Source organism: Agelaius phoeniceus, chromosome 3, assembly GCF_051311805.1.
Source record: "Agelaius phoeniceus isolate bAgePho1 chromosome 3, bAgePho1.hap1, whole genome shotgun sequence".
In the NCBI taxonomy this organism is placed as follows: domain Eukaryota; kingdom Metazoa; phylum Chordata; class Aves; order Passeriformes; family Icteridae; genus Agelaius; species Agelaius phoeniceus.
The window spans coordinates 52,660,826-52,805,004 of record NC_135267.1 but is presented as its reverse complement, the minus strand read 5'-3'; the positions used below and the strand labels follow the sequence as shown (position 1 = coordinate 52,805,004).

The 144,179-nt window shown below is 35.9% G+C and overlaps 1 protein-coding gene across 2 annotated transcripts; it reads left to right on the top strand.

The window, feature by feature from the left end:
- The first annotated feature begins 45,482 nt into the window (after positions 1-45,482).
- Positions 45,483-125,356, top strand: TRDN (triadin). Of its 2 annotated transcripts, XM_077176342.1 has the most exons (9): positions 45,483-45,612; positions 83,223-83,432; positions 98,081-98,107; positions 110,554-110,604; positions 116,889-116,948; positions 119,645-119,704; positions 121,081-121,140; positions 123,670-123,729; positions 125,058-125,356. In XM_077176342.1, the coding sequence occupies exons 2-9, from the start codon at positions 83,228-83,230 to the stop codon at positions 125,324-125,326; spliced, it is 792 nt and encodes a 263-aa protein (XP_077032457.1). In that variant the 5' UTR covers positions 45,483-45,612; positions 83,223-83,227; the 3' UTR covers positions 125,327-125,356. The 2 variants fall into 2 exon arrangements, with proteins under 2 accessions (XP_077032457.1, XP_077032458.1); XM_077176343.1 differs by lacking the exon at positions 45,483-45,612 and having other exon boundaries at positions 83,140-83,432.
- The last annotated feature ends 18,823 nt before the right edge of the window (positions 125,357-144,179 follow it).

The window sequence follows — 144,179 nt, the reverse complement described above, 5'->3', positions numbered from 1 at the left end:
CTTTATTAATTGAGTCTATATCAGCTGTTACGTCAGTCTTATATAATTTTTCCTCTAATCAATGTTAGACTGGCAGGTCTTCTCATTTACCCCTTAAAATATTGGCACAATATTAGTTTTCCTCCTTTTCACTGGGGCTTTTTGATGCTCCAGTTCTTATTGACAATAAACATTAATGGTTCAGAGAATTTCTTTACCAGATTTTTCTAAAACTTCTCAATGAAAATTACCTGGATCTTTTTATGTGGAAATGTGTGCTGTTATTAACTACCTTTTGATTTTCTGGAGTGACCCCTGGAATGGAAAGTACTTCAGCTTTACCTTATGATAAAATTTCTACTTTTTCCCCTCCTAAACAGAGAATGGGGCTATGCACTGAGCACACATGATTTGTCTGCATTATTATTCTTTATTCTGTATTTCCCATTTGCTAGTGCAAAACCAATATTGTTCTTCTCTTTTATTTGCTTTTAATATCCTTTTTAAAAAGCCAAATAGTCTCTCTTCTTATTGACCTTAGCAGCCATGGCAGGTCTTATTGCCTTTTCAATTTTGTAATTGATTAATCGTGATTTACTTTAATCTGGTGAGGTCCATTATTAAATGATTGTGTATTTTTTTTACTTTTGTTTCCTTTATCTATTTCCTCTGGTTCCTACTTCTATGTAGGCTCATTATATTGTGATACTATTTCCCTCCCCTTCCATTTAATTTGGTTCTTAATTGCTATCAATTCATTGAAATCAACCTATTAAAAGGATTACTGCAGACTGGGTTTTGTTTTCTGTGCAAACAGCAAATCTAATATAACCAGGATTTTTACCTAGTAATATGTTGGATTTTTTAACCTATAATTTTGAATTCTAGAAGAATGTTAACATTAGCATCAGAATTTCTTCAGCATATGTCACTCAGGCTGAAGTTCATGTGATTACAGAGGCATTTAGTTCTCCTTCACTGTAGACAGGTGCTCACCTGAGCCTGGGGCTTCCTACTGTGATATGGGAACTTGCAGCCAATCCCAGCTGGTACTTTGCACTTTGCCAGTTAAATATTCACCCCCAAACTTCCAATATTTTTCATTTCTACAGTGTCAGCACTTAGTAAGAGCCATTTTTGACATGAAATGTCTTTTTGCACTCTCTCCCAACTTCTTTCCTAAATAGGTTACAGCCAGTGATTTCAGTATTCCAGTCATGCAGATTACCCAATCAAGTCTCAGTAATGCCAATGAGGAAAAATTCATTTCAGAGCCAACAAGAGCCATTTCAGCTCTTGTTTACTAAAAAGGCTCCTAGCCTTGCAATAGAGGCAATTAAAGTTTTTTTCTTCCTCATATCCTTTGGATTTTTGATTAATTTTGGCCTAAGTGTCTTCATTTTTGTCAAATTTGATGGTTCTCTGCCCCTCATCCATTCAATATTCCCTCTTGTTATTAGTTTGTCATCCTCAGACACCACTTGCAAAAGGGCTCTGGTGCCTTACTGCTTGGTAAAATGTGCAGTGGAAGTTCCCAATGCAATGTATGTCAAGAGGCAAAAAGTAAATTTACAACAGCAAGTGCAGAGTGCTGCCAAAGAAAGGCAGTATGAATTTTACCAGAGTCAAGCATCTTCTTTGGCCATGATTCACATTCATTCACAAGCCTTAGCCTATAATTTCTCATTATGTTTCTCCTAGTAGTACGATCAGTGAAAGGAGTTCCCGTTTTTCCCTCTCAATAAGGCATTGCCCATGATGGACCACCTTCCCAGAGATACTGTACAATTCTGCATGGAATCAGTCTGTAAATCAGAGCTGAGAAGAAACTCAGGTTTCCAAAAGCCCTCCTCTGTGCAGGCTGAGGTGTTGGGGAAGTGTGCTGGAGAGCCAGACAGCAAGCTTGCAGCTGGGACTGGGGCCCTTGATAGTGCTTGCCCCAGGGCAGGGGCAGGGCTGTGGCTGCTGGAAGTTCCCTGGTCAGAGGCACAGAGGCAGGAGAAATATTGTTACTTCCACACACTTCCCTTCTGTGCTGGGGGAAAGCAGGGGTGGCCATCTGAATTTTCAGGTCCTTCTGGCTCTTAGGCAGAAGTCCTCAGCATTGTTGATGGGGAAGACACAAGCAAAGAGGGCTCTCTTATGGTGCCCCTCTCCTGTGCCTGGAAAGCTGGGTACAAACAGCACAGGAACAGCTTCCAGCTCTGTGGTTAGCATAATTCACAGAGTTGGGAAAGGGCTTTAATGGATCAAGGGGTGCTGACCTGCTTAAAATGTTTATCAAATAGCAATGTCACATTTTGGGTCTCAGCATTCAGATAACAGCAGACTGGTTTATATTTACTTGAAGATGATCCTTTCTATTTATTTTTCATGAATAGTCATTTTCTTCAACTATATAGCTGATACAGAGATTTGAGATAGATTTAAAATGTGGAGATGATAATGCAAGATATTATTGTGCTAAAAGGAGATACACATTGGAAAATTATAGATAATGTATATTAGTTTAGTTATAATAATAACTCCCAAAGAGTTTCAGCTTAGTTTGGGTTTTTTTGGTTTTTTGTTTTTTTTTTTTTTAATAGGATTGGTTTTGGTTTTTGTTTGGTTTTTTTTTCAGATTTATTTTCTTTTTCTGCAAAAGTTAAATAAAAGAAGTTCAGGTCAAACACCTCCTCAGGACAAGAATTAGATCTTTTGGTGGAAGAAGCTGTAACAAACTTATCATCATATCATAATAAAAACTGTGAAATGAACTTCTTCCCTGCTGTCACCCAACTTCACAGGCCTGTGAAGCTAATTTATGCCTCAGGTACAATTATGGGTTGTTTTTTTTCTTTTTATTAACAGGTTCCTGAAGTGTCCAACAATCTGATTATTTAGAAGTAATATTACTGATTATTTTTAGAAATTTAGGGTTTATTTTGTTCTCTCTCACACATTTCATTATCTTCTCCTTCTTTAAAATTTTATTTAAAATTAATCTCTGATATGTTTTTTCAACATGAAATATAGGTTTCACACACTGCTGAGACACCTGTAAGTTCAACAAGTAACCAGCTGAACAGTGCAGCCTGAAACTATCAATTCTTTTTATAAAATGCTATTTTTTTCCTAAGCTGTGCTTTAAATATAAATTGAATTCTTCAGCATAGAGATTGGGCCTTTAACTGTATCATAAAATGTTTAATACATTTGGGCATTTAGGAAATGACATTAAATAGGCTAGGCCATTAAAAACTGTGTTCCTTAAGCTCCTATTTTGTGTATCCTGTTAAGATTTATTGCAGAGTTTTTCAGTTGCTCTTAAATTCACAGAGTATTTCAAAGGGATTTATTTTGTTTTTTTTCTTTAGCCATGGCAGATGTCAGCTCTCTCAGTTTTCTTCCAATTAATGCTCTTACCAATTTTTCATATTCTGCCTTGAGGTTAGACTTGAGCGAGAAGGGTTTGTCAATTCCTGCAGCCACGAAATCTGGGGTTTTATTGCTGTTGTTCCTACACTTTTCTCTATGTTTGGAATCTTTTTATTTAAGATTTGTTGTTGTTCCCTTCTCCATGTCTTTTACTGATGGTCCAGAGTGTTTCTTTATCTCTGGGCAAAGCCTTCCTGCTTGAGAGACCTATTTTATTTGCTATATGGATGCAAAACATTTGTCTCTATTTTTGCATTTAGGAAAATATCTGTATTGTTTCTTCTTTGGCATTGAAGTTCATGTGGTACATTTCCATTTATGCTCTCACCTAACAATGCACATATGCCTCCCATGTGTTTCCCATCCATCCTTCCAGCCACCTACTGGGTATTACTATCCCATGCACCTATCCTAGAAGCACACAAGGTAGACTAAATTTGACTTGATGACTTCTGAGAAAATGCTAATTTTGCTACCTTTTTTCCTACAGTTCTTTGGAAATAATGCAAAAACATTCTCATTTTTACTGACCTCCAAGAAACAGAGCAGTAGATTATAGTGAATAAGAGGGTAAATAATGTAAAAGACTTTATTTCTGAGGGCAAGAGTTCAGCACCATTTCTACCATTATACTCAGTAAAAGGCCAAAATAAATCTCCCCTTCAGTCTATTTCTCGGGATTATTTTGCCTAAGAAGGTTTAACCAGCCTGGAGTAATCTTTCAATACATGTTAGGAAGATTTCACATAAATAAATCATCCAGAGTAAAACTGTAGTCTGCAATTACATTGTATTCCTGTTCCTCTTCTTTCTTTCTGCATCACTTTTCCTTTGGTTGTTTTACTCCCTGATACTCTTGAACGTGTTCTTTGCTCACATATTGACTCACTTTCTCTTTGGTCTCACTGCCTCTAGGTCTTGCTTCTGTCACTGAGCTTTCTTTGCTTCACTGAAGTTCTTTCTTCACTTGCTAAAATCCCTTCCATACCCCAAAGTTTCTTAAGAACTCTGAGGTTCGTTTGCAGATAATTCCAGCAGGAAACTCTCAAATTGATCTTTTTTGCTAGTCCCGGGGCTTTCTTTCCCAGTTATTTGTTTTTCTTGATTCTCAAAACATTAGTCAGGGTAGACTTATTATTGTTTGAACAGCACTGATGGGAAAAATTATATAAGCTGCACATTCAACATCTGTCTACAGGGTGAAAGAGAGGAAGACTCAGAGATACTAGATATTCTTCCCACTTCTGCTGTTTGTTAATTATATCAGTTTGATCAAAAGATATTGAAAATACTTCAGTCATGCAGGTTTTGGGATTGCCAAAGTTCCCTATTACATGTGTATCTTCAACTTGCTTCTATTTGTAGCTTTCTTTTTTAATTATCTAAGAATGAGATGGGAAATGAAATCTAAGTGGAAAAAAAAACCCCAAATATCAGAAGTGAATACCCAAGCTATAAACCTTCATTTTTCTTCTTACAGTAAGCAACCTCTCCTGTAAATATGCAGAGTAATAAAGTTATAACATAGGAATAAACAATCTTGTTCTCCATGCCCTCTGCAAACTATATTACTAACGCGATTTTCATTTCATCAAACAAGATTCTAGGAGTGGATAGAGCTGACTGGGATAATGCAAATCATCACAAATAAAGGAATATGATCAGTGTTACCTCTTTTTTTTATAACACCAGCCTGTATGAGTTGAATTTATTTTCCCCCTCATTTGTCTGCTTTATCTCTCTTTGATGCATTTATTTTGGATGATTCATTCAGGGTGATCTTTTTAGAGCATACATATGGCAGTAGCCATCTCAGTCAGCATTGTGGGACAGAGGCACAGTCAGCCTGTAAGACCACAGGCTTTCCTTCCCTGCCTCCCTCACATCTCTGCACATCCACCCCACACAACATGCAATCGGCTTATGGATACATCAATTGCACAGCAATAATCTGCTCCCCTGTGGGCTGTGGCTTTTGCAAAGGAGTAAGGCGTACTTTTTTACATTTTACAGATGTGTGGTGCTCAGCCTCACAACGCTTTTCAGTCTTGATTATTCTTTTCATGAGGTCCACACAATTTCCAACAACATTGCATCCAACTGAAACTTCTGATTAAGAGTTTCGCCTTCATGTGCTGGGAAGCAGAAAGTAACTCTGCACTGGTGAGCTCAGTTTCAGGGCTAACCCATCTGCAGCTGCACAGAGATAGCAGCTAGCATCTGGTTTTCCTTGGTTCACAGGCTTTTTTATTAGATCAGATGAGCAACCAGCAGAGGGGAAAAGTGCCTTCTTGGTTGTATAGGCTAACATTTGCTGTTAGCTTATCCCACATATGGATTCTAGGGCTGCAGAGAGAAACAAGTATAAAACTGGATCTCAGAGAAGCTGTCTTTAGGAGCTTTTCAAGGGATGTCTGGGCTTCAAAGGGTGTACATCACCTGTATAGAAAATAATCCTGCCTGTAATAATAGCCTGTGCATGGATAGCCTGTGTATGATTCTTTTTTTCCTTCTTGTCCGTGCAAATGGAGTAAATAGATACAGGTGAGAGAACAGAAACACAGAAGGGTCAAGGTGTAAGTATTAGAAAGCTACCTGGATTTCTTCAGTTGCCCAAGCTGAGATTCATACACATTTGAGATTGACTGCATCCATTTTCCTATATTCAGCTGGTATATCTTCAATCTGGGTGGTCAACAGACCATAAATATGTTGTGCATGTGCATTCTGACAGCACATGTATCAGAAGAAAATCTTGCTAAAAAGCACATAAAACAATTGTCACAAAAACATTTTTTTCTTATCACAGCTAGTCATCTGCCAGCAAGATGCCAGAAAGAGTGTTAAAAATACTGTAAATATTCAGCTCAAAGTGTGTTTACATTTGCAATATGTTCTTTTATGTGAAAGAACAGAGACAGAATGAAAGGAGAATCCTCCCCTTGGTAATGACTATTTTAATGTCTGCTCAAAGCTTTGTAAATAATGCAGCGCTATAAAATTTAGTCATAAGAAGTAATCATTATCTCTCAATGAAAGAGAATAATTTTTCCATTTGACCTGACATATAAATGTCTATAAACATTATATTTATCTTTAAGAATGTTCCCTCTATTCATATGGTAATACAGGCAATGTGAAGATTTCTAACATCTTAGAAAATTACCCCACAGTACACCCTGTATTTTCCAAAAGCTGCAGTCTTGAACAGGGATTTTTATGCTTCCAACAGATTGGGTCAAAGAACATACAGACACTGGAATCTTCTTTTGGTTGCTTCTAAACTTCCTTCATCAGTGGCTGCTAAGAGATATACTAGTGAAATATGCTCCTATTCAAATAGGCCAAAATCTCTTTTCATAAGATTCTCAGATGTTTCCCTGAGTCATGATGAGAAAATTTTGGAGGATTACATTATATCTTAAGACAGAACTTTTAAATATGGCTTATTAATTTGAAGAAAAAAAAAAAAAAAAGAAGCAGGTGATTACTAAGCAATTTTATTTTATGCTGTCTTGAGAGAAAGGTGGTACTTGATGACTGATACATTGCCAAGGGATTTTATTTTCTTGTTTATATGTAAGTGCTGCTGTTATAGGTCACAAGATATGACACATGCTTTGTGTGCCAAACAGGGAAGTATTTTTATTGTATTTGTCGGCATAGGGAATAAAAGTGCATTTTGTGTGATGCATTGCTTACAGTTAAATAAGATTAAAAGACTTAATGTGGGAAAGGAAAACAGTAGCAAACAGCATGATACAATACACAACACAAATGTAACAAAGGATGCAACTGGGACTTCCAAGTTTTTAATTCTCAGGTCAATCTTGAAGTACATATTTAAAAGCTTGAAGGTTTCCATTTGCAGAAAGAAATGAGAGATGAGGTATGAGTCATGAATGCTGCATTATGACTCAGGCTTGGAGTCCTGATTTGTAGAAAGAAAAGCCTAAGCACAGACGCATCTGGGTATCATGATGAGACAAGAGAAGGCCATGCACCACCTCTTCTCCAAACTTTTCTTCTCCCCACACTTCCACGCATGCTCCAGTTTCTCTGCAAAAGAAATGAGTGCGCTTTCCAGATGGGATCTCTGATGCATTCCAAGCAATACCAGCCAGCATGCTGCAGGCCTCAGGGCTCCACATGCTGTGCAGCAGAAGACAGCAGAGAAGCACCCCAGAGAGGTCACTAAGTCCTGCCTGCGTATTTATGAGTGCTTCAGGGAGTTGCAAGTTTAGGTGAGACAGCACACTGAAAAGTCTTGCTTCACTCTTATTATCTGAAGATTTCACAGGTCTCTTTTGTGTAAATGTTGGTAACCAGAGGGAATAACCTGGGCTGCTAATCAAGATTTTTCCTTTTCAATGTTATACCTCCAGAACAGAGCACTGATAGCCTTAAAAAGAGGCTCAATAAGATGTATGAAAGAGGCAGTTTCTGTACAGATCACAAAATACAGTTATAAGCAACCGTTTCTTAGAGCTTTCATAGGAATAAAAAAATCAACAGGAAATACTATAAAGAGTGGATTATCTGAAATCTTGCTAATAGTAATTTCCTCACCATTTCAGTTGATATAAGAAAATGGAAACAAGCAATCAAAAAATGTTCTTCTGCAATTAGTCTTTTATGAATTTCATTTAGGAATATATAATTGGTCATCGATGTCTTATTAAGTGTGAGCCAATGAGGAAAATGTGACTGCATGTCTCTTGTATATAGCCTGGCTAAATAAACTTTTTCACCTCTGTTAACCACATAATTTCATATTTTGCTTGTAGCTGCTAGGTCTTGTGAGACTAATCTGGAGAAGCAGCTATGCACTGCTCTGTTGTCAAGGAAACACTCGTAATCACCAGTTAAACCATAGTAGTAAGATATTTCTCATGTTCATGGTAAAAATGGGACATTCTGCAAAGGTATGGGAGAAAGGGGAAAACCAGATGTAACAAACCACTGACAAGAGTCCTTACCTGGGAGAGAAGATGCTTCCAGCTTCTGGTTCCTGCTCCAAATAATTTTGGTGTATTTTTTCATTATCAGTATTATTAAATATACAGTCTTGGAAGCAGAGAGGTTTAAATCTTCGATTCTATTGTGAGAACTGTGCTGGATTTCAACTAGAATTTTACATAAGGGACCAAAAACCCTACCTAAATAATGTGAAAATAACTTGAATATAATCACAGTTGTGTTTCATTTTTTCTTACTTGTTATGATATAATTAGTTTTAAAACAAAGAAAGAGATATAAAATTATGTGATGATTATATAGAAGTCATATAACCATGAAATGAAAATGTTACCTATACACAGCTAAGATTACTGAGATGGCTCTTACTTAATCAGTGATAAATATTTTTGGTTTTGTTTCTAAAACAAAATCTTAGAATAAGGGTAATAAATGGCATATTCTTGATCTAGGAGACAGTGCACTGCATTTTGAAGTGGAACAAATATTTGCTTGACATATGTAAAGAGCATGCATTAACATGGGACATAATTACTCCTCCTCTTTGAAGTAAGTGGTGTTACTTCAAATGACTAATTCCAGAAATCTCTATACTAGGACTATATTGGAAAAAAATTAAGACAGGTCTGAGAAGAATCTTTTAAAGTTTTTTAGCAGCTTTGAAAAAAAGTCACCAAGAAAGGTGGCAGATCAAATGCAGTATGCATGTACAAAGCACAGACACCTATATCATTCAGCAGCACTGAAAAATCTGACCAGTATAAATGCCCAATTTAATTCAGAATTCTTTTTTTTTCTCCCCAAAATTGTAAAAGAATCTAAATCTGCAACTTGATCCAATGATTGTGCACAAAGATGCCAATTTTTCAACAGATAGCAGTAGACTCAGCCTAAAACTCAAAGATGAAATTGAGTCTAATATTCCAGTTGTGATTATCACTCAGTTTCATGAATGAGAAATTTACCTCCTCACTTATGTGTATTCTTATTTTGTAAATGAAGATCAAAATGAAATCTGAGAGTCACTTGGATATGTAAAAGGTCTGATCCTTGAAAGAAACAACTCTTCAGAGAAAATTCAGAGGAATAAGATAATATTTTCAATTTTTTTTTCCAGATGTAACTACACTGAGCAATGATATCATTATTAAAATTGAAGTAATTCTACAAATCATCTAAAAATCTTCATGCAGTTTCTCTGTAGTCTACAGAGATCTGGTAATAAAAATGAAGAGAAGCTATAATGCATTTACTTTCTCAAGTAAACTCTGTATTGACTGCACAGCTTTTTTTCTTTGGCCGTAAAGCCAGTTTAATTAAAACCACAGTTTCATATATAGATATTTATATTGTGGGCAATTAAAGTATGGGTCAGGGAAAGATGCCTGAATTTGGGGAAACAACATTTCTGAGGTAGGGTTATGTACATGGAATAAAGATGGCAATCTTTTTCATGTTCTCTGCTTTAAACTAGGAAAATAAAATGTCTGGAGAAAAAGCACAGGGAAATTGTCATGAAAATAAATGCCTTTCAGTCTGTAGACCATCAATGGAACTAATATGGGAGCTTGGATGTTTTCCTTTCAGGTCAATTGGCTGCAATCTGGCCTCACTCAGCTTCTCCCTGTGTGCTGAGATGAGACATTTTCTCTGTGAATAGGCTCAGACCAGTCCTGTTGCACTCCTGTGTGCAAGGATATACCATGACAAAGGAATCTTTGCATTACACTGTTGTTGCACTAGGGGTGATGAGTTCAGTAAAAAAACACCTATACAGGTCACATCTCCTCAGATGTATTGCCAAGTCCTGTGGTATACATGCTCCTGTAATATAGCCCAGAAGAAAGAGAAAGGAGTAGCCAAATTGTAAAAACCCTATGGGGATTCTGAATCCAAAATCTGGAGAAATTGATTTTAAGCTGGAACTGATGACTAAGTAAGTTATGCCATAGTGGCCCATTAGAGTATAACAATATGTTGCCTTTTAGATAACTTTCAGTTTGCTAATTTGAAAAATGCAACCATATGAAAGCTTTCAGAGTGACAGCACATTTGTTTGTAGTCTGGTATTTGAATATGCCAAATATTGGTTCTATTAAACTATTGTAAACCTAAAAATCTACATCAGACACATTTTCTTTCTGCATGAACACAAAGGCATAATGTACCATGTTTTGCTGATATCTGCATGATTAACTACATTTGTTTTCTATTTATTACAGAAAGCTGTGCTCTGTAAAATCTACTTGAAACATTCAAGCTTTCACACAGGGACATTTCTCCCTGTATAATGACCAAAGAGCAATAAAGGTCAGTAATCAGAAATCTCTAAGGGCACCAATTTTTATGGCCTCATTAGTAGGGTCTTAATTAGTTGTCACCCAGGTTTTCCTTGACTTGTTAAACTGATACAGAAAGCACTGAGGGGCAGCTGATGTGTTCTCAAAATGTCACATCTTGTGTCCAGGCTCCATTTTATGATAGTTCTGTTTGAAAAGGTTGGTCTAAGTAAAAGACAAGAGGTTTTCTGACCCCTTTTATATCTCTTAGTAGGATCTGTGGATTTGCCCTTATTTCAGCATGAAAAAAGTATTGTTTTAGAGCATTTAATATAGGAATATTCTTTTTACAAGTGCAATTTCTATTCATATATATATTCATATATATATGAATATTTATACATTCTTTTCTTTCTCTTTCCAACTTCTATGTTTCTATATTTATAGGAGGGATGTGTATGTGTATATACCTCTGTGTAAAGAGAAATGTATATATTAGATATATAGAAAGATATATTAGGTATGGGAAAGATAACTGAGATATGATGTTCTTTAAAGTATAAAATTGTATGGTACTGGATTATTTTCTCATGAAAGTGCTTCTGTTCCATAGCTGTCCTCATGCTAATAGAAATAAATAACTTGCTATTTCCAGCCTAATTAGTGAATGTATATCTGCCTTGAGCAAGGAGGTCTGGACAAACTGACCTCCAGAAACCTCTCCCAGTCTAAGTTATTCTGTGACCTTATTTATACACACAAAAAAACCTCAAAAGTGTGTGCACACACACATTTCCCAAGTAAAAATGGATTTTAAAAATGCCTTGATGATGAGTAATTGTCTATTTATATGTGTCCAGATTCTTGGTAATATGGAGATTTAAAAACTCAAGAAAAGATACATACAAGTTGTGGGTATGGTGATGATAGGTGATCAGACAGCTGGTGCCTTTTGTGGCTCTTAATCTTGGATTCCATGGTTTGGAAGAAGAAACTTCTATACTTAGAGTAAGCTCTTCAAAAATCTACACAACAGTAGGAATAAACAGTTTTACTTCATATTAATATTATACACAAGCTTAATTATGATTATAATGGTATTGTTATTGTTATTATTACTATTACCTCCTGATAGACTTCTGAATGACTTTGTATCCTGATTGGTGGATGTCAGCAGTGACCTTTACATCTCTGTGGATGGATGACGAATTTGGAAGGCAAAATATACAATAGATACGTTTAAATTATGTGGATTCATATAAAAGAGTTATGGGTGACACAAACTCTGTTTATTTTTATCTTATAAATGTAATCCTCAACAACTAAAATGATGAAATCCAAAAGATTTTCTAAAGAATGCTACCAAATTGACCTTCTAAGTCACAAGTTATAGGGTTTGTCTTTTGGGTTGTTTTTTTTTTTTTTTAAGCTACATTTGAGACCACAGGTTTGTGGTGAAAGGATTTTTTTGCTTGCTGCTTGTAAATAACATTTGAACCTCACTGGACAAAAATTTCCCCAATGTATTTTCTGACTGTGTGCCAGCTGCCCCTAAAATAGACTGGCCTTACATTCCTTTAAACCTTTAGCCAGCAGTAATAAAACTACCTGTGAGATGACAGAGCTATGCTACTTTAGACAGTAAAATAGCTCAGACTATTAGCAGCATATGACTCACACAAAACTCTGTTACCCTCTCTCTTCTTCACTGACTCGCCAGACACCCTAATGGAGTGGGTTATAAAGGCAAGGGAGAAAAGTTCTTAGTTAAAGAATAGGTGGAGAATAAATTAAATCTCACTTGAAATAAATGAATATAAGAGCCCTCCACCTGCCCCATCCTCATCTGCTGGAGTGACACATGGGACACTTACATTCAGTGATGAAAAGTAATCCCCTGAGTAGCTGAGATTTTAGGTGGAATAGTAGTTGGTGCAATAATATGTATATCTAGTAAAAAAGACTTTCTTTCCTGGGGAACCCAGTGGTGTGTTGCCAATATCTTGTAGGGATTCCACTCAAAAAATATGCTCCTAACACTATGATAAATTATTTCAGTAAGAATTTTGATTACTGAGTAAAGGAAAGGTAGCAGGAGGTATTTTCATTTGCTTGCTTAGACAGAAATACTTTATTAGAAAAAAATAGCAAAAGAAAGAAGGGACTCAGTAGTTAATAAGCAACTAATAAACATTAAATTGAATTTTTTGTCATATGACTTATTCCTGAAAAATATCTCTCATATATTTATCTTGTACAAGAATTGACAGATGGTATGGTTCAAAAGGTTGTATAGGTTAAGACCATTTTTAATGCAATGTATCAAGATCTATTTGATCATAAGAGCCAAAATAGAAGTATTCATTTGTCCCATGGTAGTGATCTGAGTCTAGGGAGTGAAACAGGTTCCTTTCTTCCTGCATCATGGCACTATCACAGCACTATTAAGTAATTTTATGTACTGTTCTCTGCAAGTGAAAACACCCAGTTGTTGCTTCTCTGTCAATTACCCCATTTCAGTGGGTAATTATCCGACTCCTCTTTAAGAGCTGGCTGAACTGCTGTTTTGTGGGTCCTGATAACGAATTTTGAGATAAAACTTTACTTGTCCTTTCAGATCACAGAAGGGCCACCCGCTCTTGGAATGGTGTTTGCAGCCGTGCACACTCACACCCATTTCCACTGCTGAACATCCATCTGCTGCACTTGCTGCTGCTGCTACTGGTCAGTCACCAATTATTCTGACAGATTTTCAAAATTTAGTTGATTTCTGAGGCTGGATGAACTCTTTCCCTCCTGCATCTAGTTCTTTTAGCCTTCCTTTACAGTCATGAATTAATTCAGTTAAGCAGCAAATTGTAGTCATATACTTACTGAGAGTTATTGTTATTTTATAGCTTAATTAGTGTAGTTAATTATATTTTGTAATTATACCCTGTTTTGTTTCTATAAATATGGAGGTCATATTATGTGTAGTCAGATCAGCTGTAGAGATTAAGCTAATGATTATTTAATAATGGGAACTTTTTTTTTCTCAGTTTTAAGGCTACATGCTGACAATAGAAACTGGGGATAATGTCCTGTATTGACCCACTTTTCCATCCATTTTATATACACTCTCTGTAGTTTAAAATTCATTGTTTTGTTGCTCTTTTGCTGAAGATGATTACATTTAATGTTTAAGTTTTCTCTGTGATCTCTCTTTGGATTCCATATGGGAATCCAAAGGTATGAAATAATTGGATAATATGAGGAATTTTATTTACTCACCTGCTAAGAGATGAAAATATAAATGCAAGAATTGTTGAGCACATACATGGGGGTTTTTTACTGTGTTAATTTTCTATTAAAGTAGTCTTTTATTACATTATGTAGTGAGGGTTTTTAATGCTCGGATGTAGAAGTTAATATGCATGGTATTTTGATAAAAGATGTAGCAAAAACTAATCAACTTTTAAAGTTATCTTTTATTTTATTAGTATAACAAATCGTGCTTTTGCATCCAAATGCATGCTGATAAATACACCAGTATAAAAAAATCCACCTCCCTGAAAGAATCTTAGCATACAAATGTGACTTTGATTCAGTTTGGGGAGTAAGATTTTAATTATGCAGTTCTTCAAATTCAGCTGACATATTTGATTGCTATTTCTGTTCTATTCTCTTGATGATTTTGATCGTGATAAGGTTTTTAATTTCATGACTATATAGCACTGGTGAATATGACACTTTATTCTTTTATGAGAAGAATTTGACCAAAAAAAATGTACTCTCTCTGAAATCTCATAACACTGCATCCATCATATATGCTATGTAATCTTTTAAAAGAAGTTGTTATGATAATGTATGCTGATATAATCACATGAATGGGTGAATCATTCAGAGAGGGTCTATCAGCATAATAGGTATAATATATTTTAAGAATTGACAAAAAACTTGTAAGCAAATTCAGAGCTAGGATGGCTTTGCACTGCAGTTCTGTGCACAGGTTTGCTGTAACAATGCTTGCCTAATAGCTTGCTTATCTAATGCCAGACCATCTCCCACAGTTTGTAATATTTAAACTTCTTGCATTTTTATGCTTCTGAAGACAATAAACTTTACATATAAAAGTAAAAAGAAAAAAAAATCTCATTAAAGATAAGCAATTAAATAATTACAAACTTCTAAGTCTCTTGAAATTTTTGATGCTATTATGCCAGCACAGCTGAATAACTACTACAGAGAAAGTTCCAGAAGATATAGTTGATAATGCCCATGCTTTTTTCAACCATTATGGGATAATTTTAGCTGTTTTTCGAATGCAAAAAAAAAAAACTATTAATGTATATTTTGTATGTTATGCATATAATGTTTGTATTTAGTATTTTCCATGTTAATAACATCTCTTTGCAGACTGTGAAACATAGATTTTTGTTAATGTATAAAACAGACAACTTTATTTTTCAGTCACACATTTTGGTTTCAGTCAAGTGAAAATTTTGTGATTTGAGCATATGACTCATGTATGAACAGTGACCTCATGTGGCTATTGCTTTGGGGATACATGTGTCAGGCAGTACAAAAGGAACACATTTCTTCATGGCAGGAATATAAAAACATTAAATGATGTCCACTGTGTTCACTATAGTTATTTTTCGTTTTGTCTTAAAACAATTTAAACTACAATATGTTCATTAAAGTATTTCTTGAGAAAGGAGGTTGATGAATGCAGCCATGAATTTGGCCAACTCTTACACATAGTTAAGATTTACCAAATACATGCTCAAGACTTTCTCATTTCTTCCCTGATAACTTTGATGAGTATTAGCTAGTGAGCAAAAAGCCTCTCCTCTCCTCTCCTCTCCTCTCCTCTCCTCTCCTCTCCTCTCCTCTCCTCTCCTCTCCTCTCCTCTCCTCTCCTCTCCTCTCCTCTCCTCTCCTCTCCTCTCCTCTCCTCTCCTCTCCTCTCCTCTCCTCTCCTCTCCTCTCCTCTCCTCTCCTCTCCTCTCCTCTCCTCTCCTCTCCTCTCCTCTCCTCTCCTCTCTTCTCTTCTCCTCTCCTGATGCCTTTATTCATGATGTAGGAATATGTGTGTTTAACTATTTTTTTTGAGAGGATGTTGCATTAAAGCTTATTGATTCTTTTCCACAACTGATGTCAAAAATAGTTATTAGTTAGGGAAGCTTTTAGACAATACTGCCTGTTTTAGAATAAAGTCTCAGAGTCATTCCACACACCATGTCTAAACAGAATTAATATTTTAGCATGAAAAGCACAACAAACTAGATGCCAAGGTCTTTCTTGCATCAGCTGGCGCAGAAGTCATGTTTAATTCACATCTAATGTCCTGCTTATTTCACCATTAAGGGCCACAAAGAAATAATTCTGTAGTTTAGATTGGGAGTTTTTTGTGTTGGTGGATTTTTACATCTAGATTAACTGTACTATATAGACCGATGGATGGGTGGATGGATGGATGGATGGATGGATGGATGGATGGATGGATGGATGGATGGATGGATGGATACACAATATGTGAATCCATATATCTACAGAAAATGACTGTTGGACAGTGCAGAAATCAGAGATTACCTGTGGTATAAATGCACCTGAACTGACCTAATGAAGAATGAGTGAAGTTTGACATGACTGATCAGCTCATACAGCTTCTTTCTTCTTTCTTCAGAAGCGTGGGAATTAATAGAGAAAAAAAAAAAAAGAAAGGGAAAAAAAAGTAAAAAGCTACAAAAAGCTACTTCATAAGAAACCAGCTCTAATTAAGAAGCTCTAACCAACTTTACTATTTTGCAGACACTCAGACTAATAAAGTGCTAGTTGGATCTATCTGTAACAACATCCTTAGCTGTTTTGGTTCCAGGAAGAAGTATCAGCTTGGAACTGCACTATGCAGAGGGCAGACTACTTCTGGACCTGAAATATTTCTATTTAAAAATACATCCAATATGCTGGAACACAAAGTAGAATGGCTGGCTTGTGGAAGAGCAAGAAGCAGTTCTTAGGATGTTTGCCTTGAGGGGCTTTCTTCAGGATGGGCTTTCCAACACACCACTGCTGCCAAAAAGACCTTGACTAATTGGAGTAAATTCAGCTGAGAACCACTGTGATGATTAAAGACTGGAGCACATGACATATGAGAGGAGGTTGAGAGAACTGTGTTCTGATTGGGGCTCTTAGTCTTTCAACATCTAATGAGAGTGTGCAGAAAACAAAGGAGCCAGACTGTTCTTGGAAGCCAGTGGTGAAAGGACAAGTCCCAAGTCACAGCAGGGAAAAGAAGGTAATAGGAAGAGCAACACCAGAGTGAGTGCAATCAAACACTGGATTGCCCTCAGCCACCTTCTCTAAAGCTGCTTTAGAGAAAAGATGGCCTCCAGAGGTGGAGAACAAAATGCAGGACTGTTTTAATTGTATGTAACAAGATTACAAGTTTGCAAATTTTTTCTGATTTGAAGGAGTTTTTGATCAGCTTCGTAAAACTTCTGGATTTGGATAGAACATTACTGAAACTGATGAGTTTAATAGTTTCAGTTTACCAGAAATAAACTTTCTGCTTTCAGAGGAGATGTCTGAGTAAATGACAGTCCCAAATTCTCAAGACAAAGCACTCATTTCCACCCAGTTCAAAACTAGAAGGACATTTCTCAGTATTTTCTTGAATAGATAGATATATGCATGCATACGTGTGCATGAAGACAGAGGGAAAAAGAGAGGGAAGCAAAGAGAAAATCAGAGGGAAGTGGAAAGTATCATCCCCACACTGTAAATCTATTTAAAAAGAAATTTATAAAATCAATACTCTGACTGAAAAAGACTTAGGAATGTGAACAAGATAACTTTATGGTGATTTAATTTTTCTCATATTCAAGATAACATGATGATTGCATTCCTATTAATAGAATATTGTAAAAAATGCTTGATTTCATCAATAGATCATCCTCAGAATTAGAACTACCAGGCTGATCTTTATTTTATGGGTAGTTAGTGAGGAAATAATAATATGTATTTATTAGAAATGAGAAAAACTATCTCCATACCTAAATTCTGCAACAAGCTGTTTCCTCTGCTCCAACCCAAGTGAATTCTTATTCATTTTTATTCAAACTCTCTACTTTTAAGATTCTCACAGTATTTATCTAGAAAGTGCTTCTTTTAACAACACTCACAAAAGCTGTTGTGAGGCAGTGGCCTAGATTATGCATCTGCTTTGGCAGACAGCTATGAGCTGCTGAATTCCAGCTGCAGAAGGAAAAATGCAAGTTGCCAAAAATATTAACCTGTCTTTTTGGCCAAAAAACATAATGAAATTTGTTTTAGGTGAATGCTTCCTTTTCTTTTCTTTCTCTGCTTCTTGAACTAATGCTCTTAAGCTGGGAAGGAAAAATTGTGTGAGAATGACTGTGGAAAAAAAAGGAATAATGTTTCTTTTTTTGTTCTTTCTGACTCACAGTACAAATCAGCCAAATCTGGCTACTATTGTTCTCCTAAATCACGAGATTTTGGTCTAACAAGGATTTCTGTAAATAAGTGGAATTTCACCTTAATTAAGCATCTGTTTCATTTCTAATATGTGAGAAATTTCACAAGCAAAATGCCTTTTCTAGACCACAGTTTTCTGCAGTTTTTTAGGTTTTTGTCCTCAGCTCAAAACTGTTTCTATATTTAGTACAACCTTTGCAGCAAGAAAGCCAACTGAATTCCAAGATAACTGATATCAGTATACCTTGTTCTTTTAAGTGGTGAAATCTTCTGCCCACCAAGTTTTCCATTTCAAAGCAGAGTTAATAGTCAGGTGCTTTAGTTCAGAAGGGTTCAACCTGATGATTAAGAAAAGCAGGATTTCACCCTGTGTCTTCCTACAAAAGAGCTTCTACATGCATTTACTGGCTGCTGGATTGCCCTTCAAATGCAAGAAGTCTCAGAATAAATGCATAAAAGATTTTTCTCTGAGAACATTGCTCTTATGTCCATAACCATCCATCCACTGCAAGACTGCAGGTCTTTTCTAGATGTGAAATGTTAATTTAAAATAAAAGAAAACAAAATAACATGAAATAAAATAAAATAAAATATATAGACCATGAGGCATATCTAAGCAGGCTAATAGGGGAAAAGAATTGATCTCATCTAGGCTTCCTCTCCCTTTCCCATGGAAGGCTGGATCTGATGGTCTTTGAATAGACTGGGCTATTCTGTGATTTTATGATCTTGTGACTTCAAGTTATCCCTTAAAAACTACAAGGATGCTTTTTTCACAATAAGTCAATTGCAAAAACTTTTTTACTTCAAAAGAAACACAGCAAGGCTGGAAATTTATAAAAATACATTTTTCAGACAGAACAGAATGTAAATATAGATAATGAGTTGGAACTTCTTCAGCTGCAGCTTTAGCCTTGAGAACAACTGATTCCTTCTCAAAGTCTTTGTAGCTGAACATGAAAATTCTTGCAACAGTAGAGCAAGTTGACATCATACAAGCGTAAATAATGACTTGTGCACCAAAGAAAGAAAGCATCTTCTGTTTGTTTTAGTTCTGGAATAGGGGGAAAATAAGGGACAATTGTTTTGGCTAAGTGCATCATGAATTAAAGTTTATTTTCTGATATGCTTATATGCATTTTATGTTAATGTTGCATTTTTCACTTGCAATTGCTTCTTTGATCCATAAAATTATCTGAAGAAAAATTGACCGTACTCTTAGGACAGTATGCAAAAGTTACTTAAGAGATGGATTGATGCTAGCAGTGAATAATTTGTTTCCATATTAAGAATATAGTAATCCTGAATACAGATAACTCTTAATTTTCCTTTTTTCCTTCCAGTTTCACAGTTAAAAAAAAAAAGCAACTGCTGAGAGAAATAGATATGAATGAATCATGCTACATCTGCTTACAAGTGAAAGAAAATGCCATGGCATCAACCTGAGCTTATCTAAAGTAGGAGCATAGAATTTAAAATATTGGGACAATTTGTCCATCAAGTCCTATAAAGTACGTCTGGCTGAGTCCAGAAGCTGAAACATTACAAAAAGAGGAATGTAGAGACAGGAAATATTCAAACAAGCATTGCTTTCCTATTGCTGCCTATGCTTTTTTTTTTTTTTTTTTTTTTTTTTTTTTTTTTTTTTTTTTTTTTTAATTCTGGTAATTGGATATTGCCACTTAGTATACTACGATAATCAGATGCTGAAGAAGCCAGCTGCTTTCACAGGCAGCAGCCATATCAACCAATCTCTTCCTGGACTGGGAGATAATTCCACAATATACAAGTAATTCCATGGATTTTTTTTTTCCTGTATTATAAGGTCAGTTGAGCCATCCAGTAAAATCTTAAATTTTAGAAATATGAATTTGGTTGTGTTAAGGCAGATGATACGAAAAGGAAATTCTGTATCTTCAACATGACTGAAGTCACAATACCGGTCTGTGAGGAAATTGGGTTTTTATTCTCATTTCAAGGCTATCACCTGATAGTATAATTTAGCAGTAATAGTCCTTTGGATTGTTTCTAGATCCAGTCTTGCAAGAGTCTGAAGATGGGTTCTGGTTAAGATTGTTATCAAGGCAGCATATAAGACATCAGAAAAGCTTACAAATGACAAGAGTGGCTCAGGAATCCATATGATTAATGTCCACTTCAGTGAAAAAGAAAAGTGTTCCATCAAAGGCTGCCTTTGATTCCTAAGCACTATTTATAATAAAAGTCTGAGTTGATGCTGAAGACAATAATATAATTTTAAATACCAGTCAAAGAACATGTCATGACAATTCTTCATCTAATATTACATTACCATTTATTGAAGGAAACCTCTACATACAGAGAAAAACACTTGTTTTCCCTTAGATTCTCAGTGTAATTGAACAGTTTTCTCACTAATTTTCAGACAGTTCAAATATGCTTTGGGAAGAGAGGAATAAAAATTTTCAGAGAAGTGACTCTCCATGTCATTGTTTTGGAAGATGTCCTGTTAATGTACTTTATTGTTAGTCTTAATCAAGTACATGTATCTCAAACATAGATGCTGAATATTTCAAGGGTATTGATGAATTTAAGTCAAATGTCTACCATGGAGGTTCAGGTTCATGACTCCAGAGAAGAAACTGTTCCCAACCACCTGTGGGATCATGTTCTGAGGCAGTTCTTATTCATTTAATTATATTTGCTTTGTATAAATGGAAACTTTGCCTAGATGCTTGAGTCTGCAAACCTTATGCTTGCAGGATATTCCTTTTAATTTTAATTTTATAGTTTTAGCTAGGTTTGTAAGCCTTCTAAATAAGTTGCATAACAACACAGCCCAATTTCTAAGTTATTATCACAGAGTGTGAGCCAAATCCAGACTTTTATTCAAGTCATTCATTAGCAAAGATATCTGAATTGCATCAAGATGACTGGAATGTTTATATCCATGATAGCCCTGTTTTACCAACCAATTAGTTTTACAAGTGTCTGTGTTACAGAATGTATTAATGTAATTAAGAGATAATATGAATCAAACAGGACAGTCACATGATAATAATCTCTTACCTCTACATGAATCTAAGGCATTAGATTAAAAAAAAAAAAATAGTAAAGGCACCCTAAACCATAAATTTTCAAAGAGATATTTCTTGTTATGTGGTTCTTGTTATTTAGCCCTAATAAATTCTACTGCACCAATGTTTTTATGTAAGTCTGATCTCAAGCAACACCTAGGATAATTTGATGCTTGAAAAGTAAGGAGTTAAACTGCACTATTTTGCTTAGGGAAAAATAAAAAGAGAAAATGTTTGGTTTAAGTGAACTCTAAGTTCTCATTTTTTTTCAAAATGCTATTTCCCATTTTTTCCCTAGTTTTCCTTTTTTCAGAAATTACACACTTGGGTCATTTCTGCCTAATAAGTTGGTCATAATTGAGCCTCGTCTCACTGATCCTGAACTCACCTGGCTCTGACATACTGAAATTTTCTATGGCAGACACTATCATCATTTAATCTTTTTCCTAAATATCCCCCTTTAAACCTCAATGTTACTCTGTTATTGTTTCTACCACGAGAGCTGCATTTGATTTGGATTCTCCTTTGCAGTGTCCAAAAGTACAGTGAGAAGGTAATTGCTGCTTAAAGTTTAAGTGTGTAATGATAAGTAGCAGGTCAACCAAACAGTTGACAGGAGGTGTTTGCTCCTGATTTGGTTTGTTTTTCCCCAGTTTGAAATATGTAAATATCATACAACTGCCATCATAAATTTCTCAAATTCCAGAATAAAATGAATTCTTTTTGCGGGTCACATGCTGAGCCTTTTGGGACCCAGTTCTCAGGATTGTTAGATAGCTTCTAATTTCCAGCCTGAATTAATTTCTCACCAATGTACACTAATTTGTTTTATGTCAGTTCTGTCCTTCATTGTAAATCACTTTTACTTCTTTCTTGTATTTACCCTGTGAGTGAACAATTAACTCTCTTCTCAGACTCTTGATTTAAATGGCATTTATTCTTAATTTATATCTGGAAAAGAAAGATCTCCTGCAAAGTCTTTCAGGAATTTTGCCATTATTTTATTAACAGTACAGAGTTCTCTAGAGTGATGGTAGATAACAGTTTAAATCACCTTCCCCAAAAGAGTTTGACTCATATTGATTCTTTTGCCTCTTTTTGTTCTACTTATTACTCTATACTGTCCCATGACTTTAGAAATTCCTGTGAATCCTCTTACTTGCCTTTTTTTTTACCTTTTCTGGTCAGTTTGCATACTGTAGCACCTGTGTTCCATCACATTCATATAACATTCAGCTTTATGTGAAGAACTGGTAGCAGGATGTTACAGTTAAACAAGTTATGTCACTTCATGAAGAGTTAGTAAGTAGCTTAAGTCTCATTAAATGGGTTTTAATGAAGAAAAAAAAGAGAATAGAATAAAAAGAATTTAAAAATAAATTTAAAAATAGAATAAAAATAAAAATAAAAATAAAAATAAAAATAAAAGTTAAATTAAAAATAAATATAAGAATCAAAAAAAAAAAAACCTGAGGCAATCAGTTAAGTCCAAGTTTTCTCCCTGTAGATGGAGAATACACAGAGGTAGGTAAAGTGTGGAATGAGGATAATCAGATTAATAAGAGAAGAAAGGTGACATGATGGGACTAACTCCAATGCAGAATGAGAGTTGCTACACAGATGGTGTTATTCTGCATTTGCTCAGCTTGCAGGTACACCGTAGCTCCTAATTATGCCTTGCACAAAATTCCTTCCAGGCTGTTCTCCTAGGGAGGACTTTCAAAGACACTTCCAGGGGGACTTTAATGTGTAAATCCCTTGACTGTTTTTGAAGATTCGAAACACAATATGTGGCAAGAAGCTTTGGAATGGAAGTCTTATAAAAAAGAGTATTTCTAACAATTCCTTTTTTTACTTGTGATTATTTTTCTGTAGTCTCACAGTTTTGTGTAACTACTTGACACAGTTGAGTGAAATGTGTATTTCCTTCTATTTCTTAGTTTTCTTTATTGCTGTTCCTTGAAAGTCATTTTATTCTTCATGGTAGTATATAATTTTAAAATGAATAAACATCTAATTGTTAATTAATGGAACTAGCATATTCTCTGAGTACAAGAGGTCAAACAAATGACAAATGAAAAATCAATGTCTGAAATACTTAAGATCTGATATGCAAAAATCAGCATGTAGCATGAAAATAACTCTAGAATAATCTTGGTAGGATTACTGTTCTGATAGAAACAGATACTGATACTATTACTGTTCTGATCTCCTATGAAAGAGATATTTTAGAAAATGAGATAAATTAAGATACCTCCCTACTTAAAATCTACAGCAATAAAGAATAATTAAAATAATTAAAATTTTCTAATCAAACTAGAGCAAAGCAGCTCCTGACACAGCATCAATCTGCTGCTCTTGTAGTTTATAAGCCAGCTGCTGAGTTGATGCTTTATGCTTTGGGGGATGCCTAGACAGAGAATAGAGAAGCTGCACTACAGTTGCAAGAATATCATACCAACTACTCTTCTGCTCCATTGTCCTCTGTCAAATATCCTGAAGAGGAAATTGACCATGTGTTTTTGTTTTGGGGTACACAAACACACCTAAAAGGAGCATACTTTCAGCTAAGCTCACTACAGGAGTGCTATAGTAACCCCAAGGAATTGTTTGAAAAGTGTGGATTCGCTTCTCATTTCAGTGTCTCTGGTAAAATGTGGGAGCAAGTCAATTTTCATAATGAGATTTAGCTAAACTACAGGAGTGAGATAGATATTTCTGTTCTGGGTTTTCTCTACCCAAGAATTTTCTTTAAATCTCTAAATTTAGCCCTAAAGTATTGTCAGAAAGGCTTTGGTTATAACTTAAGTCTCTGTCTGTGAAGAAATGTGAAGCAAATGATGAAGGTCAAATGAAGTAAAGAATAAAGTAAAAAATGTTATTTTCCTCCTACCTCCATACATATAACATATTTAAACAAAATTTCTGATTTAGTGTTAGCTCCTTTCAGCATTTGTGTTACTTAATTAAAATGCATTGACTAATAATATCTGCATGGCATACACATGGCACATACAATAAAAGTACCTAAATAGGCTAATTGGAAGCTTAGCTGTTACAATGAAAAATGGCTCCATGTCCTGCTTTTAATTCATATATCATTATGTATCAGTAGGGACTGATTTGTAAAATGCCTCACAGGCTTTGATTGACATTGACTGGCTAGCTGTAGCTGCCTTAATGATAGACATTTGCAATACTCTCAGGGGTAAAAAGATCAGTATTATGCAACTTCTGATATAGCTCACTTGCACATGTTTGAGTCTATGAAGAGTAATGTTACAGCTGTGGAACATAATGTGGATTGACGTTTCCTTCCCAAGTCATGTCATATGACAAAAGGATTCACTTTTGTCAGAAGTATTTAACCTCATTACAATTATCTTCTGACACGTTCTTCAATTAATGGGTTTGGTTTGTCAGTGCAATTATTGCAATTGGTTTACTGTGCAAAATCTGTGGTTCTCTAAATTCACCTCCTGCAGAGATTTTTAAACCAGTATTATACTGACTGTGTCAAGCTGTTCTTTTCCTCAAAACAAAGTAACAAACAAATCCCAACCAAAACACAGAGACACACAAACAAAGGTACAAACAAAACCATCCACAAAGATGTGTCAAATTCGTGTCTGACACACAGGCATATGACAAGTGTGGGACAAAAAATTACTGCATTTGGTGGATAAAAAAGATTAGAATTTAAGAGGACAGGATAATCCCACCAGTGCACCAAATTTCTTTACTGAAAGAAGTGAGATCCACTCTCCAGGGTCCCACACCCAAGTTCTTTGGGGTTCCATTGTAACACCCAAAACTTTCAGAATGAGTTGTGAAAAATTCCCTGAACATACCATGTCAGATGAAGACAACTAAGCACAAATGCCATCTTCACAGTACGAGCTAAAGCATTAATACCACCATCCCTTCCCTCACATGTTTATCCCCATTTTCTTTTTCTTCTTTTTTTCTTCTTTTCTTCCTTTCTCTTTTGGTCTGTATTAAAAAGAGCCTGGTTTTGCCAGCTACGGCTTCATCTCATATATGCTGCTGAAGAAATATCCTGCTGCTGATGGCAGTTTTATTAACCCCACACAGAGACTATCTAGTGAGCAAATACATCATCCTTTTCTGGCTGACAAAAGGATCTTCAGGCAGCACAGCTGTGAACAGAAAAGGACATCTGTCTGGTGGGGGGATGAACATTGTGGATTAGCTAAGGCAACCTCCCAGCTCTCTGTGTCTCCAAGTGTGCTAATAATTTTGAGGAACCTTCCTATTACAGAAGGTTCACATCAACTTTCTGAAGTGTGGATTAGAACTGCATGGCCTCTGTTCAGGCCACTGGACCACCTCTTCTCATTATGGGCAAATAAACTTACAGATTACTCAGACACCTTGCCAAAAACAAACAGGGAAAGGAAGCCTCAGTGCAGGACTTGAGTCTTGCCCTGGATTATGCAAGTCCAAAGCAGGAATGTGTCCTCTTCAGATCATCCAAAGGAGACCATGCCTTTCATCATAGTTTAAAAAGTAGTTATAATCTAAATCTAGTCTATATTTCAAAAGTGAAGCTCAGAAACAGAATCTGAGTTTTCCTTTTATTTTTTTCCCTGCTCTTTTTTATCTTCACTTTGCTTCTGTTCATCCTCTTTTGTTCTGAAGGACACAGACTGCAACAACACTCTCATATTAAACTGTTCTTCCTTTTTTTTTTTTTGTCTATCCCAAATAGAGAGCTATTACCATCCAGAAACTATGATATAAGTCTATTTCTAAAAGAATAGACTTTGCTTCTTTTAGAGCAAAAGAAGAAAATAATAGAAAAAATGTTGTTTAAAATGAACCTTGCTTAGTTCCTTATATGCCATAAAGTTTAACTGTTCTCTCTGGTTATTTCTCTATGTTTAATAAAGGTTAAAAAGATTTTGGATAGTATTTATTATCATGACACTCATATTCTGAACTTTACTTAACTGTTCACAGTATTATAAAGCAAGTGTTATGAGAACAACTTTGTGAAGTCCAGTCAACCTATTGCATCTAAATTAGTGCAGCACCTCTTTATTTTTCTAGGTTTTCTATTAACACCTTTCATTGTGCTGTCCAAGCTCCTGAACACATTTGTAGAAAAAAAAAGCCATTTTAATAACAGGATGGATGTAAATTAACCTTATAAAATGGGTATTTTAAGATTTTCAAATTGCCATCCCCTCTCTGTTTTCAGAATTCTATTAATATGTCTTTTCTCTTGCCTCTTCCTTGTAGGATTTTAAATTAATTCCTCTCTTTAAAACATACAGTGATTTCAATCCTTCTGTCAGCATTTCTTTGTCTACCATAGAAGACACAATTTACCCTAGCTGGATACATGTGTGTTTTGTTCACACAGCAACTTTTTATTCCCAGAACCAATTTCTAGAATTAAAATTCTGATTTTAGGAAAGTTTCATTATTTGAAGACACATTTCTATCATAAATCAAGCTCAGTTGTGTTGTGTCCTGGTTCCAGACAAGACAGGGTAAATTTTTTGCAGTAGCAGGAGCGGGCATGGCCAGGACACAGAAGTTATTGCATGTCACCTCATGTCCTTACTCTCTTCAGATCAGGGTAGTGGTTCAGGAATTACAGGTTCTCACGTAGTGAGCTGTTTTCCTGTGTGAATTGCTCTCCTTTCTTGTACACACTTTCATTAATATTGTTGCTGTTACCATTTGTTTCTTATTTCTGTTTTCAGTAAATTGTTCTTATCTCAACCCATGACCTGTATCTTTTGTGCCTTCAATTGTCCTCTCCATCCCTCCACAGAGGGACAAGGAGGGAGAGGGGGGAGTGAGCAAACAGCACATGGTTTGGAGTGTTTAATGAGAACACTAAATTGGGAACACCATTCCTAATCCATGACAGCTTTATTTGGCACCCAATCTGGGGCATGCAGTGTTAAGATAACAACAGGTTTACCCAGCGAGAGGGCTGGAAAATATCTGATCTAAGCAGTTGTTGTGTTATGACCAGAGACTGATTGCTCACAATGTTGCTTGGACTGTTCACGTGGTGCCCAACACTATATTATGTTTCCATATATGCAGCATGGGACCAAAGCTGTGCTATTTTTCAGAGCAGGGGAAGGGATCAGGATTGCTGTGTTGCTGTACTATGTCATATCAGCTTATGGCATGAGAACATCAGGGCCAATGAGGGTCATTTGGGATGTGCAGTCAGTGTTGCTCTCCTACCCTTACTTCGGGTGTTATCTTTTGACACCTTTTGACACCACACTCAGCCTATGGAGAGAACAAGGGAGGATGGTTTTCCCCAGCTTTTCTTACCCTTTTACTCCTTCAGACCCAGCTTTTCTCACCCTTTTTCTCCTTCAGACTTCAGCTTTTGAGAATTCCAAATTCCCTTTGGATGTTAAGGAAAGCATCCTATTGTTGCTAGTGTGCTACATATTCTCAATATGGTCTGCACCAGGTTTGGAGTCATAGAGTCAACTCCATGTTTAGATTCTGGACAGAGAATTCCAGAAAGGTAATTCAGAGATCTGCCCTGAGGATGGATAATCATGAGTAGCATGAAAGGTGGGAGAAAACAGGCCAGCTTTTGAAGGGCTATTCTCTCCAATGGTTTGGAAGTACACCCTTGAACAACTGCAAAACTCTGATTGAGTGACAGAATATTTGTAAGGAGAATGCTGTACTTTTCTTCTACACCCTTTTATAAATATTGTTGTTGTTACTGTTTCATTTTTGTTTCACTACTGTTTCCAGGAAATTGTTCTTATCTCAACCCATAATTTCTATCTTTTGTGTCTTCAATTCTTCTTTCTAGCAGCCTCAGGGGGAGAGTGAGGGAGTAATGAGCAAATGGCACATGGTTTGGAATGTTTCAAGGTTAAATTTCAATGAGAAGCCTTCCCATCTGCAGATAACCTCTAGAAGCTGCTCCCAGCAGAAAAACAGGGTAAGCAGGGTCTTCAAAATGAGTTCTTGATCATTTTATTCCAATGGCAAGAAAATTCCAAGATGGTGAATGATGTAACCTGAATATTTCTGATGGCTTTTAAATTAAGAAAGGCAAAGTCTGGTAATTTTGTCCACAGTTAGATGAATAGTTAAGCGCTTGTTCATATTATTTAGGACATGAAAACTGAAAACTTCCTGTATTATTCCTGGTTATCCCAGTCTGTCCTTAACTGTTTAAATCACTAAAAATCTTTCTCTCATATCTCTTAGGAGAGTCTCTCAATCATTTATTTTCTGGGAAAGAATTGACAACCACAAATACTTTTTACATACTGGCCCTTTATTTATTTGTCTTCTATATAAATTAACAAAATAAAGTCTGTTAGTCTGATGTTAACAATGAACATAATCAATAATAAATATTTATCATTATTTTTACCCTAAATGTTCTTTTTTTTCTTTTTGCTTGATGGATTCTAATTTTGATTTCTCGCATTCATTTTCTGCACAGCTGAAGTGCAAAAATATCCTTATTTCCCAGCTATCATTTGCTATCCCTTTGCCACCCTAACAGAATAGTACAGTAAACATATAGAAAGGAAGATCCTGGCAGTCATGTAAACATTGAGAGCCATCAGAATTAAAATATATGTGCTCTAATTTATATTCTGGAGGTCCATTTATGGGAATAGATGATAGAGAACAAGAATTAAAACCATGAACTCAAAAAATGTTCATTTTGTAAAGCAACTGCTTTGAATGTGCATTTATTCATCATGTAAGTATTTACAGGAGTGAAATGGCTGATTTGAGGGCAATAGTAAGACTTGGGGAGTATACTTTGGCAAAAGATAACAATACTCTGAATGCTCTTAAATGTTACATTCCTTAAATGAAGATTCCTGTTAGGATAACAGGAATCTTCAAAGTTTGCCAAGCATTTTCAGGAGAAAAAGAACTCTATTCAGAGAGAGATACAGTAAGAAAATGAATGAATACATTTAGTTATCTGAAGACTGGAAATTCGTAATGCTTTTAGGAGAAGAGCAAGGGAAGACTTATGCTAACTTCAGTTATCAGGTGTATCAAAACTTCAAAGGTTGTTAAAACAAAATTTAAAAGTTTTCTACCTGGTAGATAAATTAATCTTCCAGGCCAAGATATCTCATGGGAATGGTTCCAAAAGCTTGGAAGGTTTTAAAGTCACTGTAATAGATACATAAAGCACTTAAGCTGTTTAAACACATCTCAAATGTAAGATTTTAACAGCCAACAGGAAGCTGTTTCCCTGAAAAAACAAATAAGAAATATTTGGGGTTTTAGCTATTAAGGTGGCAAAACCCTGATGAAAACTCAAATTTAGCAAACAAGATACAGTGTAGTGCAATGAGTATTGCAATGAGCACTTCTTGGAAAAAGAACATTAACCTCTCATATGACAATGCTAAACCCCAGTCTTGATAGGAAAATGGGCTCCCCGTTTTATCATCTCATGCTCACACAGTCATATGGGATTATATACTGATTATTCCTTGAGAAAGAGGAAGGGATGGGGGAAAAAACCAGCCAAGAGTGACAGCAGGAGGTTGCTTTCATTAGTGGAAGGGATAAGGGATGGGAGCAGCTTTTTGCAACAGCATTTAACACTGAAGAGGCTGCACTGCATTTCAGGGACCTGGATATCCAGGACTTGGCCACATCTAATCTGAGGCAGCAGCACCACCAGTAGGCAAAACCAGCAAAGACTCAACATGAACCTGAGGCAATTTTCACTGTAAGAAAAAGAGAGAATTAGATGGGTACTGCAAATAAGCTGATGATAAGGGGATTCTTTGTGGCAAGCAGTGTGCCTAGCAAAAATAGGAGTACATACTCAGCAGCTCATGAGCATGAATACAGAAGGCAGTGAGTAGGATGTATGTGATGAGAGCCAGAGAGACAAAGTCCAAACCAGGAGCTGGAGAATAGAAAGAGTAAAAGTGTGTTTTCTGTGCTTCCACACCTTTCTTGTAGCTGATCCAAAAAAGCCTTCACAAAATGCTGAAACATTTGCATTACTTCTCCATACTCCCTACTAAATCCAGAAAGTTGATTATACACAGAGAAAATCCAAACCAATGTCTTCATCGCACAATATCCTGCCAATATGCAAGACCAAGTCTTAGTTCCATGAAAATTAAAAAGAACTGTGTATTTCTTATGTTATTTACTTGAAGATGTGTTTTGAAAAAGAGATAAAGATATTATGTTCCATCTGAAGATCATGGCTTTCATACACAATCACATTTCATTTCAGCTTTGTAATTTTGATTTGTAATTTTGAGGAATATGTTCTTTTGACTCATCATTTAATTAATTTTCTAGCAGTAAACAGAGTTTAGTTTGCTAAATCCTTCTATTCATGGAAAGAAAAAAAACCCAGAACTATCTCCAATAGTTTTAAGTTCTTTGTGCCCTTTTTTTAACTGCTTAACAAGGATTAATTTTTTACTTCTTGAAGACTGTAATGGATGAAAGAAATGCATATAAAAATGCTTTTGTTAGCAGCTGGGGGAGCATTTGCATGGTAATCAAACAGTGGGTTGCAGATGAACCAGAACTGATTTATAAACAGCTAGTTCTGACACCAGTACCTCTGTAATGTAGCAGTACTCTGGAGTTCAGTCTAGGCATGACTCTTAGCTAAAATTTCCTTTACATAGGGTGTTTTTTCCAGTCTGTAGTTACTCTTTCCCCTCTATACTGTTATGGCAAGCTAAATAATCCCTGAAGAACATTTTTTTGCAGGAGTTTTCCTGATGCTGTCACAGCACCACGGTTTTCTTTCAGACAGAAGGACATAACCTTCATTATTATTTTTATGGCTTTTCAGTTTGGAGTTACTAGGACAGCAGCTTTCTGTAACACCTGTGACTGGGTATTCAGGTATTTATGTCACAAACAGTAGAAGTGTCTTGATGAAGCCACCTTCTGGAGCAGAAGTCCCTCTAGATTGTGAAAAATACTTGCAAGAAGCAGGCTTCTCAGGAAAATATTTTTCTCTGGGATTATTGCCAAAATTGTCAGGGTGTGCTGTCACAAACATAGAATAGTACAATTGCTTAAATAAGAAATTATGCAGTCTTAAGCCTACAGTGTTTTCCAGGTCAGGAACATTTCCAATTAGGTGCCAATGAATATAGGTTTCCATGGTGATTAGCTAAAATGTGGAATGAACTTAATTTTGTGATAATTGCTACATGTTTGTTAGTGAAGTGCATCTTTCAGTTTCAGCCTAAGATTTTCAGGTCTTAATCACAGCTCTGGATCTGAATCTACTGATGAAACCTATAATAACATGCAGGGCTATCCTCCAATTTTTGGAGGCAGAAGGATTTACAAGAGACTAGATATGATTTTTTTTTAATAGTTTTCATTCTTCTGGCTTCTCCTTGGTTTTTTGTGTCATCTCTAAAGAAGAAGTACATATTATGCTTTAAAAAAACCCCAAGCTTTTGTTAAAAAATCCCTTTTTAGAAAAATTGTGAAAAGTATCCAGTACTTTGATTACCTGTCACTAACAGAGTTGCATGTTTCTGTTTTTCTCAAAGCTTACATGTAATGCTACAGGTGTTGAATTTCACTATAGCTCTTTCATCTCCTATACTTCCACACATTTTCCATCACAGAACACTTGCCAGTAAAAAGTAACAGCACACCCTTTCACACTTTTATGGCATTGTGAATGTGCAGCAATTAGACTGCAATAATAGATGTCAAACACTTCTTTCATAGCAATCTTAGAAGCTATCTTTTCTTGGTGGAATGAACAACTATTTACAAATCCATTTATCTTACAAATTTGAGTTGGGGGAAAGATTGTGGGAAAAGATTAGTCTGTTCAATTAGGCCCCCACGCTGATTCAAAATTGAAAGGTCTGTTTCTCTCTTGAAGGAATATGACATACTCCTTAGATTAGATCATATCCAATTTTGGAAAAAAAACTCAATCTTTTTTTTTCCCCCCACTGGTCTCTGAGCTGTGTAGCTGCTTGTACAAGAAGAAGAAAAAGCTTTTGCTTTCACCTACTAAAATTTCTTCCTTGAACACACCTTTTAAGGATTAATATTGGCCACTGTTCCATTGTCACACTGAACTGATTTCTGTAGATGTCAGCACTGCAATAGTCACAGATCCACGCTGGGAAACTGGGAGTCACTGGCTGTGACGTGACCCTTGGGAAGGACACAAAAGTCGCCTGTGGGGCTGTTGAGCCCCAAACTGTTGGTCAAAATGCTCCAAAATGGCAACATTATGGTTGTAGGTGAATACCTAAATGGCTTCTGTCATTATAGGATGAACTGTGTTGGTGTAGTATAAAGCTGAAGGTGTCTGGGAAAAGGGGATGGATTTTACAGACTTCTGAATTTTAAAAATTTGAGGTATATGTCATTCACCAAAGGATTAGGTTTTGTATAATTTATCTTTGGTTATTGGAAACTGCTGGTATTTTTCACTTATAGCTCAAAAATGGGTGTTTGGTAAATCAAATACTTTATTTCTGACTATTAATAACAACAATCACACTATGAAGTCCATTTCTTACTGGAATCCACTACAAAATATACTCATTTCGTTATATCCATTGTCCTCAGTGATTTGTGTAGATTAGTCAGCAAATGTAGGAAAACTGCAGCATAGGGGTTTTTTAAGTAGTTAGATCAATTTTACCACCGGTGATGGAGGAGGTATCTGGCTGATTATTAACAACAAATCGTTCCCTCTCTATTCAAGAGGCCCTTAAAAAAAAATAGATATCCATTTGCATTTTTTTGTCCTTTCTCAATACTTTTCTTCTTTCTTTTCTCCTTCCTTCCTTCCTTCCTTCCTTCCTTCCTTCCTTCCTTCCTTCCTTCCTTCCTTCCTTCCTTCCTTCCTTCCTTCCTTCCTTCCTTCCTTCCTTCCTTCCTTCCTTCCTTCCTTCCTTCCTTCCTTCCTTCCTTCCTTCCTTCCTTCCTTCCTTCCTTCCTTCCTTCCTTCCTTCCTTCCTCTCTCTTTCTTTCTTTCTTTCTTTCTTTCTTTCTTGCTTTCTTTCTTTCTTTCTTTCTTTCTCTCTCTCTCTCTCTCTCTCTCTCTCTTTGTTTCTCTCTTTCCAAAAAGAAATGCTATTGCTCTGGAATAAACAAATAAACACCCTTTAGACAGAGATGGAAGTGTTACTAGGCCAGGTTATTTAGTGCAATTCCATTTCCATTCTTGCGGACTGAAAGGCTCAAGTTGTCATTGCAGTGGAAATGACAATACACAGTTTTTGAAGCAAGCCTCTGATATTCATTTTATTTATGACTAATGTGTCCCAATGATCAGTAAAAGGATGTACTAATGCAATAACAGCTCTCTTAATCACTTGATTAATGTTGCAATGGAGCTGTATACAAGGGCGTGTGAGCCAAATTCACATCTGGCATAAGAATAGAAGAATATCTGAAGATAAGTGCATGTCTTTGCAACAGGAAATTATGTTTTCCCTGTGATTATTTCAATTTATTTTTTGAATATTTTTGAATTACTTTTCTTTAAAACTTACTACAGAATATAAGCATGTATTTTGATAAAAACCAGAAATAGAAATGATTTTTAAGCAGATTTGATCCTATGACAAGCTTTGCACTATAACAAAACAGCAAATGTACATAGTTTTTATTGGATAATTTGAGCCATAGATGACAAAGTATTTGTATTGTCTGTTTCTTGAAGAGTATAGAGGTGATAAAAAAAATAATAATTGGAAACAGTGTGGAGGCTTGAGACCCAAGAAACCTGGTTTATATTCCAAATTATGTTGTTGAGTAATTGATGATCTTGTTAAATATATTTTTCTCTCTGTGGTTTTGTTTCTTATGCCTGGAAATAGCAGCAATAAGGTTATTTCATCACACAGAGCTGTCCACAAACAGAGAACCACAAACAAAGAGCAACCTATAACAGAGACCATGGCCAAGGTTTGCATACTTTCTACACTTTCTTTTTTGTTAATCATGAGCATTGAATGTTATATATTGACAGGGAATATGAAAATCATAAGTCATGGAATATCCTGGTTTGAAGTGACCCACAAGGATTATCAAAGATCAGCTCCTGAAAAGTGTTTTCATCAGTTATATACAGCCATGTAGAAGCATTTTTTTTGGCTGGACTTTTGTTCTGAGTGGACTTTTATTCTGGACCTAAATTATAATTTCATCACAGGAATTATAATTTTATAACAGGAAGAAGTAGTTCTTCTGGCATCTTTGCTGAAAGAAGAAACTTCAAACAAGTAAGTGGGGCTACCTTTCACATCTCCATGCTTAAGGTGCCCGTTGAAAGATTATAACAGGACCACTGGACCCTGTCAAACATTGCCTCTGAAATCTACTGAAACTGCGTATTAACAAGAATCTGTCAAGTTGGATCACACATGGTATGCTGGGCCTCTGAGGAGTTTCAGTTTGTAATGATGCCTTCCCAGAATGTATTTATGCATTTAACAGCCTTACCTTGTTACCTAAATTAATTTGAATTTGAGGGTGAAAATATACACTGGTGAAAACTACTAAAATATAGTTTGTATACAAAGCCCTCTTTGAAATCTGCTTATTTGACTGCAAATGTTTCTTATTTCCTTCAGCTATTAATAACCTTTACCTATTCCTATCAGTTTTTTAAAATTGATTTAAAGCTCATGATTTTTTCTTGATTCAAGAATTCCCAAAGCTTATTGACAGCATGGTGGGTTACTGTTAACACATTTTTAATCTGCATCCTTTCCATCTGCCACACAATGTTCTGTCATTCAGATAGAAAATATAAACACTAATGGAAATATGATGACTATTATTAGAGACATGATTCAGAGGTGAAAATACATTTTTACACTCTGTATATGAAAGAAGGTGTGAGATTTTCCATAATTCCTTCTATTTCAGGATTTCTTAAAAATTAGGAATGCTTTTCCTTTTTAAAACTGATTGTTTAGCTTCCTATCTGAAATTCTGCTTATTTTGCAAGACAGGCATGATGGACATTGTCCAGAATGCATCCCTTAAGATCACAGTGATAACATGGAAAATGAATGTGTAACTCACCCATTAGCATTTACTGTGATGTTATTTATAACTTGGATTGAACAATGCTGGGAAGGCCTGGAGGAATTATCATCATGTTATAATCAAACACCCTGTTGCATTCCATTGATTAATAATTTTCCCTTTTTTTCCCCTTTTTTTGAATCTAAGGAAATTTTCTAGAAGTTATTTTTCAATTTCTTTTATGTATTATTATTTAGATATTTTTGCACCTTTTCAAGATTTATATCTATTTCATCTGGTATTTTATTTGGGTTTATACCATGTTAATTGATCATTGAATATATAGAAAATAACACTGTGCTAATCAAATATAAGAAATTTTGACAAAAAATGACATATTCCACTGTGAATATAATTTCATTTATTTATTAAATGAAAAAAAGGATAAAAAATAAAAACTGAAGAGAAGAATATTAAATCTTGGCTATTTGACATGAGCTAACCTCCACTTTTATTCCCCAATCTTGAGATAAAGACTGAGTTTAGTGATGCATAAAGTCTATGAAAGTTCCAGATGCTGTGACTCAGAAACTGAGGAAAACAGAAATAGGAAGGCTCTTTGCAAACTTTGCAGCAGTCCTGAGGTATTCTGGGGACAGAGACAGATGGAGAATGGCAGGCATGTGATTGATCTTGGCTATCCCAGTGCCCATCGTGGGGTGCCCTGGAAGTGAAAAAAGCACCATTTTGGAGTATCTTATAACAGTGTCAAAGGTAGTCAGGGTGTTATTATTAGCTATTAAAAATCTCCAAATTAGTATGAAACTGGAAATAGAGTTGCTAGAAATCTCAATAAGGATTTTTAGTCATCTTCAGAACCAGCCATTCAATCATTAATTCCATACTTGGAAGGACTTTATATATATTATTTCTTTAATGAGGCATAGTAGGATTGTTGAGGAGACAAATCTTCCCTTCTGAGGCTCCTGTAGCACTCTCTGGATCCTGATCCTGATTCCAAATGGAAGGTCAGGCAACACCAATCTTTTAAGAATTGAGTAACTTCCTTCTGTTATGGGGTTGGCAAAGACTCCTTAATATCAAGGTGCCTCCCATTGTTCCATGGTACTGCCCTTCCTACTTGGGAATTACCACAGTAAGTTACAATTTGTCCTACTGCGGCTCAGAAATGAGAAATAAAGTGACTGATGCTTGCTTTTTTCCCAGATTTCCCATTTGCTGAGGATCTCTAACATGTCTAATATAGGCTGATTTTTTTTAAAAAGGGTTTGGTCACTGACTGTACTGCACATCTGTGAGAGGGGGGTGGAAATCCTTTCCTCTTTTTCTCTAGCCTGTGTGTAGGACAGTGAGCACATGATGATGGCCATTAATGACTGCTTTGGCAAAACTCCACCTCCACAAACAAATTCTTTGTACCAGTGCACTGTGGAATGGGTTGGCAGGGAGAAAAAATAGTGAGCAATACGATCCCTTTTCCAGTGTAAGTGAATGCAGGCACTTTAGATACCAACATATCTACAATATTCTAGTCTTGAGCAGCAAATGAAACATGTCTACAACTTTGATCATAGAAGAAATGTTCAGAACTGAAATATTCTCAGTTTGAAGCACTGAAAAGACATGGAGATATTTCTATTATTTATGGGAAAATATTCATTCTTCTTTTTCATGTTTTACCTTTTTTTTTAGACTGTTCCTTTGAGTTATAAGGTGAAAGTGCTTACAGACTTGAAGCCATAGTTATAACAAAAATTATAAATCAGCCATTATCTGTGCAAAAATTGCAGTTCTGATGATATTTCTGGGAAAAAGATAAAAATTCTTTATTTTATACCTCTTGTGCTTGCCTACTCAAAAAGCAATCACTCTTTCAAAGTTTCCAGTTTCAAATACATTTAAAATATTTTTTGTGAATGTGACATAAGGTATTTCCTATTTTTTTTTTTTTTTGCCTTACACATGATAAAAGTCTCTACAGGGAATAGGTATACTTATGCAGACCAAGAAGGATCAGGGTGCTTGAAGTTCTAAGGAGATCTCTTTTTTCATATCTGCCATTGCTTTTCTTTCTTCTACCTGTCTAGGACTGAACATCTGGTTGTCACTAACACATGAGGAATTAATTTCTTATTACTCAAGCTGTTATGCTACTAGAAAAAAAAAAAACACATAAGAAATCACCAATGTGATTCCCCTAATTTTTATTAGGGGTCTAATTCAGGATGCAAAAGGGTTGGCTTTAAAAGTGATATTCAGACACTCTTACTGTATTTCAGGCACTGTAAACCCTTCACCTTTTACTGACGCTATCAAGTGCTCTTTCCTAGAAAGTGAATCTCACTGTATCTCTCGGAATGGGGTGCCTGTAGGAAAAAACCTTCAAAATGGTTTTCTCTAATGGCAATGCAGATGGAGGATACAGCATCTTCCCTCCAAAATTAATTCCCTGTGTTCTCTGTTATTAAATTTCCTGTTGATATCTGCCACTGCATTCTAAAACTGCATTTTATGACAATCTAACTTTAATAATTTTTAAGAAATTGTTTTTATTTGTTTTTTTGCTTTTTTCTGGGGGCTTCCACTCTCTGTTCCCACTGCTACGTCTCTCATATTCCCCGAGAGGTCAAATATAGAAATAAGGGCTCAGTTGCAGGGTATTGAAACCAGCCTTTTTACTGAAACACTATGCATTGCCTTTCTGAATTCACATCAGGAGCAATACAAAGGTCACTAAACTCTAAATCCCTTTAGGATGTTTAGGTTTGAGTTGTTCAATAGAGGCCTGACAAGAAACTGCTAAAAACTAATCCTTTGCTTTCAAACTTTCCTTTTCATTCCAAGTAACTTCTAAATTCTGTTTTAGTTGCAGTAATAGTAACAATAAAAACAATACATATCATTTTATCTATCATATAAATGTCAATAGTAGTTAGGAGAAAAATCTTAGGATTTAGTTTTTAGTCAGTGAAAATTAGTAGAATTATTTTTATTCAGTTCACGGAAACCCCAAGACAGTTTTCAGCCAAGTGAACCATCCATATTTAAAGCAAAGAGACAGAGGGGGAGAGAGAGAGAGACAGAGATTACATACTTTTACTTTAGGAAGAAATACAGCAGAAGTAAATTGATTCATGAACTCATTGTATCTTGGTGCAAAGAAATGCATGTCAAGTTGAAATCTTCAGTGATTTCAGTAATAGACAAACTACCAAAATAATTCATAAACTTAAAAAAGGAACTTTGTCAATATTACAGGCACCTTCATTATGTTCTGAGCCACAAAGATAATTTCAGTCAATGGTAAACTCTAAACTACATGTAACAGTCTGGAGTCCTGAGAAAAGGCTTAAAGGAAGGACAAAATCACAGAACTATTCTTGAAAGGAATATTTCTATTTATCACAATTCTCATGAAAAGTATTTTCTCTCTTTCCAAACCACTGTTAAAACCACTGTGACATGGGTAAATTGATATCACTGCTAATTCACAATAAAGTTAAAACCTGATACATTTCAGCTCTTCTAGAGTGAGAGCTTCTACTACTTAGAAGTAGTTTCACAGGTCCCTTTGGTCCTGATATGCACCATTATATTTTTTTGCAACTAGACTGATTTAAGTCTTTGCAATAGAAAAGCAGCATAGCTTTGTACATTCAATTAGAGGTGTTATAATAAAGCTTTTCCATGGAATTTTTCACTACAACCCACCACTGACTATCAGTGCTCCAATACTTCGTTCAGAATAATAAGTCTTTCCTTCTTCAGTAAATTTTAACCATTGGTTTTCTCCTTTATTTAGTTTTTAGTCTCCATTTTAGGCTCAAATTTGAAATACAGAGATGTCCATATCTTGCACCTGAATTTTGATCCTCAGGGAGATTTGGCAGGAATAACTGAGATGAGTGAGCTGAATCCCTAAAATGGAAAGGGTAGAAACGCTGATGCAACTGTCTCATAAATTAGGAAAGCTGTCAAATCAGCTGGAAGCAGGTAGGTGTGCAAAGACAGTGAAGGTCTCAAAGGATGGATGTGATTATCAGCTCCATAATTTTGTTCTTCAAAATGGGACAAACCTTGAAATCAAGGCAACAGATACTTAGTGGGTTTTGATTTTGGCTTATATTCAACCTTACATCTGCAACAGATACTGGAGATTTTGCAGTCCCCAAAGAAGCTATTGGCATTATGTGAGACCACTATAAACATAAAGGGGGAGCTGCCAGCTCCTTACCTGGTGCTGGGTGCATCCAGAGGGAAGCTATTTGTCAGTAGCTGCTTCTAAGTTCCCTGATATAGTGTATTTAAGTAATAAAAAACCCTGCCTCAAGTGATAAGTGTGGCTCCATGTGGACAGAAACAGTATCTGGAGACTCACAAGGGAACAAAAGGCCTGTGGCTAGTTCTGCCTTTGTCTGGCTAATAGCTATAGTGGGATTTTTGGTGATAGATACTGAATGAACTGCATTAGGATAATTTATTTCTTCTGCCCCAAGAAATAGTCAGCTTAGTCTAACTACTGATAGACTTGGAGATATTTTGTGTTGTGTTGTGATCATCTCCAGTCTAAGCAACTACAACATGGCAATTGTGCAGCTTATTTCTGATGATCCTTGCAACACAAAGCGATCCATTGCTGTTCATCAGCCCATGTATCCACCTCAGTTCCATAGAGCTAAGGAATAGAATCATTGGGGTGGTAGAGAGCTTCCACTGCAGCAATGGGGCTCAAAATGATAGCAGTCTCATTGTGTTCACTGGTTTGGATTGCCATGGGTGGGACTTTGGTGCTCCAAAGTGAGTAAGGGCAAAACCTGATGGGAGCAGACGGAGCAGGTCTGCAGGGCAGAATGACTGTGTGTCCTTGCAGTGTATACAAACTGTCAGAGGACAGTAGATGTGTGAAAAATACCAGGAAAATATTTGGTTTCAGTGCTTCTTTTGCAGCAGAAGATCTCTAAAGTTGAAGGAAGAAATGATAAATTTAAGCTATTTTTAATAAGGGCTTTGAGATAGAACAGTGAAACAAGGCTATCAAGAAGTGCCTAACTTCACCTCAAACTAAGTGGCAGAATCAATCTGACATTGCAAAGATTCAGGAAATGTTTGAAAATCTGGACGACAAAAGATCCAATTTGTGAATGCAAAGTTTTCCAGAGGGAAATGAGAGAGAAAAGATGCTGTCATTTTATAAATAACTTTTAAAGGAATTCTTTACAATCAAGTATGTGTGTGCCTGGTTTCACAATGAAAAGCCAAGCTTTCAGCTGACAAGTCATCAAGTGCAGTGACAGTAGAATTTCTGACTCTCAAAAACATGGTGATGGTTTTAAAATTTTGTTTTTCTTTGGTATCAGAAGAAAAGCAGCTGCCCAGTTTCAGAGGCAAGAGATCTTAAGATCTCTTGTACTATTCTCTAGTACATTTTGTCAAATACACATCAGGTAAGAACCTCTGACTGCACCTGTTCTTTCAAAACAAATCCTACTGCTCACTATAGGAAGGGAATGTAAAGTAGATATTGATTTGTAAAACAGCTGCAGTATATTGATACAATCTGACCAATGAGCTGACATTTTGGCTGAAGAATGCTTTTCCTAACAGCAGAAGAAAAGCACAAGTCTGCTCACATCAAGTATAATTTTTTTTATTTCTGGGTTTTTTGGTATTTCATTGGCAGGTATTGACCAGACAGTATGCTTTTATACTGTGCTGGATTCATGTGTTAGATTTGCTCCCTTTTATGTTAGGAGATTCTTCAGAATTTTCTCTCTTTGCAAAATTGGTGTATTAATTGCACAGCAACCAGAGATGCAATAATCAAAGAAAGTGAGGGGATTTTTTTGTTACAAGCTTGCTTTGGCTCATTGAGATCACCAGGGCTCCAACTCTATATTATCTTAAAGAAGATGTGTGCATAACACAGAAAACTTCAAATCCTGATTATTTTTTCTACTTTCAAGTCAGGAAGGATAAGACAATAATTTTCTGCCACCCTTATCTTGCATGTGCTGGTATATAATGTTCTTTTGATTTTGAATTTTGGCATTCATGCTTTCTAAACATACTTTTTCAGGCAGCAAAGTTTGGTTCTTTTTTTCTGAATTTAGCTGGTACAAAATGCTGGGAATTGTCTCTGAAGTCATAAGGTGTGAGACGCCATTATCTGCTGTAACAACGAGTACAATTTCAATTGCCACTGGAATTCCTCCACCTCAATGACATTACATTGTGTGGCTGTCAGAGGGCTGAGGCACAGTATTTCTCTCACCAGTGGTTCCTTCTAAACAGCCTCAAAATACACTCTTATTCTCTGTGTAACAGAAGTATGAACAGTACAAAGAGCAAGGCATGTGTATTTAATTTTGCCCTTTTGGTTGTGACTGTAAAAATAGAAGCTTGATTTGAAAGGAGAACCTTTTAAAACCCTTTCAAGACTAAAGTGTTCATACAAATCACTGTGTTAATTATATATCCTAAAAATTATGCAAATAATCTTTTTAGCGGTGAATTAATAATGTTAATTATTTGAAAAATAGCATCTAAGTGCGGGGGTTTTTTTACAAAAATGTGTGAAAGTATTTAAAATTCTCATGCTGAGTGTACATTTTAATAGTTCTGATTTATTTCTTTTTTAATAGTGACAGATGAATTCTCCCTATACTATTTTAATGTTGAGCAACAGACACAGGAGACAATGACAGGTGCAAAATTGTTACACTGGGTTTCAGATTCTTGCACAAATTTCTTAAATAATCATATACAGTTCACATCTTAATGTTTTGATTTATTTGCCTGTGGCACAAGTGAAATAATGCTAATGGAAATGCAAAAATTGTAGCAACTAAGAGAGACACATTCAAGCGAGGCTCTTGACCTCTTCTTTAGAGCTGTGGACATAAATTGCTGCCCAATCTGAAAATTTGTCAGAAAAGAGTTCTCATGACCAGGGCATTGGTATGCACCTGGATCAGAACGTTTAGTTCATAAATTATTTGATGTATCAATATCTTTTTAGCTTCCCAAAGGCATTCTTAAGTCTAATACTTCCTCTGGTGAAGGGTAACACCACCTGAAAAGCAAGATATAACCACTTCCCTGTGCCTCCCACAGCTGGTGCTATAGCAGTAGACCTTTGCTTTCAAGCATATTTAGGCACAGGTACCACAACACTGCTCCTGTTCAAGCTGGGGCTCTCTATAGCTTTACATCTGGACCACTGATAGAATATTTTGAGTCCCAGAATTTTCCAGTATTTTGTCCTGGGATTTATATAACCTGTGACAATGATGAGGTAGGCTTCTACCACTGTGTGAGATTAACACTCAAATAATGAACTACTGGATTTCGTACAGCGTATCTATAGTACTCCAAAGAAGAACAAAGCAAACTAGAAAAGTTTACAAAATTAAACTAAAATCTGAGAGACAATATCTTAATACTCCCAGTTATGGAAATAAGGTTTCAGTTCTATGGAGTGTATGGCAAGATTATTTTATAAATAAATAAATAAATTAATTAATTAATTAAAGCAGATCACAAGGTTTGTAAAGAAATGTAACTGATATTATATGCCCTCTTACACAGAGAATAGCAAATAATAAAGAAATAAAATATGTGGCTACAATTCATTCATTCATTCATTCATTCATTCATTCATTCATTCACACATTCTTTCCATAACCAGACTCAAATTCCCAGCTAGGTGGTGTATTTGATGAAGGACAGCTGATCAAGTGACTGAAAAGCTTTCAATAACCCAATAAAATTATCTTTCAGGATAATCATGCTATATATATATTTTCACTTAAGTACTTACGTTTACAATTACTGATTGCATATGCAATGCAAATACACAAGCAATAAAGTACATAATCAACATTTTGGTTTTGAAAATTCCTACAGTTCTCACTTGCTTTAGCTGAGATCTTTGAAAACTCTGAAAATTGGCCTTTAATTGATCAAGTTGGGCGAGAAAGAGGTTCTTTGGTGACAGAACTTCTACTGCAACGCACGATCAACAACTAACAGAAGGATTCTTCCAGATAATTATCAGAAATAACTTGAACAGCTAAACATTCTTCATCTGATATCAGAGAGATACCATAGGGAAAAGATACGTTGTACCATAAATTAGATGTTGTGTTTGCTCTTTTTTCTTCTCAGTGATGGTTGATTTCTGGTGAAGAAAAGATTTATACATATGAGGAAACAATGTCACTGCCACAGGACTGTGAGAAGTCTTTTTTAGTTAGTAGATTATATTCAGTTCAGTCCCTGAGCTATTTCATTAGATAATATTGCTCTTTCCCAGGACTCAGGAAAAAAAAAAAAGTGTGGGATCATTTTCTACCTTCTTGAAAGACTTCTTATATTACACCAGACTGTCTAACATATCTACTCCAGAGTTTTTGGTTTATCAGAAAGTTTATTAGATTTCGTTCAGGAAGGAGACTCCAAATTTTACTCTTATTCATCCCTGATTAAAACAGGCAATGTGGAAGAGTCTGTAGGTTGGGTTTTACACCTGAAGGTGCAGGAGAGCTGGTAAGATGGCAGAATCCTTCACACTGAGGACTCAGAAACACTGATAAATGCCAGTGATGAAATCCTAACCCCTCAGCAATGAATGACACAGATGTTATTTTTGCAGATAACAGTCTTATGGTACATGAAGCATTAGTCATATCTTTTAAATAATTCAGCAGAATGTTAATATACTCCAACTGCCTTGTAGTTAAGAGTGACAGGTGTGTTTAAATTAACCTCTCAAAAAACACCCAGACCATCCAAGACAGGAATTAACTTCAGGACCACCAGCTTTAAGTGGTAGTCTTTAATTCTCCACACTTTTTAACTCCAATAAAAGTGTTGATAGACATTATATACTCAAACAATATAAAAGAGGGTTTTTTTGTCTTTCTGTTATGCACTGATACCAGTCTTTTAGGAGGAAAAGAGCAAGAGTAAATTTCTGTTCCAGTCCACTGGTGTTAGTATGGAGTGGAAGACTGGAAACATTACTCAGAGTTGTTTAAAAAGACCATTAGGATTTAGTCTGCCAGAAGTGTCTACCTGTTGATGTCAGGGCACTACTGTGACAAATGAAAAGTTTGAGGGTTTTTAACTAAAACCAAAATTTACTGGTGGGGACAATGGGGGTAAGAAGGACTCATTTGATAAATGCTGTAAAGGGAGTGGGATGGCATTATTTACAGAGCAAGTTTGTCATTTCAGGTTACATAGGGCAACTGGGACCATAACTCTGCTTGTGGCATGAATCACTCACTACTTGCAGTCTTCTGCCTCTGCATAACCTTCCCAGGGCTGTGTAACACCCCCATTTCTGTCAGGCACCTCTTTGCTGTATATGGGTCACAAACATGATTTTGAACATTAGCTCAAGTTTGGTGACGTGTGAAAAGTGTATGTTCTGGTTGATTGTGCAAAATGCATGTTCTGGTGGATTGTACTTCCAGTCCTGTGTTTGTGTATCTGATGTTGTGTGGACTTTGTTATTTCTGCAGCTGAACCCAAGGTTTGCCCCATTCAGCTGTCATGCTCTGTTTCTTATTTGTAGAACAAATAATGTCTTTTTTGTTGTTACTCTGAAAATGTGGAAAATAGAAATATTGTTATATCTGCCTTCTTGAGGGATTGACTATAAGCCAATCTTTCTTCTGGCTTTCTATAAGCCAATCTGCTTTCCCTCTCTTAAGGAAAAAAATGCACAAACCCACAATACAACAAAAGCAAAATCCCTTTCTCAATTGTCTGAAACAATAAACATGTTTTTTTCTTGTTCATCATAAGACAACATTGTTAGGTGACGCAGAATCCAAATAATCAAGCTACCTTTTCTTCATAAAAATCTGACATGAATTTGCACAAAACCCTGAACTTTACAGTTAGCTAAAGAAAGTGGAATAGGCAGGGGTGACCAGAGGGGAAAATCTTTAAGGTACAAGGCACATAAAATAGGATTTTATAGCCAAACGTCCACTTCACAGACTGCCTGTGAATTTAAAAAAACCACAAGTACAGTTATAATTACTTCCAAGACCCAGAAAATGATCTCAAGCCCAAACCCTTATACTGGAGGCCAGATCCTCCAGAGCATATTTGCGTCCCGGTCTGGATTGTTTTAGGCTTGCACAAGAGCCGGACGTGCTGCCCTGCCGGTACTGGCTGCACGGCCCCTCCACCCCGCAGGGAGCACCTGCCAACAGCTCCTTGGCAGCTGCGCTTTGTGCCAGCTGTACCAGCGCTGCACGCTTTCCTCAGGCCCTGGGAATGCATCCGGGAGCTTCCAAAAGTCCCCAGTGCCCTTGCCTTGCCTTCTGAGCTCTGGGGACGCAGCTGAGGAGCTTCTACTTGGTGCCTCTGGGGTAATGCTTTTATTTTCATTTAAACTGGGAATTTGGGAAAAGAAATGGTGTAGCTGTCCTTTAAGGATCACTGTAGTCCTCTATATTTGGTCTATTTGTGTTCTGCTCTTTCAGGGTTTCTGGAGAGGAGAAAGAAAGACCTAGCAATTCTTTTCAGTAAATGCTTTGCAGAGAAATATTCTTTTTGTTTTGCCTTAGGAAGTCGACTATGGACTTGTGTTGGAGCTTGGACAGGAATCTAAAAGGATTGACAATGACAAATGGTGGTGTATTGTTGAAGGAAAATTGAAATATATGTGCTCTGATGAGTTGTAAAGACATCAATGCTCAAAATTGTATTTCCTTCTAAAAGATCTTTTAATTTTTAGACATACTTTTTTCAGTGCAGTCACAGCTGTCAGCACTGACAAGGTTGAATTTACTAATTCATGTCTTCCATTTCTACTCTGTAAAGAAACTAAACTGCCTAATGAAAAAGCTCCCAGATTAGATTTTCTTTTTAAATAGTGATGATAATAATAATAATAATAATAATAATAATAATAATAATAATAATAATAATAATAGTAGTAGTAGTAATAATAAAAAATTGGGTTCTTCATCTGCAATTCCAGCTTTGATCTCTCTAAGACTGTGACTAGAATGTAGGCGAAAGAAAGAGGAAGCACAAAGAAAAATTATGGCTGTTGTAGAAACAAAGTTTTTATAAATCTGGTTTCTTTCATGTTATTTCTTTCTTAGAGATGATAATTGCTGAAATACTTTGTGTGCTTTATATTTTTTCTCCTTTGTTCTCTATCTGTCTCTCTGTATATTTGTGACAAATAACAGATTCAATTTTTTCTTCAGCATTTTGCGTCATATGTTTCTGTACTGCCAGATGGGTGACTGTGGCACACAGAGAGTTAATTCATCTGCAGGACTTTAATTTCATTAGAAAATTATTTCTCCACTGCCAGGAGTTGATATGTGTTGTGTCTGTGGAAATGCATAACTCAAGCAGGTCCTGATGTCCCTGGGCAAAAAGGATCCTGGGAATAGCAGAAAAACATGATGTTCAAAAAACACCCAAACAAACACAAAACGCAGGAGACACAAACTCTCAGCAAAACCCCTCTTAGACCTGCAGCTGTATTGCACACAGAGATGTCCAGGACAAAAAGTGCTTGAAAATGACTTTTAATTCACTGTTCCTAGATACTGAGTGTCAGCTCTCAAAGTATGCAAGTGCCAAAATCCAGATGGATCTCCTGACACTTTGACTGGCTTTATTTACAAGGTAAATACTTTGGCAATGTGACTAGGGGAGGTCCAGTCTAGCCTTTGTCTAGCCATGTGTCTAAGAACATGTGGTACATAATGTACCATATCAAGAAGAAGAGTAAGCTATTAAATAGAAAGGAAGATTTCCCATTGGCTGTGAAGGTCAGCCTGAGCAGATGGTTTAAACCATCCCAAAAAGGGTTCACATTACTGAAGATACTTGATACTTAGTTTTACTCCATGTTTTTGTCCTCATGTACTTGGCATGAAAACATTTATTTGTCTTTGTCTTTTCACGTCAGACTTTTGTTCAAAATTTTCTTTCTCTCCATCTGTTTTTGGCAACATGCTTGACTATGGTCATATCTGGAAAAAACCCACTAAATGCAGATTTCTATTGAGACGTTTCATAAGTCTAAGATGTGAAGAAAATTTACAATGTATTACTGGAAATTTGGAGCTGGGTTGGAAATTTGAAGTTCAGGAGCCATTTTGCGCTTTGTCTAGGTATTTCTGTGTGATATATTTCAGAATCTTGTTCTTTCAACATAAAAACTTGGTTTCAAATAAATTTTTTTAAAAGTCAGTGAATTTTTTCAGAAAATTCCTGTTCTCAAAGAAAGTCATGGGAACTGAAGTCACCTTGCTTTGCAAGGACATTTTTTCCAATCACCAAATACTTTGGTATTTTTGAACAGTTCTCAATCAGTATTTGACAGGGGAAATTCATGTTGTGTCAGAGCCAATCCCTATCTCTAATAATCAACTTTCTATGTTCTGTCCATGGTCAAGCTTGGATAGAGATTGTCCTGAAAAAAAAGATGATTATAGTGTACTTTTTGTCATTGTTTCTTAAAAAGGTTCAGCTCCAGATATCTCTTTTTCAGAGTCATAGAACTTGCCTGTTTCTGAGTAATTTTCCAGATGTAAAAGTAAAGACACATAGGTGCTAATAAAACAATACACAATAAGAATAGCAATAATCAAAGAAAAAGGAAAAGCGTGTTACATGGAGCTGCTAAAGGTCATCCAAATGCAGTCTACCTTGACATACTGCAATAAATGCCCTCCCTGAACCCAGCTTATAGTAATATAAGTTATATAAGTTATATAAGTAATATAGTAATATAATATAATTTTTATTATATAGTAATATATAATTTGATAGTGAAAGCAAAGAACACTGAAAACATGCAAATCTCCTTAGCTAGGGGGCTGCTTTAGTCTGATTTCCTGCCATAGATTGCCTACTTGGCCAGCTTGCAAGAAGACTAAGTAGGATGTGCTTGTTTCCTGGAAATAGTTTTACAATCAGTTGGCCTTCTTGGATGTTAGAAAATGTTCATTATTCACACACCTTGACTGAAGCTACTTCAGCAGTTTTGCAGTACAATGACTAAGAGTGATATCATCCATAGTAAAGCAGAATAGTCAGTGTCATATATGTTTTCTTTTGTAACTGCTGTGTTTCTATCATATAGCTTTGGAAGTGTCCTTTAATGAGCTCAGAGTGCCAAGGTGATGTGACCCCAGTGTGCTTGTCAGCTGTCCCCAGGCAGAGGCTGATTTGCATTCAGACCAGTCAGCCTACAGGGACAGAGCTCCTTATCTGTCTGTCAGTAGTTCACATTAAATGTAGGAAACTTGTTAAAAGGTAGTATGTATGCAATTCTCTGAAAAATGGTTCAAATTGATTTATGAGACAAATATATTTGTGCCAAGATTTAACCTAGGTCAGATGTGATACCAAGGTCTTGCTTGGATTTGTATTTTATGTATGCTTCAGAATATCCAGAATATGCCTATATTTTTTGTCATGTTGATTCAAAAAATCTTGCAACCATTAATTATGAAATATCAATCACACATGGAAAAAAATTACTTGAGAGTTGTCTAATGGTCCATAGAAAGTCACAGCTAGATCTTTGACTGATCAAGACTTCAAAGGCACCAGAGTGTGTGTTCCTATTCACACTGGAAAACATGGCATTACTAGTGGGGCTGAATGAAAATCTCATCTAGAAGTAACAGTATTCCTAAACAAAAATAAAGCATAAAAAGTAAAAGTCTGTTTCAGGGCAAACCAGCTTCATATGCACATCAAAGCTCAGTTGGCAGACATGACTCTAATCCTATATTTGCTTCTGCATATGTCTTTGTTACTCACTAGATTCAGTACCATTCACCCTCTCCTTGGCATTATACTTTCATCTTATATTTAGTTCTTATCAGTTGATTGCTGGATGTTTTTGATAACAACCTACTCCCATGTGATCTGGGGATATCATTGAGTGTATCAGAGTTAAATTTAAGTTTCCTTTCCTTGACCCAGCTGTGCTTCTGAGCATGCACTGGGATACAAACCTCTTTTTCTTATGAAGAGTTTGATTCTCAGTAGGACTGAACTCTGAGAATTCATCAGTAACATATTAGTAGACAACTCAAATATTGCCCTGCATTTTCTTGTTGAATGACTGTTATACTCAATTCCTCCAATACCTTGTTATATTAGTATCAAAGTCTCTCCTCTCTTTACCTCATAATTTCATGTGAACTGTTGTCTCTCCTAATTCCCTTTTTAATATCATCAAGACAACCCAAAAATGAGCTCATAAAGTATTTGTATATTTCTACTTTGATTATATGAACAACCAAACTTTTCACTAATAAGCAGGGGTTTGCATTAGAATCTGACAAATAGTAAACCTCTGGCATTTTCCTAAAAAATTGCTCAAATAATTGCTTTACTTTGTTCCATCAGTTATGGTTCTAAGTGAAATATGAATTATCTGAGATCAAGGCATGTGGCTACATGCAGACATTAGTAGCAGCATACGGTACGTCCTTCTCTCCTCTTCCTAGTATTGTCACTTTTTTCCCTATCCAGGCAACTATAGAGAAAAGAGAACTGTCATTTTATTTTGTCTAACACAGACTTGTGTATCTGAGAAATCTGGTGTGAGGGTGTAGCTGTTTCTACACTTCCCTCCCTCCGTTCCCACCACTGAACGTGAGAACTGATCCCAGGACAGTTCATTTACCATGTAACCCCTGTGAGCAGGAGCAGGATATTTATTGCTAACTTGAGGCAAGAGCATTTTCTCATTGTGCCCAAGGCATAATCAGAGGAAATTATGAGAAACTTGTGTATGTCCAGGTTTAGATATCACTTCCAAGAACCAGAGCAGTTTTAGATTTTTCATTTTCCATGTTGTTTGAGGAGCAAGGAGAGAGAGAGGCCATCTTACAAAAGAATATTTCTGGTCAGGTTAGGCAGAAAAGGTTCCCATTAAAATGAAATTGTCAACATATAAACTAGGCCAGGAAAATATGTTTACTTTGTTGCATGAAGATTCATATAAATTTTGCACTTTCTGCATACTCTGAGTTTCACAGATTAAGTTTAAAAGAAACTCCTAAATTGAATCAGGAGCTAAAGATTCGATTTTAAAAAAACTTTGAACTTGCCCTTAAAAAATTTTCAGATTTTTCGGTTGCTTAGACTTCTAAAGAATAAATGTGATATTCTTTATCATTTCCAGATGGCAATGTTTGTTTTTCAGATTCAACATATATGCACACACACATAACTTCTTTTATTTTAGTTCTGTGTATTTTCACAAAGGCTGTGATTATTTCTAGTAAATATGACATTCAGATCCCTTGACTTTTTCCTCCTTAAAGGGAGCAACTGCATAACTTCCAATTAATTTGCCTAAAGCCACACTTTATGTGTGTATAAGTATATACACATATATATGTGTAAGATGTGCATACATATATATATACAGATATGTAAGATATTGGTGCATATGTCATCTTTAGCCTGCTTCCCAGAATGAATATTTTGTGCATACAAGGGAGGGTATGAGAGGGTACCAACCACTTATCTTTCTGGCCACTGGGCTGATGTTGTGGAAAATTGGTTTCAAATTGGATTCTCTCACTTCTTCTACTCTTATATTTTGATTTCAGAACAACAGCCCGTGATTGAGGGTAAGCATAAATAATAACAAGGGAGTAAGGTGTGGGGGAAGGAGGGCAGGTGGTAGGAGCTGCAATGTAAAGTGGTGAGGGACAGGCAATCATGCACATATAGTTAGTTATACAAACACCTATGTCTGGGCATAGTCCACAATCTCAGGCTCTTGCTACATAAAACAAGAAAAGATTCAGATGTTAATTTTTCCCCATTTGTCTCTCTCCTCATGTTCCAAAATGAAGACTGTATTATTTTTTTGAATTTGAATAGGAATACAAATGAAAAAAATCCTGACTTCTCAGGATTGATTAGCTCTGTCCTTCAGGTATTCAGATGATTTATCTCACATCTTAAGCAAGTAGTAAAGCTGTCAAAACATAGGTGACCCCAAATATTTAACTGTTCATATAAAATGTAACTGCTTCAGCAGAAGAGATATAATTAAGGAGAACAAGATATTTGCCTTAGTATCATCCTTTACTAACCACTGACTTTTTGTGGCAGCTGCTTTGCTGATATGTGAATGTGACTCCTCAGACCATTCTGGTACTCATGAAAGAGTATTTTTGAAGAAATAAGGTTTTACATAAAATCTCTTTATCAGCCTTGTAAGGAGGATCTACTGAAGAACAGGCTAAAGGAGCAAACAGAGGGCTAGAGGGATGATCAGAAAAACACTGAGTACTTAGCATCAAGTAATCAAACCTTGTCAGTGCAAAATACTAGGTTAGTAGAGCTAAAGAAGAGGCTCAAGCACTGATTGCAAGCTTTGGCTAGAAAAAGCTACCAATTTCAGACAGGTGGCAGGTATGAAATGTGTTAAGAGTAGAGGGAAGAGAAAAAACCTGGTGGTGATTTTGCTGTTCAATGAACCTTTGCTTCTGCATCTTGTGCATTGGATAAATAGATTCCTTTCCCCACACTTTGCCACAGAGCCAGGTGCCAATCTCCTGGGGGGGAAGATGAGAAGTGTAAATGCCAGCTCGTGTAGCAGAGACAAGGTGACTATAGGTTCCCAAGCAAGAGCTGTTAAAGGTGGTTTCTGGTTTCATGTGACGATGACATTTACGTAAAGGTATGCTGGCTTGAGGGCACTTTTCTGCTAATTTCATTTTCAACCTATTGACCACATACATAATTCTACAGCTGTGGAATTGCAAGCAGTCCAAGGAAAAGATTGCTCAGGTTTTAAAATAATTGTTCTTATCTGAATTGTTAATATTTTACTTTCTCTAAATGCTTTTAAGAATCCACTTGCTTTCAGTTTTATAAAATCTTTTTAAAAATCATGGAATTTTTGAGCTACCTAAATATTTCCATGAATCAGACCCAGAAAATCAAACCTTGTCTACTTAATATTTTTACATATTGCCTTCATGTATCTAGACTATATAAAATATTATTATTAAAATTTTAACAGTGTTCTGTAGTACTTAGATGAGCTTCACAGGTATATGTGATAATCACAACAAATCAGAAAAGTATCAAACAAAAAAATCCAAGCCAATTTTATTGGTTCAAATTGGTGTCTTAATTGGTTCTGAACTGCAGCTCAGAGTCTAAGTGGAGAAAATCACCTAAATTTACCCTCCCCCTTAGTCAGCGGTGAGCTTCATAGGACCCTCCCCAAGCCATATAAGGCCAGGAAGAATGTGCTAAGCACTGAGTGTGCTAAGAATAAAGTTGTACTGGGATGGATAAGGTTACTTTGAACTCTATATTTCATGTTTCCTGACATACCCCCCAAAGAACTGCAATTATGCTAGCAAGGCTGTAGGAGCATTGAACAGTTCTTTCCCAGTTCTATTGATTTTTGTTGCCTCTCCATGCATTCCTGTCCTGTTTAGAGCTGTGGTTTTTTTACATTTTATTTCTGGTGTGCATGTTTCTGAGGATATTAGACAAACGTGCTGAAGGTTCACTCTGAGGCATGGCTATTTTTGTTAGAAGCTGATACTTTAGACTGAGCTTTAAGTGTTGCCTCTGGAAGGCCTTGGGTTGTTCTGGGAGGCCAAGTCTGCAGAGGAAACAGACATTTCAGAGAGCATAAAAGAAGAAAGAACACAATTAGAAAAAGCAGAGGACCTCCCTCCTTCTCATTCTGCAAGTCCTGCGAGAGTCAGCAACCCAGAAGTACTATCTAAGCTGCCACAGTAAATCTTGACCTTTTAAAGAGAATATCTCTTACCATCATCATGGCCGAGATAACAGCAGAAGGTACAGTAACTCCTTTCAAATATAATTAACAAAAAATGATATGTGATTTAACAGTATAAGTGAACTGGCCTGTCAAAATGATTTGTTGTTCTTAGCAAATAATGTTTTCACTCCAGGATAATTTAATTTTGTTTTCTGCATTCCTTTCTATTTTTCTTTCCTGTTTTTTCTTTTCTCTTTTACTTTTTTACTCTTGTAGCCTGAGTTTTTACCAGTTACTGAAACAAGTTCTCTGTACACCTCTAAAAATAACCTTAGTTTCATTTGCAGAACACCATTATTTAGGCACCTCCATCAGAGTGACACAAACAGGGAATGTCTGAAGTTCAGGGTTCTATTCTCAAACCTTTGCTCAGAAAAAAGCTTTGGTAGTCCCTTATAATCAGAGATTTACCAGAGTCAGAACAGCTTAATTTGTTTGCCCTGATTTTTCCATAGGGAGCATAGAGTATTTTTGAAGTGTACGTGAAGTTACTGAAGGGTAAAAGGTAAAAAACCCCTCTGTTATCCTTATTTAGGTAGACTTCTAAGGGAGTCAGTGAAAATTGTGCTGAAATAAATATGCACGATGTTGGCCTGCAAAAATGAAAAGCAATTGTATTAACCAATAAATACGTATTCTAAAATGTGAATGTTTCATGTACTTTAATATTTCCTGACCATTCATATTTAAAGTACATTTTAGATGCATAACAATATTTTATCAGCTGAAGTCAGAAGGAGGGATATATTTAAAATGCAACCCTCTTTAATACTGAATATTTTAGTTGAATTTTACTCCATCTTTTTTTTTCCACTCTTTATTTGAATTTAATAATGACAAAAATACAAAAAATGCTTTTAAACAGTCTTCTGAGATTTACTTTATTCTGCTTCTCAAGATTATGTGGTGTTTCAGTGCATGAAAGATGCTGTTTTCATCTTCCATTTTTTATTGTTCATACTTGTAAGAAGATCTGCATTAAGTGCTATTAGAAAGTGATCCTGTTCCTTCTTAAGGGCTAATGTTAGGACTGTGTCAAGTAGTACAATCCTTGCTTGATGTCTGGTTAGCCACATCAGGGAAGCAATGTGATTTTTTAATCAGCAATTGGACTGATCTATAATTTACTTCTGGATGCAAGTACTGCCAAAACAGGTGGCTCAGCCTGACAGCCCTAACCCAAATACTAACACTGGTTTATTTAGATATTCTTAAAAAGGTTTGTTGGAAACATTGTTTATTTTCTAGCTGTTATGAGGCAAATCTGTGAAACAACCAAATTAGCAAGATTTTTGGTCCAAAATTAATGGCAAAAAATATAAGACTTTACAACCAGTCTGACTTTTCAGTCATTTATCTTATTAAAGAAAGAAAATTATAGACTCTAGAATGAAACAAAAGACCATTGAATGAAGGAAAGTAGGGTCTGAATTTTTTTAAATTTCATTTGTAGTGTTTTTACAGGAGTGTTTTTACAGCTGTAACAGTGTGTGTGTTCTGTGGGGCTTTTTATACAAAGCATAGACTTAAATGCTAATGAGCACCAGCTCCCCAGTAAGCTGACCTTCCATGTGACAGGGAAATAAACTATATAATTAGTTTAGTTATATTTGCCTTAGTTTTATTTTGTTTTCATGTACTTGGAATACACTTGTAGTGATTGACTGATTTTTAAACACTGTATCCACGAGATGGAAATTTTATTTATGGCAAAAAGTAAGAATTCAGCCTGAAGCTAATGTTTCACTGCAGTTTGTTTTCCTCTGGGGCTAGTATTGGCACTCACAACCTGAAAGTTCAGATATAAACTTCAGCAACGTATAGCTTGGATAAACAAAAAGCTATTCAACTACCTGCTACTTCACACAATTTATTTTGTTTTCACAATTTATCTTGTTTTCCATACTACCTCCCAGCCCATGATTTGCTGGGCTCTTCATGACTTTGCTAGGACTAAACCACTTGCTCGTTGCAATAGGTATTTATAACTTTTTTTCCACTGTCAGTCACAGAGCCAGACTCTTGGGCTCCCTGCCTTTGTGGGTACCATCCTGACACACCAGAGAGCAGGGCAGAACAGTGATGCAGGAGACAGTGTGGTTGCTGGTTTAGAGATTTGGCCCAGGCCTGGCAGGGTGTGCTGGTGCACATCTCAGGGTTCTCTTTCTGACAACAATCTATTCAGAGATGAACAGAGGCAATGGGGAGCTCTTTTAGGTCAACAACATGATAATGACAGTGAGATCAAGTAACTTAAATATGTAGCCAATGCACTGCCTACTTGCACCAAAACCCACATGTGCTACTTGTTCTTTCACACAGCTACAAATTGTCAGTTGTAGAAATACGGGTGAAATGTACACTGTGAAAGACAAAATGAGATCCCTGAAGACAGCAATTCATAAATGTCCTTAGAAAGTTGGCAGGACCTATGTCTCCAGCTGTCAAGTATTTAGGAGAAGATTCCAAAGGATTATCTTCAGCATCCTCCTATTACATGTCATTGCCATCACAGAAATGTACTATTAAAAAGTGGAAGTCCTTAAAATTGTATTAAAAAAAAGTACAAAGACTCAGTACAGGGAATAAGTACTCTGTCTTTGCTATACTCTCAGGATCTAATAATATTGTTACTATTAGTCATATTATTAAAATTAATAGTAATTATTGCTCTTGTTATTATTACATTTAAGCAGTTACTGAGTATTCTTGTAGCAGCCAGAATCTTTTCTGGGGTCCACTTAAGGCTTTGTCTAAAAAGCCATGAGTCTCAAACTATGCTACTCCACTGTGTCTATGAACACAGGGATTGGACTGGACTCAGTGGCAGATGTAGTTGGAGCTGCCACCACTGAAACACGAACAGCAAAAGGCTGACACCTCTGAGAAATGGCTTCTGCCAATGTACAGCTTAATCTGTGTGTGCACAACAGCTCCAGCACCAGCCCTATAGCTGGTCCTTTCTTGCCCAATCTCCTGCAGGTCACAGTGCAAGGTTGATGGGCATCCCCTGACACTTCATCCTCCCACACAGGGAAGAATGAACAGAGACTCAGCTCTGCTTGCTGCAATGCTCTGGAGACTGTGCACTGATCTAATCCAGGAAGGTGAGGAGAGGAGAAAGACAAGGTTTCTGTGCCAGCTGTTTGTCTGCCACAACTTATTTCCCCAGTGGAGCAAGAGAGAAGCAGGAGTCAAATAGAAATGTGACAATGAGTCACAGTTTGGTCCTTATTTTGCTGCTGAGAGCTGTGCAACTACATATTTCCTCTGTCTGGGAGCAGGCTGCAAGGAGACAGGCTAGCCCCAAGGCTACACACAGCTTGTCAGTGACAAAATCAAAATTAGCTTCTGCATTTCAGCCCTTTTCTCAGGCTATTGGATAACTATGAAAAGTTTTAAGATGTGAATCATTTCAAAAGGCAAAAAGATGTGTATGCTTGAAGATTAACAGACATGAAAATACTACTGTATGAGAAATAACACATAAGAGCCAGAGGATAAAATCCCAATTATTTCATGAGTGTGATGGTCAGAAGCTAACAGAGGTATTCAATTGGCAAAATGTTTAATGAAGGCACACTAGAAGCAAGAGGCAGATAGCTACTTCTCATGGTAATTCATGAGTTGCTGCTAGATGTGCCAGTTGTGCTGACAGCAACAGAGGCCTAGATGAATAAATTGGATTAGATGATTCATTTTGATGACTAAAGGCATAAGAGGTGTTTCTTACCCTCCTTTCTTAATGCTGTTTATGCTTGGAGCTAGGATGTTTATATAGAATATATTTGCACCTAGCAAATTTTCAAAATGAAAAGATGCCTTCTTTCTCTGCCTTTCAACGTTGATGAGGAAGACGATAGTATACCTATTCCAGCAGGGTAAGGAAAATACAACAATTTTTGCTTTTTTTTTTTTTAGGAATCTGTCTGTTCTAGTTCAGAACAACCAGGTAAAATCAAAAGCCTAACTACACAAAGTAAAAAAAAACAAAAGTCAGAAAACCCAGGTCTACCTGTGAAAAAATCTTTGTGGAGAACAATAGGTCCAAATTCTTACGGAAATTCCTTAAATATTGTATTCTCCTGTGACTGTGGGCCTGTACAACCATTCTGTTTTGGCTTCAGCCTTGGTGTTTTCTCATACATAGCCTGTTGAGGCAAGCGTGGTTAGCTTGACTTGAAGAATTTGTGGACAACTGTACTCAAAGCTGATACAGTATTTATGCACCTTCAGTTGGTACAACTCTTACACACAATTCATTACTTTAGGTAGCCCCTCAGAGAGTCAGGGGTTTAGCTCTGCAGAGCAGTAAGGCTGAAAACCTATAAACCAGTCAGGGTTTTAGCTCTGGAGAACAGGAAGACTGAAAACCTATTAACCAGAGAGCCAAGCTAATGCATTGTGTTAGTACACAACAGGCTAAAACTCTGTGTGTTCAGTTAACTCCTGTTGTGGACAAACAGCTGGACTGTAGGTCTGAATATTTATTCAATTTTTTTGAAAGATCACAAAGAACCTTGTGATCTTAAGTATTTGGAGCATATTTTAATGTTACTTATATATTGAGAAATGATTTTAAAATCCTACTAGTGTTTTCAAGTAATTGGGAAAATCAGTTACCACTGACCTAAATATGAAATCTGTGCAACTACTTACATTCTCAGAAGTCTCAACCTATAGTTTCAGAGACCTAAACATTGAAAAAAAAAAATCTAGTCTAGAAATATTTTGAGTATTTTCACCCACTGACTGCAATATAAATACTGAGTAAGAGGCAGATTTACTCTCTTTTTACTGCTCAGTTCTGGAAAGCAGAAACTGTTTTACTTTAAAACATTTCATAATACAGGTCTGGCTTCAGTTCAGGACATACTGAGGAGAGAGAAACAAATCAGAGTTACCCCATTTGAAGCAGCTCATCCACTTACAGAAATGAAAAGCTTTTTCCTTTCTGATGATGACAGTCACTAGTTTCTTCTCTGTTTAAAAAGATTGAACTAATGCAAACTACAAATTTTACCAGGTAAACCATATTACAGTAGTAGATGCTTACTTTTAATAGATTTGCTTTAAATCCAAATGATTGGAAGGACTTTTAGATTGCCAATTTCAGTCATGATTTAAATCAACAAACAAGAAACCTGGATTTCAAAATAGCAATTTTCAAGATTTTTGCAAATGTCATCTATCATTCTTTTTCCAAAAAGCAACCAATATGGCAACTGAATACAGCCCTTCTCACTAAATTTTTGCCTTTTAGAGAAAAATATACCCTAATTATCTGTCTAATAAAATATTCTATATTTTGGGAGTCCTTTATCTTGATTCTTAGCTTTTTCATACTGGGGTTTTTTGTTGTTGTTGTTGTTTTTTAATGCTGGAGAATGGTAAATGGTGCATTTCTCTTTTGCTGGATAATTGTTTCATTTTTGGTTGTGGTTTCTGTCAAGCTTCATTAGGACGGAAATTTTAATTCAATTAAAATGGTACAAACCAGCAGTTAAAAATTGTTTATATGTGTATATTTACATACTTAGATAATAGAAATAGGGTTAAATAGGAAAAGTTCATTTTAAGTATAAGCTCTCTTGATAAGTTAAATGATTTATTAAACAAATATAGTGCTATTTCTAATTTAAGTTCTTGGCCACTGCATCATATAAGAATATATAACTGAGAGAGCTCATTTTCTTTCATGTAATGTTTATTCAAAGGTAGGGGAAAAAATCTACTTTTTTTTTTTTTAATCCTTATTAGGCCTTGGTATAAATAAGATAATAATTGAGTACAAATAGTAAAATAAATTGAAATTAGGAACAGATTCTTTGCATTTGCAAACAGGCTATACTCTCAAAAAAAGGCTGCCCTAATTTGACTGCATTTGCTTAGCCAGTGATTTCCAACAATTCAATGATTTCTTTAACTCTTTTCACAACAGTAATGGCTTGATCATAGTTTGTTTTTTTTTTGTTTTGTTTTGTTTAAATAAATGTGATTTCTATAAATAATAATGGAAAACTGTAATATTGTGAAAGTATGGTCCTTAGCACAGGGTTTTCTTAAATTAATTTTTAATTTTAAAGGGCATTTTTAAAAGGACATTTATAGAAAACTTTACTTTATGATTCAAAAAGCATCAGCAATTTTGTTCCCTGCCTATATTCCCCTATGGCAGCCTCATTTTAGTGGGTCTTAAAAAGGAGGATTGTTGAGCAATAATACTGAAATGTCTTCAGAGAGGTGTAAAAGAGGAACACAGTTTTTTACTGATTTAAAAGCAAACCAAAGGTATGGTCAAAGAGAAGTTGCAGAGACAGGGGGGCTTCATATCCTTGCTGCTTTACATTGACAAACCAGACTGGTCACACAGTACATGAAGTAGACAAGAAAGAAGTAAGATATAAAGTCACTGCATATAAACACTTAGCTTAAAGCTATGGACAACCAGCAGTGCTTATTATCCATATGATCCTGCTATCATGGTCTCTTGTCAACTTTTAACATTTTTATAATATTTAATATTTTAGTCATATCCCTGTACCTTTATATAGTATGTCTTCCTTCAGTGCATTGGAACAAACCATTCAGACTCTAGATTCCTGAGTAGGAGTGTGTTTAAGTTCTATGTGGTCAAAAGGGACCAGAAAGATTTAGCTCCTGTTTTTTTTTCCTAATATGTCCCTACAGCACATTTGATTTATGTAAGAAAGTCTATTTTGGGAATTGTGAAGCAAGCACATGGCTACCAAATCTTTGACTAATGGTAGAGATAGTGACACCAAAAAGTAGCAGAAATACCGTAGGACACTGCTGACAGTTGTCCCATGTTCTTTCCTTTTCTTCATTGTCTCTGATTTACTTTTGTCCCCCTCCTCTGAATGCAAAACATATTGAGACAAAATCATAAAGCACACTGTAAGTAGCTGCATTATTCTTTAGACTCATTATATTTTGAGTAAAAGAGATGAGCTAACAAAACAGGTCATGCAATGTAGAGGAGGCTAAAGAGAAAAACCCATAGGAGTTACCTGGTTTTTTTTTATCCCAAATAGTTCATATGCTAAAACTTACCTATGTTATACTTTCACTCAAATCAGTTCAGTTGTTCAAAATCATAGGCAGTGCTGAGCTTTATCCTAACAAATCAGAATGAAAAAGCTGTGCCTTAAAGTCTTGAATAAGACTCACTTGAGTCCAGGGGCAGATTTGACCTTCTTTTAGAATAAGTCTGAGAGCACAGTATGATCTTGTATCTGGTCTAGAAGTTCTGCTTGGTGCCATGCAAAGGCATTTACCATAAGAAAGGAAACTATTAAATGCCAGGCACAGAAAAACTTTCTCACTGGAGAAGTCTCCTCTTTGTATCTTCAAAGATAGTTCTAAAAAAACCTTTACAAATATGTAATGAGTAAAGACCTGCTACTCCCTCTACGTGCTTATGTTCTCACAACTTCAAAAGTATCTCTGTACCTTTGCCTGGAGTCAAATTGTCAAAGGCACAATGAATCTGAGCCTTTGTAGCCTCCTTTGGTATGTAAATAAGCTCAATTTTTTCCTATATTCCATTATGTAGATTTAAGTTGTGGCTCTCTGTGCATGTCAGGAAGGCTAAATCTTGTTTCAGTCTTTGCTGAGAGGCTGCTCACAATTGACACAATTACCATAAATATAGTTTTCTGGTAATTTTACTGTTTCTAGAGGCATAATTTAATACATCTATTCAAATGTTAAGGTCCTTATTATGCATTGACCTTTTCCTCCTGTGGCAGGTAGGATTTTAATTTTGACTGTCTATCCATGAAACTCTTACTGAAGTCAGCTGTATTAGTACATGAACACGTCTGGTATAGGACACACCTTAACACCCCAAAGAGGTGATAACCCATGTATATGGTACAGTTCAAATTATATAGTTTATAATGGTTTATAATCCCAATATTTAAACTGCAACTACAACATAAAAATTTAGTATAATTTCAATGGCTTTTTCTAAGGACAACATTAAAATTCTCTTTTTCCTGGAAGTTTTTTGCATCACCCTTCATGATAGGAGTAAAAAATGTGAGCATTTTACAGGGAGGCATCCAAAATTAGACTAATCCTTTTATATATTTACTGTTGATTTGGTTTGTTGGGGTTTTCTTGGTTGTTTGCTTTTTTTTTTTACCATGAGCATTAGTATAACACTATTATAGCAAAAGATCTGTGGTAGATGTTGAATTTGAACCCTGCCTGTCTGGGCCAGCTCCATGACTAGATGGCTGACTGCATCCTATGAGTTGGAGCAGAACAACTACTGCTTTACCCTAAATTTATCTCACACTTTATTAAGTCCATGAAGATGTTATTTTGCAGTAGAAAGTGAATTCTGAGAACACGATTTTTTTGCTGATTCAGAAATGGAAGGGCACAAAACCCTTTTGTTTTTGTTTTTGATCTGTAAATATGCTTGATAAAATTTTAACTTTAGTAAGAAGCACAACAACTGAAAAATAAATACAAGCTTTTTTTTTCCCAGCAAAAAAACCCCAAAACCTGCCCTATTATCAGATGCTCAAGCAAAATCTATGTGAGGTATACTTATCCTAAAATGCATCTCTTGTTCTAACATTGTGATTTTGCATTCATTTATTACATAGAAACCACATGAAATGCTCTGGAGAATGTAACGCTCTACTCTGCTGTTAGCAAACCAGAAGTGATGAATTTCCAGATGAGTAGAAGTGAAAACTCTCCCAGCTTACTCCCTCCCTTTCTTCCCCTTCCAGACATAAGTGCAGTGTGTCCCTCTGCTGAGAGACACAGCTCCATGCCTATTCCTTTCATTTGTCATGAAGGAGATATCCATAGATTTTGTAATACTACTTGATTGTATTTTGCCTGTGAGTTCCTATCGAACCAGAAGTGTCCAGGGATGTGTTGTTTTCTTTATACAGAGCTCATATAAGAACAATCACAAGGGAAATTTTACTAGGTCACTGTTACTCTGGAAAGAAAGGAACTTTGGAAATTATGTGGAAAACCACTACAGATATATGAGAATACAATTTTGGGAAATCTTGGCAAGGTTAGCTACAAATATTGATGAGGTTTCAGCATACATTTAAAATTAAAATTAAATATGAATTAAAGTTTGCATACGCAGATATTAGTGCATTGGGAAGGGGAATCAGCAATTTTGCCAGTGTTAATGAATTAGGATAATTATAACTATAGAGAGAAAACAGTGATGTGAACTAGGATTTTGTCTTAAAAACTCCTTTTAAGCATATATTTGCCATTGTTTAATTGATCAATCAAGATAGGCAAATGCATTTCATACTGTGAATGCTAGGGGCAGTTTCACAAAAAGGGAAGTTGTAAAGCTAACTTTTACAACAGTGCTGCTATCCACTCTTCAGTATGTCATTCTAAGTATGGATCAGAAATAAAGCCACATCTGTGGAGGCTGTCAGGACTATAAAGTGGCACTGGATCTCTAATTGTTTTCCCCTGTGGTAGTGCTTAGGTCAGGGCTACATTGGTCTAATGACTTTACTTCATGCAGTTGGAAACAGTATTTACATTAAAATTCTAAAATAATGTAAATATTCTTTGATTTCCTATATATGTAACAGAATTAACTTTTTTTTGTAATTATTTTAAGCTTCAATGTGCTACTAAAGTGAATGTTAAACTACACAACTGTCCAAAAGCACCCTCCCTTGTCTAGAAAAAAGGAGGTTCTGGGGAGACCTTATCTCTCTCTTTCTGAAAAGAGATTGTAGTGTGATGGGGTTCTGCCTCTTCTCCCAGGCAACAAGTGACAGGTCAAGAAGAGATAGCCTCTAGTTGTACCAGGGGAGGTACAAGCTGGACTTCAGGAGGAATTTCTTCATGAAAAGGATTGTAATACCTTGGAATGGACTGCTCAGGGAGGTGGTGGAGTCACCCTGGAGGTGTTCAAGAAATGACTGGACATGGCAACCAGTGCCATGGTATATTTGGCAAGGTGGTGATCAGTCAAAGTTGGAACTCAATGATCTCAGAGATCTTAACCCTAAATGATTCTGGAGAATATTTTTAGTGCTTACTTGTGCTGTTCTGATATTTAAATCATGCTTTATGTTTTCTGCTCAATGACTGGGCTTTTTACATGAGTAACACAAGAAAAAGAAAAGTGATTACTGCACTCTTCATTCTCCTGGAGATGACCACATCTGGTAGGCTTCAGGACCCATGAGATTCCTCACTACTCCCTGCCAGAGCCATTTGCAGTGGGATGACTCTCCTTTCAGTGCTGGATGGCTGCGGTGGTCCCATGTCCCCAGGTTCAAGGAAGCGGGAAGCTGAGCTGGTGCTCCCCACAGGCACACACCTCTCCAACCCACCTTCATGCCTCACTTTCCCCAACTCTTGTACTCCCATTAATCATCCTGTCTATTAAATCTTATTTCTGCCACCTCAAACCAGTGCTACTTCAAGCAGAACAGGCAGCACAGTACTTCTTAGTTCTTGTAGTTACCATGTTTTTGAGTTTATTATCAAATATCAAAAATTTTAATGTTCTGAAATAGTTTTTCAGCACAGCAGAAATTTGTCTCAGATATTGCAAAATTTATATAAAATTTTAACTAACCCTCTCCATTGTTCTCTCTATGGTATTGAGACACTCAGAGCTGTGAATGCAGAATATTTATTTGCAAATATCATGAAGTTGTAATCATTTATTCCTTGTATCTGCAGACTCTGCCACTTTCCCCTCTTTTCTTTCATCAAGCTGCTTATATATTCTTGGCATTTCTCAAATGTAAATACAATTTTAACTTCCAGATGCTCCTTCTTCCCCTGAAAATGCCCAGGTAGGCAGATATGAATTACATCTTCTTTTGAAAACAGATGTACAATGGTTGCATTGGAACAATTCCAGTGTCGGTCTGGTCCCACTGGAGGAAGCAGCTGTTCTTCAGGTGAAACTATTTAAGTAAGAACAAAAAAGCACCTTATAACATGTGTCTGTTTTAGCCCAGAAATCTAATTTTTAGCCAGTTCCACATCTCCCTGTTTTTCTATGTTTATGCAAAAAATACTGGAAGGAAGACTTTTCCTCTTCTCCTGTACAACATCTGCAAAAAAATTCTGCAGTAGTCTGAATTCTGGGTCTTGTGGGCATACAGGACATAAAAACAGTTATGATTAATATTAGGTCCCAGTGTTAAAGATTAGAAAGAAATAGTGAAATAATATCTTGTAAGTCCTTAAAAAATCCTCCAAATTTTCTTCCCACCCTGACTACTCATTTTCTCAGTTGCCTGGTGAGCGGCTTGTAGTTTGCTATATAATATAGAAATCAATCTCCGATCTGCAAAAAAATCCAACCAAGCAACAAACCCAAAAAAACATCAATAGGTTTTCTTCTTTTGCACAGTAGTGGGTACTAAAACAAAGAAAATATATAAAATGTGCTAAAAAATTGAGTGTTTACAAAAGCCTGTGAAGTCCTGGTTGTACATGATGTTCTTCTCTTCACTTCTGTTCTCTTCCGAGCAATACCAAAGTTCCTTCTCTTTTAGGGTATACTTTAATTAAGTAAATATGAAATAAGCATGAGCTACATTAACACACTTTAAATCAGAATATCCTGTGTATTTTGCAGACAGAGAAATGAAGGTGTTAAAATCTTCAGACTTCGTGCTCTTCACTGAAGAACTGCACCCGGTCTTAAAGTTTAGGTTGCAGAAGCATATTGTAAAATTCAGAAACTTCAGGTTTTTGAAAGCATATTTTAAAATAATAGCTGTCTCAGTAGTTTCCTCACTAAAAAAATTTTCTTTTTTTCAGTGGTCTCTAAGGAATATAAAAGTGAGACCCACCTTCCCATAGACTGAACTGGTTCAAGTTAGTGGGAATGAAAACTCAGCTAATATATTCAGCTTTCACAGAATGCATTCTCTATACTCCAATTCTTGAAGATAACATTCAAAGCTTTTTTCTTATCTTGGTCCTATTTTTATTCCATTTTTGCTATTTACTGTAAACTCTTTTACATTCGTCAACTCATTGAATATTTCCAGTCAATGCTTTTGAAATAGCCTTTGTTGCTATTGCTAATAACAAAATCCTTGTTGTCTTTAAGGTTTTTGTAGAGAATAATTTCACTTTGCCTAATTATATAAGTCTTCAAAAAGTAGATGCACTTACATAGACCTTTAATGAATGTTGTCATGCTTGCAATTTGCTGAAACTCTGGTTTTGGAAAAGATTCACCTGTTTTCAGCCATAGTCAGGACTATCTATGGTAGCTTTCAATCTTTCTACTTCTTTCATGCCTTTGATTATTTTAATTGAAAGAATCAGGGTTTCCTGCCACATTAAATATAGAAATATTACCTTTTATTCTCACAGTGATTGAATCACTTTGACTAGAACTCGAACTGTAGTGGTGTCTCATCAGCTGAAAAAGAACAGTATGTATTCTATGTGAAAAAGCACATATTTTGAGTCTTTTATTAACATTGAGTACCTTTCTGATTTACTTTTGGTTGAAGAAACATAGCTTTTGTTTTAGCTTTACAATTTACTTAAATGCCAGGACCATGAAGAGGAAAGATAAGGAAATAGGAAATTATTTTATTGTTTAGTGATTTTATAACCAGAATTTCGTGAAGACCTTTTTTTGGACATAGATATTAATAATGTGAACTTCCAAACATACAGACTATTAATTTTCTGTGGATCTCTTGTACAAATATCATTTTAATGTCTGTATGCTTCTGAAGGTATCATAAGAATTTATTCTGTATAAAAGTTACCTGCCAAAATATCCACTATATGAATCTGCAAATGCTTCAGCAATCTAATTCTTTTTAATCTATACTTCTTCCTGAAAATAGTAGCTCCTGACTAAAGGTGGTGTGTGATCCAGACTTATTATCAACATTTTCAATACCTGATCATGGGAATGGTGACTTTAACAAGCCCTCGATGTCTCATGGTCTTCTATGTCCATTTGCATAGTGTTTTACTAGGGAATAGCACCCTCTGAAGAGTAAATACCAAAGAGACTTCTTATGTTGTAATGCTCCAGGCCTGAGCATTTGCAAATGGAGTGAAGACCACATAACCTATGCAAGCCTATTTGTGGTCAGGGAAAATGTTACAGTTCTCTCTTATAACACATATATCATGCATGTCCCTTAAAAACTAATACTGCTCCTGTCCTGATCAGCAAGATGAATAAAAACTGTTGATCCGAACTGTTGTTCAGGTTCAGCTGTATGTGAGACTGATGTCTTATTGTCACAGTTTCCAATGATATAAGAACCATAAAAACACTTAAGCTTTCCTCCACTTACCTGTCAGAAGTACCCTGCCTGTTCAGGTCCTGAGGAGTGCACAGGATGCTGTGCAGTATGTAAGTAAAGTTCTTTAATAATATCCTATAGAGTTTATTCCACACTTCCTACATAACACTTGGCCTAAGGTCTAAATAAAGCACTATCTTAAACAAACATAAAACCACAAACCAGCCAACCAAAAAAAACCCAAACCCACCAAATCAAAAAACCACAAACCAAACCCAGAAAAGTAATTAGTACAACGTCTTTAGGCTTTCCTTTGTTTCACATTGTGAATGCTACTCATTATTACTCATCCAATTATAATAGATACATCTTGTTTGTTTTCTTGTCTTCCACCACAAGAGTTTAATAGCATTGTGAATGTATTGTAGCTCTGGGGGCATGGATTGTGTTAGTGAGAGGAAGATTATCTGTTACATGACCATAAGAATATAGTAAATGTAAGCTGTAAGGCTGAAATATTGACTGTAAAATAAGTGTTAATTTTCAATAGATGTAAAAGTATGCATTTTTATTTATTAGCAGTTACATCATTACAGCTGAAGCTGCACTCTATTGATATAACAGAAAAGGAAATTAATAAAGAAAGGTTAGATGATGAATGGGCCTTTGACTAGAATATAACAGCCAGCAAAATCTTGCAAACATGTAGGCAGAATAAGTCACTCTCAAAAGCTTTATTAAAAATTTAGAAAGGACCATCAACTTCTGCTGCAGAGGACATCTCATGTCTTTGCATTATACTAGCAAAGTTATGAGTTGAAACTGCTGCACTAATACTAAAGAAATATCAGACAATTTCTTGAAAGTTTCCTTAAACTAGGAAGTACCTAAGCAGTAGCTTAGGTATTAAAATCCAAGCAGGAAATGTTTGAGGAAATTTATACATATGCTGAAAGTGTAGAAAAAGCTTAAAAAAACCAGAAGAAAACTACATTCATGGGAAGCCTGTGTTATGCTTAATGTAGAGGAGTAGAAAGCCAGAAGTTAGGAGATTCCCATTGCTTCTTTTTTTCAGAATGAAAATTATATGGCTTTGCAAGAAGTGGGAACTGAAGGGGCAATAAATATTAGAAGACTAGGGGCAACTACATCCAAATTTGAAGATCTATAAAAATACACAAAATAGAATTCCACAATTTGAATATGAATTGAGACTATGTGAAGATTTAGTAAAAAGGAGAACATTGTGTTTATATGGACAAGTTTGAGCCTAATTAGAAAACTTGTGAACACAGGACAGGTCGTTTGGGAAACAATACCAGCTACCATCTCTATTTCATCTGTATGAAAGAAAAGGAATTTTCTGTTGGATGGAAACCATTGGGACAAAATTAGGACAAGTATGCATAAATATCCTTTTCATGATTGAACTTCAGGCATAGATATGCAATTTTGTTCTTGTCTTCTACTATCCCACCAACAGTCAGAGAGTAAAGCACAAAATAAGGATGGTCAAAGGCAAGATGCCAGGAACATTATAGAGGTCCTGCAAGTGTCTGATGTTCATGCAAGGCGCTCAAGCTGGGTGGAAACTTTGCAGCACCTGCTGTTACTGTGGGCTAGGAATACTGGAGCTATATGGATCTGCTCTACAGAGAATGTGGGGATGTGTTACAGCTCGTGAAGCATGGCTGAATGTCTTTGCAATGACTTTGTGCATGGTTACAGCAGATGCTAAAGATTAGTTGGTGTAGAATCCATGGGAGGTAATAAGGAAACTATCATTCCAACCGGGTCAAAATTTTTCCTTGATGTAGCTCACTTTCAGTTCCAGTTAGCAATAATAACATTGAGGGGCCTCCTCAAGATAGTAGCTTTTTTTTTAACTTGACATAAAATCTTTTGAACTGTACTGAGGCAATAATTTAACATTATGAAAGCTTTCAGGACTGATCATGACATTAAAACAAGTGAAAAGTTTTTCTTCTCGAATCACTGAGTTCTGAGGACTGCTCTGTTGAAGTCTTCTTACATGATAATTAGTCTTCCACTGCCAAATTAGGCTGAACCCTATGTCTAACATTCTAAAGCAGACACAGGAATTGCAAGGGCTATGAACTTCAGAAAAATTCACATTCCAAAAATATAAGGAAATGGATTACCCATCCATATATAGGGCAGAGAGTCGCCCATAAAGAGGAATTCAGACATTTCAACACTTTTTTTTTTCATTTTTATGCCAATGTTGACTAGAAAAGTGCAATGAGAGTCAATTAAAATTATTGATAAATTTGCAACATTCTATGCTGTTGAAGACTCTAGAGCACAAGCTTTATGAGGAGCATCTGAGGGAACTGGGGGTTATTTAGCCTGCAGAAAAGAAGGCTCAAAGGAGACCTTACTGCTCTTGACATCCACCTGAAAGGAGGCTGTAGCCAGGTGGGGTTTGGTCTCTTCTCCCAAGTAACATGGAATGGGATGAGAGGAAAAGCCTTAAGCTTTGCCAGATGAGACTTAGGTTGGATATTAGGAAAAAATTTCTTCATGGAAAGAGAGGTTAAGTACTGGAACAGGTTGCCCAGAGAAATGGTGGAGTCACCATTCCTGGAGGCCTTTAAAAGATGTGGCACTAGGGAACATAGTCTAGTTATGGCCTTGGCAGTCATCAGACTTAATGGCTGGGCTCTGGATAATCTTAAAGGTCTTTTCCAACATAAAGGATTCTCTGACCAAGAATGTGTAGTTTGAATTTTTTTCTAGAATTTGGAACCTTATACTGAGATAATTTTAAAAATATGTCTCTCAGTAGACAACAATTTCTACTACACATAAGCTTTTAATTAATGTATTCTTCCTGGTTTGGGTTATGTGTTTAGAAGGTTAATGCAAGTAGGGTAAAGAAATATTTTAGACATAGTCTATATGGATAGATTTTTGAAATAACTCATTTCTGCTTTAGGAAACTTTTCATTGGGAGAATATTTTTATTTTATCTGTCACTGAATAAGGTCTGTTCATAAAATTGAAAGGACTGTTAGCCTACAAGTAAAACTTTCACATGAATAATTTTCAAAATTAAGATGACACTTCTCTGAGACACTTAATAACTAAACCATGGATCTAATTTTTTTTTTCCTGAGGCCTAAAGACCATACTAAAAATATCTTCCTTGATTATATCTTTTTATATGGATAAATTTTTACATTTTCAAAGACATGGAGAAAAAGTTTTTTTTAAATTTTATAATTCAGCAAATTTATACTGAAAAAAATTATATATTCACATTAGAAATTTGTTCTATAGTGCTATTCACAAGTTTTTGCTTAGTGAATTTTTTTTTCTTTTCTTTATATAAAGATTAATAATACTGAGTGTTTGGCATATATACTTGAAAAAAATTAATTTGGGATTTGTATCAACTCTGTCAGATGGAAAATTGAGTTAGCATCTTTTGTAGGAAACAGGAAAACCTTGAGTTGTAATAATCAGTTGACAACTCTGCCACTTCTTTCTCTGTAAATCACAAAAGTTTTATAAAACCATTATCAGACACCAGCAAAGAGAATATCCTGCCCTATAATATACACCAAAAAAAAGTACTTTAATAAACTAATAAACTTGCATTTCTTGATATGTTCCATGCATACTCCCATGGCTATCATACAACTTAGATGGCATTTCAAGTTAGAATTGACATAGAAATTGGAACTTCCAAACTCACAGTTTGGAAATTAAGCAAATAGCCTTTTTAGGTGCACACATCAAAACGTTCCTTTTCAAGTACTCATTTTTGCAAGAAAACTTCATAACCGACACCCAAAAGCTGAATTTGCATTCCATAGTTTCTTTTGCCAAGTAGGAGTGGAAAGGTGTGGAACTGTACTTACTTGTGCATAGATTTTAATCCAGACTTTCCTGTAATTTCAAATTTTGTTTTAAATGCCACATGAATATGTCACTTCCCAATGGGGACTATTTCTAGGAATTATTGTAAATATTGGCTCAATTTCTGTAGCCAGATAATGTAGCCAGCTAATCACTTCTTGCATTTATCACTGGGATAAGTTAGAGAACCAAATTTCATACTCATGTGGTCTGTTGAGGTCTTCATTACAACATCTTGTCTACTCTTCAGAGGTCTGAAGAAGTGTGATAGGAAAATTCAAATAGTAAATCTCTATCCCCTTACAATAAACAGGTTTGGGACCTGATATCCAGGTCACAGATACATGAGTCCCTACACCAACCTTTAAGGTTGAGAAGCCTTTAGGTTATTCATTATGTTTCTAAGGAACTCTCTTGCTTTTTTTTCTTTTTTGGAATGCAAGAGTGATAAAATTAAAAATATTATATATTCTTTGGACTTAGGTATGGGTACAAGACAGATTCATTAATAAACTCATTTGTTGTTAATTTACTTGTTGCTAAAATTCAGATGTTGCTAACAATTCCTAAAACCTAATGACCTCTCTTCTGCAGAGAGTTGTTGATTGATTTGGGCTGGCAGGAGGAAGGATGCAGAGAATGGATACAGTTACTGAAAGAATTTTGGTTTTTCCTCAGGTAGCCTTCAAAGAATCCTAAATTTTCTTGTTTTTTTCAGTGTGTACATGAGATTCCAAAAAAAACATCTGCATAGGGAGAAAAAGAGAAAAGATGCCTAGGGCTCTGTACCTGTACATGAATATTATGTAGTGATTTTTCTCATTAAACTTACATTGAAAAAGTTTTTCACACATTCCAAAACTTGTTCAGAGTATAATCCTGAGTAAAATTGATTAAAATATGGCTAAATTATGGTAGCTGGTTCAGGAATGGGTCTCAACAGTCTCAAAAATATTGATTTGAAATAAAGTTATCTTCTAAGATGTGATCATCTGGCATTAAATCTTTGTAAACTAGTGTAAGGATTTCTCAGCTCTTGAGGATTTCAGAATACATGTTAGATGACAGGTGTGTTGTGAATATGAACCCTCAACAAAGATCAACTGTTCTCACTGTGACAGCATATCCTACATGTCTCAGCTGCCCTTAGAGATCATGCTTTTTTCCAAATAAAGATTGGAGATTAACGATATTATTAATTTGATCTATCAAGGTTAAACTTCCACTTTAAATTACAAATTTAGGAATTGTTATTGCAGAAAGAAAACTATGAAACACACCAATAATTTTTACAAAAATGCTGAATTCTATTCCTCTGTGTCAGTTTAAGATTTCTCTTGTGTCCTAAAATTGAAAGGATATTTTCCAAAGGATCTTTTCAGACCAAAAACAGAAAAAAAAAAAAAAATAAACCAACCCAAACCCTTCAGATGAACCATTTATATGATTGCCACTGCTACCTAGAATTCTTTTCTTACACTGAATACAAAGAGCATATCAGAAATAGTTTTGGGTTTATATTTTAGGATATAAAATAGGAGAGGAAAATAACTTTAGAATCAAGTTTCAGAAAATCTAATTTCCCCAGTATTTTAGGTGTCTATGTAGTGGGCTTGCCCTCAGCTGTTCTGTAATTATACAGATTGAGTACTCCCATATTAATTTGAAAATAACTGCTTGACAGAAGATAGACCTTGCTTCATCTGTTTACTATAGCTAACTACTGTCTTGGGAAATTGCTTATACTAAGCAAGTTTTCTTCAGCAGCCTTCTTTCAGTTTTCTCTCACTGACAGGATGACCTATAATTTAGTTGCAAATTGCCATTTACATGTGAGATCTAACAGTAACATAGATGGGTAACTTGCCACAAGCATTTATTTTAGGTTTCCCCTTCTGTCAGATGAGAAATTTTTGCTCCAATTTTTAACAAAGTTTTGTCTCTCTCTCTCTGTATGTATATATATGTACTATATAACTTACCATTGCAATTTCTGTTGTTTGCCAGACATACCTTTATCTTCTGTCTCTGGTTAAAGACCTGCAACCAAGTTTCTTCAATAAGTCTTATGAGTATATACATTTAAACTATGCATGTGTTGAACTCCATATTTGAGTGCTGTAGTGACTGGGTAGCTCCATATGGAAGACGTGTCAGACTTGCACAATAACTTGTAGATTACAGTAAATTATTGTTAGAACTTTTCAGAATCTGTAAATGCCAGTACATTAAGACATAAAATTGGTCCAACCTTCACAGTCATCTTAGCCTGAAATAAAAGAAATCAAGCAAATAATCATATTAAATATTCCTCAATACACTTATTTGAGAGAAAATATTAGTTCCATCAGAGGAAGCACAGATCTGGAATTGTCTTTATAGAGTTTCTTTATACTAGTAGACTTGTGCAGAATGAAGATAAGTGTGTGGAACCTACTATTTATTCTAGTAAGTTTCATTATTTATTAGGACTGTCATCATTTTACAGATGAGAACAGATTAATTTTTTTCAACAATAAAAAATAAGTCAATGGGTTTTTTTCTAATCCCTTCTGAATATTTCAAGGATGCGTAAAGTTGAGTTTCCAAAATCTAATAACAAGGGGACTGCACACAGTGCTGTTGCTTCAGAAGGTCTACTGCTATTTAGAGATAAATGGCAATCGTTTTTCTCCAACTTTCATTTTGACATTTTAAGAGATAAGATGTACCTCTCAGCTTATATCAACTCAGAAGTGTGTCTAAATATCCCTTTGGCATCTCTTTCTGAAATGTCAGGTTGCTAAGATGAACAGGAAGGTAAAACTTTTTACTGTTTCAGAGCACCAATTTATTTCCAAAGAAAGGAAGGCATTTCTACCAATCAATAAAAAAATTCAGATGTGGAACCAAACAAATAATTGTTTTTTCAGGCTGCTACTAGTTTAGGCTTGAGTGCTCAGAATTCAGTTGCATTCTTAGCTCATCTGCATGCTAAGAAGCTAGAAATGAAACATTTGATTTTTTTAAAGAATCACATTTCTAAGACAATGTAAAAAAACGTATCAAATTGAAGATATACTTAAAAGAGAAAAATGTAAATTTCCAGCTTTCAGATCATGAAAAGGTGAAATCTGGTCCCTTTTGGAAAGGAAGCATGTCCTAGTATCTAGCTTGAACAGCAGTAAATTACATTTCTCTTGTTACTATCAACTGCGCATCCTCCAGTTTTGATTCTATAAAGTAATTTATCCTATTTTTATTATTATTCATTCCTGTTGTCTGCTAAGGTCTCAAGAAATTATAACAAAAGGTGATATAGTTGTAATTAAAATCTGTAAAATTTCCCAATAAAACGTCATCTTTTAAACCTGGTCCTCAGGTCTTCCCTTACTATTGTTTCTAAAATAATTTCAGGTATGAATTATTGCAGATAGTCTTATGTGACTGATTGCATTGTGAAGCTAACAGCACAGAAGATCTTTTAATTACTGCTAATGCCTTCTTTGTCTGAGGTACTGGAATAATCAGAATACTGTAAAAGCCTGCTGAAATGCATATGCACACAGGAAACAATCCCACAGAGCAGAAGGTTAAAGCTCATATCAGCCTAATGTTCTTTAGAAGCAATTTTGGAGTGAAGAAATTTTTACACTTCCTTGCTAAGTTATGAGACAAGATTTTTTTCTGTTTAATTTGAAGTGTCACCAATGCTCTACTAGAGTATGAAATTCAAACATGTAAGGAAAGATGAAAATTCAGCTCCAAATCACTGAAGATCAATTTTTAGTGTTATTTAGAGTTCATTTTGTATGAACTTTCAATGGGATGTAGACACCTAAATCCTTCAGATACCTGTTGACCTAACCAGGCACTCTGAAGACATAGCTTAGAAGTACATCAGCTGAGAGGGAGTTCACTTATTTTACTGCTGATTGTATTTTAAAGCACAGTGTAATTTAGGTCTGGCTGAAACTGGTTTTCGCTTCCCCTACTTGAAGTTCTCAGATTGTTTCAAGACATCTGCACAAAAGGTAGATCTTCATATGTAATTTATGTAATTCTACATTTCGTACCTTGGCTTTGGTTCTATTCCAGAACAAGCAATAGCTAGTATTAATATTTCTTCAACAGGACCCAGTGATACATTCCTGAAAAATCAAGTTTCATTTCTGCAGGGAAAATATGATTGGAGCAGAGACCTTTTTGCAGTTATGTATACTTGTTCCTTTCTAAATCTTCCAATTATCTTTTTTATCAATTGCACTGGTTGCTAGAACAAATTGATTTTTCCAGCTGTCCTTCCCAGAATTTCTTCCCTACTGCTCCACTCTGTTCTCTGAGATTTTCTAGACAAACCATCCTCTATTGCTACTGGTTGAATTTCTCTCCTTGATTGGGAGGGAGGTGAAGTCCCAATTTCCTTCAGGGAATTCTGACTCCTTTTGTACAGCAAAGGTCCAAATCTATCATTTGAATCTGCCTGGCAAGGAGTTAACCACATATGTCAACTTCTTATATGAAGTACAACCAGTCTTTTGTATACGCAAAAGTTTTTTTAAGGCAATCTTTGCAGCTGTCCTCAGTGAAAAAAATATCAGATACACGCATTAAAATAATTTTAGTAGATGAAAAATGAAGGTTTGAAAGTATCTTGTCTTTTTCAGCAGCCACTGTTGAAGAAAAAGTTTTGTTCTAAATGCTTAGACACTGCCCTGCAAATATACTTGCTCAGCATTCAGGGAAATTAAATAAAGAAAATTCCCGAGTCAGAGATCATATCTTCATATTCAGAAGTCCTTATTTCTTACATGTAGTTGTCCAGTCCCTACTGCAACCTGGTTGTACATCACTGGAAAGTAATTTTCTGATTATACAGCTAAGGAGGTTTTCTAGTTAGTATTAGTTATTTTCTACTAATCCTAACTAGATCCTTTACTTTTTTCCACATAGCCCATGGTAGCATACTCTATCCATGCTGGGTTTTCATGGGAAGATTTCAGTAGTGGGGGAGGATACAGAGTCAATTCCTGGATGAAGTTGCCAGAAGCTTCCCCAATTTTTGACAGACCCAATATCTTGTGGCCCCAAGATGGACCCATCACAGGCAAAGACTGATTCCATCATGATGAGAGTATCACATCTGAGAGAAAATATTTAGGAAGGGGAGAAATAAAAAAAAAAAAAACTTCAGACAGAGAGAGGAGAGAGAACAAGTGAGAGGAACAGCTCTGCAAACTGCAAAATCAATGATGGAGAAGGTGCCCCAGGCACCTGCAGCCCAAGGTAAGGCAGACTGGCTCCCTGCAGTCCTACAGGGGAGCAGATATTCACCTGCAGCCCCTGGAGGAGTCCACACCAGAGCAGGTTTGTGCCCACAGGAGAGTGTGAGCCCATGGGAATCCCATGCTGGAGCAGCTGCTGGCAGAAATTCAACCTTCTGGGGAATCAGTGTTGAAACACCCTTTTCCTGAAGGACTGCACCCCAGAGAAGGGACCCACCCTAGAGCAGTTTGCCAAGAACTACAGCCCACAGGAAGGCCTCAAGTTGGAGAAGTTCCTGGAGGATTGTCTCCTATGGGAAAGAGCTATGCTGAAGAAGGGGAAGAGGGTGAATCCTCCCCCTGAGGAAAAAAATGCAGCAGATACAGCATGTAATGAACCAACTGACCACAACCCCCATTTCCTCTCCCCCTGCACCTCTGCAGGGAGGATGCAAAGAAATTTTGAAATGAAATTAAGAGTGTTTGAAAGATTTAGATTATATTTCTAACTACCAATTGTGATTGATTCAACTAATTTCCCTAAGTCCAGTCTGTTTTTCCCATGGTAATAACTGGTGCCTGATTTTGTCCTACTCCTATCTCAACCCATGAGCCTTTTCTTATATTTTCTATCCCCTGTCCAGGGAAGGAGAGGAGTATTATGGCTTTGGGGAGTACCTAGCATCCAGCCAGGGTCAACCTACCACAGTATCCTAGGCAACTGCAATTATTACAATCCCAAAATATATGTCACATGTACTAACATGCATACAGCATTAAGAATTTCTAGTTTTCACCCCATAGTAGTGCTATTAGTATAATTTACTGATGCTGGATGAAGTACACAGTTTCTTTGGACTTGATAATGAAATGGCTTGAGAGAATGCATCTTTTCTTTTAAAAGCTGCTTATTGAAATCGACAAAAAGAAAAGATTGGTGTACATAATTTCTTGGACAATGAATAGAAAGATTAATATTATCTACCTCCTGAAATTATCAGATGTCCTGTATTGATCAAAAATAAAACCAATACAGATATAATAACAGAAGAGGAAATTAAAAACATATGCTGACCAACCACCATAATAATTATAAGTGCCTTTCTGAATCCAATCATTCAACTAATTTTCATACACCTCTTTTCCATATTCCATAACATCTATTCTATTTCTTTTGTCATGTAGAATCGGTTGCTGCATAATCTCCAGCCCTATTCTCCACATTTCATAAAGATGATTACATTTTTATAACTATCAGTCACTGATAAATCTGCATATGTTCTCTCGTATACTGTCCCAGACACAGCTTTCTAAGCCTCTAGTCTGCAACAAGACTACCTTAAAGTCTGAGAAGTTGTGAATATACAAAAGTGTTGAGAGGTTTTTTCTCTTTGCACTTAATTACACAAACAGTAAAGCAACACTTTGGTACATTGCATAATAAATTTAAAAGTGTGTAAATTCTTGTATCAGTTGTGAAATTCCATTTATTTATTTTTCTATTTAGGTATTCCAGTGGCCTTTGTTCATTCATATATACAGAGATATAATTTGATAAAAATGAGAAGAAATTGCTGAATGTCAGTAATTTCAAGAGATGATTTCTCTATCTCTAAATAACCTAGCTTTCCTTAAAATTTTCACATTTCTGCTCAAAAGCTCATCCATGCTCAGAAAACCTACACTAGTTGCCCACCACCCATTTTTGGGCTGCACTGTGGATCCTTGTCCTGCTCACAATCTGTTGCAGATAATCATGAGAGTGAGGAGCTTTCAAAGATAAGTTCAATTCACCTATTTAAGTTGTCTTTCCCTGTTTCTAGCTCCTTCTCTTGTTGCCATCTTATTGCAAAAGTTCCATACCTTCTTAGTGATTTCTCACAAGCAGCTCCTCACAGCACTACCACCAACTTCTTCTTCACAGCACAGCCAACAAACCCCATCTCTCTTCTTGACTGGCTAACCCACTCTTTTATAGCACTCATCCTCATTGGACACAGCTGTGGCCTGTTAAGGGCAGGCCTGTTCCTAATCTTTGGTGATTAGTACAGCTGCAACTCATCAGGGGTGAGATTGCCTTCTGCACTATCTTTATTTTCTTACATTCTATCCCTCCACATTCTCTGTGTTAGAAAAAGTCTTGTATCTATATTTCCATGTATGTCCAGTTGAGGTCATGGTCTGTGTTAGTGCATCTAGCTGAGTTTCTAACTTATTGAAGTTTGCCAGGGCTACAGATCTTCCACAGAAAATGGTTTTAAATCCACTTTAATTGCATCCTTTAGCAATATTTGGAGGAGACCAAAAGGTTTTGACCAGCTGCAGTGCTCTTGCTCTTTCTCCTCTGAAATATTCTGTACTCTGTTGGTTGTTGTCCAGTATCTGCATTTTTTGGCCCCTGGTTCTGGTCAGATAAGATGATAGAGGCTCTCTGTTCAGTGCATACAGTGAGTCTTGAAGGTCTCTCTTCTCTCTGCTTGGCATTTTGTTTTCACATAAATATATAAACAAGACCAAAAGAATGAAAAAATTCATTAGGTTGCTTTAGGAAAAAAGTATTATTACTAATATTTTATTGTAAGGTACTAATTATTGACCACAGAAATAATTCTGTCTTTTCCTTTATGTTCATATAAGCCAAGGAAGGAGAAACCCTAGCAGAGATATTGAAACAGGAGGATGTCACAGTCAGGCATAAGTATCTCCTGAACAACAGGTGTAGGTGTAATCCTTTCTTGTGGTAGAAATCATTTTCCTCACGTGGGGAAAGAGCGATTATTGTGGTACCTGCAGGTCTGTGGACTCACTAAGGGTGATGTGCTGAGCTTGAAGAAAATGCAGCAGATTATCTTATATCCATTGCCCACTTCTTCACTGAAGGGTTCTAATCCCTTGTCCTCTTCTCCCTGCGGTGCCCTACTTACTGTAGGCTGAGACTCCTGCCTGATCCCAGCAGTGCTGGGTTGATAAGGTCACCAGGTTAAAGCCCAAGGCTTGAGCTGGTGCTTAACATCCAGTGTCGATTTTTACAGCCATTTTTTCTCTTCCCTGCTTCCTTAATTAGTATTTAAATATTCCAAATGAAGTGGAATAGGTCAAACAGAAGCCATTAATGACCTGAATCCAGAATACTCTGTAGCCTATTTACTGGAGTGCTCATCTGGGGAGTACAACAGACATGTCAAAATCTACCAGCTCTCTCATTTAGAGCACACTGCAGTGAGGTTTCTCACATCCCAATGTATTGCCCTAGCAACAATATTATTATTTAAAAGTGAACAACCACTTTTTTTTTTTTAGTATTGTAACTAGCCTTGTGCTTTTAATATACTTAGCCTTAAAAAGGCATTGCACATTGAATATTTTACTTAATTTTTTTGTCTTGTTGGAAGAATAAGATTGTTATACATAAAATAGTTATGAAGTGATATAAATAGAGAAAATTACTCTTTTCACCTGAATGAGTCTGAGCAGAATTGGTTTAATTATTAATTTTGGATGTTTTGTTTTGTTTTATTTTTCTACTAGTGTAGTAGAAGGTGTAGCTGTTGAATTCTAAAATCAAGTCCCCCATCCTTAACCATGGACTCCTATGCTTACTAAGTTTTAAGGAGATAATGCCTCAGCCCACAAATACAAAGAATATTTTACCTAAGCTGCCAGGACTAAAACCTCACTCTGGATTCTGAAAGTCACACGGTGTTCTCCTCAAAGTTGTCACCAATTGTCAAGGTTTATTTATACTTACGAGACCTAATGGGTCTTCAGATTGTATTCTAAGTGACAACTCTGAAACCAGAGGAATAGTAAGAATATCAGAGTTTTAGCTGTTTGGAATTTAGCAAATCAATCTGTTGATGTAAAGGTGACATTTGCGACCTGATGGGGCAGTCCTGTGTGCATGAGAAATTGTGATGTGCAGTCAGAGGTATATATCCCTGGAGTAATCTTTTTATAGAAATATATATATAACTTTTTAAAGTTCCCATCCTCATTGAAAATCAATACCAATCACAACCCAAAGTGCCAAGAGGCTCTAGCAGACATGTGGCGGTGGATTAAAATTGGATGGCTGAAATTGTAGCAGCCTTCAGCTGCACCCTCCACTCCTGTGATGGATGTTGCCTCTCCCAGAGCAGGGACAACTGATCTGCTCATGAATCTTCTGATCCACTACAATGCTCCTCAAAAGTAAACTGACTTGGATTCAGGTTGGCTGTAATATGGACACAGAAATTTGTCTTGAGAGAGAAAATGTTTATTATATGGACAGCAAGGATACCTAGGAAATTTCAGCAACCTGATTTTAACCTGCTGCTGAATGACCTCTGCTAATTGTAAATGTAGAACTCAATAGGCTCAATCAGGTGATTTCAAAGCAACAAAAATGCCTGTTTGGGTGCCTCAGTCCCCCACTGGGCACCTGAATCTCCACTGACCACTTGGGCAGGAGTTCTGCCTAACTTTGGTGCTTTTCTGAGAAAAAGGAGAGTCACTGCTGGCTGAGCTAATGAAAACATTGTATATACATCCCCTTTTTCTCTGTTGTCTAGCTTCATAAATATTATCACTGAAGGTTTGTAGAGAAAGTTAGAACTGGTAGAAGGTGGACAGAAATGAACAGAGCACCAAGACACCTGAAAGTGAGAAAGAACCAGAAAAAGGCACGCAGAAAACACCTTGGGTACTACAATGATAGAATGCTTGTGGAGAGAGGGAGATCATCTCAGTGTTACTGCCTCTTCATTTTGGAGCCATGAAATGGTGATGGTATGAATATACAATCCACCCTACATGAGATTATGTAGCAGCAAACAATGTATTTCTCAGGAGTCATTAGATAAAATCCTCCAGTCAATTTTGTTTATAAAGGTATCTAGGGACATAAAAATCTAATTTCTATTTGCTTTAGGACATCCTGTCTAGGTTTTTTTCTTAGGCAGTTCCAAAGTTACTGTCCTTTAGATTTTGCCTGCCAGTCCTGTGAGGACATTTTTGATAATGTAAAGCATTTAAAACCACACTGGAAATCTTTCTTAGGCCCCTGAATCACACTGCAAGCGCCTGTATCAGGAACCTCCAGCAGTATTACAGTACTTTCCTAGCTTGACTTCCAGTCAAATTTGAACCAATAACTGTTCACTCACACTTTAATGAATGCAATGACAGCAATTTTATTGCATAACATCCTGAGTTTTTAAAGGGAAATCTGACTTGACTACATCAACAGCCAAAAGCTTTTGAAAGATAACCTTCTAGCATACTTAATCTCTGTCTCTGCAGCATTGCTCTGATTGACAAATCATCAGTTACTATTTTCTTCACCAAAGACATGTAGTGGTCTAAGTTTGAAAAGTTAGTTATACTAAATAGTAAGGAACTATTTTTACATAACAACAAACCTAGAGGAATGATCCTTTGACTGGTAATTATAAGTCTATATCTGTATACACACATAGAGTTTTAATTGTTTGTATTATAACTGCAAATATCTGCCACTAGGATGTCCTTGAAGACATGCTGTGGTACTAATCAGATTTGTAAAGATGAGACAGTACCTTTCTATTCTCCCTTACACATCATAAACTCTGACTGATATCCTCAAGGGGAAAAAATGCATAATGTGTCATTTATGACCTGTTACATGCACAAATTACTTCCATCATGTATGCAGTAAGATGACAAAATGCTATTGATTTTGAATTTGACTTAGGAAGCTGATCTTTATTCTTAGTTGTCACTTGGCAGATTTTTCCTCCTGCTCTGAATTGTTTGATCTAAAATTTTTGTTTGGAGAAATGGAAGCAGTGATAGTTTTATAATATTTTTTTTAATTGTATACATTCTATCCTAGGGGATAGACATTATTTATGAACAGAATAAATATTCTATAAATAAGAACAAATTTCAAGTAAGTAACACAAAACATGTAATATGGCAATTTTGATTTTACAGCTCTGCTGAGTAGCAGAGCAGTTTTTCAGGGCTTGAGGCAAGGCACTGATCAGCACCAAGACGCAGAAGCAAAATTAAAAGGCAGAGCTAAGGCAACTACTCATTAATACAATGCACTGCATAATAAAATTTTTTAAAAAAAGAATTCTAGAACAGATTAAGACATGAATTTGATAACAGATATGACAGATTAAGAATTAGGGAACCTCTTCCAACAAAATTGTGCTTCCCAATTTTATGTTTTTGTCAGATGCATAAAGGCGCATTTCAGTATCACATTAGGATATTTTTTTAACATTCTACAGGGAAGGAACAAAACCATTATTCATTAGCGTAAGGATCGGCAGATTTGTTTGGGCAAAATAGGAAGGAAAAAATGTATATATATATGGCAATATTAATGATTTTATCCTTTCTTCATTCATTTATTTCTTTAAGAATATAAATGTTGTAGTTCTCAAAGAGAGTCTAAATAGAGATTGTGATGGTAAATATTGGAAAGTCTTCAACAGCCTGTACCTTAGCTCCAGCAAAATTTTCTCAGTGCCTATTTGTCATTTTCTATGTCAAAAGTGAAATTGAATCTGGTTACCTTCATACAGAGCAACCCTGTCATACAGAAAATATCATTTTTATAGGTAGCATCAACTGTGACAGAAGACAAACAAAAAGCAAAGATCTGCACAAACCAGGTGCTACCTGATTCCTTGAAAGTTTAGATGTCTGTATGGGCAAGGGTCTCTTAAAACATTGAAATTAATTTCTGCAAGTTGGTGTCAGACCAAGAACACAGGTAATATATCTTTGAAGATTTTAACTCTAACATACAAGATATTGCAAACTAAGTGGAGATACCGTGGTCTTCTACCAGTTTGAACTGCGCTGTTCAGAATACTTTTACTATTGTTATTGTATATAATGGAAAAAAAAATGTACCTCCCTAGATTGTTTATTTTATCAAAATGTATTTTATGAAGCAGATTAAGTTGATAACTTTCAAATATGGTTATGTTTCAGTTACCATAGTTTTGGTTTGTGTGAAGAATGAATGTTTATGTCCAGAATTAGCATTTTTAGTACCTCAGGAAGTAGGTTAAGTCACTACTGTTACTGTTCTTTACGTAGTTAATGTGTGTCAGCTGGTCACTTAGCTAAGTAACATTCAACTTCCTACCATCTTTTTATTACCAATCCTATGCTTTCTGCAATCAAGTCTGCTTTGCCATTGTAACTTTTGTTTCTTAGGAGATTATTTCATTATGTAAAAGATTCCAGAAACAAAGGTTTTTAAAATCAGCGACAATCTTATTCACAACTTTTAAGGATCCTGGACTTGGAAATAACTTCTGTTTCTGTGGGATGAAATGAAGTATATATATTTCTATTGCTTCTGATACATGTCCTTCACAGCAGAATTCCAGCCAAACCTCAAGCGGCATAGATGCATTAGCTCCATTAAAGTCAATGGAAGTTCACTTAATCACATCACCTGAGAATCTGGCCTATAGCCCGTAACAAGACAATCCTTTGGAGGGTAATAATATTTTATGCTTTCATCAATCACTCTCCTAGGCCTGTAGCTATTTGTGGCAGACTCAAAAATGTCATATAATAAAAAAGGCTGGTTGTGACTATTTCTTCCAGAAAGTCCAGGAACCTTTTTTCAGTAATAAAATATTTATATTTATTTTAAGCATTCTGATGACAAAACAATTTCAAAAGAGCATTTATATTCTTTAAGGCTTTAAGGCTCCAAGCTGTTACACTGTTTTCCTCTGTTTTGTCTGTCTGTATAGGACACATGTCAACAACCACGACGATAATAGATGGTAAGAACGGCTCCGTTCCTTTGTCATCCATGAAAGTGGGCAAGAAGTCAGTGACAGAAGACTTTGTGAACACGTTCAGCTCTCCAGCAGCATGGCTTCTTGTTGTTGCTCTGATTGTTACCTGGTCAGCAGTAGCTATTGTAATGTTTGACTTGGTGGATTACAAAGATTTAGCAGGTAAAACTTAGCATATTCTGTTTGACACCTTGTGTATTCAAATTTAAAAATGTATTAAGCAGCATCTATTACACAAATATGCCAGTGTCTCACCTCCTTGGGGACAGCATAGTGTCTCTGCTGAGTTTACCAAGAGAGAAGATACTGTGAGAAGTGTCAGAACACATTAGTTTACACCACATGCACCTTTATAATTTGAGTCTCTCCATTTTGCAGCCCACCCTCATCCTGGAAAATGAATATGTTGACAGTAACATAAAATATATAAGAGCATGTAAGGTCAGATTTCTGTTTTCCAATTTCTATATTATTTTTTCCTGGAAAATATTAAATTAATATTATTCATATTTTCAGAAATATAGTCTTTAATAGTTGCCTTGAGTATTCTGATATTTGCTTGCACAGTTCAGTGATCAGAAAAATGTAGAAGAACATGCTAACCCTAAAACTGATCTTCAAAAACCATAACTCAGAGGACCAGATTCTTAATATTAGCTAAAACACACCCTTGTCTTCAATAATCTAGCCTAGTTTTAAGACTTGGATAGACAAATGAACAAGATCAAGCTTTAGGGTAAACATAAACATGATTGATTACATATATATTGATTACAGGGGACAAAGATGAAAATGAAGCAGGTGGTAGAAGGACTGTCCTTCTAATTGAGGAACAGAAAAAAAAAAAGAGCAGCAAATAGAAAGAAATAGAATACTTATGCCTTTTATTGCCAATGATAAAAAATGGAAAACAAATCAACTACCTATGTTTGCAAAGGGTATGTAGCGTTCACAAAGCCTTCAGTAGTAAAACCTTTGTGAGGCTAACAGCCATTAACACTTGGGAAACATGTATGTGAACCAGAAAACAAATTATTAGGGTCCTTGTCTTCCTCAAATGAGAACTCCAGCTCTAAAGTGATCGCATCTGTCACAATAATTAACTAGGAATTGAAATTCGGACTTCAGACTTTTAATTCAAAAGAAACTGAGCTGATGTTTTGGAGTAAATTTCCTGGACTTTATTAGTTTACTGATAAATTCATAGATTTTTTTTATCCTGCTATATATCAATATCGACTTCAAGATTTACTTAGAAAGCTTTTGAAACAAATATAGATCTTGAAAGAGACCAACAAATCCTGGATCAATAGATGTCACAGAGCTTCAAATGTGGAGAAAATGTACCACAAAACTTTCTCAAAATTTCTTTTCATCTGTCTTTGTTTTTAGAAGGACATCTCTGGAGTACCAGGAAAATATAAAGTTATTTTTGAGACATCTTTACAAAATAAGCATCAGATTTTAGTTTGGACACCAAACTCTTGATGCTACAACAGAGAGACAAGCCAAGAAAGAAATTCTCATATTCAACTTTAGTTTTCCATATTAAATATTAATCAGCCAATCAATCAGTCAAGCAGTTAATCAAGTTCTTAATAAGTTTTCAATGAACAGTCAAGAATCAGGGCATAACTCAGACTAAACTCTAAAACTCAGAAATTTCTGAACTTGCTCAGGTCACACTTGCTCAATAAAAAAGGGTAATGCTAAGCAATAAGAATTTGTATCTGTACCAGAGTCTGAAGGAATCTTCTGAAGCAGATGGAATTCTGTTCACATTGTACTGGTTAAATGAACTTAAATCTCACAAGTGTTGATGGAAACTGCCATTTTCAGACCAGGATGTAGAAATAAAGCAATGTTAAATTTAATCTGCAGGGTGAGTTTTTGTTTTGTAAAGGTTTCAGAGATACTTCAGTATTTAGAGTTCATGAGTTTGTTTCTTTTCCTTCCCAGCAATATTTCTGTTCCTAAGTGATTAATTAAGCCAGCATTCAAATCAGATCTTGATGGTCAAATATTAAGAGACAGAACTGCTGTACTTCTTTAGACCAGGATTTTTTAGACTGTTTTATGTATTTACATACATATAAGATTAGTTGCATAGCTGTTATCACAACCCTTAAGTTTCCACTCCTGATTTCTTACTGGTTTTTTGAGTTAAACCCAGTGATTTGTAAAAATACCATGGAAATAGCTGAAGATTGTACATAGAATCACATAGCTGGCATTATTGATACAAGAATGATTTTCACTTTGGACAGTTTGCCTACAGTGGAAGCAATGCTTCCTTTTCATATAGAAAGTAGAATTTGAGGCATATTTCTAAGTGGCTCCTTAAATCTAAAACCCAGTAATTTTTTTTTCTTGGGTTTGATATTGCTCTTTGAAAAAACAGACCTACATAAAAAGAGTAAATAGTTATATTCGGGACTATAAATTTAGTTTTGCAAGCAAGATTAAAATTAATTTCCTAGTTTTCAAATGCAAATGAAAGATGCCAAAAAATTATATTCAACTGTGTGCTTTTTAAATCCATAAATCACAGAAAAAAACAGTGTATTTCTCCTCAAAGAACACTTGCCTTTCATAAGCCAGTGCTTCCAATCTCTTTCCTGTTTCTCTACCTGAAGTTCCATGAGGTTCATGCTCAGAAATTATGCAGAGCATATGAATGAGGCAGGCTGAGAGAGCTGAACTCAGCCTAGAGGAGACAGGAGGGTGACCGAGGAGCAGCCTGCTGATTTTTGAAGGGCAGTTAAAGAGCTGACAGAGGATTCTGCTCTGGGGCCTCCCACAGGGATGTCCACTGTGTTTCTGTGCCAGAAATGACCGTCTCCATGGCAGAGCTGTAGCAGTGACTGTGCCACGCAGGAGGGAGCGCAGCAGAAAGCGGGAGCAGGCTGACCTGGTACACCAGTCAGGGAACTGTGTGGCTGAGGAATAGACATGGATTTTTGTCCCCCTGATTGCACTACAGAGCTGCTAACCTCTGGAAAATACAGGAAGTGCAATGCCCTGGATTATGAGTTGCCTAGAGTACACAGGGATTCATGGAGCTCAGTAAAAACACTACACGTGACCTGAGAAGGAAGTACTTTAAACTCGAACCTGAGCTTTCTTTTCCTTCAATAATTAATAATTTTGCTCTCATTTGCCTGAAAGGCAAATAATTCCAAAAATACATAAATTATCAGTATATGTATTTTAGCTCTTATATATTTTTTTAATTTATCAGTATGAACTTCACACAAGCCTCTGCGATCCCTTAGGTTTTGCTTCTTGATTGCTATGGTTTCACATCCTTTTAACAGTAAATTATCAATTTGTGAAATTTTGGACAATTTATATAAGATGGTATTTGTCCTGGAATGATATGAAAAAGACATGTTTAGGTTCACGCTAAAGTAGATGTGGTAAATTGCTTTTTGCTGGCCCTCTTTATTCAGCATTTGTAAAGTAGCTTATGGAACTGAGGGAGGCTGAGGGAGGTTAACACTTAGGGTTTCTATAAGTGAAGTTAGATAACATGAATTCAAGATCTGGACACAGCAAGATTTAATATACAGTTTTGTGTAATTTTACACATCCAGTACGTGATGGCTGTAAATTCTATAGCACTCTGTCTTATTGAGGAGGTGCTGGTTGTGACATAAAATATACCAGGGGGGCCCTGTGTCACAGTTTGCATGTGTGAAGCTTTGCTTCCTGGGTGGTTATGTGTCAGTTTGTTCAGAAGTTAGGACAGGGATAGGATCTACAAATCAGTTTTAGCTTTAGCAGTGGATTTCAAGGAAGGTATGAGACAAAAATTAGATCTGTACTGAAATTTTCAACCCTGTTCTATCTACCCAGAAGAAGGAAATTAAATTTTGCAGTGTTGTGCTTTAGTGTATTATGCTCATTCCTTTGAGGAATCAAATGAAAGCTTGCATTCCTATCATGCTGTATTGTACAACTGTGAACATGACTGAAATATTTCTAAGGTGCTATGAAGGTGACATGCATTACAAAAGCTTGAGAGAAGAAACTACAAATCTCATGCAGTATGCAGTGTGTACAAATATAGAATAAGTAGAATACCACATTGAAGAATCTCATATATTTTCAATATTTTCAGAAATGAAGAAAAAAGTTAATTTTGGCTTTATGTGTGCTTTGCAACAGTTCATTACTTCCATGCGTTGTGTTAGAAAACACACCTTTTTAACAGGCTTCATAATTCATGAATGTATTTCATGCATTTCTTGTACACATAACTGGATTATACATTTTAATTGGTAAATGCAACTCAATAATTTAAGATTATTTTAGTCCATAAGACTGGTTGCCCAGGAATCTATATTTGTTAATGGGCTAATAGAGCATTCAAAATTCCCTGCCATCTCTGGGACCAATTACAGCTAATTAACATCCCCCTAATTTCAGATCCAGAATGCTCAATATTCAGAGTAAATTGACAGTGATTTAGCCAGTCACCTAAAGGCCATACTAAATCAAACCTAATGAAGCCTCACCAAATCTATGAAACCCAAAATTACCTACAGAATAATATAGGTGAAAACATAGAAAACACACACAGACACACTTGGCAGAATGAGCTTGCTAAGTTGTTTTGATAAGTAAAAAAAACCAAAACATGGGTACTCTTTGTTGGGGCTAATTTGTTTTGCTCAAATAAAGAGGCTTTTTAGAGACCTGTAGCAAAGGCAGACCTTTTTGGAGGTAATTCCTTTAGCAATGAGGAGTTAACAGTGCATGAAACTCCCATCCAGGCAGATGATTTCTTTCATTATATATCTCTAATCTTTTTAAGTTAATGCAAAACATCTGGCCAAATGTTGTGGGGCTTCCCATAGTAGCTTCTGAATAACAAAGTCTGAAGTCACCATTTCCTTGCCTAAACCTGTGGTCATTTTTATTACTGCCTTGCAATCACAGATGGATTTTTTCTGGCCTTGGGGAGTATATAATTATTATAAGGAATATACACGTACACTTTTCTCTGCAATATCATCTCACTTTAGTCACCTTGTTGGGCTAATGTTTACTTGAAAATTTAGGAACTGCGAAAAGAAGAGTGTAGTTATTTTTGCTCCTGTGTCCTATGACTTTATATACACCAGTTTTTAAACTGAAAATATATTTGCATTTAGTCAGGAAAAAGAATGAACTTCTGTATTAGTTTAAACCACCAGCAAACTTAATGGAACATACAATTTTTTCTCTTTTTCAAACATGGAAAGCCCTTAGACAAACCTCCCACTCTGAAATGTATCAAAACAGTGCTATAGTCTTCTGAAATATATTTTATACCGTATTTATGAATGTAAATTCAAAGCATGATTGAACAGCTTATCTGTTTCAAAGTTCTTAATGAAGTTCTTAATTGAATTATATGACTTCAATTAATGTACCTAAAACCTACAAAACATTTTTTCTCTCTTCCTTGAAAAAATCCTTTCAAGGGATTTAAGTCCAATTCCAGTTTAAAGAAGGGCTGCTCAGATGACATCTGATTTCTCATGTTTCAGTCTGCAGCAGATTTCATAGCTGAGTTATAAACCCCTAGAAAATGAGTTTATACTGAAAAGAGTGACAATCTATGAACTATTGCAGTATTGCAAGTGCTGCTTTCATCCCAAAAGGTCCAGTGTATAAATGATAAATTTTGATAGATTAAACTTTGTGACATTATGCAGTTGAAAATATGAAATTCCAGAGACTGTCTCAATGTATAGGGAAGGATCTAAGAGGAGAATTCATGGTTAAATCTGCTTCATGGGACACAGAGCACAAAGCAAATTTCCAGTGCATAATGGTATCTGTGAAATTTCTAATTTTAAACAAACAAATCAAACCAGTAATTCATTCCGGTAGCAATTGCAGTGAGGCGATTCTTCGGTTATTTGCTGTTGAAGAAATTGAAGTAACTCAACTAGAATCACCTATATGTAATATATTATTTTCAACAATAGAATTTGTTTGTGACTTGTGAAAATACTGTGCTTTGTTTGACCATGTTTTTACCTTGCTGTGATTCACACTGTATTATCTCACACCTACAGCACATTGTTTCTCCATTTAATGAACTCAAATTTCTGCCGCATAACAGCAGCCCCACAGACATTAAACTTCTCTCCTTAAGTGCTTCCTTTAGCCAAGAGACAGCTGAGAATATTCATTATTGCTAATGGTGTTTCTTCATTTTTTTTTGTTGACCTTTCTGGGGTTCATGCTGTTGCCACCAGGTATAGCCCAACATTGCGATGATCCCTGTTTCCCACCTGGTAAAGACCTTCTGCCTGCAGTGTTCTGAAGATGTGTGTGACTGATAACAAAGCATGGGCATGAGCAGAGGCCAGCACAGGGCAGCACTGCTTCTCAGCTAACCCCAACTCCGCTGGGCTGGGGCTTGCAGCAGCCTGGTCCTCATTTTCTCGTCATGCTTGAAGTAGATCTGACAGCTAAAACATGCCCCCAGCCAGGAGAGTCCCAGGAAATGGTGTCAAGCTGAGGTACTAATTTTACACTTTTAGTGCCCTTTAAAGGGCATTACAGATACCCTGACAGATCCAAAGATCTGTGTTCTTAGTCAGAGAACTGAACCCATAGAATGGGAAAAAATAAAGCTACAAATTATTTTAGATCTGTTTCAGAAAGCACCAACTAATGAAGATCTGAATCAAAACCTTCCAGCTATTATCAAATCAAGTCATATAAACTACAATTAAAGCCCATCCTAAACATACACTCCTATCCACATGTAGGGCTATGTCAAATGGACCTGAAATTACTCACTTACTTTGTGAGAGTTTGTGAATTTCTTTCTAAATTTTGCCAAGTAAATTCCAGTTATAACTGCTTTTTTCTTCCCTTTCAGGTGAGGTTTCCTCTATGAACTTGACCTCAATATAATTATCTAAGGTTGATATTAGAAAGAGACAGATACAGGCTGTAGTCTTAATATTTACAATATATGTACTTATTAAATGGAAATTACTGAGGAAGCTGACTCAGCACTTTTGGACAGTTTTTATATCTAATACAATTAAAAAATTCAGTTAGTATTTTTATACTAATAATTCAGTGGTACCCACCAGAGTTTTACCTGTTTATGGCTTAGAGCTATAAGCTTGACAAAACTGTGAGTCCATGAAACAGAAACATATGACCTAAGGACAGTTATGCTGATAAACTGGGACATTACTAATAGGAGACTGTGTATATTGAGTTCAGTATCTTAGATGCTACTTTTTAAAAGATCACAGAGTAGAAAGAATGAAACTTAAAAATATATAAAATTTCAAATTGAAATATAGTTCTCTATATTTATAATAGAATATTTTACCAGGAATGAAATATGTTTTATTACCAAAAGCTAGTGTTTGGCTTTTGTATTTTATCAAACACAACAGACATTCTCTGTCTTCATCAGCTGTACCTTGTCAGTGTCAATGAAGTAGTTTATATCTCACAGATCAATCTTTGCACCAGATAATTACCATCACTTGTAACTTAATTGCATTCCATTCACCGGAGTCAAAATATGTAATTGATGTAAATCCAAAAATTATTAACTAATTTGCTGTGATTCATTAAAAAAAAAAAAAGGCCACCTTAACACAGGTTGAACTCTGAGTATACATTTAACCATTTGACAGGCAAAAAAGATTGATAGGAAACTGCATTTCTCACAGAGTTACTAAGACTCGAATGAAGACTGAAGTGATTTGCACAGATAATCAATTAGTCACTTTTTGTTGTGCACTTCGCAGGAATAAATGACACAGACTATTATACATAACCAAATTTGCTTGAGAGGCTACAGCTAATCATACCATGTGATTACTCAATTCTTGTTTCCAAACATCACTTTTAAAGTACCCATTATCAGTCCTGATGAAAAAAAAGGGGTTTTCTGTTCAAAAATTCTTTGTCATGTTATGAAAATTTCCTTCTATCTTCTTGTTAATGCCAATTGCAGGACTTGAGAACTTTGTCAGTGCCTGGTTTCAAGGAGCTGTGTTAAGTGTGGGTTATTAATTACCATTAAGGTTAAAATTTGATTTTAAAATAATTTGGAAGTAAGATTTTGAGCCAGAGAGACTTCAGAAATGAGGAAATTAATTGCTCAGGACTGTTGTTCTCACATTTTTAATCAAATTACTGTTTCTCTACCACTAATGCTAGAGAGCTACAAAGAACTGTGGCACTTTATGTGCTGTTTCAAATTACATGGGAATTTTTTAGAAGTACCTACAACATATCTGATGCTATTTCTTAGATAATTAGTTTAAATATATTTGCATATATTTACTATGGAAAATCCAAATAATCTTCCAGATACCTCCAATAGCTAACAAACATTCTCCAATCAAATTCAATTGAGTTGTCCTAGGATAAGATTTCTTTGAAATCTTAGTAGTATACAAATTCCTTCTATTTGATTGAAATTCTTCCTCTGTCAGCTTTAACTCTTCCAAATTTCATCATTTTCCAGAAGGTTCTGGAATTCTGATGTTTCCTCTGAAAACAAAACAACAAAACTGTTACTATGCCCACTAGTGAACATGCCAGCACAAGAAAGAGGAATTTTTACTGATCTGAAAAACATCTTTTATACTGTAGCAAGTAATAAAATACTTTGACAAACAAAACATTCTAGCAATGCATTTTTGTGGAATCAGTGGTGTTCTGGAACATAAGTAATTTATCAAGGGGAATAGTTGTATAGTCCTGGCGTTAATTATGAATGTAAAGTTACAAATCTAGGTGCTTAGCCAAAGTGTGCAATAACAAGAAGGATTTAAATGTGAAACAACATCACTAGCAGGATCCATGTCACATATCTCAGTAATAGGAAAATAAGGTGATGCGTCCATGCTAATTTTTAAGACTTCTTTTCTAGTCAATGGAAAGGAGTGGGTATCTTTGGAAATTGATTCATGTAACCCTAAAACAGATTTCAGAGGAAAGAGAGACACTTGTCTTCTGAAGGTCACAATATGTCTTTCTGCACTGGCTTTTGAGGGAGTTTAGGAACACCAGGAATTAAGTATCCTTTCAGGTATATTTCACTAAATAGGATAATCTGAATTTAAACTGTGATTAAAGGTAATTATGTAGTGTCAACTAAATTCTTCAATATTAATTGTATGATTCTGAGCTTTACCTCCTCAGTAACCATTTACTTTGTTTCCTCTCCTTCAACAGGCATTTATAAATTGTTTACTATTTTATCTAAGACTTAAAAGTTGGCTCAATGTCTATTTAAAAGTTAAACAAAAGCTTAAACTTCACAAGTCTATATCTATCCGAGAAATATTCTGAGAAATAGCCTCTTTACAATTTAAATGCAAAATCCTGCCTCCTCTGCTTCCAGAGCAATGGATTTTATGTGATATATGATGTATCAATTTCAGTTTAGATCAATTATATTAATCTAAAATAATATTAATTATAGCTATAGATTAGTTACAAATTCGATATTACACATCATATGTTAGAAAAATAAATATATTGTGAGCTTACTTTTAAAATAATTAGTCTCCTATGAAATGAGAATTTGGATGGAAGATTGCTAATCCAGTCAAATATGTTGACTACAAGATGATTGCAAAAAATCTCGTCACGTTTTCAATTGCTGGACATCTCTAAATTTAAAAATATGAAGCTCAAACTTTGTTATGAAAATCTGCATTCTTTCAGCTTCACTCTTGAAGTAAGAGTACACAAATCTTCTGGAAATTATTGTCTTTCTTTGCATGTGTGTGAGGTACATTGAATCTTTCTCTGTACTTGTTAACACCAGAATTTTTTCATTTCCTTTGTATTTCATTCTACTAGGGACCTTGTAGCACCTGGTACTGTCAAAATTGTTGGGAGAACTAAAAGCATGGATTTAATCAGTCTTAATTTTCACTTCAGCATTACTTGATGTGGTGTTCTTAAGAATTCTAGAACACATCCTTACTATTAGCACTACTCTTAAAAATGTTGGAAATACAATTTAAACAGAAGATCAGTGCACAAAGACAGAATTGTTCAGGTTCATGCCACTTGCATCAGATCACAAGTGAGCTCACAGTATCTGTTTAATACAAAATTTCATTTTGCAAATACCAATAAAATGTCCTCTACATAGCATCAAACTGATTTTTCAAAACTTTCTATGTTAAACAGGATTTGCAACTTGCACCTGTTAGCATAGGCATGACTGGACACACAATTTTGCCTCTGGACACTTATAATTTCTAATCCCTTTTCATAGTGTGGTATGAAGATGTTATGAATTAAAGACCAGGATATGATGTTGAAGACTGATTCATCAGCAAAGATGGCTTGCCTTGGGGTGGTTGGAATAATTTCCTCTGCTCTCGATCTTGCACTTCTCTGAGCATTTCCCTTGCCTGCCCAGGGGGGACAGCTCTGCTTCCTGTGAAGCAGAAGCAGTTTTTGAGCTACTAGTTGACAGACCAGTTAATTAAAATAAATTGATACCAATTCTTGTTTAGTTTATAGCTGTAGTCCTTGCAGCTGTAAAAAACTGTGGCTGCAAAAGTAACTGAGCCCTTCCTAAGCAACCAGTGGGTAAAAGGAGGGTGGATAGCCACACTGAGAATAAAGGCAGCTGTCCAAAGTTAAACCATCCCTGCTTGTGAATCAAAATCTTGATTATGCCAAGATACCTCTGGTCATGTCCATTCTATTAGTCCACTTTAACTCCTTAGCACCTCTAGATTAAAGTGTAAATAGCATCAGGGGTCCGGTCATAAATTTACTTTTTAAGAGCCTAAGTATAGGTATTCTTTCTCCTGGTTAACGCTTGAGAAGACAATTTCTGGCAAATCACTTGAAAAAATTAAATCTCTACATCTCAATGCATGAAGACAATGCAAATAACTGTCATGCTAAACAAAGTAAATATTTGCTGGTTTACTACTCAATCTTTCTGAATAAAATAATGTGCACGATAGTGCACCAAATGAATTTCTTTATAACTCTGTCATTGCATCATGTCATACCTTTAATTTATTTGATGTGTCTGATTGTTCAGCAGCACATACCTGTATAATACAATTTTCACAAAATATGAACTATAATATTTCTTTGGTCTGCATTATCAACAAGCAGATGCAAACCAATAGAAAGTCAGCCTGGTCTCTTGTGTTTCAGAATAATTAATTAGAAATAAAATGAACATGAATAGTGATGCATTTATATTTCAAATAAAGCTACATCTAAGTTTTGTTACAGCACTTTAAGAAAATACTTAATAAGCACTTTTCCTACTGCTGTCACTGAAAAAGTTCCTTTAAGCCTGCACCTTGCATGATTTTTAGCCTGCAAGTCCATGTGAGACGGCTTTTCATTTTGGCTTGTGAGTCAGAACACTGCAATCAGAAGTAGTTCTGAATAGATTTGTCTTTAGCTTCCTACTAAAATCTTTACCTACAGAAAGACAAGAGAGGTATGGTTCTCACCTTGATAATGTTAAATTCAGGGTACATATCTCTATCGAAACTCCTGGGAGCAAGACTAGGCCAGAAGCTCAAATCACATTTGAAGTCTACCTTCAGTTGCTTATATTTGTGGAAAAGCTTTGCACAGACCAGGAAATGACTCAGTCTGCAGTTTCAAGTACAATGGGCAGTAACATGGACTGAATGAGGGTTTTCCCTCTTCCTAAGCAATGTTTGGTACACAGTTCAAGAAAATAGAAAATTGCTGCACAGAATGGTCAGAATTCTGTCAGAGATGGGAAAGTCCCTCTGAAGTAGTGGGTCAGGTATGGAGAAATATGGTGAAGTCCCAATTGGAAAAGCCTTTAAGGGAGTACTAGTATTAGCCACTGATGGCTGCGCTGCCTGAGTGTGGATCCAGTGTGGAGCAGAAGTCTCACTTCCATCAGAGGTTCCAGGAACGTGACAGACATGAGATTGCACAGCTTCCTTGTTTCCCAAGCTGTTTGCCTACAGGGGCAGTAAGACCAGAACAAGCTAAGTATGCACTTGTGCACAAGTGTACACGAAAGAAATTCTAGAAAAGTTGTGAGAGAAAAACCAGAATCACAGGAGTATGAGTTTGAAAGTAGCGGTCTCTGTGCCACGATTTGCATTTATTTATTTTGTGTTTATTCTGAGCTCAGGTTAATTTTGGTCTGAGTACGCACAGCTTTCTTCTTCCCCTCCTGTATGTGTGGTCTATGACAATGATGTGACCTGTCTGTGTAGCTAACCCAAGGCTCACCAATTTCTTCAGCCAGGACTTATATAAAGGAAGGAGCTCAGTGGGGAGATGGAACATAATTGGGACTGAATCCTAGATGGGCATCAAGAGGCAGGGGATCTGAGATTAAAAACTGGGCTGAAATGAAGCAATTATCTAAGATGAAGAATATTAGAATGAAATCCATACTCATATTTTGCCCAGCCAAGCCCCAGAAGGAGAGCCAGAACTTGGAGTACAACATCAAACCAAATTGTACATTGGGTCCTTAATCACTCTGTGAACAAGTGCAATAAGATACAGTTTATACCAGCCTTCCACAGGAAGGAGAGCTGTCCTCAAATGCTTGAATAATAAAAATTAACATTCACAATCCTTGTTTCTGCTAAAAGAGGTAGTATAATAAGTCCTGTATAAAATGAAGATGAACTTTTACTACTGAAGGAGTTGTTTGGTTTGGGTTCTTTTTTCAAATCGCTTTTGTTTTAAACTCTGCACTCAGGAAGATCTGTTCACAAGCTCAGCACAGAACCACTGAGAATCATTCATGAGACACTGGAAGAGTCTTCTGATTGGATTTATGGCTTTTTTTCTTTACTGTCTGACATCGTATGGAGTGATGATGATGACAGTGATGAAGGTATTTGTAATGTAAAGACTTCTGTAACTGCTCTAACTGCTTTTTTACACGCATTAAAACGGCTTACTCAGCTTTTAACATCACAGACAAGAAGGTCAAACAAAAATGAAAAGTGAACATTGTTGCTAATAAAGCATCCACTGGCTATTTTAATCAGTAAATTGGTCTCTTTGTTAGCTTTCATCTCATGTTTAATGTACTATTACAGAAAAGCTGTCAGAATTAAATATGACCATTAGTACATCTTGAAGAAAAGAACACTAATTTATATACGACTTCAAAGCCACAACCAAAATATGCATCAGGATATTGCTTCGGAGAATGGAAATGACTGTTTTCTTTTAATCAGCAAGAATCTAAAGAACCCTGGAAAATATTCAAGATACATCAAGAAATTTAGAACTTTTTTCAATCTGACATATTGATAATGGGGCAATATATTGAAATGGAAAAAGAATATAACATTTCAACTGAACTTATGGGATTTTGGATGGCATATTGCAAATAATTCAGTTTACTAGAAATTATTTTGCCATTGTGGTACCATTCTTCATTACATAATCAGATAAAAAAAAGTAAATTACTAATATTTTTATTTTGGAAATAACTCTCTTTCTGTTAATAAAAAACCAAAACTAAACCAAAACAAAAAAATAAAACCGAGTTCCCCAGTATGAGCAGAGACTGCTCACAGTCAGTAGTGGATCATCATGTCACATCATATTGGTCATTCTGACAAGTGATTAGTGTAGGAGTGACATCTTCATTTCATGGTAGTTTATTTTACATTCCATTTGGCTACACCAGAATATAATTAAAAAGTGACATGTACTGAAACTGACTTCTACCCATTTATTCAGAAACCTGAGATATTACCAAGTGTTTACCTTTTAAATGTGTGCATGAGCTTTTTATATTAACATCCTATATGAATGCTAATAGATAGGCTGCTACACGTGGGTCTGTGAATTGGGCATCCTATTCTGAGATATGATTTATAACTTGCAGAAAGCCAGTCTCTCCTAAGGCTGACAAACAGAAAAGATGAAAAATAGACAGCTTTGTAAAATTTGATCAGTGTGTATTTTTAGGGTTTCATAGCTCCCAAAGCACGTGCAAACTTTCAAATGCTCAAGTGTCTAAGTGTTAATGGCAGTAGGAAAAGTCATGAAATACCTGACAGACAAAAATTCAAGATCTGATGTTTACTAGATTTGGAAACCTTAGCTCTGGCAGTGTTTTGCCCAAGTGGAATTTCATCATCAACCAGGAGTGTGAATAGGCAGCAAGGTGTCTTACTGCACTATATCATAAAAATTAAGCGCTTTCAGCACCCTGCCCACTCTGTGCTGTAGTCAGTGCAGCTGAGGCTGCACCCAGGCCAGTCATTTGGGATCACTCCTTCCAATTCCAAGTCCTACATGGAGGTGCAGTAACATATTGCAGCAATCAAATGCTTATGGTTACACTGAAATGGATTCTTTTTTGCCTTGGCCATTGCTAGATTTACAATCTTGCTTAGTTTCATATATACTTTATTTGGAATTTAAAAAGAGCCAGTGAGCCTTTCCTTAAAATGTGGAAACATGCATAAAGTAAATTTTTAATTGTAGTCACAAGTTAATATTCAGAAGCATGAATAGAGATTTGGATATTTCCTTAGTTACTACTGCACCTTGAATTTATCTACCCAAAACTCTATGGCAATTTTGATTTTTAATGAAAAATCCAAAATCTCAGAATTGATGCTTGTTATTTAGCATATAAAGAAGAAAAAATATTTTTTGAAATAAAATGAGCCGACATGAAAGAAGGTGCTGTTTTTTGGTTTTGATTTGTTTTGTGAGTTGTTTTTGCTTTGGTTTGGTTTGGGTTTTGTTGGGTTGTGATTTTTTTTAATCTTTTCTCTGATACCTGTTTTTTTCTCTTGGTTTAGGTGAAGTGGAACCTTCCCTGAAAAAAGGTTGGTCAGTTGCTTGATAATAGAGGGAAAATATTTAGTAACCTTTTTAAGAATTGATTGTATATCTGTGATATAAATTCTGACAATAGTTACATGGCAGTCTACTAGCCTTTTCAGTGGTGCTCTAGCAAACCTCTTTAATGTAAAACACAAATAATAATATTTACTGAGCTGTTTGTTGTAAGAATTTGTAAGAATTCTTTACTATTTCATTATTAACTTACTATTTCATTACTCTTTATTATTTAATTATTACAGAAAATCTGAAAAAAAAATATAAAAATAGAATTACAGAAATGTTATTTATGTCCTTGCCATGCTTGTGGGACTTCTCTTAATGCAAAGGAATTATATGTATGTCTGTAGAGAAATAAAGTTCAGGAATAATAATATGGAAAGTATGTTTAGTGAGAAATAATGATGAGGTACTGTCAAGCATTTTACCTGAAGCCAACACAGGCCCCTAAAGAAAGGACTGCATCCTAGTCTTCTGAAAAAATTACTTAGTTATCATCGAATTTTTAAAGCAGACAAGTGAAGGAAGTAGGATTTATATTATAATCTTTATGGATATTGAAATTGTTTTGCTGAAACATAAAACTTATATCCAACTCCTATTAAATCAAAATGCAAATGTATTAGAAGGCTGGAATTACTGATGATAGAATGTAAATCTTTTCAAAACTAGGGCATGTTTTTTCTCCATATTTAGCATAGCTGAAGAATAGTAGGATGTGTAAGCTGCCCTATGTGAACTGAATTCGGAATCCATCAACTTCTCAAGGGGTAAATGCCCATATTGATGAATCCAACACCCCAGTTGCTTCTGGGATTACAATCCAGTTTTCTCTGAAGTTAAATGGAACTGGATCAGGCTTCTATTTAATGAAATAATCTGTCAATCTCAATCTGTAATCCAATTAATTAAAAGGCTTGAAGACCAGGAGCAGTTATCTTTCTATTGACGACTCCTCATGTTGGGAAAACTTACAGACAGTGTAGGAAAATGGTCTCTCTTTTTACTTCATCTGTAAGAACTGTAACACCTTCAGCCTTGTGTCTTTTCCCATAGAGACAGGTGCATTTTTAATTTTACAGAAGGTGCACAGAGCTGTAGCACATTGTTGGCAAGGATGTCCATGGGTAGAATGTGTCTTCTCACCACGGGCCAGTGCAGGGGCCAGGCTGAAAGTGCTGTTACTTCATGGCTAGGAAGGCATAATCCATAAAAACACTATGGACAGCACCATGCTCAGCATTGCAATCCCTTCTCTGGAAATCAGTGATATAGGCCTTACCCATTGTACTGGGGCAGAAAGATGTAGAAACAGAATTCAGAGAAGTGATCCAAATACGCTCAATGCTGTGTAAATTGTAAGCAATTGGAAATTACTGTATGGTTGTTTGGACCCAAAATTGCTCCATCCAAGGAGTTGAGGATCTAACTGCCAGCTGGGAATGTTTTCCTCACTGTTCAAAGCTTCTGGCCCTGGACATAAATCCTGAGAGGGTCTTCTATCTTTGTTATAAAGGTTATGGACAAGAATCTGGTGATTTCTCCTGATCTGGTACCTTACAGGATAATGCAGCCACACAGATGTGAAAAGGCCCAAATTCAAACACGTTTCACCTTCCAGAACAGTAAAACAAATTTTGAGTGGGCTTTTCCACTTCCTGAATGTGTGCTCAAGATTTTCCTTCTGTCTTTTAGAGTACAAGCATTCTCATCCTTGTGTCCCTGCACAACACTTTCTTTTGACTGTGCCTGCTGAAGATAGTGCCCCTTTCTGTCATAAGTATTGCCATTTTCACATAGCAACATCCTCAAATAACTTACCATCCCCAGGTGACTGGAGGTCTCCATTTCATCCTGGCAGCCAGGATCTGGCCTTGTTTGTACTTGATTTTGTCACCTCTTTTACTGAGCTACAGAAATACAATATATGTGGCCTGAAGCCATGAGTCCCTTGCAAATGCCAGTGCAGAGTACTGCACGTGTCTCCTCAGTGACCGACACCTCTCAGCCCCTCAGAGTTATTCCTGTCTCTCTGCAGACTCCTCTTAAAACTGTATAAACATCAAGGAGCTTAATTTCTGGGGTCTAAGGCTAAACAGAAGCTTTCTGAGAGTTCTGTGGTGTAGTGTAGGGAACAGCTTTTCTCCTTAGGCACAGTGAAATTCTCTCCCAGCGCTGAAGGTCATGAGCGCAGAAGGCAGAGCCCTGGGAGGTGAGCTGGGGCTCAGGTGAGCTCCTGCAGGTAGCACTCTCACAATCAACACAATCTGCTCCCCTGAGCACAAGGTGCAGAGCTCTCCAAACAGCTTCTCTCAACTAATTTGTGCTGTCATTTACATGGTCCATAAATAAGACTTCCAGAAGAAAAGCTTTCTAAAACAAAACAAAACAAAACAAGACATGGCATGGGTGATTCTTTCCATGTTGCTGCTGTTAGGGCTGGACCCAAAAGAAGACCATCTATACAAATCTGGAGATTTTTGGATGTCAAAACTTTAGTTTTATTCATAAAACTTTAGTTTTATTCATAAAATTAGAACCAAATATTTTGGTTTGGAGTTTTCTCTACCTACTTGTAAAGGGCCATTTATGCATTAAAATCCCTTCTACTCTGAGCAGCAATTTCATCTATAGCTTTATGAAAGATCCTTCTTTAGGTGACACTGGCATTTCAGCATTCTAAACAAGAAAAAAAATACTAGTGAGATTGTGCACTACACTACTGCTGTCCCCAGAATATGAACAAATTGACATTTTTTCACATTTTTAAGGAAAATCTCTCTCAAATTTCATTCTGGAAATGTGCACTATGGTTGCTGGGCCTGATATTTAAGTGTTTCTATTGGATTTAACTCAAAGTTATTGTGGTATTCATTAATAGAATGAGAAATTTTGAAATATCTCCATGTCTGTTTTTAGTGAATGGACAAGCCTTCACTCTAGCAGCCTTTTTGAATGCTTAAATGTTTGCACAAAATTTACGTTATAATATAATATAGTAACTGAAAAAATGAGATTGCTGATATCACAGTACAATTGTATATTGGAAAAAATTCAAGGGGAGTGGGAAGGACATTGTCTAGCCATGAAAGAGGAAAAGTCTAATCATAATTATGATCCCAAAGAAAGCAAAGATCACTTTCCTAGAGATGTAAATTAAAAGCAAAGATAATAGAAGTACAAGTAATGACAATGGGCTTCCACAGGCAATGGGATTAATATCAGTTTCAGAATCCTTTGAAGATATGAAAATATCTCTCAAGCACCTTTTTTTTATTGCAATTATTTTTGCCAGTCCAAGTCTTATCACTAATATTTATCTTCAATAATTGGAAAAGAATGAACATTTAATATTGTCTGGCAAAGTAGTATTCTTCGGTGGACATGGAGAGATTATGCTGGAGGGGACTTTGCAGTCTTTAACAATAGATATTCTCAACATACAAAAACTATAGGGCATTTTCACAAGTGGAAGACAGCTTTAATTATTTCAGGCTTAATTTGCTTTTAGTTTCATTTTTTTCTATAATAATAATAGCTATGACTAATAATCTTGTTCATTTTTTCAGGGTTAGTTTCACCTTTAGAGACATCCTATTATTTGAGAGCTGCATGCCTGTATGTTTTTACTAGAAATTATTACTATAAAAAAGAAAGTGGAGGGTGTTTTGTTTGTTTGCTTGTTTGTTTTTGTGAGCACTACTGGCCTCAGTTGTGAGTTTGGAAAGGAGTTGACAAAACACAAATTTGGAAATAAAGATGTGCAAATAGTAAAGAGCTACAAACACTTCAACATTGAGAACCGTGCCTAAAAAGGTCTTTATTAAATTGAAAATAATTTTAGTTTCAATAAATACTATTCAATTAAAAAGCAGAGAAAAAAATAAAGCACCATTTTGACAGTTATCCATCTCAGGATTACCGAAAAGTTTTATTATAGGCATAAGATTATTCTTACCAACAATCAAAAGAAATGTTTCCTTCAAGTAGAGATGGATCTTTAATTTTCTGTGAGTTAGTCTATATGTGAGACAGAAAAATATGTTTTTGACTTTTTTCTTAGAAAAATGTGATTTAAAAAATCATAAATTGCAACAAAAAGCCAACACAGACTAGAAATTTCTGTTAAAGGTCACAAGAAATTTTGTAAAAGACAAAAAACTTTTTGGCAAGGCACCTTATCCATCTGTCTTCAGCTCAAATGAGAGTATCATTGCCAGAGTATTAGGCTGGTTATTAATATGCTGAAGACACATCATGCTCTTAAAAGATATGTCAGCTTCTAAGGGGATTGTCAGTTACTGACTCACCCTCAGCAGCTCTGGCCAAGGTGTAGCTCCCCCAGACCTGATGGCAGACACCCACTCCTATTAACCCCTTCTCCACCCCAAGGTTAGGCCAGTCAGAATTTATTCAGCACAATCTATTGGCTTGTTCAGGCCTGGGTATCGATCTGTGCTAACAAACAAAGTGCTCCCAAAAGGAAAGGTTCTCAGACCAGAAAATTTCCTGCATAGTTTTTTGGTGCAGTGATCAAGTAAACAAATATTAGTCCTAAAATTTATCATGTATGTTAGACTGTTTTTAACTATTAAAGTACCTAAGAATGTAGGATTAGACCAGAAGCCCAGCTGACTCGGTGGATGGGACAGAAGTCCTTATTGCTGCCTTAGAGTGACCGGTGCAAATGCCTCAAAAAGTATATCAGAACTATTAAAAATATAGTTATAATTTCCCATACTCCAAGCATTTTCCCCACTGAAAACAGTGTCTGCATGGCTGTAATCCATCTACAACTTCTTGTGAACCCAAGGCTACAGGCAGTTTGGAAATGAGCTAGAGACAATAAATTCAGAATACCAAAAATGCAATCTGAAAACTGTGTTACCAGTGTAGTTGTCATATATGTGTCTTAAAAAATAATTAGACAGTTCCATTCATCCCTAAAGCATATACCTATTTGTACTGAAAATGCCTTCTGAATTCAGTTTCTTTTATGTTGCTGTATGGTAATGTTCACTTCTCTGTTATGAGTTGCTATTAAAGATCTCACTAAAAGGCTTTTGCTGTTTCCCTAGGCTACACTTTACTATAAAGCATTTTGCATACCTTTGTGTAAAATACTCTCTGTGTTAAAAGATGGAAATCATTGATTGGTTCAATTCTCAGATGTTAAAGTGCTTTTCCAGATATGGAGTTTTTTTGCACTTTTCATTTTTGTGGCATCCATTTCTGTTATTAATGTTCTTTTAACAATTTCATCTGGTTTTACTTACATTGATCAGTACAGCAATTGCATATCCACCATAAAATAGCATCTTGTAAAAGAAAGAAAATATTTTCCATATTACACAGATGAAAAAAGGCAATATACCGCAAGGGTACAGGGATGTTCAATTGTACTTCTTTTGCCTTTTGCAGAATATTGATTTGTTTTCAGCTTGAGCTGAAACTTTTCAATCCAAACTTACCAACTACATTTTAAAAGAGAAAGAATTTTGGGCTGCAAGGCTGGTAAGGACCCTGGACAGAAGTGTTAGAAGAGAGATTTGCAGTTGTTGAAGGTATCCTTTTAAATCAGGGAAAACCTTAAGTGAAGATAATGATGCAATCTTTATGGAAATCTTAATTTGTGCCCCAGTAATGGAGCTCTGGGGAGGTTCTCACTCTGAGAGGAGAGGGTGTTAAGCAGATCCCCACTGGCTTGAGTCTGCTGTGCCTGACCTGGAAAATGAACAACTTTCCCAAAACTCAGTTAAAGGCACAGCATCACAACTGGGGGGCTTGCATATTTCTGAGTGAACTCAGATCCCTTCACAGCTACTGCTGTGCCAAGGAGAGGATGTAGCAAATGGAGCCCATGCTCATGACCCACAGAAACTTCTCTCTTCTGCATGCCAAGCCCCTGAAATAAAATCAATTGGATCCAAATGTGATTGAATTTCCCAAGGAATGACTATTTACAGACTAATGCAGTAAGGTAGAATCTACAGGGTTCATGTTTTTGAAATCTTGGTCAAGGAACTCAGTCTGTGATCTCTTTTTATTGTATTTTTAACATCTTTCAAAAACAAAGAGACAAAACCAAAAGACCCAATCAAACAACAATTAAACAGATTTGTATGGAAAAAGATTTCCTTGGTGCTAATCAAGATTAGAGATTTTAGGTATAGTTGTATATATAATTTTGCTCTAAGAGGCCTACAAGCCTTGCATGCATTTTCTTCTTTAGAAAATTACACTCAATTAAATGCAGACTGATAAAATTGGCTATGAAAAATATCATTTACCAGTGGACCAGTAACACCTTGCAGACTGGCATCCATAAGGCAAAGCATGTCAAGAAAATTTCATGTTCCACTGGTTTTGATCATGCGGCTCTATCTCTGATTTGTTTGAGTAAAGAGGTTGTCTGTCTTTTGGTTCTTGATTTTAATCAAAGTACAAATAGCATTCCTTTTTTGATTTTAGAGCCTAAAGGTACAGGACTGTTGTCTGGGAAGGAAAAACACAGCCTTAACATCTTTATATATGTTAAAAATAAAACTTTATGTTAAAATGTATAGGATTGAAAACTTTTAATATCTTCCACTTTCAGTTCTTTCAAAAGCTCAGTCATTAAAATTCCACCGTAAAAATCTGCATATGGTCTTCATGAAGAATGCCAGTCATGCTTACAGGACAATTAGTCAAAGATAATTCGAAGTACCTCCCTCCCTGCAAAAACCTTTCTGATAAGATATTGCTTTTCTGTTTCAAATGGAAACCGTACCAAAATAAAAACAACAACAACAACAACAACAACAACAACAATAATAATAATAATAATAATAATAATAATAATAATAATAATAATAATAATAATAATAATAATAACAAAGTATTTGGGAAGGGGAGGGAAATGAAAGGAAGAGAATCCTCAGTTTAACAAGACAAATGCAATTTGACATGGCCTTTCCCTTCCCTTCCCAAAAAGGAAGAAGAAACCTTCATTCTCACTCTAACATGTAATTTCCAAAGAGCTGGATAAAAAATTCTGAAATCATATTTAACTGGTGCTGTGATCTGGTTCCTCATGTCGTGGATGAGCACACGAACTGTTCAGCATTTTCATTGATAAGAGCAATTTGTCCCCGATGCATTTTCAAGAAAGCTCTTACAACACATGGCTTCAGGAAAAGTTATGATGTACCCCAGCCTGAAGTTGCTTTGAGTCCCCAGAACAGGGCAAGATCTACAAAAACACTGAGGATGAGACTGTGCTACTGGCAAGATGGTAGGGAAGTCACCAGGATAAGCCATATATGTCACTCAGACTTTCCAACACTGAATGCTGGTATTTAAGGCCTTCTGTTACACTGCCTTTGGTTCCTGGATATGGGCACAATAAAAAAAATACACCAGTTTAATTCCCCAATCAAGTATTTCCTGCTTGCTTTTTTTTTTTTTCCTTTTTTTGGGTTTTTTTTTTGGTTGGTTTTTTTTTGGTTTTTTTTGTTTTTTTTTTTTTTTGTTTTTTCCCTGCACTTTTTTCCTGTTGCACGGTGATTTTTGGTTTTGCTGTGGGTGTTTTTGCCTGTAGAGCACAGCTACTTGATGTATTAGTAGTCAGATAGAAGTTGCTCTCATGCACAGCTTCCTCTCTTCTCCTCCTAGCCCCACAAGGATAACTGCCACCCTCACCAGCTGGTACTATCTAGATTAAAAATAGACATCAGCTGCACAATTGCAAATTTCTCCTGAGGATACCAACAGCAAGAGAGCAGACTACAATTCTTCACACAGAAAACTTCTAAAAGCACATTAGAAATTACGTCTCCCATCTTCTGAAGCTCTTAACACCACTCACTCTAGCCTTGCCCTCAGTATCTGTTTCCACCAACCCTTCAGGATAATCAGCTACCTGGTACCAATTAGTCCTGATAAACTAGCAGGGATATAGCCTCACTAAATTGCTGGCAATAGCTGTAAGGATTTTAACTACTCAAAAGCAAATTATTAACCTCTGGCTCACCAGACTCTGAGTTGGACTAATTTTCCTTTTCACATTTAGATATTTGTAAGAGAGAGAATGTCAAGGCATTGAGGATGTAAATCGCTGTGTTACCTGTAACAGCTGATGAAAAGGATGACCAGCTGGTAAAATATGTTAGGGAAAAAAATCTATTCTCATTTCATAGAAAATTCCATCTGCTTAATTATACCTTTAAAACACTAGATATATTAGAACTACATTCTTTCTTCACTGCAGTATTTAAGTAGAAACAGGTTGGCATTAAGCATGGAGGGTAATGTTGAATGTCAGTTTCAGAGATAAATCCCCAGTTCCTTTGCTGACTTTCTGGGTTACCTTGGGCAAAGTATTCTTGTGTTTCAAATGGCGACTCTTTTTTTCCCTCACTTTGTCTCTTATATCATGCACATTTTTAATATGATTTTGGGGATTTTTTTAAAGGTATATTTAATCTGTAAGATGGAAACCCAGCAGAGGGTGAGGTGTAGGTGTTATTTCAACAATACCAGAATGCTACTCACCATTTTATCCACTAATGAAGCAAGATGCAAGGCTGTGCTTTCCCAGTAAGAGAAGAAATGCATCCCTCTTAAGTTTGAACTCCTGTGTTACAGAGATGAGATATTTATATCATGTCATAGCTCCATGTGGTACCTAAAGTAATTCATGTAGGCTAAGGCTCATAGATGCTATTATAACACAATAAAATTGAAATGGCTGAGAATAATGCTATCCATTTTACTATGTCATAAAAAAGGACATAACAAAAAATCAAAATCAGAAACACAAAGGCAGACAAAGGGAGCCAGGAGCCAGGAGAATCTCCTCATGCCCTCGCATGAGGGGTGTGCTCTTCATTCACACTGATGCAAACCTGCACAGTGCTGACCCTTTAGTTCACACAGATTCAAGGGACTGAAATTATTTTCTCCCATCTTGATCTTCCCGGAGCTAGAGTGCACAGCCAGGGCTCTGCTCTCGCTAGACGCTGTCAACTGCTGTTAATGAAAATTAGCTGGGTGGGGGGTGGGGAAGCTGCTGCCCAGACTCTCTTGTTCAGCAGGGATTTCCAGTAAAGCTTCCTGCAATACTGATCCTCAGCTGACTGCTAAGGTCTGTTTTGGGTCAACAGGACACAGATAAATCAGCCTGACAGCAATATAGTTGAGTGTGTCTCCTTTCAGCATCTTGAAATGGTCAGTGAGAAGATTCCTAGCTTTCCTTCTTGGACCTATTTAAAATAATCATCACCCTGTATGTTCTGTATGTCTGCACAAGACATGAGGTCTATAGAAATTATCATCAAGCAGTATCCATATTTAAGGAAATACTTATCTATTCAAAACCCAAGCAACACAAAGGGAAAGAAAATTTTTCATGTCTGTCTAATAATTTAAGAAAACAAACAATGAAATACAGCTTTTAAAATACATACTCCCTTACAATAATTTAATAAACTGTCCTGTCATCTCATAAAAAATCCGAATGGTTGCTGTGGTGACAAAGATTATCCTTGCTGCTGCTTGATTCTGTCATTTTTCTAAACATGAATTTGTAATATTTAGGATTTATTAACAATGTGTCGCACTGATAGAGATGAATTACATGCTTTAAACTGGCCATGTAAGTCTTCTATGATATTACAACCACTTTGTCAACTCAGCAATAAGATATGATGTGATTACTACAAAATTAAAGCTATTTGTCATAAAAGATGAAGCAGAGAGTATCAGAACTCTCATAAAACAACAACAAAAAATCTCCAATAATCTAATATGTTTCCTGATTTTAAATACTTTGAAGTTAACAAATAGTTGTTATTTTCTGTTTTGTAAATTGATTTCATTGAGCTTACATTAAGACTAGATTTATTTGTACTGGGAAAATTTGGGATGTAATGTGTCAGAATTGGTGTGATCCAGACTGCAAATTTTTGTGATGGTTCAGGCTGTAATGGGAAGTTTGTGAAGAGACTTTAAGAGTGTAAATGCATATATGCACACACTTGTGTGTTAAGATGTACTTCACTTCTAGGAATTTGAGTATGTTTTCTTTGTGATGTGTGGTATCCTAATTGTAGCAGAAAATTAGATGAGGTTCTCAGTGTGGCCATCTAAAAAGGTATCTTTTTGTGCGATTTACTGGAATATTTGTTTGAAGCAAGTTTCACTACTGATACAGTGTGAGCCTGATTTAAATAACCAGCTCTAGATCCACTGCTCCATACATATTTTCCAGTCAAACTAGCAGTAATTTCCCTAAATCAAAAGTAATTTTAAAACTTTATTTTTAAATAACAAGGATTTATTCTTATTTTATACTTATTTTTTTCAAGAAAAATAGGCCTGTTTTCTGTAGTGAGACACATAATATAGGGTAGAAATGGAGCAGAGCTGAGGCATTTTAAAGCAAGCAAGGAATATGTGTCTGTGTGACTCTGCCTGAAGAATATGATTTATTCACATTCATCTCAGTATGTAGGGTGACCTCTTGAACTGGGTAAGATATGTCTCCACTGAATGTTGCAATGCAGAGGAAGTGACTCAGCTTTCTTTAAGTCCCCTGAGTCAGTGTTTGAAGGCAGTGGCATGGAAAACTGCTCAGATGTGCCCAGAATGAGGGAGCAATCTTCCATCTGTTACTGTCTTGCACCATTCCTACCACTTATGGTACCTAAACTAGACCATGTAGCCATTTAAGCAAAACAAGTGGAAACATTTGAAAATCCAGCAACAGGATTCTCTCAGTCAATAGAAATAAAATATCCTCACATATTTAAAATAAAAATAATCCAGGCTCAGCTGAAACACAGTAAATCAGTAGAGTATATTTCTTCCAATTCTCACCCTTTGAGGTTTATAGAACTATAAATGAACTGCCACCCAGGCTGCAAACAGCAAGAGGAGAAGCGAATAAAAACTTCTTTTAGCCTAATGACATCATATAATTAGCTCAGTTATGTTTCCATACATTAGTGGTTAACAGTGATGTCTTTTACCCTTTATTACTCTTTATCTCAGTGAAAAAATATTTTCTCCATCTGAAGACAACATAGCCTGATGCCATAGAATAGCTATGTTTTTGCAAACCACACAATAATTATTTCAGATACCAAATACTGTACAATAAAAACATTCTGCATTATTTTCAAGGACTTATGTAAATATCTGGGAAGGAGAAATTTTGTTTTCTACTGGATTTCTTTGGCAATATGTATCCTGAGAAAATTACTAAGGTCGTAAGTGAAATATTTCAGTTGTCTTCAATAGGCATTAGAGTAGCTTAGACTTGAGATGTTATATGCATAACTTTTCCTCTATTGTATTAATTTTGGGGTCAGGGTTCTTGTTATTTAGACCCTGCATACCACAGGTAACACTGAAATACAAGAAGTCATCTCCCATAGAGTCTAGTGAGATTTGCATTTGTTTTTTTTCATACACTATTTTAGAGCAGTTTCCTTCTGCAGGAAATATGTGCACAATATGATAACCCAGGCACTCTGTATAGTTTTAATGACTTCATTGCAGAGCTAAAATAAATGCTCTTTAAATTTCTACAACCATGTGCAAAGAGAGCTACGCACATTTGATTTAATTCTGGTTTGTTTTTTCAAAAATTCAGCATTTTACCTTTTTTTATATTATCCTGGTTTTGACACAATAAGGACAGTAGGAAAAAGATTTATATGGAGGTGTATAGCAGCAATTTAATATCAATATTGCAGCTGAAAAATTTCATTCAAAAGGAATGGCAAAACAAGGGCAGATAAATACTGTGCCCCTTCCTCCTCTAAGGAAGACAGTTCTCAGATTTTGGTGTACAGCATGATCAAAATGAGTCATTCTCCAAGACAACAATCCCTAACCTGGGAACTTTTTATCTTTACAGTTTGTATAGAGCATTGAGTCTACCTTTTATTGTGTGTTGGGCTTAACAATTCAGTATGTGAGCTTTAAAAACTTTAGAAAATGTAGTGAAAAGAACATTTTTCCTTCCAAAGGTAGTTTGGAAAACATAAAATATTAATCTTGGTAAACAACTCAAGATAAATACGAAAAATGTTTAGCAAATAATGTTTTTCTGAATCATGACCAACACATGTAATTGCATAGGTTTTACAGATCAGAAAAACCTATTCTTGCTTTTAAAAGTAGTTGTGTGGCTCAATTAAAAACAGAATAATTATTAAAGACACTTAATATTGTGATTTTTATCCAAATATATTTTCTATGTATATTTATAAAATTGAACTATATTGTATGTAACTCTGACTATGTAGGTGATAAAGTCATGGTGCAGCCATAATATTTTAAGCACTTTTAAATAATTTTTTTAATATGAGAATGCATCTGATGTTTTTGTGTGTGAAAATTATTTTAATATTGACAAATCTGCGTTGCATTTTTTTTTCAGAAATTCAAAAACAGAAAACGGAGAGACCTGAAAAACGAGCACCAGCAAAGGGTAACTGGTTTTTTTTGTCTATTTGCTCACACATATTTGTGTCACATACAGTGTCTTTGTTAACTACATCATTTTTGTTAACTTGGTTAACTATTCCTGTTGTATCATAGAAGCATTCAAACATCAGCTGGCACAGACTGCAAAGGATCAAAAATTCATGTATACCTAAGCATTAACAAAAAAAAATGTAATTTTATGCTTGTGTAGCTAGATTGAAAATGCACATTCATAATAAGATTCTCCTGCCCAAACTTTTCCCGAAATCTTTTTTCTAGTAAAGTGCAAGAAAGTTGAGTGTTGATGAACTTCCTCTGGTGCAAAAGTCATGAAGTGAGTTGGGCAAGGAAAAAAGTAAATTTATAGGCCAGTGGGTGCCATCCAAGTTAGGAAGTCATAGCTAAGAGTGAGCCAGGTGTGTATCAGAGATAAGAAAAGTTCCATTTTAAGAACCTTCTCTTTTTCAAACTGTTTAATCTCCTATAACTGGCACTTTCCAAAAATGCACAGAGGAACTGGTCTGGACTGGTTTTCAGAGATCATACAAACAAAGGTGTTTTCTGGGATATCTGAAGGGGTGTTTTTGCCTAACAGAACTCCTCCATAAAAGCTAGGCCACATAAAACTTCATGAGCATACCTCTAACACACTGGTGCTCAGCTTGATAGTGGCAGGAAGAAGCAAGAAGGAGGCTTATTAAAAATATTGTGTGTACACACACACCCTCCCTCATGCAATTATATTTATTTCTGCGTGTATTCTTAGTGTGGTATTATAGTATTTTACACCTCTGTAAAATGCTTTTATGGTATTTTTCAGCTCCAGTTCTGTGCTAATCAGGGTCATCTGAACTGCCTAGAATGGTTTCCCAACTACTTAATAAATCATGTTTTATCAAAATGAATTTTTTAGGATACCAGTGGGCAAGTCAGACAATAATGAACTCAGATCCATTAGCAAGGATCCCAGTTAAGGTCTTTTCAAGCAAAGTAATCGAAAAACACAAATGATGTTGCAATCTTGGCCAAAACAGCCTCTTGTGTACCATTTAATCGATACAAAAGTGCATTTCTTTACACAAAATAATAACGTTGCAGAAATTATAAGATGCCAGAAAAAAAAAGTGTTCAGGTGTCATTAGTTAAATCCCATTATTTATGTGCCTGATAATGCAGTCTCTAGTTATACAATCAGTTGCTGAAGTACAAAACAATTTTTTTTTCTCTAATTTGTTTTCATGTTTTATCCTAACAATGTGTCTTGCACATAGGAGGAACAATAACAAGAAAACTTCTGTCTGGCCCCTGTCTACAGTGTGATAAAGGCATGAATCCTTACGGAATTTTATGGTTACCTTCTGAAGTACCTTCAGGAAATATGCACAATTAGTCTTTTATTGTTTTTAACAGAAAAAATTCAGAAGTAAAATTAATATTTTTAATAGCAAGAAATGGAAAAAACATTTCTGTCTTCTGCCCAACATGTGGGAACACTAGAGTTTTAAAAGTAATTTTATTGTATTTTTTTGAATAGTCAAATCCTCTGAGTACAAGTCCCACAATTTACAAGGGAGTTCAATCTATAAGCTTCATTTTTGAAAGATTGAAGTGAAATATGAGGAACAGTTATAATGAATAAAAATCCCAGATGGAAGTGACTGAAATTAAAAGATTCAAGCAGTATTGAGAGCTGGGCAAACTGGTGCCCTAAAATTTGCTTTTAATTAAATATTTTGATAAACTACTAGCAATAATGTCTATTTCAATTATTGTAACAAATTTAATCCTGGGAAGAAGAAATACTCTGAGAAATAATTTCACAAAGCCATTGGTCATGCTTAAGAGCCCTGAAATCAAATTATTTCATGATAACATGTACACATAAGCACAAGTTCACTACAAGTTAGGGTCTTTCCAATTTGGTATTTGAGGTATTAGTAATTTCACGAATGCAGCGGCACCTGGACTGCATGACCAGGAGCTTGATCATCCAGGAGAAGCACAAGGGGTTGATTATCTTGCTGTACAAAACTCTCCTGAGCATCTAGATATTATGTTCTAGATAGATTTTGCAAGGCCTAGAGTTGCTTCTGGAGTCTGTTTAAGAAATAGGTGATATAATTTTTATTACTATTACTACCAATAAGAGTTAATTACACATTATTTTGGCAAAAAGTAAAAACAATAGTAAAAAATATCGAGATAAAAGTATATGTAAGTACCAAATTTCTGTCTAATTGAAGGTCCCATGACAATTTCTGATTTTTATGGAAAATTGATCTCACCAGTGAAATGAATTGCCTTGCATTTCTGGGAAATAGCTCTAATTAAAACAGGCATTGAGAAGGAATGGGAAAATGTTTATTTATTGTATGGCTTTTCCCAAAATCACTTCACTAATACATTGCTTTTGGGGTGAGGTATGGAAGAGAACAATGCAATGATGGTTAATTTGCTGTAGCTGAAAGGCAAAGTATTTGAGACAGCTAAATAGATAAATAGAGCTAGATCATACAAATCTTAGTGTTCTAGAAACCCACATAATTTCACCAAGTTAATAAATCGAAAAGCATATTTCATGCACAGACAAATCTGTCTCTCCCGATTTCTCAAGGTACAGCTACAACTATGCCTGCATTAACTTTAATCTGGAGAACATGGTACAGATGGCAACATAGCTGTAGTTTCCTTAGATTATGTATTTGAACCTGGAAGCCTGTGCCCCTCTCCAGACCAAACCCTTTTTTTTTGAGCATTCCTTCAGGAAGAATTAAGTTGTAGACATCTAAAGTTGCTTTGCTTCTGAATGAAAGCATCTAGGCAGAGATTTAATGCTCTCTGACTAATGCACTCTAACTTCATTGTATTAGTTCATTTATCTTAACTTTCCTGAGAGTGCTGCTCTGGAGACAAGCACTTAGTCTGTTAGCTGGAGCAAGCAATCTCTGCTTCATGCTTACTGCACTCATCACCTGGCTTCGTACTAAGCAGCAGACTTAAGACTTACTCAGCTGGAAACTATTTTTGCTTCTTTTAGGTACAGAAGCAGTGCCTTACTACACCTCTTCTTTTCACACTTTCTGTTTTGGAAGGTGGAATGTCTTTGTTGGATAACTATCCAAGATAAACTAAATCGCATCCCCCTTCGCTATATCTTCAATTTGATGCAAATAAAATCTGTGATGCTGATTGAAATTAGGAAAATCTTCTCACATATATGCAACCCTTCTTATTTTTATTTTTCTGTGAAGTAGATAGCAATATTAAATTTGGAATACATAGTTAAATTACCTTAAAATTTTCCATTATAAGCTTCTATTTTAGATTATTTATAAATTTATCACACTCCAGTCACTTAGGGTGAGATTTCCCATGTTCATCTTTTTGCCTCAGGCTGAATTTTCATTCAAAGACATGCAAAAATGTTTCAGCAATTTCCAAAATCTAGGTTAGTGAAAATTAGGTTGGGGTGTTATATTTTTTCCAATGTTAATAAGACTTCAGTCTGAGCTTATGACTTTTTGGTATTTGCAAGGAAGTCCAAGAAAATTCCTTTTAATTTGTGGAAAAAATTTAGCTTCCACCATTGCCATAAATCTACTTGGTTTTAAGTCTATTTTGCCTTATGGATGTCACCAGCATCCTAGTAGCAAAAGCAATAAAAGAGGCGATCTTTTAACTACAGATTGTGTCATAAAGCTAATAAAATGGTTGAATTCAAGTTGAATGAACAGTTTTAGTTTCAGCATTTTTCAGCTGAAGAGGATGAAAGCAGTCTTAAAAACTTTTTTTTATGTTTGTGTTCTTTCTTCCCCCTTTTTTTTTAATGGAAAATAATATCCAATCAACTCTAATTTTTTTCACAGAAACTTGGCAATATGGCCAGCCTGGCTAATTCTAAAATTGAAAGCTTGCACCTAGAATTTTGGGCTTGAGAAAGAACATATGTTAAGCCCTTGACAAAGAAAAATATATCCAAGTGACAAAATATGGAAACGATCTGTAGACAGTGATGTATTTTCTATGACAGAGCTTTTATAACATATGAAGTTGAGCATGAAAATATTTTGGGGGAGAGTTAATATGCTAAGAAACATCAGATTTAAATTTGTTAGAACAAAAGCTTCAGAGGATTTTGTTGGTCTTGTGACTGAAGAGTCAAAAATGGCCAGTGACCACAGCCCTGAAACATGAACACTTTAATTTTTGGCAGCACCTGCCCTTCCCAAATAAGGGAAGCCATAGCTCTGACAGTGCCCATAAGAGGTAATGATAAACATTACAATCTGAGATTAGCAACCTCTGAGGCTATGGGGATATCAGCACACAGGATAAGGCTCTCAAACTAACCAGAGATCACCTTCAGCCTATAATTGGGAAGAGAAAAATAGCTTATGCTTATGCCAGCCTGGTCTCTGCTTATCCACATTCCAGGCTCCCTGCCCAGATACATCAAGTTACTTTTCTTTCTCAAGAAGGGGCCAACTTATCCCTTCTTCATGTTTTAAGCTGTAGTCCACAAAAATATTAGTATTTCCGTGCATTTTTGCTGTTTACATCATTTTGAGAATGTGAAACAAATTTAAATTAGATTTTTCTATCCACTTTCAGGTCTACTGACATTCAATTCAGTTAGTGTTTTTCAAGGCTCATTTTATGGGTTTGCTGTGTGGGTATGGGTTTTGTTTGTTTTGATTTCTTTTGGGTTCTTTGGTTTGTTTTCTTGTTGTTGTGTGTTTTTTTTTCTCAAATCATGAAATAAGGAAATGCTATGGAAAAACTACTTCAAATTTTTAAAAACCCACAATAATCTCTCTTACACAAGTAAGATGCCCTGTGGATAAATCCAAGCTTTCTGATTATCAATCTGTTCTGCATAGTTCAGCCATATTTTTTGGCATAGAGACTACAAGAGCTTTTGTCTGAATGTGCAGAAGCTCAGGTTTCACTCACACTGACCATCACAGTCTTTGCAAAACTCTGCTGTTGGTCCTGCCAAAACGGACAAAAGTGTTTAAGATAGAGCAAGCATCTGCTAATACAAACGCAAGATGTAAAAGCATGCTACAATTTCTGCAAAAATACTCAGTTTGGGGAATGATTTTTTCTTGGTATGCTCCTAGCTCTGCTAAAGCTTTTGGATGAGTTGCAGTCTGTAATTCATTCAATAATACATTGCTGGTGCTGCTGTTTTTTTCACAGCCTGTTTTTTTAGTGTAAATTTGCTGTCCACATTCTTTAAAGACTTTGAAATATCTCTCTTCAATCTTTTTCAACTGTACAGCTCTTTTTTATCACAATAATTTATTTGTTATGACTGAAAGTGAATTTTGGATAATCCAAACACATATAAGACATAATGAATTTACTGAATGTTCTGAATGATTTTTCTTAATCATTACAACTTGCTTTTTAATGTGGAAACATTCAGCCAACAAAAAAGTGCTTGCCCTTTTGTGAAATGGCATTCACTGCAAAGCTGGTGAAATGAATAGATACAAAAGCATAATGTGCTTGTTTATAAAGCTCACTGTCTTCTAATCAGAATTTGTTTTACTTTTTTCCCAGAAACCTAGGTACAGGAAAGAAAACAATATTTCCCTGAAATTATGAAATTCTAGTCTTTTAGTAGTATGGGTTTACTAAGAATAAAATCATTAGTATGTAGGATTGAACCTCTTCATAACATGGTCTGAGACCTAGGTGGGCAAGAGAGTCTATAAGGACTCATGTTTGCCTGCCTCTTGCAGGACATGGAGTCGGTTGTGTTTTGAACAGCTGCTCTTCCTGAGGTTACACTCTGATTAAAAGAGATGTTTTCTTGTTAATCCATCCTGTGACGGAAGTGACAGCTAAAAATAAAGAAAAAAATAGCATAGAAAGCAATATGCTGGTCAGTTTTTTGTTAAGAATAGAAAGCAATGCTGTCAAGGGCTGAAAATAATTTCCTCTGTCAGAAATCTAAGAGTCAGGGTGGTTGTGTAATGAGACCAAAAGAGAAAGGACAGATTAGATTGAGGTTGCTGAAGAATCACTTCTTTCAGAAAAAGATGGTCTGATATCTGAAGACTTATTCAAGGAAAATATTTCTCTTGGACCTGGAATTAAATGTTGACATTCAGAAGGTCTATACATCATCAAGTACCTGTGACTCAGAGCTAAAATCCATTATTTGGGTTCATGAATGCTTTTCCTTGATCACTTTCATGAGATAATAAGTGTGTTTAATACATCTAGATTAAGGACTTATTGTGAGCTGGGGTTTATTTATTTGTTTATTATTTGTAGCAACACAGAGAGACAAACCTGAAAAACCAGAAAAAACTGAGAGGAAGGAACCCCCAAAGGGTATGTATTCAGCTTTTGATATTCCTTGCCTTTTTATAAGTGATTCAAAATAGTCTAATCTATTGACTCTTAGACTGTTCTTGTAGATCCCAATAATATTTGAGGATGGAGGAGGTGTTGTAAAATCCAGCTGGAAGGAGAATGAGGTTTTTAAAAATAATTTTAATTACTCACTCTACAGAATAGCTGAAATTACATTCAGATAGTCTTTACTGTACTAATAAGTTAGGTAAAAGTACCTAGAGCACAAATTGGTGTTTATTCTTCTTGAATAAATCCAAGTATTTTACTTGCCCTCGAGAATATTTTCCACCAAAAAGTAATTAATAAATTATAACAAACTGGAAATGGTCCATGTAGACATTCGGCTTTGGAAATCTGCTTAAAATAAAAAAAGGAAAAAAAAGGAAAAAAAAAGAAAAAAAGAGGAAAACTAAATTCCTCCAGATTAATTTCAGAGACACTGGGGAGAGGTTTTAGAGAGAATTTAATAATTTCCTGGTGGTGTATGCCAACAAAAAATTACAGATCTGTTGTAGGAGTCAGAATCAAGATACTACTTACTCTCCACGCACAATGGGTGAGATTTATCTCTGGGTTACAATAGCCGCTGTCTATTTTACCTCTTGTGAGGATATTTTAGCCAAATGAAATTTTGGTGGAGTGCATCTACTTGTCAAAACACTTAATTCTTCTGAGAACACGTCCTTTGCACTAACCTATGGCTAATGAAGTCTTGGGCTGGAGGAAGAAAAATATTCTGGAAGAGCAAACAGGCCAATGACCATAATAAATTACCAAAACAAGAAAAGGGAAGACCAAATATCCAGCCATAGCAGACTTATTCAGGCCAAGAACTCAAGTGAAGGTGAAGTTCCTGAAAGCCGTGCTTGACAAGGCCTTTCTAAGAGTCTCTGATTGGAGCTTTTCCATTTCATATAAGTAATTCAAAGTGCCTTGAGCTAACAAGACTGATTTTAGAAGTTAATGGCAGGCATATAAGTTGACGTGTCTCTTAGAATGAATATTTATTGGTAGAAACTAGAATGGTGATAACATGGGAAATTTTTTCTGGGGTTTAGAAAAATTACAAAGCAAAAGCAATAATGTCCCATGTTAAAACATGAATTTATCTTCAAGACTTCTGTTATAATGTGGAAAACCTGTGGAATTCTTCAACTTGATTTCACAGGAGAACAATATTTAATGTTTTATTAAGTTTCTTAGAACAAGAAAAAGATTATCCCAGCCAAACTCAGATAGCCAGTGAAAGAAAATGACAATTATACTGCCTTTGCGTGCCATAAATCCTATTAATATTCTGTCTACCTAGTGGTATTTTTTCTTGAAGTGAACTATTTGTTTTATGTAGTGAACTATTGCCAAAACTGCTACAGAAACACTACTGTGTATAGACATTCTCTGTATTCACAGTGCTAATAAACATTACTTTCAGACTGTACATTAAATTTAAAAACTAAGACTATGAATGTGTGTCTTTCTAAGGTCCATTTCATTATATCATTATGTGTGACTGGGAGACCCTAGAGACTGCATCCCTGTATTTTTGCTGCCTATTTTCTACATTAAATACATTGCCTTTTCAAGATTGAGATAATGGAGCGCATAAATAGCATCCTATTCTAATCTATAATCAACTTCTGGGATGAAGTTTAAGAAAGTTATTTAATGATGCAGAGAGTAATTGTAAGTGTCTCAGTCACTTAGCAGTGTCTCAGTCAGAGATGTCAGCCATATTCTCAAGTATTTCATCACTATATTGCTTAAAAATGTGGAAGCCTGAATATTGCCTATCACTCTTTTTTATATCCAGTTACACATGGAATTCATGGTACGGTAAAAAAAGTTTTTTATCTCCTCATGTTAGACAAAAGGAGTTTTACTAAACTTGGATGAAATCTCCACAGGAGTTAGACTTAAGCTAGGCTTGCATTTTCACAGCTGTTCTTTCAGAAGTGCTCTAAAACCCACTCACTTATTTTTCATTTTCTGGAACATTACAGTGCAATTGTAAAATCCTAAGAAAAGTGAGTGGAAAATGTTCTGTGAAAGACTGGATAGCATAATGCAGTTTCCACTGTCATAATGTTAGTTTTGCTTTGCACACACTGGGTATCTAATTATGGTTCTGGGATCGTCATTGCCAGGGACTGATCTCAGCTAGTGTCCATGTCTGTATCCATTACTAACCATCCATATCCCTTACTGGTTATCCATTTCAAGCCAGCTGGCAAGTCACAGATGTATCATTTGCACATGTGATTCTCTCCTGCTCCGAGATTGATTCCGGGGTTTTTACAACCTGTGTCTGTCTGAGTATGCGGTGGCCAAGGTGCAGCCCTCTCCCTACCACAGGCAGTAGCATTTACTGTGAGCTGTGCCTTAGTAACCAACAATTTTGGAATTCTTCTGGAATTGACAGACAATTGCAAGAGATGATATGCAGCAAACAGCTGAGGCATGTTACCATGGCAGTAACTCGTTAGCCAGAGCTGGCTGCTCACACCCTGTAGTATGATGTACACTGTAAAAATATGCACGGGGCAGCTCAGCAGTAACACACTCTGCCACTTAGTATCCCAAGGCATCCTTGGTGAAATTGTTTTAAAATCTTAATTTTTCCCACTTTTCTTTTTCTTTTTGGGTATATGTATAACACCTTTTTCCTTTCTTAGTGACAAGTAAAGACAAACTGGAAAGACTAGAAAAACCTGAAAAAAAGGAAAGGCATGCAGGTAATTATTTAATGTCAGAATTTATTTTACATCAGGAGGTACCCTAAAGCTTATTCTCTACTCAATTTCCATTTATGTATTCCTTCGATTGCAGAAAAAAAGAGTTATGAAATATTATGAATAAAAATAATGAAATCATAATAAATTTGCAGTCTTACACAATAAGTAGCATTTAATATTCCTCCTGCATGTTTTTTGTTTGTTTGTTTTTTTCCTGGGGAAGGAAGATAATATATTTTGCACTCTGGATTAGTGTAATCTTATGATAATCACTGGGTATTTCCAACACTTGCAATAAGAATGGTTGCTAAGAGACTATGGTCACCCAAGAAAAAGGCACCTGACAGCCCTTTCACAGAGGTAATCAGGAAGGCCATGTGTGAAAAAATGCATTTTAAATAAAATACTGCATAGAGCCACTGAATAGCCACTGAGTATGCCAGGACAAGTTCTTTCAGTAGTTACTTGCAGTAAATAGATATCTAGCACGGTTTTATCTTCCCCAGTACTTACTTTCTTTTTAAACACCAGCTCCATGCTCATGCATACATTTCTGTGTTCCCAGGATAATCTCATACCTTGTACTCAAATAGGGAACTCTGTGTTTTCACACACATGATCCCTGTAGGTCACCTCAGGGCACATCAACCCATGCATATATCAGTTCTGCACATCCATGGACAAGTTACTGTGCACACATTAATCCCAAAAAATTAGCAAATCAGAGCCCACACAGGAGAATATTTCAGATTACCCACTACTCAGTGACTACCGCATAACTCGGGTGTATTCTGAAGCCTGAGCCAGAAATCTAGGAGCTACAGAGCTGTTAATTTCAATTTGTAAGGTGGAAATTAAAAGCAAACAAAAAGCCCCAAAGAACATTAGTTATAATGTCACTGCAATTAGATTTGTAATTAATTATAGTGCTTAATCATTCATAGCTGGAAAAACTGTTAGTTGCTCTGTGGAGTTCAGAAATCCTTCAGAAACTATCCAAAGTAATAAACAAGAAAGCTAAAAAACAACAATAAACCAAAATAAACCAATAAAATACAGGATATAAATATATTAAAAAAGAAAAAAAACCAATATAAATAAGTATGACTCTTGACTATCTTCTTTCATGGGATTACTGGAGCTAGAAAGGCTGCTGCTCCTCCAGCCAATGGCAAAGACCTCAGTGATGGCAGATGAGATTTTGAAAGTTCCAGTTCCATGTTTTGGCATCAACAACAAACAGCAGCAGCTGAATCAATCTTTCTCATTTTTTGCATGCATGACCATGGTGCCTACTTGTGTTACTTGACCCTTTTTCTCATTCAAATGCAACTTTTTTTTTTTATGACCATTAATATTATTGGTTTTATTTCTAGCTGTTCACAAAGAGAAATCTGAAAAGCCAGAAAAACAAGAAAAGAAAGCACCGTCTAAAGGTATTGATGATCATTATTAAAAGTTGTACAATTTAAGTGTTTGAAATCTTGGGAGAGTGTGGAGATAAGTATTTAAAGTACAAAGCTCTTCTAGTTCATGTTGAACACTTTTTGGGTGTTGTCTCTTTTGCTTAAGCAGGTCTTGATCAGCCCGAGTGAAGTCTTGCTCAGCATATTTCTTTTTGCTTTACTCTCTTGTTTTGATGCACAGAGTTTATTACAAATCATCCTTACACAGCTAAAGAACGAAACCTATGACTATTTTCTTTGCATTCCTTGATGCCTTTTTCCTCCACAAAGAGATTCAGTAATTTGCCTGCAAAGAAGTTTTTCTCTTGTGTATTAGTTTTCAACTGGATGCAGACTAATGCAAGAGTATTTACTATCTCTCAATCTGGGTCTTCCATCATATCCAAAAATAGAATTTCATTTTCTTGCCTTTATTTTTTTTCAATAACATTTTAATTTCAGTATATGATTTGCATTGTCTTCTATGGCAGCAGTGGCTTTGGTTAAGATTTACACATCTAATAATTATCATATATATTATGAAGCAATATCGTGGGTGTGTGAGGGGTGATTTTCACTATTCTTTTGACTGATAATTCCATCTTTGGCTATGGTTTGGGCAGGGAAATTTAAAAATCCAATCACCTTGCCCTATTATGCCATTTTTTAAAGACTAACATTTATTATTGCTTGGCATTTGAATGTTTTTCTCTGAGGTTAGATTTTTCTCCATGGCAGATATTTCTATAATGAAGTTCATTTTCAGTCTCTGTCTCTTTTTATTTTACTTAGTTGACTCTTGAAGAAATCGTATACAACCAAATTCATATCAGTTTGTTATGGCATTGAGATTAATCCCATGATGTTGAGATGCATGAATTAACTAGGTTTAATTTGAATATGTTCAGACAATATAGGTACAAATGTACAAATCACTCTTTTTTTAATTGATCATAGTCTAAGGAGAAATGTAAAACAGAAATTAAAAGTGAAGAAAGAAAGAAAGCAGAATGAAGACTAAAAGCCTTAAAAAAACTTTGAGGGGTAGCCATCGTCCAGTCTCTCTTTTTCAGGGATATTGTTCATTTTTTTCTACTTTCAGTGTATGACTTGAAAGTGTGGGATTTTTTTCATAAAATGAAATCGTGCTAAAGTAAGCCAGAGAAAATAAATGCCCATAGTGTCTGTGTTGGTTTGGAAAGCAAATAACTTCCAAGAATCACTGAGATAGTCCTAATAAGCAGCCAGCCTCTTTACCCATTTATCTTCTGCTAGCTAACCAAATAATCACTCAGAGCCTTAATGTGTTTAATAGCAGCCATGACTCCAGTCACTGGCTGGAAAATTTTATGAAGGATTTGGACACAGTAGCTGCAGATCCTTGTGGCTGCAGAGTGAAATAGCCATGCTGCCCTCTCTTGGGTAGTTTCCCTGCCATGAGCCCCTATGGCATCAGGGCATGGGGTCAGTTTTCCTCAGCATGTCCAAGGGTGCATTTCTGCCAGCACTGTGTTGCTGAGTTTTCCATTGCCAGGCCCTCCTCCCTTTTCTCAGGGATCTGCTCTAAACTGGATTAGCTACCAGCAGTGCTGAGGGGCTGCTTCAAACCACTTGCAGTCCCTAGGAAATGAAAATGTTCAGGTTCTGGCCAGCTCTGGGGAATGGACATACTGAGAGCTGTGTGGCTACTTCCCACACAGTCAGCAGGTTTTCTTTATGCTCATTACAAAGACTCAAGGTAATTCTTGAGACTCTGGTAAAGGCTCCAGAAAGCCTCAGTGATATGAGTGGTTTTTAAACACATCACCTAAAAATGTCTTAAAAAAAATAAAACCAAGTCTAAATATCAATCATGTCTTGTACAGGCTGGAGTTCTAGGATGGAATTCAGTTAGAGAGGATTGTTATTATTTAGTTATCAGTTGAAAGAAGTGTAATTAACTCTCAAGGCTGGCTTGTTCTTGTATTGTGTCTGGATGGTGACCAGGAGGGCAAAGATAGAGGTCTGCATAAAATTTTAGCAGCCTTTCTGGAACACAGTCATGTGTGTGTGTGTGTGTGTGCTTACACAGTGTATCTTATGCAGACATGAACTCACTCAAGCTGGGCTCTGAAGTGAACACCAGACTTATGGCTGTGTTTGTTGACAATGAGCCCAAGCTAAGAAAAACACCTTTGTATAAGACAAATACAGCCACATGGGTTCCTGTTGGCTGTAGCACAAGGCCAATTCCATGTCTGCTCAGCACCTGACATGAGCAAGTTTGTTTCATCTGGACTATGTAGTAAAAACATTCCCTAGGAAGCTTCAGATCTGTGTGACTCACTTGTCTTCTTGTAAAGGAGCCTCAACAGATATTTTTAAGTTTTTTACCCCACTATATGAATCTGAAAACAATTTCAAAAACTGGAAAACAGGAATTGTAAGGAAATGTGAAATTTCCAGTGATGATGTGTTTTGGCAATATTTTCTTGTTCTTTGTGAGATTTTTCCCTAATACACAGTTGTTCTCATTTCTAGTAACTCAAAAAGATGCACCTGAAAGACATGAAAAAACTGAAAAGAAACCTCCTCCCAAAGGTATTTATTTATCTATACTACAGGTTTTTAAGCTGAATTGACATTGAAATGCATAAACTTTATTTTATTCAAGCAGAGATTGTAAATGTGTGTGAGAAATCAGCTACATGAAACTAAAATGAAGTGAATATATAATCAGAATTAAAATGTTTGTAGAACATCCAGGATTTAATTCTATGATTGATCCCTTTCAAAATCTGTTGCAATTTCAAATTGAGAATAAAAGTATGAGCCACCATTTCACTGAAAAACAATAAGCCTACCTGCGAGTGCTCTGATATACATTTTCACTATAACTAGTTAAGGAAATTAATTCTCCATTATCCAGCAATACCTGGTTTTGTCTGGGAGTAGTAACATTCTTACATAAATATCTGAATTCTGGTTTGCAATACTTAGATATTCCAGTTTACATATTGATAAAATCAATTTAGTTATCTCAGTGATTTAACAGAAATGGAGGTCTAGAGCCTAACAGAAAGCATAAATTTGGTAGCATACAAGTTTTGTCTCAAGGATGGAGACATTTAGATCTATGAAGAAAACAGGTTTATGAACTTTGCACTAAACAGGTTAATTTAAAACATATCCAGTGGTAGTTTATACTAATACTATTGGATTTTCCAATGGGGTGAACTGGAAACACGCATACTGGGAGCATGCATGTCTCAGGTGAGAAAAAGTTGCTGACACACAAAAGCAGAAAGAATGCTTTGGGTCTCACCAAGCTCTGTGTAGCTTCAGCTACTGATACTTACAGTATCAATGGTAATTCTCCTTGGAAGCCTCCTCACTCTGCTGAAGGGCATCTCATGAATTGGTCTCAGACACTCTCAGCCCTGAGAAATGGTGTAGAGTCAGACTCAAAAACTCAAAACTTCTTGGACTGAGACCTAGAATCAATTCATGAAAGCAACCCTTAAAAATAACCACACACTATTTTTCCAGCTTACAACAGAGTTTAACTCTGAAGTCTAAACTTGTACATATATGCCTCCCATATTTGTTTGCTTAATGACCAATATCTTTCTCCCTAGTTTATACCATGAAAATGATCTTGTTAGAAACACTTAATATTATTTGGCATATTTTATCACATTTAGCATCAGCCAAGTTCATGGTATAGCACTGAAATAAAGCTTCTTTGGATCTCATATTTCTGTTTAATTCTGCCTAGTTTGAGGGGATTATAGTTTTCATCAGATCTTACCAAGCTGTTAATATTGAAGAAATGCTCATTATTAATAGCACAATATAAAGTAAGTGGCACTGAATGTTATGTTGGGGGCAGAGAGTGACACTGAAAGCTTTTTCTTTATTGTCTGCAGAGGAGAAGAAAGTAAAGGGCACTAAAGTGGAAGCAAAAGTCAAAAAGGAAGTGAAGGATGGAAAAGGAGAAGCAAAGACGGCAGAGAAGGTCAAGCAAGCAGAGACGAAAACAACAGAAACTGGGCTAATAAAGGCCAAAACAAAAGTTAAGGAGGAGAAAGCTCTTCAGACTGTAACTAAATCGGACAAGAAAGGTAAACAAAATGAGGAGGAAACAGATGAAGATCCTAAAAAGGTAGTAGGGAAGAAAGAGAGAGAATGGAGTTAGATGTGTCAAGGACCAAAGTGCACCCATGAAAAACAAAAGCACAGTACAAATAAATTCCACATGAACCTCACACTGCTAGGACATGATTACAGAAAATAAAATAAGTTTAATGTATATAATCAGAAGGTTCTAGGAGGTTTTCATGGCTAAAGTTTCATTTTCATTTAAATCCTTCTTTATCAAGGACCAATTTCTCTTCAGATAGGTCTGAGACTTTGTGGATTTGCTCAGTAGCATCTAATGTAGTAGATTGCAAGCAGAGTTATTTTTGAAAATTCAGACTGTCCAATAACCTATTGGGAATTTAGGTTTGTTTCTACATCTGCCTATGCCCTCTGTAACCATAATGAAAGTAGCAACAGTGTAAAAGGAATGTTATAATTTATCTATCATATTGTACAAGGCAGGTTGTCAGATGTTGTGCAACATAGTGACATACCAGCCCCATATAACTTAATGTGAACAGCTTCCAAATTTCTTCCAAAAAGGAAAGAAATGCTGTTGCTCTAGTGTAAGGAAGAAATTAAGTGATGAAAGAAAGAATCAACATGGATCAACACCATATAGTCAACAAGGTGTTAACTATGTGCTCCACTTTGTCAGAGTAAGCCTGCATTCTTCTACTCCCAGGTTGCACAGACTGCTTCCCTGATTTCCCTGTGGCATTTCCATGGCACTGAGTACAATTTTGTATGAATGAAGGCAGCAGGACCTGGCTTTCTGTATGAAGTGCCACACTGCAGCCACGGGATTATTCTGACAGTGAAAGAGGCAGCTCAGTGATGCATAGAGCACCTATCTGATCCTTTCAGCTGTTAACCACAGATAAATTGCTGTGCCTGAACATCAAAGAAGCTGTCCCTGCCTGGATATCTGAGTCTGCCTGATCAGATTCTCTCAGAATTTCATAACCATTGCTCTGGACCCCTTAGGAGTTGCCTAAATTATACTTTTCTAGAAAACTGAGAGAGTTTGAGACATAGCCCACTTTCTGACATACATAGTTTGCTGAACTAGTATTTTTTAACATTTATTTGTATTCCAGTTAATTTTGTCCTTCACTTGAAATATTGGGACCTTTGAGGCATGGAATCAAAGCAGCATCTATCACACTGATTGCTGTGACCAAGGAAAAAAGTTCAGCAAATTGTTCAGTTCACTTGGGAGGTGAAAATCTCTTTCAATTTTTTGTTTGCTCTGGAAGAGTTTCAGTGCACAGTGGGGTCTGCTCCATACTGTTCAGGATAAAGCTCTCAAAAAGAAGTGCTGTGCAGATAACAACAAAATATTTTAGGTAGGCATCAAAGATTACAGAGACCAATAGAATAGTGGTGGTTTTTTGTTTGTTGGGTTTTTTGTTGGGTTTTTTTTTGGTTTTTTTTGTGGGATTCCTAACAACTTTAGCTGATAAATATTAGCAAAATGATCCATCTTGACATCAAATATTTACAGATCATTTTGCAAGTCTGCTTTAGAGTGTGACCCAGTGACTGTGCATGGAATCCCAGCAGGTGAAAATGAGAATAAGCAGATGGAGTGGAGGAAGGAAGGAGCCTCTTCAACTGCCTTTATCACTGGAGACAGGGCTATGCACATCTAGTGGAATCTGTATATCCTACTCTCATGCTTCCTTTTCCCACCAAAAACCACTGGTGCCCTGCTGGATGCTCTAAAAAAATTCATCTTTATATTTCAGTCCCACTGTGACCCAAGGTGAACATAATCAATGCAGTTTTTCAGAGATTTAAAATTAATGCCGTTTTTCAGAGATTTAAAATCAATGCAGTTTCACAGAGATTTCCTGATCCTGCAATCTTTGCTTGCTCAAGGGAGTAGTTCTGCAAGCTTATCTGAAACTGTAAAATATACAGCAGTGATGACATAAGAGTTTTTGCATCATTTCATACTAAAATTAAAATTTAAAAAGAGAGGTAATCTTCCTGGGTAAATCACATTAAGCCCAATGACAAAATCATCTATGAGTATTTTTATCATCTATCATAAGAATCTAGTCCCAAATTTTGACATGATCTTTTAGTACTTATATGAATATTTGTGTCATCATTACAGAGTTGTAGGTGAAAACTAAAGTGTGAAATTCCCCTTTTAATAAAGGACTTTAGATTAAAATGGATTTTTAGCCATGAAGAGGCACTTGAAAAATCATATTCATTTAAAATTCCTTAGATTTCAATCTTTACTGATTGGTAGCATTCCTATAAACTTAAATAGGATGTTATAGTGCACCTTGTTGTGCCATATGGAAGTTATATTTTTGTTATTGAGAGTTTTACATTCTGCCTCCAATTTCTTTTTTAAATCCAATTTTTTAAGTAGAGTTGTTAAAGATATAATATGAGGAGAAATTAATATAAAATCTTATTTCTGAGGTACAATCAAGATTAATCCTCTTTTTAAAAGTTTATTCAAATTACATTTCCACAAAACAAAATAAACCCAGAAAAAAGCCCCCACAACAACAACAAAAAACAGATAAACAAAATCAACAACACAGTCTGGTTTATTTCTGGTCCATACTACTAAGTTTAAAGAATAGATTATTTTAATATCAATGAAATGGTGTGATTCTAGGGCCTTAGGCTATGTCTATATCACAACTCAAACAGAACCAGCACAGGCTTGTTCTCTGCCCTGGGACTGTCCATAGTGTGCTGTCCCCTGCCATAGTTTTGTTCTGTATTCCCTTGCAGTCTTTTGTACAATGGCCCAGATGGTGCAGGAAATCTTCCCAACAGGCAGCAAGGATAGGGGCAGCATGTTTTGGCAAAAGTGAACTAAGAGAAACAGGGTTTTGTGCAAGAGCTGTGCCCTGCCATTTGCTTTCTGGGCTAAAGTGTTGGCAATGCTCCACTTTATTTATAAATACTCACTGAGACCCTATTGCAACTGTGTCAAAGTCAGTGCAAACACTTTGCTGGTTTCAGTAGCTTTTGGTGGGCTTAAGAAAAAAGCTCTGTATGTGTTTTCTCACACACACACTGTTTTTGGGGTTTTTTTTTTTAGAATTATCATATAGACTTAGGGCAGATACTGTAGCCTTAAGGAAGGAATGCAAAGTTGGAGTCAGCCAGAATGATAAATTTGAATTCCCAAATATGAAAGTAAAAATTATTATGAATATTCATTAGAGGTTTTAAAGGCAATGTTTACAGCCACAGCCCTGAGTACATGCTGAAAGTTTTGCCCCAGGCTCTACAATCCTTACTAGTATGGCCCTTGCCATCTCACTAACACAAAACAGCTGGCTAGGCTTCTATCAACTAGAAAAAATGTTTGGATATTTGTTAAGTTGGTAAACCTTTTCCTAATTTCTACATCTGCATAGGAAATAATGACTTGAAAGCAGTAGCTCATCATCCAAGGACTGCTGGATCAGTCAACATAACAAAGCAGCAGTCACACAAATGCCTCAGCAGCAAGTGACACTGATGTAGCAGTGACCTATACATGAAAGTCAATGATGTAACAAGTGTCACATACTTGGCAATTACAGTTTGAATTTAAATGTAACAGCAATGCTGTTTTAAACACTTTAATTATTCCAAAGGCAGCATAATTTTATTTTGGAGTTGGCAATGGGGAGAGAAAGTGGCTTTGTGAGTAGAACAGAGATGCCACAGGAAGGGGAGAGAGGAAGAGATGTAACTTCTACAGTGCAGGAACTGTGCTAGAAGAGTCTTGGACATGGGGATGAATATGCTTCACTCAAGGAAAACTGAGAACTGACTTAGCTAACCATACCTGGCATTTAGACATCAACATTAGCTTTCAAAGCAAATGCCCATTAGAGTCCACTGGGGCAACAAGATTTTTTTTCTGGCCTGCTGAAGAATACAGCAATATTGAAGTTATTTTGTGTTCAGTAAAAGCTGATAACTTTTCCTCACCATTCCTAATGTTAGAAATTTTTATTAAGCTCTTCAGCTCTGCTTATGTATAGAAGAAATCAGAATCGACACTTCTGAAATCAGCATTTTATTTAGATTCAGAAGCCTTTATTTTTAAAAAATGTATATATATGTATGTGTATATATATATATATATACAAATTTAATAGATACATTATACAAATTTAATATATAAATATTTATTTTTAAAGATTAGCGTTTGGAAAATGATTCTGTACTGAAACAGTAGAATTCTGTGGAAAATCTTGTTGCTATAGGAGTGTAAGTACACAGAGTTCTCTTTATTTTCCCATTCACAAAATATACATATTTATTTTACGGGTAAAAACATATCAACAAAATACAGTGATACAAAACCTTTCCCCAAATTTCCTATCAGCTGTCTGTGAAATTGATCTTCATGGATGATGAAAAGTCATGATGAGACCTGTGGCCAGGCAGCACTGTGCTTGTTTGCCTTGTACTTGTGCATGGGGTTAGGATATATGCCAAGCAAAGCTGGCCCAGCAAAAGAGGTGGTAGGTCTGGGACACTGGAAGCTCTGCACTTCTTGGCTAGAGGTTTTGAATTAGATCTGAACAACAAATTGTCACTTTCTAAACACATGAACCACTTGAAGGTCAGGAAAAAAACCAGAAATATATAAGTAAGACCACCTATGAAAAGGCTACTGAGATGACTTCGCACTGCCTAACTTTATCTTCACTGTTAAATACAAATGACATTCTAAATTCACTTTCTTCATTACTCTTCTTTTCCTTTTTGCTCTGTTAGATCAATATGCATTCTGTCGCTATGTGATTGACATGTTTGCACAAGGGGATTTTTATCCAGGTACTTTCCTATATCATTGAACTCTGTTCTAATATTCTGTTTCCCTGCAAGTTTTTGCTCCTTTATGTATTAAAAGTGTGGTTTTTTATTATTGAAAGGTCTCACAAGAGCAACAAAGAGTGTGCAAATAGTTTTAATAAAGCATAAGAGCTAATGGCTGTTTTCTTAAAGCTTCTAATTTTCTGTCTACAGTGCATGAATTAAAATCAAGGTTATGTTAAAAGTAGAGTCAATGGAAGGCTGTAGAAATTGCTAAAATTTTCCATGCTTCTTTTGGCTGAGATGCAAGAGGAAGGAGCTTATTGTTAATAGCTTATTATTTGGCTTATTGGGGTTTTTTTCCTCTACAAATAGCAAGGCTTAACTCCAAAATGCTTCAAAAATAGAACTTCCATTGTTGCTAGTATATAAAATACCTTAGCTGATCCACCACTTCTGTGCTTTATCATCTCTCTTCCCACATCTCCATGCTAATCTGTTCTAACACAGACACTTAATTCCTCACTGAAAAAAAGAAGATAGAGCTACTGATGATGAATGAGCATCATCTCATAATATTAAGTCAGTCGACCCTGAACCTTATTTAATAAATACTCTTCCTGCTGAAGTCTAGATATACTGTAAAGAGACATAACCCTAGGAGTGAAAAGCAATAATATTCATGAAAAGAGTTAAGGAGAGAATATTTAAGGACACTCAAGACCTTACCAGCTTTGTTTGTTCAGTTATTTGCTCAACAAGCTCTCCACAGGTACACCTCTGAACTGGTTGTTGTTTTTCTTATCTCTGCCTTGTGGCTTACATCCTCTCTTGACATGCCCAGGCTCAGACAGAGCTGGGAAGTCATAAGGACGTGGCTGAGAAAGAAAGACTCTCACAAAGGGGAAAGGGAGGACACAGATTTTTGTAGAGAGAAAATGAACAAACTTGGGATTCAATAGGGAGAGGGTTCCATCAAGAGAGTAAAATACTGTATCTCCTCTAGGACTTCTAAAGACAAGCAGTTATAAACAGAGGGACTGCTTTAGGCTCAGAGGGGGAGAATGATTAGCTAAAACTTACAGAGACTTAGTTATGGTTTGAGTTAAAAAATAACACCCTGTATCAATATGAATGACCTCATTTCTGGATTTACACAACTGTACCATCAACAATTCACATAAGAAAAACTTTCATGGAGATTATCAGGATCTTTCTTACAGTTGTCCTGACATTTACAAGCAGCAGCGTAAAAGCCCTTTTTTTTCTCAGAAGGCTCCCTGGCCTGTTTGACCCTCTCCTGAGGCAGAGCAAATGTGCTGTAGGAAGGGACATCTTGGGTTTTTTCAGTTTTGACTTTTCCAGTTTCAAGGAAACTGGGAAATCTATGAAAGAGAGCAGTGAAATAGAGAATGAAGTCTGTAGTATCTTGAATTTCAGAAGATGAAAGACATGACTCTTCCCTTCCAGTGTTTGCCTTGTGTCATACCAGTGTGCTATGACAGACTTGTAAGAAACCACAGGTTAAGGAGCTGAAAGACATTAAATGGACATAGGGTGATCAGAAGGCCTTACAAGTGAATAAAAAACTAGGGTGACAGGTTTAGGCTCCAAAAAGTAGAAATAAGTCTTAAAGTAACTTAAATAATCCAATTTTTAGGTGAAGTGGAAAAGGACTACTCCTTAACATCTCCCAAAGTCCACCTGGAGTTCCATCGGTAAAGTGACTGCTTTTTGACCTCAAGTCACTCGTTGAGCCCTGAAGTTAGGTGCTGCAGATGGTTGTTGTTCTGAAGCCAGATGCATTTTTGTGGGAGGGAAAAAAAAAACCATTGCCTTGAAAACATGCTTTATTCAACCCACCAGCTGTGAAAGGCAATGCTGGAACATCCAGACTCCAGAAACACTACTCAGTGTTTCTGAGCAGCAGAGGTCAGGTATGATCAGCCTTGATTTATGGACATCATTGAGAAGAGTAAAGAAGCCACCAAACAGTAATCGATTAGTTTGTTACTGTCTTTCTCAGGCAAAGTGCTCATTTTACACTGTCCTTTTGTGAACAGAAGTATTACTGTAATTCATTTTACTGAATAGATAAATGTGGGGAAAACACCCTTTAATAGCCCTAATATCCAATTAGAGTTACGACCTGGTATATTTTATCCTTTTATCTGTCTATATATTTTATGGTAAAGAACTTTGTCCAAACAAAGAGTTCTGAGTGAAAATCAGCTGAGGAATTAAATTACAGTCACCTTGACACTGCAGTTCTTTCAAAAAAGGAATAATTTCTATCAATCTCAACATTACCATTTGTGAAAGGGAAAAAATTTTTGTCACAGAAAATTCCTTTGCACAGACATATTGAGATTTTCTGTGATTGATTGCATAAAACATGAATTGCTGATTCCTTAGGCAAAATTTTTAATGTCATTTTTAGTTATATCATTCAGCATTTTTTCTTTGAAAGTACTTTTGCAGTGTTACTATTATAAAAAATCATATAAATTACTATAAGATTAGAGTTTTTTTATTTTTATATAAATATTAAGCAAGAATTTATAGAAAAGTAGTTCACTTAATATGGCATTTTATAGTGCTCAAACAATTAACATTAAAAGTAAAACTCAGTTCTTTAGGTTTCATTAATAAATACACTGCTTAAAATACATCAAATAATGCATTTTGTCAGTCACATCAATATGTTGGAGGTCAGTTAATGCTCTTATGTTGATTTTAACAAATGAAGCTGAAATATTCTTCACCCGCTCAAAGTTTCATCATGACAATGCAGTCTTAGCTATAAAAAATGAATGAAATGTACACAGGGAATTCAAGGAAGACATATAAGGAAGAATTTTTGCCAAGATGCTTCATGCAGCATTAGCTGGTTTTCTTGTTTCACTGGTAGTATTTGACCTTGATACTGACAAATTTCATGGATGCCCTGCTTTAATCAACAATAATTGTATCAATATCAAATAAATACTAAGACTAATATTTTAATTTTTATGAAAGAGAAGATTTGAGGTTCTCAGGACTTTACAATGATAATAGTGGAGTTTTAGCCATAAACTGATTTTTTCTAATCCAGAAGTCCTTCCCTTGAATATCATGACTGTAACAGTGACCAGCTGGATTCTACTGATACATTTAACAGTAGACCACTTGAAGCCTACTGCACACAGTATAAAAAACTGCTTTCTGATTTTATCTCTTGAGAAATCGGCCTTAAAAATATTTTTTTTACCTTCTGTCTAAAATGCTCATGATAAGTGACAATTTCTCAGAGGAACTGCTGAACCACCTTTCATAGATTTTCTGGTCCTATTTGTCCCTGGACTACAGTTGCTCAGCCAAGGCAGTGCTGTCTCAGCATCATTAACAAATCTCTCTGCCCAAACTGCTTTGTACTCCTTTTGTCTGCCTGTAAAGAAAGAATTAATATGCATTTCTTTCAAGATTAGTTTTCCAAGTTTTCCTTATAAAGATTAAAACCTTAGGTGGAAAGCTTGATTATTTAAGAACGTTAGCTCTGACTGGTACCTTTATTTTTTACTGGCATTTCTTAAGTCCAAGATAGCATTTTTGATGCAGAATACTGACATATAGTTTAATGGATATATAGTCTATTCCATGTATTTGATAATTTGTTTGATATTCCTATATTTTTTTTCTCAGTAGTATTTCTAATGTTCTTATTCATAGTTTATTTTTTATTGGTAGGAGAAAGGGTTCTATTTTAGTGGAAACTTTAAAAATTGTTTTCATAACTATTTTTTTATGTTAGAGAGTTTGAAATCCTCACATATGTGGAGGGATTTCAGGGGCACTAATTGGTCACTCTTTTAGCATGGAGCACATGATACTTTAAGTTAACTGGATCGACTATTTTCTTCCCCCTGTGCCATAAGCCTGTTTCCTACTCTTCCCCTGCTTTTCCTGCAATGCTTGCCAGTCTGGCATTAGTCCAGCAGATCAAGGAGCTGTTCTGATGAAATGCCTGTTTTGTTTTGCAAACACTGAAACTGGATTCTTGCATGTCTGTCTTTCTGCAAGGCATTTCAGCATATTGTTGTGCATGCTGAATTAAGAGTGGTAAGCATGTCTTGGGTATGTAGTCCTGAAATGCACTTTTTTTCCTCACGGGCATGTTATCTACCTGTGATGTGATGTGATTTTGTTTTCTTTTTAATCACTTAGAGGTCTATTTTGCATGCACACCTTTACTCTGTTCTGGTTTTGGTTAAACCACTTGCATTTCACAGTACATCCGACTCACTACTGGATGATCTTTACAGTTGCTTAATTCACAACAAAGACAGTGGGAACACAGATGTGGTATTATCCACAATTTGGACTTTCTAAAACCTTAGCACTGAAGAACATGTTTGCCCTATGGAGATTGTACCACTACATAGCTGCTTCCAGTAACAGCTAGACTGCAAAGGAATGTGGCCATATCAGTTCCTTTCATTAATGTACCCTTATATTTATTATGAATTTCCATTCCAGGGTCTCAAAGCCAGTCCCAAAGCCAATATGAAAGCCAATGTGTTGTAGACAATTTTACTTATCTTATACTATTGAAAAACATATATGACTTGGAGAAATTCACCAGGATTTCTGGCATGTGTACACTGCAAGAGAGTATCCCATAGGGTAAAAGAGTCATCTCACCTTCTCATTAAAATAATCATTGAAGCCTCACCTTTTGCACATATGCTCATAAACACCCCCTCCCCCCCACACCTCAAACCACCCCAGCCCCCTCCAGCAAACATGAAAAGTCAAGAAATTAAGGCAAATTGTGATGAGTATCCATGGGGAATCTTACAGACTGCTTGGTCCTGGGAAGTGTAGACTGAAAATCCATCATGTCTACAATATTCTTCCAAGGCTTACCTCTTCCTCATTGCCAAGAAATATTCTGTCAAAGAGGAGGGACTGCTGTTATTACACAATATGACAAGAGAAGTTCATGACTATCACTATGATACTTGCCATTTAATATCCTTAAAATATGGAGATACTGGTATAAAGGTACATCAATATTGAAAGATCATGGACAATATTACTGTGAAAAAAAACAAAAAAAAAACTAGAACGATAAAGACTACTTTAGAAAGTAAAAATGCCTATATTTGCTGTGGGTGGGCTGTAGCACTGGAACTAAATACTTGCCCTCCGCTGTTCAGATGGCAAAACACTTTAGGCTCTTGAACTATTTTTAAGTGTCACTCCTACTTGATTAGACTAGGATGTGTTATGGATATCTCAATGACAGGGAGTAACATTTCAACTTGTTACATTACATTTACATGGAGACAACTTTGATATAGTTTCCCTGGGGGTATATTTAATGAAGTGCAACTAGAAAAAGAAATAAAAATCAGTCATAAAAAATAAGAAATAATATTATTAGCTTGCTGTTTGGAGAAATTCAGCATGAAAAACTTTCAACTGAGTTATGGTCTTTCACATTTGAGAGTAAGTGCTAAAGGAACATTTATTTTTTTTTTTCCATGGAGAAATGCTTTCTGGTGCAAGCTACTCAATAGCCCTGACCCCAGTGGTAGAAAACAAGCAAGCCAGATATTTGTTTGAGAGAAATACTAAAGCGAAATATGGGAGGCAGTGAGATGTTTCTAGTTTTACTTTTTAAACTTTTTACTTTTTTACTGCCTGCTGAGGGAAATATTGTACCCCAAAATTTGAAAAGACTCATCTGGATTTTTATTCAGAGATGGCAGTTAACTGTCCATCAGTTTATCAAAAAAAAAATCTGTTCACATAATTAAAGCCTTGCCAACCCATTTGTTTCTGCGGATGGCATAAATGGTAATGATTGAATGAAAGAACTATTTATTTCTCTAGTAATATCCTGGGAGAGTTTTGAATGAGTTTGAAAGAAAAGAATTAATGAGCAGTAATTTTAAATACATGTATGAGAAACCAAAAATTAAGTTTGAGTTATTAAAAAGTTTTCTAACTAATATATTAATGTGCAATTCTTAAAATAAACATTATCTGTCATTTAGAGTTAAATATTGCTTCTTTAAACTTCTATTCAAGAAACCATGACAAGATATCCACTTACCCCATTTTAACAAGACTCTTGTCTATGACCGCCCCCTCCCACCCCAAAACCTGTCTATTTTGTCAAACTCTGAAATGACATTGATCTCTCAAAGGGGATGTTATCAGCACAATCCTGACACCATCCCACAGAGGCAAAACAACTACCCATTCTTCCCAGTTTGTATCATCCCACTGTGAATCAGAGCCAGATGCTGGCACATGAAGCTACATCTGTCAACACTCTTATGGCACTTCATTGTAACTTGGCCAAAAAATTTCAAACTACTCACTCTCTTGGAAACAGCTACAAAGGGAATGTGAGGTATTCTGCTTCTGCAGAAAGGAATGGATGTCTTTCTTTGATAGTTCACTGCAAGGCATTCTGAGGGTCAAAATTATGAGATACAAGAGAAAGCCACAAACCTTTGCTGATGAGTGTAAAAATGCTGAAATGAGTCTAAATCTTCAATTTTATTGAAAACAAAGCAATCTAAGCTGTGAAGGCAGAGAAATTAGAGTAACCAAATTATTCTCACAATTGCATTATGTTTATTGCTACTATTTAGTATTAAAAACATTTCTCATAGTTCAGTAAACAAGTTTCAAATGAAGGGTGATTTCAATGGAGGATCATCAAAAGACTCAACTACTTTAGTTTTGAAAAGTAAGCTCTTTAGAAAATAAAGGCAAAAGTTAAATGCCAAAATACCCCTCCTAAACAGCTAATAGTAAACAAATATTTTCCTATTTAAAATGTAAAAATAAGTTTAGCAAGGGACTTTGTACAATAGTAATTGCATTTAATGACTCATTGTCATAATTGATTTCCAGTTAGAATAATTACAGCAGATACTGATGCTACAAAAAGTAAGTTAAAAATGGAAGCACTCTACAGGCAGCTTGAAGCCGCCTTCAAAGTCACAGGCACAGATTCTTGGGAGGGAATGTAACTACCCTGATATCTACTGGAGAAGTAGCACAATGAGGCACAAACAGTCCAGGAAGCTCCTGTAAATTGATGGCAGCTTCCTGACAGAGGCAGTGGAGGATCCCACAAGGAATGATGTGCTGGTTACCTCATAGTGACAAGCAGGGAAGGCCTTGTCAAAGATGTGATGGTTTGGGCTGCTTTGGCTGCAATGACCATGAGATTGTGGAGTTTAGCAAGGGGCAGAGAAGAAGCAAGGCAGCAAGGAAGATTGCAACCATGGATTTTAGGACAGATGACTTTAGCCTCTTTAGGGATCTTGGAAGAATCCCACAGCAACAGATCCTGTGGGAAGAGGGGCCCAAGGGACCTGGTTGATAGTCAAGGATCACTTCCTCCAGGCTCAAGAATGATGCACCCCAATGAGCAAGAAACCAAAGAGGGCAAGAGACTTGCATGGATGAACAAGGAACTCCTGTCATTACTCAAGTGTAAGTAGGAAATACACAGGAGATGGAAGCAGGGTCGTGCCACTTGGAATGATTACAGAGAGGTTATCAGAGTAAGCTGGAGGCAAGGCTCTATCATAGAGTTGCTTAAAGTAAATAAGACAGCTAACAGCACCTAAAGTGCCAACCATTTCAGTAAAGCAGGAATCCTACATGGATTGCAAGTGAACATCTGCCTTTGATGAAACATGATAACCCACAATCTTCTCCTTCAGTCAGTTTTATAAGCCCAAGTTATTAAAATTATTAGTGAGCTAATGAATCTGTTATCTTTAGAATATAATTTTGAAAATTCTTAGGGAAGTTAGCCACCATAGATTGAATCTCTCTTAATTTTAACAACAAGGAAAGTAGCTGACATCTATACAATGTGCCTTTAAACACCTCCTGATGCTGAATTCACTGAAACAATATGAAGAAGGAAAAAATGTGTTCTGAAGGGCTTCCACTTTTCTCCTTCATTTTTTGTTAAAAATAAAAAACCTATATATCTATTACGAAACTAGAAGTTACTCTTCTAATCCCAATATAGAATTCTATGCTGTCTCTGCTGGAAAATGAGGAGGATCACTTTCAACAACAGTAATGGTACCAGTTTACCATATCACATAGATAAAAAGAGCATAGAAATGATCCAAAAGTACTTTGACAAGATACATTCCATCATGAAGCATTTCAGCTCAGCAAGAATTCCTCACCTCTTCTGGTCTGAAAACATCAAATGCAGTAGACAGAAGAGTGTGTAGCTTTGGCCTAAGCAACACATCCCTACCTTGTTTTATGCCCACCCATTTATGCATCTCATCCACAGCCACTGGGACTGTAAGCTGTGGCAGATCCATTCCTTTCACCATTCTTTCTTCAGGTGCAACTTTCCTTTGATATCAGCTTTCTTCCTGCATGTATCTGCACTGTCAAAAAGATGTTTTACTTATGACATTCACTTTGTCCTTCAATACATCCAGTATTCTCTGACAAAGTAAATAACAGATATTTCAAAAGGTCTTCAATGCCCACACACATTATACGTAAACAGTTTTTTTTTTTAATTAGGCTTAAAACCAAAATTCTTCCTATATGTGAGATTTATTCATACAATTTTTGGTTGTTTGGGGAGCAATGTGTTACCAACAGTATCTACAGTGTGAAAAACCATGCATGGCTCTTTTAGTCCTGGAATATTTTGGTGGCATGAAGCATCATCTTTATGGACAACTGCAAAATAAAATATTTGCAATTCATTGCATCTCACTTAGATACCCAAAAGTTAATTGCCCAGCTTTAACCTTTAACTGTCTTTATAGCCAGTGGTATGAAATGGAGGCCTCCAGAGGACAATTTCATCCTAAGAAAGATGCCTAAGATAGAAAAGATGAATCACCCTTTGAAGGTACCAATTTCTCTCCATTGACTATAAATGGATCCCTTGGGTGACTTATCTAGATGTAACTGTCTGAAAGTTAACTTTTAAATGTCTGGTAGTGAGACAGCCTACATACATTCAAGAAATATGCTGTGAATGTGCAAGGAAGAATTTTGCTCAAATGAAGACTTGAAATGACAAGTTTTCTATAAAATTTGAAATTATGTTATCAGGAGCAGCTGTTGATGTAATCAAGGAAACAGTGGTGCCAATTGGAAAAAAAATGCATTCCAGTTGCTACAGAGTTTTGGGAGTGAGTGAAAAGGGTAAAGAAGAAATGGAGAGAGAAATATTTTCTCGAATAAATGTAGAAGATATTTCCTATCCAAATGATACAAACAAAATAAACCTAAACAATTTTTGCATCAGAACAAAAGCTCAGCCTTTAGAGCTTCCACTTTCATAGAATTTAAGATTTGGAATTTTAGTTGTCATATGCTCACAATGTTCAATTTTCATTTTTTTTAAATTTCTGTTAGATCCATTTATATGTTCAATGGAAAGACCTGGTAAGTTAAGTCATTTACCCAAAAATCATGGAGGATGCCTTGAGCACTAGGGTTAAAACTCATGACAATGAAACCCAGGACACTTTGTTCTAAAAATAACTTCTTTAAAGCATAGAGCATCTTCCATGGCAAAACTAAAGGGAAAGAAGAATTAGTAGCTACCAAAGCATTATTGGTTTAAAATAATCATGATCTCCAGTATTGCAGGTTTTTCTTTCAGTACTTCTCATAACTACAGTCATGGAACTTAGCTTCCAGTGAATTCAGTGGGAGTGAATAAACAGGAGTTAGGAGCCAACACCTTGCAACTTTGGGCCCTCCTCTGAGATGTTTGATCTAATAAAACCTCTCAGTTCTTTTCCCTCTAACTTCAGACTGCATTATTGAAATTTTAACTTCTGAAAAATAGCTATGGATTCATTGTCTTAAGTGATTTTCAGGTACAGACAAGACGGGTAACATAATCATTAACTCCTTGTTTGCCTCATTCTTGCAAAAAGACTCAGAGATATGAAAAACTTTGTGGCTTGGGGACAGAGATACTTGGTTTTAGTTTGACTTCCAGTGATTTCTATATTAAGTATATTCATTATCCACAAATATCTTAAATTGTGAGAGATTATCAAAATTTGTAATTTTATCTGTAATTTGATTTTATCTATGTTAGGCTGTTTTTGTTTTGCAAAAACTGGCATATGCACTCTTTCTTGAAGGCAACATAAAGCATTATCATTCTTGTAGCTAGCACTTATAGCTTTTCTGACTTGAGCACTGAATGTTTCTTAGGTGTAGTTGGACTAAGGATGGTTGAAAGTATTATATGTACAGATAAACCAAATGCAAAGAACAGAAATTACTAAGCAGTGCTCACATGGCATAGTCAGTGTCTGTTACTTTTCATCATAACAGCTTATAAGGTCCCTCTGTTCTGTTTAATTTTTAGCTGCAAGTATTTAGTTACAGCATTTTCTGTTTTAATTGGATATTTCATATTGTGAAAAAAAAAGCATCTATGCCAGCTCCTGATATTCATGTTAATTATGCTAGGGGTCACTGTATATGATACCAATTTATTAAAGGTTATTTGGGGAGAGAAAGAAAGACTGAATATGTCTTTTCATTTTGTAATCTGCCTCTACAGTCCTTTTGTACTACACTGTGCTTATAATAACCCATCATTACCACACAATAACCCATAATTTCCACTGTCTTGGTACTTAGTTCTTTGAGATCCATCTTTTGATTTCTAGACATAACATGTAGGTTTATTTTTACCTGCTAACTGCCTGTGATAAATAATGTGAGGAAGTGGAGGCAGCAAATTAAATTTTCAATATTTTCAATTCAATTTTATTTTAATGTCAGGAAAGGCTATGTGACTTCTTAACATATAATGACAAAACTGTTAATGCTTAGCTCTTAACTCCTAAATGACTTCAGTTCCCTGAACATAAAAATTAGAACAGTTTTCACAAATATGGATGGAACTAAAGAGGGATTTTGTGGTAAAAAAGCTATGTAAGGGAGTTCTCACAGATATACTTTTGTAAATAGATTAAACTGACAGCTCTGTCATGCAGCTAAAATACATTGCATGCATTTCTGGACCCATAGTATCCGCTTTAAGTTAAAACAGAAAAAACCCCCAAAACACCAATAGCTCTACCCATGCCTGTCTTGCCTGCCTCATTTGTACACTTGTTATGCACACTTGAATTTTGTGAGATACAAATGCATAGGAAAAAAAAAATATATATCAAGCAAATTCCCAGCTGTGACTTTAATTGGATTTGGTGTCTGAGTGAAAACACAGCAACTGATGTTCACACAACCTCCAGGAGTCTGCAACAATGATTCTCACACCTGTTTAATCACCAAATCAAGTATTTTCTGGTCAGAAACATCACTAAAACGTGGTAGGAATTTGGAAATGGATGGTGCCTTTGAACCCTAACCTTTGTCTGATTCATTCTAAATAAATATTGTTATGATTTTATATGTTCATGCATGCACATGTATAGAGTATATATTATTACTACATAGAAACATATATGAGAATCCATTATCAACAACAAAGGATGAACTCAAATCTTTATGCATTAAAAATAGAAGTCTATCAAGTGGTGCTACTTATGTTTGGTCACTTGAGAAGAGAAATTTAATCCTTCCCTTTACTCCCTTTCAAAAGAGCATTTAGAATATCAGTGTGCTTCCTTCCTTCCTACACCCTCAATTTCAACCTACTGGTCCTTGCTTTCTGCTTAATAGATGGATGGACTCCCAAGGTTAAGTTATTTGTATAAGCCTGGTTTCTTTGCCTGTGTTTGGAGGGAGTATTTCACAATAACGTGCTTTACTCTAAGTTAGACTCTATGTAGAGTTCCAAAATTGTGGGGTTTTTTTAATGGATTTCAAACACATAGATATAGTGGAACATAGGTAGATTTGTCATTACCCATGTAATCTCTCCTTTTCTTCTTTTCTTGTGCATCATAAAAAAAACTGGCTGATAGTCAGTGTGACAATACTAAAATTTGAAAGACTGCATTGCTACTGATAATCACTGCATATACTGTAGTGTAGGTTTTTCTTAAGTAATATCATCAGCCTTATGCAAAATCAGAGTTTCACTTTATGTTGGGCAATTAACCATTTAATAAAGAGCCACCTTCTGAGTGCAACAAATATGTTGTCTACTAAAATATACTTTCTTAAATGTCTCATTTTATTATCCATTAATTCCATCCTCCCCTGCCAAAAATTTTGTTTCAAATAGGTCATTAAAATCCTGTTTAGTACTTTTTTTCCCATTTGACATAATTTTGTTATGTGGCCACATCTAGATTACTAAATCAAACTCAACTCAACTGTTCTCTCTCTGAATGTGATTTTTTCTCTCTCTTTTAGAGAGAGCCACATCCAGTACACTTCCTCAAGGTCAAAATAGGTTGGATGTATCTCAGCTACCTATTGGGAGTGGTCCCTGGCCCCTGCCAATTCCTGAATTGAGCCAATGAATTTTTTGAGACACTGCTGCTTGGCACAAGTCAAAGTTATCAGAGGCTATCCAAAAACATGTTGCAGGATATGTATATCTGGATTCCAGAGCCCAGTAATGTTCCCAGGCCTCATTTAATTGCCAGTGTGCATGAAATCTTTGTGTCACAGTGTGTTCCTTAGGAAAGAATGCCTATATGGGGCATCAGTATTTTATTTCAAGTAATACATTCCAGAAAATGAGCATTTGCATTGTTCAGTACAGTTACATAATCTCACCTCTTGATCCTCAGCTGTTCATTCTTAGTGAAAAAACAGTTTGCTTCTTTCATGCACACACAATGAGCAGAGAAACCTTTCCCCAGAACAGTCACAGCCTAATATCTGGAGAGTAATGACTGAAAGCTGGGTAGAGACTCACCTTTAACTTGTAGCAACTGACACGTCAAAACAGGAAGCCTGGGCAAAAGGGTTGGACTCCATTACATTTTCAGTCCCCTAAAAGCAAATTTGGCACTTGCCTCATTCTGCTGATCCATGCCTTGTTCCAACATTCATTAAACATTTGATGGGAATTTACTTTTAATAAAAAATGACTCTGCAAAGACAATTACTTTATTTGAATTATTTTTACCATCACTAGAGAATGATTTCATATCTGAGCAGAATGAGATTTATCTGAGGACATTTTTTTGCCATGAGAAACTGTAACAAAGTATTGGTGCTGTTGGACCATAGGATTCCTGCTGTTGAAGGAACTGGTATATGGATATGAGGAAATGAACAATCATAGGAATGGTATTTCCATATATTGCACTCTGTGGTAGCATTATTTCTCTCCATATCCAATTGGAATTTTCACCAGTCTGACATGCTGGTATTACAATAATAATAATAAATAATACAAATAAATAATAAATAATACTACTAATAATATTTACAAGTATTTAATCTTTTTATCTTGAAAGATATATTTAGACACTTTGTTAAGTTGCTGCAGACAAGTTGAACTCAGAAGATCAGGAAAGAAGGAAAACTCATAAAGTTTGATATTATCATAAAGCAATTTATACACAATATTTAAATATGACATTTTTGACACACGCAGAAAGACATCTCCTAGATTGAGAAAAGTAAGGTAATTAAAGTTTGTCTTGTATTCCTTATCATGCAATAAAAAAATCTAAAATGTTTATAAACGGAGTCAGGATTAATTTCTTCAAGACATCTCAATCAATTTGATAAACACTGATGACAGAAGTTTCCCAGAGCTTGAGGACTGTAACTGATTTTCAATGAAGTATTCATGTTACCTAGTTAGAGTCCTAAACCTTCTACTCATCCTTGCAGCCTATTTCCTTCCTTTGAGGCTGTGGAGGAAGGTACTCGTGTCTTGATGTGAAACTTTTTCCTCTGGTGAGATCATTCCCATGAGCCTAAATCCAAAATATTTCACTCTTTCTGTTTTCATCAGATGTAATTTGTTGTCAGCTTTTTGCAATATCATATATGGAGGAGATACCTAAAGCACAGCTGCATGGACAGATGACACATGGAAATGTTGTGGATCAACCCTAGGGACAGACTGGCATAGAAATGCATGGACATTTTTGTGCTTGCAATTACATCTTTTGGAGACATCAAAGCTTACTTTATTTTTTTTA

Excerpts from the sequence above, each read along its gene's own strand:
- TRDN (XM_077176342.1), top strand. The coding sequence starts at position 83,228 with ATGTCAACAACCACGACGATAATAGATGGTAAGAACGGCTCCGTTCCT. Across the intron at positions 98,108-110,553 it reads GGAACCTTCCCTGAAAAAAG|AAATTCAAAAACAGAAAACG; the intron begins GTTGGTCAGTTG and ends TTTTTTTTTCAG. Across the intron at positions 123,730-125,057 it reads AAAGAAACCTCCTCCCAAAG|AGGAGAAGAAAGTAAAGGGC; the intron begins GTATTTATTTAT and ends TATTGTCTGCAG.